This window comes from Peromyscus eremicus, chromosome 12 (genome assembly GCF_949786415.1).
Source record: "Peromyscus eremicus chromosome 12, PerEre_H2_v1, whole genome shotgun sequence".
NCBI classification, from domain to species: Eukaryota; Metazoa; Chordata; class Mammalia; order Rodentia; family Cricetidae; genus Peromyscus; species Peromyscus eremicus.
Window position 1 is genome coordinate 58,769,915 of NC_081428.1, and position 142,366 is coordinate 58,912,280.

Consider the following 142,366-nt stretch of genomic DNA (forward strand, 5'->3'; position numbering starts at 1 on the left):
GTTGTCTTCCTTCCTTCCTTCCTTCCTTCTTTCCTTTCCTCCCTCCCTCCCTTCCTTCCTTCCTCCCCTCCCCTCCCCTCCCATCCTTCCTCCCTCCCTTCCTTTCCTCCCTCCCTCCTTCCCTCCTTCCTTCCCTCCCTCCCTCCCTCCCTCCCTGTTATCCTCCCTCCCCGTTGTGTGACATTATTCCCGGGGAGACATGTATTAATGTGTACTCAATCTAGATAGGTAATTGGCAATACACCAAAGCAACGATACTGCCAAAGTTTAACTTGGTGAGCCAATGAGTTTGTTGGGGTTACTTATAAGAATGTGGGATCACTTACAGACAGCTGCATCTCACCGAAAGCCCACCCCAGTGTGGGTGATGATTCCTGGAAGCCTGGAGTTTTCTGCACAACTTGCAGGCAACTCCACAGGCTGGACTCTCCTCTCCTCAGCTGTCTTTATGGCTTATGTAACTTTGGCTTATGTAACTTTGGCAAAAGAAAGACCTTGTGAAACTGCTAAGTTTTAGGTACTCACTGATACTTCCGAGTTTACTTCCTGAGTCTTAAAGGGCCTCCCTTTAGAACTTTCTGAGTCTTGGTGAGCTTCCCCCTCCAGAGTGATATGCTTCAGTTTAGAGGAAAACACAACATAACACTCCCTCCTTCCCCCTTTCTCTTTCTCATTTCTGACGATTGAATTTCAAGGCTACACAGACCAGGAACTTGATCCAGTCTTAGAAGACACTTCAGTTACAAGAGTCCTAATGATTAGAAGATTCACCAAGCCTTTCCTTGCTTAGACTTTTAAAATGTACAAATGCTACTATAACAGCCCAGGCAATTAATTCAGCTCAATTAATAAATGACTTTTTATGCAATAAGTCAGCAGGCAACCATCATTTAATCACGATCTCTCCCACAATGCCTCCCTCTCTGCTCCATCCCACTTGCTTTTATTCTATCTTCACAGACCCCCCTTGCCTCTTGAACTTCAGGTTAACAGTGAGAATTCCCTTGGGTCTGTCTGCTTCTCCTCAGCATCAGAGTTTTGAGATTCATCCACGTTCTGGCATGAAACAGTAGTTTGGTTTTTTGTTTTTTTGGGGGGGAGGGGGATTGGTTTTTTTGTTTGTTTGTTTGTTTTGATTTCAGAATATGCTACCATTTATTTATCCACCCTCTGTTCAAGGACGGTTAGGCTATTCTTAGTTCACCAGAACTCCCATAACAGAGCACCTGGGACTAGATGGCTTAGAAGTCTACAAGTTCAAAATCAAGATGCTGACAGGGTTGGGCTCTTCTGAGGGTCTCTCTCTCTCTCTCTCTCTCTCTCTCTCTCTCTCTCTCTCTCTCCCCCCCCCCCCTTATCAATACTATCTTCTCTCATTGTCTCCACATGGCCTTTCCTCGGTGTGTATTTGTGTCCTAACTTTGTCTTTTTTATAAGGACCCCATGTATATAGGCAGGGCCTACCCCAATAACCTCATTTAACCTTTATTAATTATTTCTTTAAAGCCTCCAAAGGCAGTCGCATTTTGAGGCACTGAGATAGGAATTCCACATATGAATTGGAGAGGGGACACATTTCAGCCCATAATAGCTACTAAGAAAAAAAAAAATCTGCAGCAAACACTTTAAAGCATAGTTGATAAACACAGTTGTCCAAAGCAGGGGGACCACCCTACATTCCCACCACCAATGTGAGATGGATGATTCATTTTTTTTTTCTGACATGACAGTTTCATTCATAAACTCATCCATAGCCGTGGATGACCTTGAACTTCTGATCCTCCTTCCCCCACCTGAGGCCTGGGATTATAGCTGTATGCTGCCATGGCCAGTTTCCTGTGGTGCTGGGGATCAAAACCCAAAGCTTGTTGTAATACTGAGCCATATTCCCAGACCTGATGGTCGATCGTGAATGCCAACTTGGTTGACTTGAGAAGTACCTAGAAGTTTAGTGTTCTATTTTCATTTCTGTTACTGTGATAAGTTCCCAAGGGTTTATTTGGCTTATGGTAGTTTGAATGGAACTGGCCCCATAAGCTCATGGGGAGTGGCACTGTTAGGAGATGTGTCTTTGGTGGAGTGGATATGGCCTTGTTGGAGGAAGTGTGTCGCTGTGGGGGTGGGCTTCGAGGTTTCCCATGCTCAGGATACCTCCCAGTGTCTCAGTGACTGCTGGCTGCCTGTAGGACTCTCAGCTACTACTCCAGCACCACATCTGCCTGCACACCACCGTGCTCCCAGTCATGATGATAATGGACTGGACCTCTGAAACTATAATGGAGCCACCTCAATGAAATGCTTTCCTTATAAGAGTTGCTGTGGTCCTGGTGTCTCTTCATAGCAATAGAAACCCTAACTGAGACAGCTTACAGTTCCAGGTTACAGTCCATCATGGAGGGCAGTCAAGGGGGAAAACCTGAAGGTAATCCTGGTTACTATTCCACGTAGCATTGCTTCTGACAAAGGACATAAATAAAGTCTTTCCTCTCCAAGTGGCTTTGGGTCATGTGTTTTACCACAGGACTGGGAACCCTAACTAAGACAAGGACCATCTGCCCAAGGAATGGTGTCTTCCGTGGTGGGCTGGGCCCTCCTTTGCCAATTAACAATGAAGACAATCTCCCACAGACACGCCCATCGGCCAATATCATATAGATAACTCAGTAAAGAGTCTCTTCCTAGATAATGGTAGGTTGTGACAAGCTGATAGTTAAAGCTAACCGGGTAATTAGGAAAGCATCCTTGTAGGCACATCTGTGAAGATGTTTCCAGAGATGGTTAAGTAAGGGGGTCTGGGAGAGACCCACCTTGAATATAGGCTTCCCAAAGACTGAGGATCCAGATTGAATAAGGAAAGAAAGGAAGCACATCAGCTAGCACGGGCATCTCTGGATCTGCTTCCTGGTCAACGTGGTGAGAATTATTGTGCTTCTCCGTGCCCTCCCCACCAGAAACACCGAGCCGACACAAACAATCCCTTCCTTAAGATGCTCTTGCGGGGCATTTTGTTACAAGGACACAACACTAACACAGGTGTATGGTAAAATGGCCAGCCAAAGAAACCCACCCTGGCCCTGAAACCAGAGCTAGTGAAAGAAATCCACCCTGGCCCTGAGACCCGAACCAGTGAAAGAAACACTTTAGCCCTGAACCCAGAACCAAAGAAACACCCTGATCCTGAAACCAGTGCCAGAAAAACAAACTTTGGCCCTAAAATCAAAGCCAGTGAAAGAAATATGCCCTGGCCCTGAAATTAGAGCCAAAAGGTTAAAAAACGGCCAGTGAAAGAAACGGTTTGACCCTGAAACCAGAGCCCAATATGCCCCTGACCAACTGAGCAGAAAACGAACCAATCCCTGAGCAGAAAACCAATTCCCTGATCACAAACTGTAGCCAATCTGAGCTTGTCCAAGCTTAAGCGACTGAAATCTGACCAATTGCCAGCCTGAAAATCTTCTCCCTAGAAAAACTCCGCCCCTAAGAAGCCCCATATAAGCCCGAGCTTGTTCACTTTGCTTCTGCCTTCTACCCTGACAGAGGCAACTATCTTGGTGGATTCTTCCCTTTCACGACCTTCTTTCGCCAGAGCAGAGACCGAGCCTGGGTGGAGCGGAGGGAGCAAGGCTGTAACACTTCAGCTGAGTTGTTGTATTCCGGGGGACCTGAACAGAACTGTAACAATTTCATTGGGGAAACCCTCCCCTGCCTCAGCAGAGTTGTTACATTGGGGAAACCTTTCCCTGGAGCAGGGCTGTAAACTGCTACACTTACAGTGACTTGTGGTATTCCTTGGCTCCCGACTTCAGGATCCCAAGGATTGCAATGCTTACAACAGAGAGAGGTTTAGTTTTTCTCACAAACTTCGTTTTGCAGATAGGAAATAGACTCACAGAGAAGAGGTACATGGCTCACCTTCCCATATGTGGGTTGTGAGCTTGAAGTTGCCGAGTGCATCGAGGAAGCCATGTTCCCCACCTGCTTTAGAAATTTCTAAAGTGCCTCAACAGGACTTCATAGGGCTGTTCACCCACGCAGCACTGGAAACACCCGTGGCTCAGGTCCTGTCTCAGGCTCTGGAAGTGGGATGGTAAGAAAAAGGGAAACATATTCCTGGTGGAGCAACAGATAACAAATACAACAAAATACAGTTGTCCTTCAGTATCCTTGGGGATGGTTCCTAGAACACCCCCACGGTCCTCACAAACAATGAACTCCAGGGTTGTTCAAGTGCCTCGTGTAAAACAGCTTCGCGTTTGCACAGAACCTGTGTATACCTCTTGTCCACTTCACATCCTCGCTGTGTTACTTACGATACCTAATGCAATGCAAATGCTTTGCTACATTGTAATCTTTAGGGAACAATAACAAGGAATAACTGATCCTATGCAGGGTCAGTATAGTTGGAGATCTTTTTACAGCACGTTCTAAACTCACAGTAGGTCGAACTTATGAATGTAGAACCCGTGAATAGAGACAGAATGAAAAGTTCAGACTGTGTGGTCAGTGCAGGCAAAGCAGGGGTAGAGAGCTAGGGAATTAGGGGCCTCAGGGAGGGGAGGGTGAAATTGTCTTGTCTTATGGTTCGCTGTGGATGGGGACACAGGAGAGCTCCAGGAGGATTAGAATGTGCCAGTCAAACAGAGGCCTGGAAAGAACAGGAAGTAGGAGCTGCTCTGGGGGTGGGTCCCAGGAAATAAAGGTATGAGTGACAGAAGCTGAGTTGGCTGGAGAGGAATGAGGATCTGGATGAAGTCCAGAGGGCAGACACAGGGCTGCAGGTCCTGGAGGGGGTTGGTAGTCTGAGGCAGTGGTTCTCAACCTGTGGGTCGAGACCCCCAGTAGGCGGTCAAATGACACAGGGATGGCATATTAGGTATCCTGCATTTCAGATATTTACATTACAATTCACAACACTAGCAAAACTACAGTTATAAAGTAGCAGCGAAAATAATTTTATGTTGGGGGGTCACCACAAGATGAGGAACTGTATTAAAGGGTCACAGCATTAGAAAGGTTGAGAGCCACTGTTTGAAGGGTAACAGAGGACCATTGAAAAGGTTTTTGGAAGTGACTAGCAAGACTCAAGTGACATTACCACATGGATTATTAGGAATAGCAGGCACACACTAGAGACTGCTGCCACCCTTGTGTAGGCGGGACACACCGGTGACAGCAGGGGGTGGCAGAATACCTGGATTTTGGAGGTAGAATGGACAGGACATAACAAGGAATTAGATGGGTCTCTTGAGAAGGGGTGAGGCAAGGGTGACTTCTAGATGTGGCCTTGAACCTGTGGACAGCGGGCAAGGTTTATTCAGAGATCATCTCCAAACTCCTGACTGTACACTTCCACTGTCCATCTGCATCCTCAGGACAGAGTAGGTGTCCCACAAACATTCCTAAATGAATGACTAGCTGAAGGCAGGCATGGCAAAGTGGATCCAAAAGAGGACCTTTTTTTTTACATTAAAAAATGTTTTATGTGTATGGGTGTTTTGCCTACATGTATCTGTGGGTACCACATGCATGCCCAGTGCCCTTGGAGGTCAGAAGAGGGCATCAGAGCCTCTGGAACTGGGGATACAGATGCTTGTGTGTTGCCTCATGAATGCTGGGAACCAAATTGTGGACTGTAAGCTCAGCAAGGGCTCTGCCGTCTCTCCAGCCCCCATTTTACAATTTGTACTCAAGTAACTAACATTCATTTGCCATTTTTAAGTACACAGTTTGGTGATATTTAATGCACTCACAATGTTGAACAGCCCCTCCCCCTCTATATTCCCTGAATCCATTAAATAGTCACCCTTTTTCTCTTTCCCCAGGTCAACCAATAATCTGCTCACTCTCCATATCTTTTACAAACTTTGGATATTTTACATGAATGTAACCATACAGTGTGAGACCTTTTGTATCTGTCTTTTTAAAAATCAGCATCATATTTTGGTATTTGTTCACATGGTGGCACTTCCTTCTTTTTATTGGCTGAATAGTATTCTTTTGTGTGGGCATATATCACATTTTCTCCATTTGTCCATTGAGGTTATTTGGGTTGTTTCTACCTTTTGGCTAATGTAAACAGCGCTGCTAGGAACATTGGTGTGTGCAAGTACTGTTTGAGTACCCTTTTCAATTCTTTTTTTTTTTTTTTTTGGTTTTTCGAGACAGGGTTTCTCTGTGTAGCTTTGTGCCTTTCCTGGAACTCACTCTGTAGCCCAGGCTGGCCTCGAACTCACAGAGATCCGCCTGGCTCTGCCTCCCGAGTGCTGGGATTAAAGGCATGCGCCACCACCGCCCGGCCCCTTTTCAATTCTTTTGAGCTTATGCCTAAGGAATAATAAGTGAATCATATGGTAATCTATGCTTAACTTTTTAGGGATCTCTAAATTGTTTCCAGACCTCTCAATAAAATTTTGCCAAGGAAAAAAAGAGGAAGGGTCGGAGCCTGGGAAGCAGAGGGCTTTTCCTATTCTCCAGAGGCCACGCTAGACTTTACAATTAGTATCTACAGTCAAATGACTGGAATTCTCCGGGTTGCCTCCTAGTCCTCAGAGTGGGTAAACTAACTTTGGGGGCAGAGTGAGTTGTTGGTTCTGAAGCTCCGTGCGCAGAGCAAGGTCTCCAAGTGAACCACTGGCCCTACTCCCCGGCTTCCCCGCCCCACTTCCCCACAGCTGCTGCTCTGTGTCCCCAGAGCAAAGTCCAATGCAGAGGAGTCCCCCTCAGCGGCTCGTGAACTACGACTCCCGGCAGGCACCTCTCCGGGCCGCCTCTCCTAGCCTGGTGCGCATGCTTTGGCAGACGTGGCACCGGGAACTCGGAGGCGGGGAGCGGCTGCGAAGTGGCGGTTGCTGTTGGCCGCGGTGGAGCTGGCGGGCGTGCGCGGGAGCCGGGCGCAGACGGCAGGAGGCGGCGGGGATGGCGCGGGCGTGGGGGCTGCTACTGGCGATCGGGGTGAGGCACCGGGCCGGCGACACGTGCGCTCCGCGTGGCCGTGGGCGCGTGCGGTCCGGGGTGGCTGGGGGCGTGCGCGCCGGGTGGCAGCGGGGTCCTGGTTCTCTGTGCCCCGCCCGGGCCGGGCCGGGTGATCCCTTGCTCAGGGTTCGCGGTCCAGCACAACTTTGCGGGGGCACAGGTCTGGGACGCCCTCAGCCAAGGCAGGACCCTCCCGGGCGGCGCCTGCACCTGTGTGAGTGCCGGGTGGAAGCTCCCTGCCACCTGCGCAGCAGGATACCTTGCTCGTGGGTTGGACCTCGGGAGAAAGGGCGAGTAGCGGGCTGGGTGGGGTCGCCACCTCCAGGAGTTCTGCTCCCATACCCATGTGACGCCGGCTCCAGCCCGGGCCACTTTCGAGCGGTGTGGCGCCGCGGATCTTTAAACGTGTCTGCGTTTCTTCCACGAGATGGGGACAGTAAAGATACCCGCTAACGAGGTTGTCAGCTAGGTCCGCTGAGGAGTCGGAGGGACAAGCTCCGCAGACTGCAAAATGATCCTGGAGTGATACAGGAGTGGAGGAGGGGGGGACCGGGGTGCATACCGTGTGGGGATGGGAGACTTTCCGGGGCATCCCCCGGAGAAGTGGGGATGGGTGTGCCCCTGGGACTGAGGTGTGGCTGTGGATGTGTGACGGGATGTTGTTGCCTTTTTCCACATCTCTCTCATAACTTCTTGTCTTCCTCGTGTTGGGTCCATCCTTGTTACTCCCACTACCACTACCATCAGTTCGGAAGACTTCCTGCCCCTGCCACTCTGCTGTTTTCCCTTTGGGTGTGGCGAGGATGCTGGGCGGGGGGTGAGGGGGGTGAGGGGTGAGTGGCTTTAAACACTTTTATTTCCCAGTGCCCTGTCCTTTGGGGGTCACCAGTAAGGAGTGGCCGCGAGTTTTCTCTTGGGTGGAAGTAGGTGGCAAAGGAAGCTCTCTGTTCCCTGCGCTGTGTCCTCCCTCTACGAGAGACCCTGTAAGGGTGGTGGTGGTGGCCTTGATGTTTGCCATCAGTTTCCTGGAGCCAGTAGGTCTGACTCCCATCAGGATGTCAGTCCTTGAACTCTGAGGGAGGAGGGTTCTGCTTTCTTCCCTTTTCCCTCCCTCCAGTAAAAACAAGGGCTCAGGAGTCTGAACTTTTACTCTGTAAACATTTATCAACCACATTTGTTTGCCACCTGGTTGAATTTTGGGGTGGGGAGCAAACTACACTTTGTGCCTGCTGTCAGGTGTCGCCTTCGGCTGAGCAGCAGTCAATACTGTGAGCAAATAATGAGAGACAAGAGCAGGAAGAGCTAGTGCCCTTCCTGCTGGTAGCCTGCCTGGGGAGAGCCATATGTTTGAGGGAGAGTCCCTGTGGCATTCCTGAAGTGGGCGGAGCAGAGTCCAGGAATAATGTGTAGTATACTACTTCCGAGGCGGAGGTCTGCAGGTACCCCACGGGCAACATGAAAGAGCATTGAGGTTTGCTCAAAGCACTGGCAGCTGGGAGTCCTAAACAGGCATTTTATGTCTCTTTCCCCTAAGCCTAGAGTTGGCTTGGCAGGTGTGAGGTAGAGGGATGTGAGCCTGGAATCCAGCAGTGATAAGTGACTGCAGGTCGGGCCATGTGGATCTGATAAAGGCCTCCAAGGTCCCTGGGAGCACTTTGGATTCTTTGTTCACTCTGGATTGACTGAAGGCCACTGGGTGTGGCTCAAGGGATATGAAAAAGTACTTACTGGGTCTGATGGCACAGGCTTGGAATCCAGGAGATTTGAGGCAGGAGGATCGAAAGTTCTGTTTGGGCTACAGAGTAAGTTTAAGGGTAGCCTGGACAGACCTTGTCTCCAGTGGGAAAAAAGGTAGGGTGAGGGCTATAGCTTAATGACAGAGTGCTTGCCTAGCATGTGCTAGATTCAATTCTTAATACTGTAAAAAAAATAAAAGAAAAAAGAAAGAAATTCAGTATCCCCCGTATCTATGGTCTCACTGTCCAGTTTTAAGTTATCTGTGGTCAGTGAGAAGAAGGTGGGGTCTGAAGACAGCTCAGAGGGCAGAGCGCTTGCTTTGTATATGGGAAGCCCTGGGTTTGATCCCAGCATCACATAAACTGGGTGTGGTGCAAAGCCAGGCAGTTGGATCAGGAAGTCAAGGTCATCCTCAGAATTTCAGGCCAAGGCACCATGTCTTAAAAAAAAAAGAAGTGAGCATTGTACCAAATGATATTTTGAGAGACCACATTCACTTTTTATGACAGGATAGTAATAACTTCTGTATTTCATTATTATTAGTTATTTTAGATCTCTGCCTAATTTACAAATTAAACTTGATCACAGATATGGGTGTGTGAGAGAAAAAGTCTCTGTGTTCTGTACATTCTGCAGTTTCAGGCACCCACTGGGGGTTTCGGAGCCACCTCTCTCTAATAAAGGAAACTATGATGGGAAGGGGTTTACAGAGATTTGTGTACGGGGCTGGACATGTACTACATCTTTTATAAAAGCAAAATATGGAAGTAATTTAATTACTCAATAGTAGCGGTGTGGTGTAATACCTTCTGGCTTCTTTCAGACTTTAGAAAGTTATGTTTCTTTGTTAGTTTGGGCATCTATAATAAATACACCGTAGACTGGGTCCTGATAATGACAGATTTGTTTGTCACTGTTTCAGATGCTGGATGACTGATGTCAGGGCCCTAGCTTAGTCAGGTCCTAGGGCAGATTCTCTTCCAGGCTGCTGACTGCCGATTTCTTGCATCCTGTGTAACAGAGAGGACCTGAGAGCTTTCTGGCAACCCCCACCCCCGTATTTTTTTTTTTGTTTTTTGAGACAGGGTTTCTCTGTGTGGCTTTGGTGCCTTTCCTGGAACTCACTCTGTAGCCCAGGCTGGCCTTGAACTCATAGAGATCTGCCTGCCTCTGCCTCCCGAGTGAGTGCTGGGATTAAAGGTGTGCACCACCACCACCACCACCACCACCACCACCACCACCACCACCACCGCCTTGCATGGGTCCCCTTTAAAAGCACTGATCCTATTCATATAGATTCCTTCCTAAGGCCCCAACTCTTCATTCCCATCACAGTGTGGACGGGGTTAGGATTTCAACATATGAATTTTAGGGTACACCAAACATTTGGTCCGTTGCCGTGGTTGTAAGGAATATGCTTAATACAATTAATGCTTATTGTTCAGATATGCTAAGTTGTGGATGAAGACCATCTAAAGAGGAAAAATGCTCAGTTATAAAAGCCAAGATACAGAACTAGACTTCAGAGAGGATGAAGTTGTGTACGAAGAACTACTAGAACATTGAAATACTGATTGTTCTAGAAGGTGACATGGTGGGTGACTTTTGTTTACTTCTTTGATTATTATTTATTATATTTTTTAAGTGAGATATATATGTATATATGTTTATGGTCAGAAAAGTTTAAAAACATTTAAAGGCTTTCTTGGCAGCCTTTTTTAGTCTTCTAGAAAAGTCCCCAGTGACCTGGGACAAGTTAGCCACAGAAGCTCCCAGACTAGAGAGGCCAGGACCACTTGACCTAAGAGCCCGCTTTCCTCCTGTGCAGCTGGAGCTCCCTGCCCAGCCCAACCTTCCCCTAGGGCCGCACACACATGCTTTATTATATAGTGGGCAATCACAGGATAAGAACTGTCCTGTCAGAGCTCAGTGGCTGTCTCCAAGTTCAATGGCTCTCAAATGTCAGGCCAAGGACTCTGCTTGGCTGTGGTAGAATTTTCAGTAGTGTACAAACAGATTGCAAAAATAATAACAGTGAATGGATTTTTTTTAATGAATCACAATATTTTCAGTTTAAAAACTAGCCTAGGAGCTGGGCGGTGGTGGTACATGCCTTTGATCCGAGTGCTCCTGAGGCAGAGGCAGGTAGATCTCTTAAGTTTGAGATCATCCTGGTTTACACAGTCAGTTCCAAGGCTGCACAGAGAAACCTCAAAAAACTAAAATACTTAAATAAATAAATAAAACTTGCCTAAGGCTTTGACTGTGGCTCAGTGGCGGAGTACTTGCTTAGAATGTGGGAGGCTCTGGGTTCACTCCCCAGCAACACACACACACACACACACACACACACACACACACACACACACACGTAGTTTTCCATGTCTATATTTTGGATTGGATGTTTAGTGTCTTTGGAAACCGAACCTAATGGTAGTATGTTGAGATTTCACATCAAAAAGCCCATTCTTGAAGACATTTATATAAAAATAGACAATACATATTATATTTACAAATACATTTAAAAAACAGTCCATGAGCTGGTGACATCTGAGAAGTGGTCTTTACGTTGCGGTGCTGGGAATTGAACCTCGAGCCCCACGCACACTAGACAAGCACTCCCCCCATGAACTCCACCTCACCCCCCTCAGCCTTCAGCGGAACCGAGAGGAGAGCCAGGCCTGCTGAATTATGAATTGTGTTCCTCCCATTCCCCTTCTCCAGCTTGCTTCCGGTGCATTTGTCCCTGTGGCGGCTGGAAAGCTCCGAGCCCAGGGGACGGTGGGTGCAGGCTCAGAAGGCATGTTCGCCCCGTGGCCTCGCCTGCAGAGCTTTTAGGATACAGTCAGGCAGGTTCTCTTTTTCTCTGGCACCATTATATATTTAATAGGCCTTTGTGGGCTGGCCTGGGGACCTAATTGCCATTGATAATGCTGCTTGGAGCTTAGAGTGCACTTTTCCCACAGAAATAAACACATTACCAAAGAAGTCTTCAAACAGATGTGTGGGGTGTATAGGTGGAGCTATGGCTGAGTTCTACGTGGATGCCAAGTGCTGACAGCTGGGGATTTAGGCCAAGGGCAGGTGATGGGTGCTGAGTGACCAGAGATGTCCCCAGGAAAGAGTTGGTCTCACAGGGAGGGTGGAGCTCAGACTCTGTGACTGTTGCGATCCTTGCCTGGTTGTTGTGTGATAGGCACTTAGCCCAGGCCCGGGCATCTGGGTAATGGAGGAGCATTTGGTGGATAGAGTGAACACTGCCAACAGGGAAGGAAGCCTCCAAGACTGAGATGTGAGCAAGAGAGGAGAGAGGTCCAGCTGGTGGGAAGCGGAACCTAGAGTCTGGTGGTGGGGAATAAGAATGGCAAAGTGGAAGTGTCTGCCAAGCCCTGAGACTGGATTCTGTAGGCCCGAGAGAGATGAAGGTGGTCCTTTTAATAACACCGTGGGACAGTGGATTGAGGGGAAAGGCTGAGTTGCTTTGCCCAGAACATTTTCTTCTCGTTTCCCTCCTTGTTATGTGTTAGAGTCAAGTGTGATGTGTTGGAAAGAAAGCCAGCTTTCAGCCAGCTGATACTCTGTAGCTGCATGGCCTTGGGCCCTGCTTCACTTGTTTGTAAATGGTGGCAAGAGTATCCATTTTGCTGGGCGGAAACAATGCAAGAAGCAGGCGGGCAGCACAGGGCTTGACATCCACAGGAGCCTTAGCATCACAGCGAGCTGTTGAATACGAGGCATAGGACGTTGGTAGAGAATAGTAGGTCATATGCATTGGTGGGCCAGACTAGCCGGTGTGAGCCAGAGACCATGTGATACAGGTGCCACGCGGTGGGGCCTGTGCTGCTGGGGTTCTCCTTGGGGGCCTCTTGCTGCTGACCTTGACCTCCCCCTCTTTATGTGGAGACACCCGGGGATTGGTTGGTGCCTACCAAGAGGCTGAGGGGTTAAGTCTGTGTTTCTCCTCCTTCCTTCTGAAAGTCGATCCTCTCTTGGGACAGAGACACACCGAGCAGACCACATTAATCCCTAGAGGGTTTCACCCCAGCTTTGTGGTTTTGTTCTGTGGTGCTGTTCTGTGTGCTTGGTTTTGAAACCAAGTGGCCAGGTTAGAAACAGCTGGAAGAAGAACATAAGTTCTTTTACGCTGTGTATTGCCCTAACCTCTCGCTGCTGCTATATTTTGGACCCAGTTGGGGACAGAAGGAGCCCTAACGTTTTTACACCCCCGACTTTCGCCCCCACCTCCCCCCACCCCCGCTTGCTTGTTGTTGCTGCCCCGTGGTGGGCTGCTCTGTCCCTTCTGCTGGTCCTGTCTTGCAGCATGCTCCTAAGTCTCTGGCTGTTTGTTATAGTGACTGGAGTTGTGACAAATCTTATGCTTGTAGAGGGACTTAGGGTTGACCTGGCTGATCCATGTGACCCTCTTCAGTGTGGTGTTAAGTCCTATGCTAATAATGGTGAGTTTAGCTGGTTAAATACTGTGACCCCAGAGAGGGATTAGTCTATGGATTGAGGTGGGGAGCAGTGCCCTTTCATAAGAATGGAGGGTATGGAGCTGAGCGGGGCGCACGTCTTTAATCCCAGCACTCGGGAGGCAGAGGCAGGCGGATCTCTGTGAGTTCGAGGCCAGCCTGGTCTACAGAGCGAGATCCAGGACAGACACCAAAACGATGCAGAGAAACCCTGTCTCGAAAAAGCAAACAAAAAAGAACGGAGGGTATGTGGCTCAGAAGGTGAAGGCGCATCGGCTGCCCTGAGTGTTTAAGCAGCCAAGCTGGCCTTGTTTTTCTGGAGTGGCGGTGTCACTTGCCCCGTAGCTTCCTGATGGCCATAGCATGGGAGGAGCCATTGGCTAGGTACCAGCTGGCTTCCTCCTCTCCAAGTAGCTCAGGTTTGCATCCCCTTTGGCCACCCTCCGCCACATGCCAGTCTTCCAGCACTTCTTACTGGCCATTAGCTTTGCCATTGTGCACCGGGGGGCTAACGACACTCAGATGGCATGAGGTTAGAATAGCCTTTTTACATCTTTTTTATTCCTCGGAGTCACACCGAGGCCCCGGCTGTATGTGCACTTTTCAGCTCATTACAGCTCTCTGGAGCAGGGGTGGAGTTCCCTCCCCTCCAAAGAGTGCCGCCATTCCGCTAGCCCTTCAGCATCCTGTTTGTCAGAGGGTCCTTCAGTCCTGGTTGGCAGTGCTCACAGGGTCCAGGTGGAGAGGATAAGCTGGGCTTCAAATGTACAGGTGACCCAGAATCCTAGCCCAGAGGTAACCTCCATTGTTAGGTCGGGTAGGCAAGGGTCCCCAGGGGTTTTCCTTCCTTTCATCAAAGGGCCTCATCTTGCTGCATCCTGGGCAGAATATTCTATGTGCCCATTGAGGAACTGGACCAGCGCCAGCATCCTAAGGGTGTGACAGGAGTTTGGCCATATGACAGTCGCTGCTGCTGCTGCTGCTTCTTCTTCTTCTTCTTCTTCTTCTTCTTCTTCTTCTTCTTCTTCTTCTTCTTCTTCTTCTTTCTAGAATAGCTATTTCCTTGAAAACTTTTATGAGCTGAGTCCTGTGCTGAGACATTTGGGCTATACTGATAAATCAGACCAGTGCCACCTTTCCTCCAGTGGCCAAGTCAAATATCAGTGACGTCACTCAGAGATGAGCTGCGGGGAGAGAAAGCACAGTGACAAGAGGATGGCTTACCATCCCCCACCTGATGCAGGGAGTTGAGGAAAGGCCTCCAAATAGTGTTTGTAAAGGTCCCAGCATGTGTGGATTTATAAAGGAAAGCAGTTAGAAATACAACACATGTTGAGTAAGATGGCCGTAACTTGTTGGTAATGGATTTGCTGGGTTGGTGAATTACATAAGATCTGGATGGCAGGTTTGAGAATTTCTGTTATTTAGAGCGGTGGTCCTATCATAAACAGCACAGGAGGCTATCTGCTCCAAGGAAGAAAAGGTGATTTCCGTCGGTGGAGTCCGTGACTGCAGTCACTGCTGGCATGTGCCACCTCCATTCCTAAGCTGCAGAGAGCATTAGTGCATTTACAAGTTGGCCGATGTTAGCGGAAATAAGGCTAGACCTTTTCTCCACCCAGGGTCACAGACTCGCCTGCCTGGTGTGGTGCTCACTGTATATGATAACATGTGGGAGGTGGAGGCAGGAGGTTCATGAGTTGCAGGCCAGCCTGTGCCACATAGTGAAACACTGCTCCAAAATACTAGAGATGTAATGTAGCTCAGTGGTAGAGGGCTTACACAGAGGTGGAATGCATAAACGAAGCCCTGGGTTCGATCCTCTGCACCAAACAAGGTCAAATTCATAGGTACAGATGCAGAGAAAAATTAGCCAAGATTTGGAAGTAAAAGAGAATTTGTAAACTTTATTTTTTTTCTTTTTTAGACTTACTTATTTTCACTGTAGTAAGTGTGGGTGTTTTGCCTGCACATATCTGAGCACCATGTGCAAAGCCAGAAGAGGCATTGGATCCCCTGGAACTGGAGTTGCAGACAGGTGTGAGCTGCCACGTGGGTGCTGGGAATTGAACCCAGGTCCTCTGGAAGAGCAGCCAGTGCTCCTAACCACTGAGCCGTCTCTCCAGCCCTCAGTCTGTGAACTTTTGGTGTCATAGCATAGCGCTGTGTATGAAGTCCGTCTGAAGGCTATCTGCTGCCCTGGGGAGAGAGCTCGGCTTAGTCTTCAGGGCCCACAATCAGGACTGGGGGAGGCTACAAATGATCTGTGTGAACTGGAAGAGAAACCCAATTGTTCCTGGTATCTAATTTGGTCCTAGGTATGTTACTTTCTAACAACCTCTTTCAAAAAAATATTTTTGAGCTTACCTCCTTATATCCCCGTTTGACCTAGTGTTGTTATTTTAATGCATCTTTATTGTAAAACTTTGAAATATGCTCAATATTGGTTTATATGGGAATTAGGTCTTTTTAACAATTAACTGATCCTTGAACCCACAGTAAGAACTGCTGAGTGAGCAGATGTGATGACTAATCTCAGTTGTTAACTTGACACATCTGGGAAGAGGGAACCTCGATGGAAGAATTGCCTTCATCAGACTGGCCTGTGGGCATGTGGGGGGGAGAGGGGCATCTTCTTGGTTGCTGATTGATTGAGGAGGGCCCAGCCCCTTGTGGGTACTACCATCCCTAGGCAGATGGGTCTGGACTGTATAAGAAAGGTAACTGAATGTGAGTCTGGGCGCTAGCCAGTAAGCAAGTATTCTTCTAGTTTCTGCTTTCAAGCTCCTGCCCTGCTTGAGTTCCTGCCCAGACTTCTCTCAATGAGGAACTGTGAACTGAAAGTGTAAGATGAAGTATAAACCCTTTCTTCCCCAAGTTGTATTTGGTCAGAGTGTTTTTAATCACAGGAACAGAAGGCAAACCAGGACAGCAGGAAGTGAGTGTGTTGCCCAGAATGGATGCCTAGGCTGGAGACATTAGTTTAGGAGTGTTTTTCTACAGAGAGATCGCCTGTGGAAAGTGTGGGGTGGACAAAGGAGAGGACTGAGTGAGCCCAGAGAAGCCTCAGTGTATATATATATAGAGGGAGAGGACAGGAGATCTAGAGGGGAGACCGGAGGGTCACAGAGGACTCAGAGGCTGCGAGAACCTCACAGCCACAGGGTTGGTGGGGTAGGGACATTGTTGAGCCATCCCAGGGGCAGGGGCCAGATTTCAGAGGTATGAGGACTGGACAGGGAAGCGATAGAAAGTTCTGACCATGAATGGGGATGGGAGTGACATGGGGGTCCTGAGAGAGTGGTTTTAAAAGATGCATCAGTGGCAGCCTCTCCAGTCAGGCTGTAGCTAAAATCCACTTTAAGAGAGTGTGTTGATTTCCCCAGCAAAGGTTTGGTCAGTAAACCTGAACTAGCTTATATACATAGAAAGAATATGTGCATGAAAACCTATTTCAGGGCCGTTCAGACCTGTAGAGTAAGGCCCAGAAATCTGTATTTACAGGAAGCATGTACTGAACAGTTCGGATACTGCTGTGCGTGGTAGCACATGCCTTTAACCCTAGCTCTCAGGAGGCCCTGGGAAGAGGCAGGCAGATCTCTGTGTGTATGAGGTCAGCCTGGTCTACATAGGGAGTTCCAGGATAGCCAGGGCGGTACGGTGAGACATCTCAGAAAAGGGGAAGGAGTGAGATCTCCGAAAATTTAGTTTTAGTCAGTTTCTTATGGCTGTGACAAAATGTCCAAGATAATTCACTTAGGAGGAGGAAAGCCTTATTTTGGCTCCGGGTTTCCTAGGTTTGAGTCCGTGGTCTCTGGGCCCCATGGCTTGGACTTGTGGCGGTACCATCTGTTACAGGGACAGCCTGTGGAAAAGACCTGTATACCTTATGGCGAGTGTGGAGCAGAGGCAGGAAGGAGCCCGAGTCCTAGGATTCTCTGGCTTTGCAATAATATACTGCAGTTGGGAGCTAAGCTTTGTACTCTTGGGCCTTTGGGGAACATTCCAAACCCAAACTATAGCGGGGAGCGTTAATTTGTGTGGCAGGCAGTCATTTGGCGGGCAGGGTTACTGCTCTCCACTGACTGGGGCGGCATGCCATTCTGCCACTGTATCGCCAGTCACCTGCCGTGTGCCTTGGCCCAGGCCCATGAAGTTTTCGGTATTCTGTGAAGGGCTTCCAGGGAATTGCAGGCATGCAGGTTCACGGAGGAAGATGGATCAGGCTGTCACGGCTCTTTTCAGTCCGTCACCCTCAGTGGCTGGAGGGGAAAGAGAACTTGCCCGCCCCATGGCTCTTTTTCTTAGGGAGTGGGGGAGAGCGCCAGAGATGTCTGTGGCAGTGTTCCCACGGCCAGGTGTGGAGAAGAATACAGGATCTTTGTTCACACACTGGGCAGGCTCTGCATGTGCCCTCTTAGGCTTGGCCTGAGGCGAGTCTTTTAATTGCTTTGAACCTCAGTTTTCATGCCCCTAAAGTGTGTGTGTGTGTGTGTGTGTGTGTGTGTGTGTGTGTGTGTGTGTGTGTGTGATTGGTGGTTCCGCTCCTCACAGCAGTGGTTTATAGCCAGAACACGTACACATCTTTTTGGGGTCCTGGTGGAGGTACTGGGGATTGAACCCAGGGCCTCACACATGCTAGACGTAGACGAGTGCCCCGTCAGTCTCCCGCCCTGTATTCAACACAAGTGGCAGATGTAACTGTTTCTCTGAACGCTTACTCTCGCCACCTATTAGGCGTCCTGATGTTTCTGTTTCATGTCATTTGAAAAAGATGCAGGTGTCACCCGCTAGATTGATTTTATGACTGCTTCTGAGTGGAGACCGGAAGGCTGGAAACGTGGGTTGGGGAACAGAATGTGGTCGTGCGTATGAAAGCATGGCTGTGTACTGCGGGTCAGGAGCACTTGAGTTGCTTTTTTTTTTCTTATCAATTAGGGAAGCTTTGAGGCTTGATTGGGTTTCCAGAGTGGGAATTCACCTCCTCCTCCCCTGTTCCTCCTCCCCTGCCCTCCTCCCCTGCCCCCCTCCACCTCTCTAATTCAGTGTTTCTACCAGTTCATCCTCGTTAGCAGGCCTGGCACACCGGGCTGGCAGTCACCCAAAGCCCTCTTGGCCCTAGAAGAGGTTTTCCAAAACATTAAAAGCCTCAGGGACTTACGTCTTGGTTAAATGCGCCGCAGTTGCAATTTCAGGATAAGCAAACCTGTTTTTATAGGCTCCTGGATCAATTGTCCTGCCCCTGACTTGTCCCTGGTTGACAGCCACATTTGTGCTGTGTGGAATACAGGGAGAAGCTGGCTTGTGCAGTCCTTAGTATGAGGAGTGATTTCTCCAAGGAAGCAAAACACACACTGAGGATTCTTAGCCGAAATGATGGGATCAGAAGTATTTTGTATTTCAAGGTTGTATTTTTTTAATCTTTTTGTATACATAATGAGGTCTTGGTGATGAGTTCCACGTCTGAAGATCATTTCCCTTTCAAATGCATCTTGTATGCGTAGCCTGAAGGTAATTTTATGGAATATTCTTTTAGCCTACCTGCATTTGCACTGGGACACATTAGGTGTAGTTGGATGTGCGATTGTCCACTTATCATGTTGATACTCTGGAAGTCTTGTGTTTGAACCCAAGCATGGCGGCACAAATCTGTAATCCCAGCGCTTGGGAGACTGACCAAAGAGGGTCACTGCAAGCCCGTGCTGCATAGACCTCGTTTTGGATTTTCCGATTCCAGATGTTCAGCCTGTTTAAGACTGTAGCTAGCTTTGTGTTTACAGGACAGGGACAGCCTGTGGGTCCCTTTGTTCCACTCTGGGTGCGAGGGTCCTTCAGACAGACTTGGGTCTGAGTCAGAGGTCACTTACTTGCTCTGTAACCATGAGCAAGTGTTGCAGCTTTGGTGCTGAGTACCCCCTAAAGGCCCACGTGGAGGTCAGGAGAGACGTTGGACTCCCTGGAACTGGAGTTGAAGATGGTGATGGGCCACTCCGTGAATGCTGAGCATCGAACCTTGGTTCTCTGCTAGAGCAGCAAGGGCTCTTAACCACTAAGCCGTCTGTCTCTCCAGCCCTTCTCCCACTGCAGTCTGCTTCTTAATATACACACCTAGCTCCCCCACCCCTGCAGCTAGAGGCCTGTGCTGATCCCCCCCCCCCCCAATTCAGGGACTCAGGGCGCTTTAATTGTATTTCAAAGCCTACTGGGTAAACAATGACATCAGAAACTTACTCTGTGGTTCAGCTTTCCTTGTTGGTTTAAGAACAGTGCTCTGCCATGTGGTTGGTGGTAGATGCTTAGGCTGCATCCTTTGAAAGAGCGTAAGTTACTTATATTTAAAAATTAGGGTTATTTTGTCTAGCTCCTCATCCAACCCATGTTATAAGAATTTGCTAAGCATGTGTTACATGCAGGGTATTTTTCGGTTTTTCTTTTCATGGTGTCTATGGATTGAACCCAGGACCTTGTGCATGTTAGGCAAGTGCTCTACAGAGCCACATCCCCAGTCCTGTTTTTCTTCAAATTCTATATACCAGTTCCTGTAAAGGAGAAAACAAACAAAAAACAAAGCAAAAAAAAAAAAAACAAAAACCCCAAACTCCCCAAAACTAAAACCAAAACCAATCAGCTTCCCCACAAACGAAACAAAACAGAAAACTCGTGGCCTCTGACGTTGAGGAGCAGCCAGTAGTGCAAGGGCAGGAAGGACAGGTGGGCACTGTGTGCACATGGAAAAGTGCTGGTGTGCCATAGCAGAGCAGGCGGGATCGGAAGGCCTGTGGGAAGTGATGGAGGCATCTGAGCCCTCTTCTAGCCATCTCTATTTTTTCTTTCTTTTACTGGGCAGGTTTTTTTTTTTTTTTTTTTTTTTTTTGTGTGTGTGTGTGTGTGTGTGTGTGGTGTGTGTGTGCGCGCGTGCTTGTTTTTTTTTGCAGTGCTGTGGATAAAACCCAGGGGCCACATGTTAGGTAAGTTCTTTACCACTGAGCTGCATTCCCAGCCCCAGCCAGTATTTGTTGTTTTTGTTTGGTTGGTGTGTGCGGGAGTGTGTTTGTTTGCATGTGTGTGTGTGTGTTGTGTGTTAGAATGTGTACACTCACATGTGGATGTGGGTGTGAATGCATGTGCGTGGCGGCCAGAGGTGGTATGTGTTGAGTGTCTTTCTCAGTCCATCTTGTATATTGAGGCAGGATCTCTCACCTGAACCCAGAGCTCACTGGTTTGGCTCATCTGTCTAGCCATCTTACTCCTGGGAACAAATCGTTCCTCTGGAGTGCTGGGGTTACAGACAGCCCCACATCTGTTTACATGGGAGCTGGGGATCTGAACTCCTGTCTTGGTGCTTGGCACAAGTGTTTTACCACTGAGTGATCTCCCTAGTGTTGTCCCTAGCCCCCAGCAAGTATTTTTTTGTTTTTCTGTCTCTCAAGTGGAAATAGTGCCAGCCTTACAGAAGAGGTGCATGAAAAATGAATATAAAAGGTTCTCATACACCCTTTATTCAGGAGCCATGAATACATTTGATCACATTTAGTTAGACTCTTCCTCTGCATGTATAATGAGCATGTATGATGTTCTTTGCTCCTTAAATGCTTCAGAGCAGTCACGTGACACAGCGTTTCAGTCCTATTGAGCTGCGTTTCCCAGAATTAACTAATTCCTGTCATTAAGCAATGCATGACTGTATTTCCTAAAACACGGGAATATTATCTTACCTAACACAATGCAATGATCAAAATCAGGAAAGGAGAACGGATGGCCTTTAGTGGCCACTGGGGAATGGGTCCAGGAACCCTGCCGATATGAAAATTCACGAGTGCCAAGATCCCTAAGACTAGTACGGTGTTTTATACATGTGTAATCCTTTCTGTGCACTCCGAGTCATCTCTGGCTTGCTTGTGATGCCTGTACAGTGTAAATGCTGTGTGAACATCAGTGTGTTGTTGGGGCTGTGATGAGTCAGTCCAGGCTAATTCTTAGGAGTACTTTCGATCTGAAGTTGATGGAATCTGCAGGTGTGTCAGCCACAGATTCATAGGGGCCCGGGCTCAAACCAGTGTGCCCAATGTCCTTTGGCTCTCTTTGCCCTGGGGTGACTCCTCACTTGTCTCTTGTGACCTTGACATTTTTTGAAACATTTTGTACAGCTTGAGATTCTTTTGTTTGTTCATTTGTTTTTAAGTTTTAAAATAACTTTTAAAATTACATTTATTTATTGGGGGTGTGTGCGTGTGTGCGTGCATGTTGGGATTAGAGGATAACTCATGGGAGTCCATTCTCCCTTTTTTTTTTTTTTAAATTTTTTTTTTTTTTTTTTTTTTGAGACAGGGTTTCTCTGTGTAGTTTTGGTGCCTGTCCTGGATCTCGCTCTGTAGACTGGGCTGGCCTCGAACTCACATAGATCCTCCTGGCTCTGCCTCCCGAGTGCTGAGATTAAAGGTGTGCACCACCACCACCTGGGCCCCATATTCTTCTTCCACTGTGTGGGTACTGAATATTGAACTTAGATCATCAGGCTTGGCAGTAAGCTCCTTTACCCACTGAGGCATCTCGCTGACCCTGTTTATTTATTTTTGTTTTGACAGGATCCTGCTATGTTGTTCAGGCTGGCTTCTAACTCTCAATCCTCCTGCCTCAGTCTCCCACGTGGTGGGATTACAGATGTGAGCCAGCATACTCAAGTCACAGTTTGATTTTTGATGTTTCCATTCAGTGTATCACAGCAGGAGGCCATTGTCTTATTTTGCACCATTACTGGTGATGTTAACAGCCCCTTACTTAGGAACTTTCATGTTTTGCCACAGTACAGTTGAATTTCTTCACTGGGAGACTCTTTGAGAGATCTTTCCATAATGTAGTCAAATGGTGGTAATTTTTTTTTTCTTTAAAAATTGAAATCAAGGCTGGAGGGATGGCTCAGTGGTTAAGAACACTGGCTGCTCTTCCAGAGATCCTGAGTTCAATTCCCAGCAACCACATGGTGGCTCACAACCATCTGTAATGGGATCTGATGCTCTTTTCTGGCATGCAGGCATACAGACAGACAGAGCACTCATACACATAAAATAAATAGAATACAAAAAAAGAAATTGACATCAAACGTTCTTATTATGTCAGTTATAAAATAGAGAAAGAAGCATGCAGTTCTCCAAGGGCAGCCTTAGGTGCATTTCATTCTCTGCCAATCTTTTCTGAATGTCACTTTGTTTGCTTAGAGCTGCGGCCATGCCATGAGTGTTTCTTTTATTTCTTTTTCTGTTTTAACTTAACCTCTAGGCACATGTTTTCGCGTTGTCCCATCATTCCTCTGTGCCACTGTGCAGCCATTCCCCTGCTGTGGGGTGTTTGGGTTGTTTGCACAGATTTGACTCTTGTCCATGTTGGGGTTGTGTGAGTCATATCTGTGCCAGAAAGCTCGCTCATCCCCTCAGGACAGCTCCTCAGAAGTGGATCCACCGAGTCAAAGGGCACAAGCACTTCCAAGAGACCCGCTACCTCATGCCAAGCAGCTTGCCAGAAAAATTGGATGTGTTAGGTTCCTGCCAGCACTCTGACAGTTGGGCTCCATATTTTAAGGCTGGGCTAATGGTGCCCCAGCCTTCTTCTCTCTTTTTCAACCGTGGCCCACCAGCAAAGAGTTGTGTGATTAATATCCTGTATTCTGAGTTATGAAAGCAAGGGTACTTATTTCCAAAAATAAATCACAGTGCCAGAGAGTGCATTAATTTTCTCAGGCAGCACAGTGTTCAGCAGCAGGCTGAGCTCTGACGTCACATGTCTCAGGAAGACCCTTCAGAATGGGGGGTGACTTGAGATCTCATGTGAGGACTTAGGGTATTTAACCTAGGGTCTCTAGAGAAGATGGTAGTCTTCAGCATGTCATGGCTGTAGCTGGCCTGGGGAGGGAGGAGCTTAAACTTCCTATGATTAGCATTGTTCAGGGAGACACAGGCAGGCCAGAGGGTGTTCATGTGGTGAGGTCCCACAGTCGTCTTCTGTCTCATCCATCTTGTTCCGGACCCTTCTAAGGGATGAGCTGGCCCCCTTAAGAGGAAAGGGCCAGAGAAGGGAACTTGAGAGGTCCCAGCTGGTGGTCACATGTGTAGGGAGCTGACTTGATCAGAAATGCCCAGCGAAAGTGCCAATAGTCAGGAAAGGCACAGGCATGCAGAGCCCTCCACAGTCCCTCTCCATCTGAAGTGGGGTGCAAGATTTGGTATTTCAGGTGCTTTCGAGAGCAACTGTTAGTATTTTCTTGTTGAAGCTGCTGTTTAATAGGGTGCTCAGACCTATTTGCGTGTGTTCTAGAAGGTCTGGATGGATGGTGCTTCAGGAAGACCGTGTACTCCACTCATGTTCAAGTCCGGAGAGGGAAGCCCCCGGTTGTATGAGGGAACCTTCTCGTTTCAGCAGGCTGCCCGAGTTCCAGCCATCTATAACTGCGGCCGGCAGGGAGGAAGAGGGCATTTAAGAAGACTCATTTCAAGCCGGGCATAATGGTGCATGAGTTCGAGGCTGGCCTGAGCCTGGCCTATGTGGGGAGACATTGTCTCAAAACAAACAAACGACTCCTGTTAGATATCTGCTAAGGACTGTCCTTAATCGTTACCAGATAATAACTTACACTTACGTCCCACGATCTGGGATTTAACCAAATGGTGACATTTGGTGTAGGGGAGTCTTCGAGGCCAGGCTTTCATTGCAGTGGCCACAGCACAAGGAAACCAGCTGCTTCTTTAGAAGGCAATCTTGCCTCCTGGGTAGTGGCAAGATTAGGCGTATCTAATGCTACCATTGGGAAGAACTTCGGAAAGAGCCTTAGCCCTTCCGTTTGCAGAGAGGGAAGCAGACTTTGAGGAGAGGTGACCTACTTACTCATGGTCACTCAGCCGGTAGCTGACGAGGTCAGTACCAACTCTGTGACTCCACTGCCGCTCCCAGATCTGGGCTCTGAGTTCGAGGCCAGCCTGTTCCTCCCACATCCGGTTGAGACCCTGTGTGTTTTTACCCTTCAGTCCCTTTACCACGAGTTTCTTCAGTGTCTAGACTTCCAGATTCTGACATTTCAAAGCTATTTTGAGCAAAATGTGGGTTAAACTAAATTAAGCTGGTTTCTTCACGGCTCCCAACACAAGAAGGGAATCTTTACTCAGGTGACAGAGGAAAAAGGCTTGTGCCCCACCTCCACCCCTCCTCCTAAATGTTAAACTTCGGTCCCCAAGTCTTCCTCCTTCTGCAAGCTGCTTTTACATAATTGACTGTCCCTGGCTCTGGGACTTGCAGAGGATTGTAAATCTGTAATGACAGCAGCTGCCAGTTACAGGGAATGGGGAGGGTGCGGGCACATGCCCCGGAGACAGCATTTCTTTTTTTCTTTTCTTTCTTTTATTTTTTTTTTAGGTGGAGGGTATCATGTGACAAGGACCATTGTCCCTGGTTATTTTCTAGGTGTGTAGAATGGATGACTCAGTGGAGAGAAAGGGGTTTTTGGTGTGCTGTGGGCAGGTGGGGAGTGGGCACCAGGCAGGGTGAAGTGGAAAGGGAGCTTTGGCACCTAGCACACAGGCCCTGCTGGGAACAAATCAAGGGTTACCGCCTCATATAAAAGGTCTGTACCCTTGGTCCCGGGAGCCCTGGTCAGTCCCGTGATCCCCTAGACTTGAAGAAAGCAGAGTTATCAGTGCAAACTCCTGCTCAGCCTTCCTGGCCATTAGTTCTCTTGCTAGGAAGTGGCTCCTTTGCTCTGTGGCTGGTTAGGCCAGGATCCCAGGGGGTGAAAGGTGTAGACCCACTCTGGGCAGGTGTCATGAACAAGTTGAAGGCCTGGCCCTTGGTCACCTAACTGCTGGTCCTCTTTCCTCATTGGGAGAAGGACACAAGTACCCATTTGCTGGGTTTACCCTGGCGGTAAACTAGTCACCACACACACCAACCTGGCAGGGCTCTAAATGTGCTGTGTGACCTCTACAGCAGGTCATTGTGCAGATGGCAAAAGACACCAGGTTTTCTGGGGCTGAACGTGCGTACGTGTGCATGCTTTCCTGCCTGGACCTGTGGCTCTGGCTGATTGCAGGCGAGGCCTCCGGAGGAAGAGGTGGTCCCCGGTTGCTGTTGTCCTTGCTCACTAATAGTACTCAGAGGCAATTAGCAGTTGTTATGTGCTTCCATCTGCCAAGTATTGCATTAGGTTCATGTCCTCCTCCTCCTCCCTCATTTAATCATGAGCCAAGGCACCAGGTGAGCACGGATATTATCCTCTCTCCTCCTGGGTCGAGAGATGACACTCAGCGGTCTAGGAACAAGCCTGGGGGCTTGTAAGTGGTGGCAGCTGGATTCATGCCATGTCTGTCTGACCCCAGAGTCACTGCTCTCCCCAGGGTGTCTAAAGGTGGCCAAGGGAGGGAGATGAAGGGCAAAGCCCAGGAACGGATGAACTGTGGGGTGGGAGATAAGCAGCCATGTAGATGGGAGAGCCGCTCAGAGACACAGCAGATGAAGGAATTTGGTCTCCTGCACCTCACCCAGCTATGCTTGGATGAGGTTTCACAGGGCCCTGAAGAAAGCCTTGCATTCTGGTGAAGGGGATAGGGTGGTGGAAGGGGAATGATGATTGGGGCAGGGTGATTCTCCGGTGGGGTGGGGTGATACTTTTCTGGTACAAGCAGAATCTGGCATTGAGGTGGCGGGATGGGGGGGGGGGGCTCCTCTGTAGTAGAAAAGGGAAACACTGATCCTTACCAGGTTGTACCAGGGAAGTACTTATGGGGTCTCAGCCCAGGAGGAGTAGGGCAGCCACAGTGCATGGAGCTGGTCAGAGTGAGTTGTGAGCAAAGGGCACCTTTTCTCCCCTCTTATTCGAGAATGCTTGACTGCCAGTGTGTGAAGGCCTGCCAAGCACAGGAGCTGTATCAGGGCTGGCTGGGAAGCAGCTGGCTTTGGGAGCACTCCAATGCCGCCTTTTTCTCCCTGGGGCAGAGCAGAGGAGCAGATAACCTGCGGACCATTAATACGGCTATTGTGGCTGTAGTTACTGTTGTTGGGCAGGTTCGTGGGTTATGACTAGTCCGCTGGTGGATCAGCAAGGCGATTGAGGCTCTCTGCAGCTTCCTGTCAAGGAAAGGAAGGAGCCTGTTGAAAATGTTAACGGAGGGAGCAGAGGAGAAAATGGAATGTTCAGTGGCTGGAGGAAAGGGGGGCCCTACAGGGTAGGGAGAGGGCTTCCCTCCTGGCTGCCTCTGTGGGTGCTTATGAGGGTGAGGTCTTGGGGCTCCCACAGGCCTTCCATCCCTTTCTCCTTAGCAGTCTTAGCTATGGCCACACTCTCCGGTCTGGCCATTCTGATTGGTTTCCTCTCTCTGCCAGCCCTTCAAATCCTGCCTCTTGGCAAAGCCCAAGTCTTCTGTGCTCGCAGACACCTGAAGGTTCCCTGTCTTCTGTGGGGACCCTCTAACCAACCCTACCTGTGTGCTGCATCATTTGTTACCCAGCTCCCGCGTGGGGTATAATTGCTTGGCACCCTGGTTTGCAGCCTTCCCCGCCATGATGCTCGCACGTGGGCCCAGCAGCCTTTGACCTTCCCCAGCCTTTGTCCACACAGCTTGGCCTGCTTGTCTATCTCACCCCAGGGCTGCTCTTAGAACTCTCCCCGTCTTCCTGGGCCGGACTCTTCCTTGTCCCTTCCCTGGCTCCAGATCATGGAGACGTCAGTTCCCTCACAGCCCATCCTCTAGGAGGACGTGTGTTGTTCATGGGTGCTTTTTCACATGTCTGTTGGCTGTAGTCCCAGAAATCCTAGCCACTGCCATCTTCTTTGGTCCAAGAAAAAAGCTGCCTCTCCATCTCTGGTGTTTGGCTGTAGTTCCATCCTTGGAACATTCGGTTTGGATTTTTCTTTTCTTCCATCCTCACTTCCTAAATGGCCATTGGAAGTAGCTGTACAGACCCTTTTCTCTTACCTGGTCAGTCACCCAGCTGGTCCTGATACTCCTGCTGCCAATCCTGAGGTTCTGGGAAGATGAGTCTGTTGTCCATCCTGACACACCCCTGATGACCACTGTCACGTTCTAGGCCTGCAGGGAACCAACTGCCATCCTTATCAGCCCCATTAGGGATGCTCATTGTGCTGGGGTCTCCCTGGATTTCATGGCCCTTTCTGGACCTCTTAAAGCCACCAAGGACTCACTTTATGACATGCTTTCTGAGGGGTAGTGTCTGTAGGCTATGTGTGATTTGTCCTGTTTATAAGCACTCCCTAGGGCAGTTGGGGCATCCTGCCCTCCAAAGCTCTCAATCTTAAGTAGCCCAGTGAGACTGGGAAAGACAGATCCTCCACAGAGACTTCTATGTAGCCTCCTGTGAGGGAGGCCCAGTGCCAGCCCTAGCTTCTTCTTGTATGATGGATTTCGGGCAAAGTCAGTTTGTTCAGAGTATTTCCGGAGAAGATCAACTCTCTACTGTGTCAGTAAACATTGGGCCAGAGGCTTTAGTGGGTGGCTGGAAGGTGGCATGTTTAGTATCAGGTGGCCCTTGGTTGGATGACCTCAGGGACTGTCTGGATTAATATAAAGGAAGCCAGGGTTTGTGGGAGGTTCAGATTCCTATGGTGTCAGCGATGGATGCTGTGCCACGGGGGCCAGTAGCACTTCCGCTGCCTGGCAGGCGCTGCTGGCCCAGGGTGGTTGATCTGGGGGTGAGAGTCCCTGTCCAGGGCAGTTATTTCCTGACTGTTCTGAGGGTGGGAAGCAGAACAGCAAGTCATTGTGTTTCTCCAACACACTGTCAAGTTGTTTGCTCACTTGTTGCTGTACGCACTGAGCCATGGACTTGCAGTGTTCAGTGCATAAGCCTCTTTGGAGCCGTGGCATGACACAATTCTGAAGGAGTGTTCTCCTGAGCTTTGAAGATGGTCTGCACAAAGCAGTGGGTCCTCAGGCGTGGTGAGCAGCTCTGGCAAGGAAAGAAAATCCCTGACTCCTGGAAGGTTTTACTCTGGGGAGAAGGAACCCCGATTCCGGTGGCAGATTCCATTGAAAATCACTAGGGTATGGGTGCATTTCTCTCTTCCCTCTGTTGAGCTGGCAGTGAGTGTTAGATGTTAGGCTAACGGATGCTCTTAGAGTGTTTTGAGATTTGTAAAGCATATCCGAGAAGTTATCCCATCTGCCAGAGCAGTGCCCCCAGGGAGGCATTATCATCCCCGTGGCACAAGTGATTGCTGAGCCTCTGAAAGGGTGAATGCTGTTGCTGGGCATCTTAGCTTTTGAGGGGCAAAGCATAGACACAGCTCAAGACATTGGGTTACAAAGAGGAGATGTCGTGACTGGTGTGGGACACATCAGAAATTTAGATTACTTGTTCGCATGTTTCTGGAAGATATTCAAACTGCTCTCAGTGTGGAAGAGGCTAGCACATGGTCTCCAGTTGCCTCTGTGTCTATGGCTTTGCTCTATGACCTCTGTCCTTTGAAGCATGCTTTGAAGCATGCTATCTTAGTGTTCTGTTGCTGTGAATAGACACCATGGCCATGGCAACTCTTATAAAGGAACACATTTAATTGGGGCTGGCTTATAGTTCAGAAGTTTTAGTCCATTATTGTCATGGCGGGAAGCATGGCAGCATGCAGCAGACATGGTGCTGGAGAGGTAGCTGAGAGTTCTACATCCAGATAGGCAGGCAGCAGGAAGAGAGTGAGACACTGGGTCTAGTTTGAGCTTCTGCACCTCAAAGCTCGCCCGCCCGCAGTGACACACTTCCTCCAGCAAGGCCACACCCACTCCAACAAGACCACAGCTCCTATTCCCTGTCAAGTAGTGCCATTCCCTAATGACCAAGCATTTAAACATATAAGCCTCTGGGGGCCATTCCTATTCAAACCACCACACCTGCTGACAGGGCCCTGGGCCCACTCCTTACCATCCACATCAACTCCTCTTGCCTCTCGGGTGCTGGGTCCTTTGTTTCCTTGGTTCTGTGACATTCATTCTTCATGTATTTTTATTTTTTGTCTTGGAAGAGCATGGGTTCCCATGACTTTCTGAGAAAGAGTGTGTTGGTGGTACACTTCGCACATCTGAGATATCTTCAGCTGGTGTGAATAACTCTTCCCTGATTGACAGGTAGCGTGGCTGGGTGTACAGTGACGCGCTTCTGTGACCTCTGAAGGCAGTGCTCTCCTGTCTGTGCAGTGAGCGGCCTTCTGCCTCTGGTCTGTCATGGGTGAACTGCAGGTCATAGGCTCTCCTTTTGTCAGCATTATTCAGGAAGTAATCAGTTGCTGGCCTGGGGGATCTGTTTTGCGATTCCTCCTTTCTCCTGTTTCTCCCCCCACACTCCACTCTGCTTTTAGTCCACTCTTCATCATTCCCGCAGAGGCACCTGGCTCCTCAGGTTCCCAGGAGCTTAGGGATACTTGGCTTGTTTCTATTGGCCAGGTCTCTGCGATTGTTTGGCTGAGTGAGAAAAGCTTTGCCTCGCACCCATCCATTCCATCCTGGGTGTGAGAGAGGATGCTTCCCTGGGGCTCTGAGTATCAGTGCTTCTAGGTGAAATGGAGTTTTCAGACTGTCACGTGTGCCCTTACATGCAAACATCAGTCTCTCAGAGAGTTCTTGTTGATGGGTGACAGTATATTATGTATGTATATGTTCCAAACAATCTCACCAGAGTACATGGAGGGCACAGGTGAGAAGGGGCCTGCAGAGGGCCGAGAGGGATCTCTGGAGGTCAAGTGGTAGGTGTGATGCTCTGGGAGGGGTCGCTTGGCTTCGTCCTCCAGCAAGAACATGTGTTTGGGGTGGATCATCTATGGGTACCGTGAGCGGGCCAGAAGCTGGACTTATGGGTCTTGGCTGTTTGGTCTCTAGGTGGCCCTGCCAGCTTGGCTGTCCTCCACAAAGGTCTCTTCACTCATTGAGAGAGTCTCCGACCCTAAGGACTTGAAGAAACTTCTCAGGACTCGCAATAATGTGCTGGTGCTTTACTCAAAATCTGGTGAGTGGCCCCTCCAGACCTTGGGGTCATCTATCAGGGTGAGGTGGGATGGGGAGGGAGAGGACCAGAGGGGCATTAGTATTCTTAGCTTTCTTTGGAGGCTACATAGGGTACTGGGTTACTGTTGCAGCCTGGGGGTCATTCCAGTTCCTTCTTATGAGCAAAAAAGGTTCTGGAACCCCTACCTAGGCCAACAGAGAAGAACATGTGAGTCCTGGATGGACACCCTGGCTCCCCGCCAGTCACAGTCCTGGCCCTGCCAGCTCCTTCATGGGAGCTACAGATTAACTCCCAGGCTGGCCTGTTGCCAGCTGAACTGGTCCCAGGCCTGTGGACATTTACCTGAGCTGGTAGTCCTGGCCTTGTCTGACCCCCGGTGTCCTGCTGTGAGGTGAGATTGGAGACTGAGTTTGGAGCGGATGCCTAAGTTCAGGCCCAGAAACCTCTGTGGATGGGAGCAGCCACCCGCCCCTCCTCTGACCTTGGGCTGGTAAGGGTACAATGGACAGTTTGCTTGGCTCTTGGCAGTGACTTTGGGGAAGGGCAAGTGGCTGGCTGTCAGTGTGGTTCCAGCAGCGTTAAGTGGTTTTGCTGCTCCTGAGGATGCCAAGTTTTCTGTGTCCTGGAGAAGCAGCAGCTAGTGGCCGAGACAGTTCTGGGCACAGATCCCCTTGGCAGCTCATCCTCTCCACTCATTGGCACTCCGGGCTGATGGATGATTTGGCCGGGTGTCCCTCTCGAAGGCTATGCCCTCTGAGCACTCACGACATATGGCTGCTCTCGCCACTTGCTGCTTCTGAGGGTCTGGATGCACTTTCACCGAGTTTCCTGTTGGGAGCCCAGTGTGTGAGCCTGCTTTTCTGTGAGTAGGGAAACTGAGGCCAAGGGAAACTGTTTCTCTTGAGGTTTGGGTTAGGGGTAACCCCCTTGTAAACTCCTGGGTCCAGGCTGGTTCTTCTCTGGGACAGGTCTTGTGACTGGGACCGTTTACAAGGTTGTCTCATTTACTCCTTTGCCACAGGGGAGACAGTGCAGACTGTCAGGTGGTATCCCACTTATTTTTATTTTTATTTTTGATTTTTCAAGGCACGGTTTTCTGTGTAGCAGCTCTGGCTGTTACACCAGGCTGACCTCCAACTCACACAGATCATCCACCTGTGTCTGCCTCCCGAGTGCTGGTTAATTGATTAAAGATGTGCGCCACTACCACCCATTTATAAATGAGGTCATCAGAGATAAGAGGACATGACCGTTGAGGCCAGCCACTCCTGGTGGCCGAGCTGGTCCCATCTGTCATCTCTGCATCTCACTTCTTCAGATGGGAGGATGGGACAAGGTGGGTTAACTCTGCAATGTTGGGGCTTCGGAGCCAGCATGGGTCTGAGACGGAAGTCTTACGGAGTTGGAGAGTGGAAAGTTGGGGTCGGTGAGATCTGCCATGGAGGCAGGACTTAACCATTGCTTTGCCCCTTACCTGGCTCTACCTTTGTTCAGTTCATCGGAAGTACAGCCCCTGTGCTGCCTCAGCGTGCTGGGGGCAGGGTCTGGGCAATGACTTCACCTCCTGCATCTTGCTGATGCTTACTGCTCCAGACTCTGGCCTCCAGTGGCTTTCCTGAGCGCTTAGAAACTGGATTTCTTTCCCTCCTCCCGTCCTTCCAAGCAGCTTTCCTCTCATCTGGGGTACTGTATATTGTTCCCCTCTACCTATACCCCCTCCCAGCCCCAGTGGTGTGCACAGTGGAACAATGGCTTCCCTGCTTCAGTGGTTTGCTGCCTCCTGCTACCCTGGCAGGGTTTCCTGGGAATGCCTCCTCTGAACGACTCTGAGCATGTTTCTTAAGCGATGCTTTTTGTTCGCATCTGTGAAAGGCTTCAGCACGCTTTGTGTTCACAAACAGCTCCCATTTCCACCCTGGAAGAGGGGCTCCTCAGAGGCACATAATTCAGATATCATTTCTGCTTGGCTTTGGGTTTATCATGGCGTTTAGGGCAGGAGAAGGCAGCAGATTGCTCTTCACCAGGATCTGCCCAATGGGCCCTTTGAGGAACTCACATTCATTGGATCATAAGGAGGTGGTAACTAAGAGTCTGCCAGGTGCAGTTATCAAACACCAGCCGTAAACACCCTGCAGTAGACCGTTAGAGACTGGCAGAGTTGAAATCCTGATCCAGAAGTTTGTCCACAGGACCGTGCTGTCCAACAGTAGTTACCCAGAAGTTCTGTTCAGATACCCGGGAATTGACACCCAGACCCACCCTGCCCATGGTCCGGAGCCCTTGGACATAAATATTGAATCTTTCATTCTTTTACAGAGGTGGCAGCCGAAAGTTATCTCAAGCTACTGTCCACTGTGGCCCAGGCAGTGAAAGGACAAGGCACCATCTGCTGGGTGGACTGTGGGTATGTACTGGGGACCCAGGTCACACTGGCTGGGGGCTCTGGTGGCTGGGGCAGAAGAGAGAGTATGATGGAGAGGTCCTTGAGGTGACATGGGGTCACTTCTGCCTTACAGAGGGAAGGTTTGGCTCCCTGCCTCTGTCTTCCCATCCTCTACCCCCCACCCCCTTTTCTTATTTTCCTGGAGCTTTCTCTTATGTCCTTGTATATTACTTTATTTATCTTCTCAGAGGGTGGTAGGGCAGAGGGAGTCTTCCCTATGGGAGTGGGAAGCCTTGATTCCAGGCACAGGTGATTTTTCAGGGCCACCCATTTGGCTTGTGATGGGTCTGCAGCAACAGACGTGAGCCATGAGCTTTACCTCCAACCCAGGCCCTTGTCACTCCTACAGCACAGTGTAGTCCGCTGGCCACCAGACTAGACTACCTGGGCCTGAGGCTGGCTCAGGGCTGTGCGGGTTAAGTGAGTTTGTGGGCCCTACGTCTGAGTAACCCTCTTCCTATTCTATCTGAGTCCTAACTGACTGACGGAAGTGGAGTGGAGTGTCGGTACACGCTGATTTGTAAGCTGCAGAGGGGAGAGAGAATAATAGTAGCATGGGAGAGTCATGTATTGAGGTGTGTGCATGGATGCATGTGTCTAGTCTCATGCCTCTAGATTCATGCCGACACTGGCTGAGCAGAAAAGACTGTTCCCTGGGTGGCTCCTGAGGTCTTGGCCATGGGTTAACTGTGGTTTGTAGTTGGGTTGACAGCATTCCTATCTTTCGGGTGTTTCTGTCACCTCCATTTTACCAGCAACGCTCTATGTAACTGGGCAACTGACAAAACCTATTTGAGGAGACAGGACCCTTTGGAATTTCCGTATCTGAAGATGACAGCGGTTGTGCCAACTGATGGAGCCTTATTGTAGGGCGTCCTCAAGAGGAGCACGGGTGCCAGGGGTGAGCAGAAGAGCTTCGACGGAGTGGCTCTTCCCTCCAGGTTTATCCATCCGCTAGTACCAAGCACTTGCTGTGTGCTTTGAGGGTTCGCAGATGAGTGATGGTGCCTTCCAGGAGCTCGGTGTGTGAGGAAGAAGCAGACACACATGCCAGGGTGGATGCTGCCCAGTGAGGAGTCCTCTAAACAGGCTCCATGTCCAAGAGGCAGTCAGTCGGTATACACTGCCTGGAAAGGCCAAGAAAACCTGTGCAGAGGCAGTAAAGTTCCGGGGGTGGGGGGGCGAACACCTGAGATGACCGTGCACTCCTAGTGCCCTGGCCTTTCCTGCCTGAGCTCCCTGCAGCGTGGCTCCCAAGCCCTGCCCAGATGGAAGAGCATCCTGCTTTCAGAGAGGCTATGGAACCTCCAGAGCAGGATACCCGAGCTGGTGGGGCCAGGGGTCAGTGGGTAAAGGGAGATTAGATTAGAGATTAGGACTAAATTGCAGTCTCAGTGTCTGGGGTTAGCGCCAGTGGGAGAATCTTGCGAATTTAATATGCTAGAATTAAACTCTAGGTGGAGGTAGGTCAGAACTCTGAAGAGGCACCTTGTTCAGGAGGCAGGACTGCTCCAATAGCACCTCTTGGTTTATCAGATTTATCCTTGTAAGAGGAAGTACAATCTCAAACGTTAAAGAGCTTTAAAGTACTTTAGCCAAGTAGGTGGATTATGGCAAAGCCCGGATATTTGGGTTTGGGTTTAGGATTAGAGGCAAAATACTGCTGACTGACTTTTCCCAAAGCGGCCCACGGGACAGCACTTGGCTTCTGATCCCTGTAAGCCATCCTGAGTGGTGGGTCTCAGGGACTATTGTTAGACAAGGAGATCCCAAGAGATGAGCTGGCTTCCGCTCTTCTGCCTACTCATTCCTCTTCCTAGTCTTTGGAACGTAGCCTGTGAATCCTAAAGGCGCTCACCATGTGAACCTCATGGATTCCAGAAGTCAGCTTTGTCCCACATGCAACCTGTGTGTGTCCATGAGTTTGGGGATGAGACCCCCATGTTGTTGGCCTAGTGTTTGGGGATGGCTTGCTGGTACTGTCTGCTGAGGAGGGAGGAGTGGCCTGGAGTCAGTGTTGTTCTTTTTCACCTGCTGTTAGGAAGCAACACACGGTCAGCTGCCACCACACAGTAAGTTCTGCTGAGGTTCCCACCTCAGTCTCTCCAGCTGGACTTCCTGCCTTGCCATCGATGAAGCGGCCACAGTGGAGATGCTGTGGCTTCATTGGGGTAACCAGGAGGGTCAGCAATGACCAGGCCACTGAGCTTTTCCTCTTTAAAGGGAAAGTGAAGGGAACAGGGAACCTCAGGGCAAGAAAAGATGCTACTTGTAGTGTCGGGACATGTAGGTGTGTGGAGTGATAGACGTAGTCTAGGACTTAGGAGGAGTCCTGGCTGGAGGATCAGGCACTCCATTTCCTAGCCCTGTGAATTGAAGGAAGTCATTTAACCTAAGTCTGTTTCCTCATCTGCAAAATGTGAAAAAGCGACATATTCTGCCTTTGTCCAGTTTCTGTGGTGAAGAGGAGATAAATGAAAGTTCTAGAATTGAAACCACAGTTGAAATGTGAGGTGCTATTCTGTTACCATCATTTTTCACCTAGCTGGACGTAGGGGTGACAGTCCCTTGGCTCTGGGGAAGGACCCTCTGCAGAGTGTACTGGGCTTGGGGGTCCGCCTCAGTCCATAGCATGCTCTGCTCGCTCTTCAGAAGTGTGAAGTGATCTCAGCCGGGAGGCACACGCCTGCAATCCCAAGACTCGGGAGGCTGAGAGAGGAGGAGTGTGAATTGGAGGCCAGCCATGGAGTGCAGTGGATTTAGTACAGCTCCAGGGGCAGGGGACCTGGCTTTGCGTTCGTACTGTGGAACCTTTGGCTGATCACCCCCCTCTTTCTGGACCACAGTGTGAAATGTGTGCAATGCGCAGCAGGGCCTTCCAAATTGCTCTCGTCCCTAAGTGATCTGGTCCAGAAAATTTCCAAAGCTGCCAGCTTGGTGTGCTTAACTGTCTGCTAGGCATGTGACCTCCAGTTCTAGAGTCCTGTTTGTGGGGCCTCCTCCCGTCTGGCATCCCCTCTCCTCCCTGACATGCTGAGGTCCTGTCCTCTGTCTCCCCCACTCCACTTTCTCTTCCTTTGCTGTTTACTCCCAGAGAGGAGCCGAGTCCTTGCTCTTCCCGTTCATTGGGCCTCTTTTCGCCTTTCCTCTTCCAAAGATGTCTCTAAGTTTTACTTGGTATCGGGGACTTTGGGGGTCCAGCCCCTCGATAGTCCCTTCCCAGGGTCCGGGAAGAATCTACAACCAGCTGATAATTAATCTTTGATGAAAAGAAATCAGTCTATGTACATGAAATTCCTTAGTCCATACACTTTATTATTCTGTGTCTGTTCTCTCTCTACAAGCTTATACTCTACTCTCATTTTTAGCTCCTTTCTTGCCCAATATCTCTTTACATTTATCTACTGTCCCCTCCAGGTTCTGTCTTAATTCCTTCATCTAGCTCTGCCCCTTCTAGGTTCTCATCCTTCTAGTTCTTTCCCATCTCAGCTCCTCTCCCATCTCCTTCTCTCTCATCTGGCTCTTCCTCATCTTGTTCTTCTCCATCTGGCTCTTCCTCATCTTCCATCTCGTTCCTCTAGTCCTCTCTTCTAGCCCTTCAATCTAGTTCTTCCCCATCTCAGTTTGTTCCTCTCAAGTTCTTACTCATCTAGTTCTTTCATTCTCTTTTCTCTTCTCCATCCCCTCGTGCCCTGGGAGTCCCGGTATATATACACTTACAAGCAGTGTTCCCTTGGCAGTACAAAGCCAGGCTTCCAGGGTCAAACGGAGGGGTGATAAGAATCACATAGAGGGGCAGTGATTGTTAATTATCATTTGCAACCCAAAAGGGAAGTGACTAATGGGGAAACGAATTAACTAAAGGCTAAATTCAGGTAATATCTAAGAAGAGGGATCTTTATGTGCTCAACTATAGTCTTAAACGTGATTGGTAGAAAATGTTAAGAATCTATAAGTTGCTAGGTCAATGGGAGATTATAAAACTGCCTTCTTTTTTCCTGTGGCTCCTATCTGCTGTTTTTCTGCAGGGTGGGGGAAAGTGTGCTCAGTTGCTAGGCAACCTGTGTACAGCTAGATGCCTCTGGTGATAGTTAAAGGGAGATCTGGAACTAGAGGTAAGATTTGGGAAAGGAGGAAGTTAAGCTTAATTGGCATATCCGCCAGGCCTTCTCACAGGTAGTCTGGACACTTAAGTCTGTTCTTAGAGAGTACAGAGGTATCTCTGATAACATACTCTCCTCCATCTGGGGATGGACCTGGCCGGATGCTGCCAATGATGATAATTATAGGGAGGCTTGAACTGGGGTTCTGGCTGAGTATAGCTGTTAGCACAGAAGGTTATCTAAATATTCCTAGAAGTGGTTGGGTAAGGAGTTAGAGGTCTATAAAGTTAGTAAGGCTGTAAGAAAGGAGGGTCCGAGCTAAATTGTGTAAAGCTATTACTTCATGTCCACCCGACCTAGGCGGTGTCTTCTTGTGGAATTTACCTTAACTCAGGAGACTTGCATGTGGGCTGTTATTACTGCTAGTCCTTGAAAATGGCTAAGGGAGATATCTGATTCCAGAGGAAGCCTTTCCTGAGGCTGTTCTCAAAATACCTTGAATGTATATGTCCAGAGAGTGATCAGTCCACACTGTTAGCCCTTCTTAGGGAAAAATCAATTGGGAAAACTATGAAGGCACACATGATTTTCATAACAGAAGAGAGCTGATATATAACAAGCCAAGTAACACCAAAAGCTCCTTGGAATTTGGCTTCCTCTGGAGGAAATCCTTGATCCCTCCAGGTAGTGACTTTGCCATACCCTCTAGGTAGTGACTTTGCCATAACCAGCTGAGTTCTTAGGATCTATTCCTGCGGCCCACAGCAGCTTGGGTTTCTGGCTCTTTCCCTGTCTTTTCCACATGCACCCCGGCTGATGCTCATGTCCATCTACTCACTTTTTCCCTGGTCCCTGCCTATCACTTGAGCCCATGGATTCTGTCTGTGGATGTGCAGTTCGCCTCTCACCCACTCCCTCCCAGCTCTGCCCTCCACAGTGGCTTGGTGGGCTGGGAGCAGCTGTGCACCGGGTCACAGGTGAGGGCATTGGTAGCTCCCTGGTGTGGCACTGGGATGGGGTCTTGTGTGGTGCTGCCATCTGGGAGGTTGAAGTGGAACCAGCAGCAGACACTAGGCCTGGGACACTAGTTCTGTGGGCAGACCCCCACCCCTCGGCGGCTGCCTGCCTGCTTTCCCTGGAGTGCAAGGCCACTGCCCAACCACATTTCCTTCTTCCCCTTTCCCATCTGCTTGCCTTCCCTGAAGCGGGATTGACTCTCCAGATGCAGGATTAGCGGCCTGCCAGGGCAGGTGTAATGTATTTAGAAGTCTCATGTTTTCTTCTAAGAATTCATTTGAATTTTGCATTTCCTCCTTCTTGCCTAAGTAAGGCAAATGTTACTTCCCATGGGAGAAAATAGACTCCCATAAGAAGTGCCATGCCTGTTCTGTGGCTTTAGATATCTTTTGGCATATGGCATGCCTTGGGGAATAAGTTCCAACTGAGGAGCAGAGCCTTAGACCAGTGGTTCTCAACCTTCCTAAGGCTGCGACCCTTTAGTACGATTCCTCATGCTGTAGTGGTGACCCCCCCCAACCATACAATTATTGTCACTGCTACTTCATAACTGTAGTTTGGCTACTGTTATGAATTGTAATGTGAATATCTGATATGTGACCCCTGTGAAAGGGTCATTCGACCCTCAAAGAGGTCGTGACCCCAGGTTGAGAAATGCTTGCCTTAGATGGACACTGGTCTGGACAGGTAGGTGGAGAAGGGGCCTGTGCCACCTGAGAGGAGAAGCCACACTCCTCAGCCCAGGTTCTTGCTGCAGTATCTAACTCATCATACTTCACTGCCTACTTCTGGAGGGAGGCACCAAGGAGACTAGCCAACCAGGGATTGTTCTTGTAGCATCCTTTCAGGGGTTTAAGGTCCAGTTGCTCCAGCACTGCTCTCCAGCTGTCCCCTCATGGTACCCTCCAGCCACAGCTTGTCCTTGATTGGCACCAAGCAGTCCCTCTCATCTTATCCTGCCTTTTGCAGCTCAGGCTTCATTGGAGGTCCTACCTGCTGCTGGTGGTGGAGCAGATCTAGAACCAGCATGCCAGCTGACGGATAAGCCGTCTCCTAGGCGACAGGCTCAGGCCCAGTGAGCCTCCAGCACCTTCTCTCTTTTGTCTTCCTCTCATGCCACCTGCCCCTCCTGGGTCTGACTCCTCAGAGTTTGAGCTATCTAAGCAACACAGCACCCCGTACCCGAAGCAGCCATCCTGGACTGGAAACCCCTCCCCACTTGTACATGGCTCTTGGGGTGTGGGGTATGGGATGAGGGAGGGCATGTGCAGAGGCCTCCGTGATCTTTCCCTTCTCATTCTTTGTAGTGAAGGTGGAGAGCCAAATAAAATAGAGAGGGGATGGTGTGTGGCCTTGACACCTCCCTGCAGACTGGTGTCTGGTGCCTGCCAGCAGAGGAGAGCCTGGCTCTCTGGGACTTGTGGCAAAGCTCATTTCTCTGCCTTTGTCTCCTTTTCCCCTAGAGCCTCAGTCACGACTGCAGGAGGGAGGGAGGGAGGGAGGGAGGCAGCGGATCAATTAATTGTTCTTAATCTCTCAACTCAGATCCTTTTAAGTCCCGAGCATGGGTAATTTTCTTCCCTTCCTGAACTCTTAACGACTTGTACTGTCTGAGCTGCACAATTAGTACCCGCTCACGTGCATGCTTAGACACTCTTAAGAGACAGGGCTTGCTGGGGAGAGGGCAGAGAGCTGAGGGAGCCCCCCTCGGGATTTGTCCCTTGGCAGGATTCCTGGTGCCCAGGAAGCCAGAAGTTCAGGGCCTTCGTCCTAGCAGTTCCAAGACAGCATCTCACATTCATCTCTCATTCCGTTAAGTCACCTGTCCAGTCAAGTTATTGTTTGAATGTCACTGTGTGCCAGCTGCTCTGGTGACCCCAAGGAGCAGCTGTGAAGAAAGGCAAGGCCTTGCCTTCAGGGGACAAGGCTTTCTGATGGGGAGCAGGTAGAGACAAGTGGAGAGAGGCAGTGGGAGAAGGGAGGCTGGGAGTGCTTTGACAGGAAGGGAGCCCCCTCTTGTTCCGTATCTCTGACGGAGTACGTGGCAGGCAGGGGAGAGGAGAGAACCTATGGGCATATAGTCATATAGCCTGAGGAAGAGGGTTATATAGTCTGCAGCAACGAATCCTGGGGTAGAGATGGGCAAATTACTTCCCTGCACACTGAGCTAGGCCTCAGGACCACCCCAAGGAGGAGACTGGGTGCTCGTATGTTTCCGGTTCCATCACCCACGTTGCTTGGTGTGACGTTTTGCTGCTGAGCGGGATCTGAGGTTCATCTCTGGGACTCTTCCATGGCCTAGGTTTTGATTGCCAGGCTGGGACTGGGGGCTGGGGAGGTCACATGACAGCCACAGCTAAGTTCCTGCACTGTTCGTTGTTACACTTGGTGACGGGAAGGCCATCAAAGAAATGCTTGAACAGAGCAGAGCACAGCTGGGTGGATGAAGGAAGTGCCGGGGATGGCCTGAGCCCAGCCCTGCTCCAGGGACTTAGCTCAGGACAGGGAAGGGTGCCTCATTGGCTGCTGTTTGGCACACAGGCCTGGTCGGTTCAACTTCACAATAGACTCCCCAAAGGTTGGGGTAAACCCAGACCAAGACAGCTGCTGTCAGAAGACTGTGTGTGTGCTGTGTTCTAGGCTTGAGGCTAGATGCTGTGTGTTGCCTTCTGATGCTTTCTATCATCCCGTCCAGCTCACCTCTTTGTCCCCAACTCAGCTCATTCCTCCTAACACTCTGTTCCAAATCCTTTGCCATCTTAGGTCTCCTGTGATGTCACTATCTGCCCTTCCATGTGCATTCCTCGTGTGGTTCTTGACTCCCCACTCTTCACTACAGTCGGTTGTTTTTACTCTTTGGCTCTTTTTATTCTTTTGGGGGCCCACCACTTGAATAAATCACACATGGAGGCTTATTATTACTTATAAATGCCCGGCCTTAGCTTGGCTTGTTTCTAGCCAGTGTTTCTTAAATTATCCCATCTACCTTTTGCCTCTGGGTTTTTTCCTTCTCTTACTTCTGTAATCTTACTTTCACTCTTACTCCGTGGCTGGCTGGGTGGCTGGGTGGCTGGCCCCTAGCATCCTCCTCTCCTTGTAATCTTGCTCTTTCTTCTTTGATCTCCCCTCCCAGATTTCTCCCCCTATTTATCCTCTTTGCCTGCCAACCCCGCCTGTCTTTTCTCCTGCCTTGCTATTGGCTGTTCAGCGCTTTATTAGGCCATCAGGTGTTTTAGACAGGCAAAGTAACACAGCTTCACAGAGTTAAATGAATGCAACACATCTTTGCATCATTGAACAAATGTTCCACAGCATAAACAAATGTAACACATCTTCAATTAATATTCCCAGTCCAGCGACTGGAAGAGGTAATGGCCACAAAGGTGGCCGAACATCTGGGACTATAGAGAGAGGGAAGCTGGAGGCCTGGGTGAGGAGGGCATGGTATTATCTCCATCCAGCTGTACCCCTCTTCATCCACATAAGTTTTCTTTCTTTCTCTTTTTTTTTAGGGGGCGGGGATTTCAAGATGGTTCTTCTGTGTAGCCCTGGCTGTCCTGCAACTCACTCTGTAGACCAGGCTGGCCCCGAACTCAGAGATCCTGCCTCTGCCTCCTGAGTGCTGGGATTAAAGGCATGTGCCACCACCACCACCACCCGACCACCAGCCAGACATGTTTTCTTAACCTGAAAATCTCTCTCTTACATTGGTGCCTGCAATTTTGTTTGTCTGCTGACGGTGTTGCTTGGAGAACCGAGCTGGGTGGCTGGATGAGCCCATCTGTTCTGGGGCTCCTGCCCAGCTGTGTGAAGCTGGAGCCTCTACGTGGAAGTGAGGTGTGCAGACAGCTGGGAGAGGAAGTGACTTCCCACAGGGGCCTGCCATACCTGGCAGAACAGTTTCCCTGGAGACTGCTGCTGTGTGGCCAGGTATCCAGTGGCTGTCTGATGGCGAGAATGTTCTCATTGATCCCATTCAGACCTGGAGACGAGCCCGTTAGACACACCAGGGTGCTGGGTTGATGGGACAGCAGGCTGCCTTTGGCTAGTTCCTGGGGGATTTTGAGAGTGCAGAGAGGATAGTGAGAACAGGGGCCTCTAAGGGACTGAGACAGAGAGACAAGAGGAAGGACCTGTGCAGGTCAGTGCTCTCACTTGGTAGGTCCCATGCTCCGGTACAGTAGTTCTCAACCTGTGGGTCATGACCCATTTGATGTTGAATGACCCTTTCACAGGGGTTACACATCAGCTATCCTGCATATCCAATATTTACATTATGATTCAAAGCCGTAGTACAATTACAGTTATGAAGTAGCAATGGAAATAATCTTATGGTTGGGGGTTCACCACAACATGAAGTTTATTAAAGGGACCTAGTATTAGGAAGTTTGAGAACCACTGTTCCAGCACATAGCAGGTGCCCAGAAGTAGGACACATTTGCTCAAATACCTAAGAGTTGTTGTAGTGGGTCTGGGCTGGGGCTTTTTCACTTCTAATGAGTTCCTGGGTGTTGCTGGTCTAAGCAGCACACTTAGAGATTTTATTGGCCCCTGTGGAAGGATATCATAGTTAGATCAGATCCTGCATGGGTACTTTCTGAACAGCAATGGGGTACCCGACAGGCAGCCTGTGCCAAGAGGATTCCCAGTATATTCTCAGACAAGGGAGAGGTTCCTCTAACCAAAGTGCTGCTCTTCTTCCTGGCTTTTAACAGATTCCAGCACGGCTCCAGCATGGCAGGACATTTTCTTTTCCCAGACAGATGGCCTGTAGCAGGTGGCACATGTTCAGAGCCTCAAAACCAAAATCTTGCTCTAGCGCCACTTCCACAGATCCTGAAGCAGAAGGCCAGACTGTTTTAAACTTCCCCAGGTGACAGACCATGTTGCAGGGTGTTCACTCCCCCCCTCCTCCCTGCCCCTGTAGTCGTGAACTCTTGGGCCCAAGCAATTCTCCTGCTTCAGCTTCCTGAGCAACTGGAACTATGGTGCCTAGCTTCAGGTTTATGTTTATTACTCTAATGAGCTCCCTGTCTCACTCTCCCAGCGCTTCCCCTGACTGGACTCATCCCTGAGGTCTCTTCAGGCCGCACATCTTCTATCCGCTTGTCGTCCCGTCCCGTCCCCCCCGCTCCTCCCTGGACCACCACAGACTATACACCCTGCCTGTTACTCCCCAGGTCCCCGAGATCCACTGTTGTCTTCATCTGCCCCTGAGAATTCCAGGTCACCTGCCTTGTTTCTCAGGCCTCCAGCAGATTCTGCTGTCAACACCCATGCGGCGACTCCAGGTAACAAATGGTTCCCGACATTTCTGTCTTTCAGTGACGCAGAGAGTAGAAAATTGTGCAAGAAGATGAAAGTTGACCTGAGCCCAAAGGACAAGAAGATTGAATTATTCCATTACCAGTAAGCAACCCTGGGCATTTCCAATTTCAGAATAAGTGCTGAGAGCTTTTCTTGGTAGTCTCAATAAACACCAGATTTTAGTTAGATTTGGCTTATTTCAGAATGATTTTCCCCCCTGTATTTATTAGAAAGAAAGACAGGAGGAGAGAGAGAGAGAGAGAGACAGACAGACAGACACACACACACACACACACACACACACACACACACACACACACTCACAGAGTTCTGAACAGTGTCTGGTAGCTGAAACATATTAAAGTTAACACCTTTTTCTTATTTGACAGGGATGGTGCATTTCACATGGAATATGACCGAGCCGTGACCCTGAAGGTGAATTTCCCTCCCTCCCTCCCTCCCTCCCTCCCAGCGGAGTGGGGTCTGAATGGACACCAGAAGCTTGGCAGGTCTCCCTGAAGGGAGAAAGGGCAGGTTGCGCAAGGTCTTCCTGACCACCTGAGGGTTCTTATCATTGATGTTGATGTCAGCAGAGGATCCGGCCAAGTTTATAGCTGTTGACACAAGGGACCTGGGCCTTGTCAGTGTATGCCTAGGAGTCATCTAGTCGGGCAGGTGATGTTGTGACCCTCCTCTCCAGGGATCAGGGTCTCCTTTTGCTCTGGCTTCAGAACTGGCTCCTCATCTGTGAGGGTACCCACAGCGGCTGTCCATAGTCTGAAGGGCATGGGCTGCCTGGTGTTTGGGTAAGCATGGTAAGCGTGGGGGCAGATTGGCAGCTTCAAGCTGATGTGGCTTGTTCCAGGTGGGATATGGATGTCATCACATGTCCCTGCTACAGTCCCATCTATGAGTAGGTGGGAAGCCTACATAAAGATAAGTGTGGTCCCGAGCCTGCAGGGGCCAGCTGGCTTTCACGGAGGAGCCTCCTTTCCGCTGCCCTCAGTGCTCCTTCGACTTCAGCATCTTCTGCCTCGTACCATCACACTACTTCTGGTCCAAGGTCATCACCTGCCTCGGCTGGGGCTGTGTATTTCATTCGGTCCTAACCTGAGCTGAACCCGGGCATGGTTCTTCTCTGAGCCCCTGTATCTCCCCCAGCCCCATTCATTTGCTTTTACCACACAGGGGATTGAACCTAGGGCCTCTTGCCTGCTAGGCAGGCGCTCTACCACTGTGCTCCACCCTCTGCCCTGTCTCTTTCTCCATGTCATCTCTTTCCAGTTGTTCCGATCTGTTCACCTGTCTGTATGGCTGTCAGTGCTCAGCTCCCTCTGCCCTTCTCACAGGTCATTTCTTAGTTATCCAAATGTGTTTAAGTTGTGACAGCTGTACCCGCTGTGGCAGTGATTCTCGACCTTCCTAATGTTACAACCCTTAATACAGTTCCTCATGTTGTGGTGACCCCCACCATAAAACTATTGTTGTTGTTACTTTGTAACTGTAATTTTGCTACTGTTATGTGTATGTAATGTAAATACCTGATATGCAGGATATCTGATATGTGACCCCCAAAGGGATTTCGACCCACGGGTTCCGCTTTATGGCTCTCTGCCTGATTCTGTACTCTTAACACCCATGTAGACACTTGGAGATTTATTTCCAGCTAGAGTTGCTTGGCCCTCTGTATTCTGTGTTGTGACATCAACTAATGTCCTTGGCGAGAGTACACTTGTTCCCCAGGAGCAAAATGTGATTGGGAAGCAGGATGGGTGAATTGCTCACACATTGATAAAAGAAAGACTGGTTTGTGATTGGACCTCCAGAAAGGCTGCCCTGGAGTCATGGAGCCGGAATGGTGCTGCCCAGAACTCTATCAGGGAAGTGGCCAGAAGCCCAGGGACAGGCTTGCCACAGAGTATCTGGTGAAGGGAGCGGAGTGGCCTCTGTTGCACTCCTGTGTGTAGCGGGTATCTCTTTCTGCATCCAACAATGGGTTAGAGAAGGAGGCTGAGCAGTGGGCAGGATCGGAGGGCTTTGGTTTCAGAATGGGCAGCCACAGCCGTAGGATCTCCAAACCCATAGGGTCAAGAGAGACCAGGGCAGAGGAAGGCGTTACATTTGTCCTGATTATCTGCATTTTGAGCATCTAGCTAATGATGCTCCGGTAACTGAGGGTGGGCTCCCAGGTGCCGATTCCCATGATGTCTCATTAAAATGTGCAAAGAACCCGTAGGTGGTGGTGAGCATCAGTTAAATGAAAATGATACCCACACAAACAGCAGGATTCTAACACGACTGTTTTAATTCTCTCCTTTTTGCATCCATATCATCTTTTTTTTTTTTTTTTCCTGGATGCTGAGTAGAGGTAAAGGTGAAAAGGTTGTAGGAGCTCTGAAGCTCAGCTCGTGCTGAGTCTGGAGACCGGACCACACCCTGACCAGTCATGGGTTCCTGATCCCCCTGAAGGACTACTGAATTAGGGACCAAATAGTGTGTGTGCACATAGCAAGGTGGTCCGGACTTTCCAAACTAGAGTCATCTAATTCTGTGTACTCTAGATTGAGAACACCCATACTAGGTATTTCTGGACTAGCAGGCAGGTGGGCACCCACTAGCATCTGTTTCTCGTGTCCGATGGGCTGATGCCTCTGTAGCTGTGATAAGTATAGGCTTTGGAGAGGCATTATCCATTCCATTTGGCTTACATGGTCCTGATGAAGTATTGGCAAGGGATCAAGGAAGGGTAGATCTGACTTTTGTAGTGGCAAAATGGCTGTCCTTTCCTTGCTAGGAGGGACTTCACAGTTCCTTTTGGACAGACAGGAAGTGCTGTGGGATGGAGACCTTCTAAAAGCGTCTCCCATTTTCCCACAGTAGCTAGCCCCTTCCAGAATAGTAAACCCCATCAGGGTCCTCTGCTAAGTACCTAGCCTCATTAAGAGGTGTTTCCTCTTCTTCCCTCAGACTTCCTTCCTTCTTTCTTTCCTCTCATCCTCCTCCCCAGTCCCCAGCTTGGCATTTGCTCACTGGCGCTTGATAAAGTTGACTGAAATAAGAAATCTTTTTAAATGTGTATGAGTATTTTGCTTGTTATGTCCTGAATGTGCACTACGTGCAGGCAGTGGCCATGGAGGTCAGAGAGAGGTGTTGGGTCCCCTGGAGCTGGAGTTACAGATGGTTGTCATCATGTGTTTACTGGAACTCAAACCTGGGTGCTCTGGAAGAGCAGCCAGTGCCGTTAATTAATGGGCCATCTCTCCAGCTCCCCCAAATAAGCCACCTTGCTTCACCAAATTGGGACTCTGAAGATCCTTGTATGTTGACCCAGCATGGCTGTTCCCCTCAGCCGTGAGTGGAATGGGAGTAGGCTGTAGGCAGCTTTCCTGCTTCTCACCCACCTTGAACATCTTCCCAGACTGAGAGGAAAGAGGATGTCATTTCTGCCTACACCAGTGAAGTGTTATGGGTGGAGTAGGATGGAGAGCAGCGGGACATTATCCTCCGATGGGAGCCAGGGCTTCACCTAATGAAGCCAGCAGGCTTTTTCGCTTCCTTGTCCTGATCCAGAGGGTCCAGGGAAAGAAGTGGTGGGGCTTGCACCGGGCCATTGGTGGTGGGCAGTGTGGCTTGGTGCTTCCCAGCCTGGGCCCCACTGACTCACACACCAAGTCTAACAGGCTTTGAGGCTCACTGTTAGTGGTGTAGAACACGGACTCCCCAGCAACTGATAAGTGCTGTGATTCCTTGCCTGGGAATTGACAGTAGAGGGGCTTAGGGATGTGGAAGGACGTGTTTCACAGAGGCCTGGGGGCCTTTGTTCAGTTGAGCAGAAAGGCTTCCTGGGGGGATGATTATAGTTGAAGCCCTGGAGTGTCTCTGGATGAAGAAGCCTGCTTATTGTCCCACGGTAGAGATGCATGGCCGTGTCAGCTGACCAGTGGTGCCATGTGATTGAAAAGGCCCTGGGGAAGTGCTGGGAATAAATTCACTTAGTGGTGATGTCCATGGTCAAGAAATATCTCCTCCTCCAAGCAAGGGCCAGCTGCAGTCCCATGCCTGGCACTTGGTGTGACTGGATATCCAGACAGGTAGCAGAATAAGTTTCTGGGTCTGCCACCTCTCCCATTTCCTGACTAAAGTCCTTGTTTTTTTTTTTTTCCCCTTAGTCCATAGTGGCTTTTCTGAAGGACCCTAAAGGTCCCCCACTGTGGGAAGAAGACCCTGGAGCCAAAGATGTTGTCCACATTGACAGTGAAAAGGTAATCTATTCCCCGTCGCTTCTGATGGATACTAGCGCCTTCTGTACCTGGGTCTCCCCGAGAGGAGCCCAGGAGCTCTCCCATGTGCACCTTCCTCCAGGCGAACGAGGCCAGCTCTGGTTCCATACCATAGCCAACAGGAGCTCCTAGGTGACCGCCTGAGAAGTCTCCATTCTCCACTGCTGTATTTAGTATGTTTTAACATATTTAGCTGTTCCTTGGCCAAGCAGATTTATTTACCTCCGGTTATTGTGTAAGGCCGATGTTGCTGGGCTCGGGTTTTTCTTTTTCTTTTTTGAGTCATGTATAACTTTGAACAAATTCTTTACCCTCTTGAGCTGCGTTTTCAGAGTTGACCAGGCTTGAGGGTGGAAAGGTAAGTCTCGTTTATGTTCATTAGTTCTTGATGACTTAAACAAAGCTGTGGTCAGCCTGACCCTCAGCCTTCCCGACCGGATGTGCTTCTGTATAGCCTCAGACCTCATTGGTATGGCGCCCCGTTTATGTAGCTGTGTCTTCACATGGGGGTGATGACAGGTGCTGTCTCTTAGATGTTACATGGTCTGAGGGAGGCAGTACACACACACACACACACACACACACACACACACACACACACACGCACACGCACACGCACGCACGCACGCACACACAGAATTCTTGTTGTCTCAATTAAATGAAACATAACTTTTAACTTCCTCTGCCTCTCCTTTCATTTAAAAGTATTAGCTACTCTTTTTTTTTTTTTTTTTTTTTTTTTTTTGAGACAGGATCTCTCTATCCCTTGCTATCCTGGAACTCACTATGTAGATATAGATCAGGTTGGCCTTGAACTCAGAGATCCATCTGCCTCTTCCTCTAAGTGATGGGTTTAAAGGCATGTCTAAAATTATTGACTACTCTTAATGCTTACTAACCCAAAAGGAAATGATGGCTTTTTTTTTTTTTTTTTTAACTTTCTGGAGGATTGGGATCATATATGATCATTGTGGCCTACCCAAGAATCATTTTTTTTAAAGATTTATTTTTATTTTATGTGTGTGTTTTACTTGCATGTATGGAGTCAGATACCTTGGAACTGGAATTACAGATGGTTGCGAGCCACCATGTGGGTGCTGGGAATTGAACCTGCCTCCTCTGGAAGAACATCCAGTGTTTTTAACCACCGAGCTCTCTCTCCAGCCCCCGCAAGAGTATCAATTTAAAAAGTACTGGGTGTCCACATTCTGAGGCAGAAAGTGGCGGGTCTGTCACCCAGAAGGTAAAGAATTTTAGAAAGCATCTGGCATGGGGGGCAGGGAGGCACAGGTGTCGGGAGGTGGTGAGTAATGTGAAAGAACAAGACCCAAACCAAGTGTTCCACCTGCGGAGGTAAACCTTTGCCTGGCACCTCCCCGCCCCCATGTCACATCCCGAATGCCCTCTTACCATCTTCTGTAACTGTGAGAATATTAAGAAGTGGCTTTTCACCCCTGTCCATAGTCCTGTTGATAGTCTGTGTGCTGTTTCTCTTTCCTGAATTTCTTTTCTGGAGGTAGAATCCCCACAAATAGCTAAAGGTTCGATATCAGTGGTCCCCAACCTTCCTAATGCTGCGACCCTTTAATACAGTTCCTCATGTGGTGGTGACCCCCCAACCATAAAATCATTTTATTGCTGCTTCAGAGCTTTAATTTTGCTACTGTTATAAACTGTAATGCAAATATCTGATATGCAGGATCTCTGATAGGTGACCTCCAAAGGGGTCAGTACCCACAAGTTGAGAACTACTGTTCTATATCCAAGTTGAACTAGTAGTTTTAATTTTTAAGCTTGGAATTCCATACTTTTCGGTACCTTTCCATTGTAACTCGTTATTAATGATGTGAGTCCAAATTTTTTTTTTGTTTGTTTGTTTTTTTTTGTTTTTCGAGACAGGGTTTCTCTGTGTAGCTTTGCGCCTTTCCTGGAACTCACTTGGTAGCCCAGGCTGGCCTCGAACTCACAGAGATCCGCCTGGCTCTGCCTCCCGAGTGCTGGGATTAAAGGCGTGCGCCACCACCGCCCGGCAGATTTTGTTGTTTTTAAGACAGGGTCTCACTATGTAGCTCTGGTTTTCCTGGAATTGAATAAGTAGACTAGGCTGGCCTTGAACTCAGAGAGATCTGCCTCCTAAGTGCTGGGGTTAAAGGCATGTGCCACTACGCCCGGCTGTGAACCTAAATTTTTGTAGGCTAGGTATAATAAAACCTTTTCTTCTTGGATCTTTTATTGGATATTTAATCTGCAGAGATCCCTGAAGATAATTTTTTAAAATGAATCTTTTATCTCCAGTTAGGGCCATATATCTGTGTGAAGGTTGTTAGGATCAGAATGTAGTCATGTTTTAAGCCTTCACCCCTCCTCAGAAAAATTTTAAAAAATTAAATGAAGCTGTGAAGGAGGGAGCTCTCATGTACCTGATAACAGAGCCACCGTACAAAGGCTACAGCAGACTTACTCAGGGATGTGTCTGCAGAGATGTCTGGTACCTGGTACTGACCACATCTCGTTGCTAAGCTGCAATACCTAACTTAGGCGTACTCTTCATTTACCTTTGAAAGCGTCTTTTATGTTATGCCCTTGGTTCCCTGCCCGGCAGACTCAGCATCTGTCCACTCTCAAATAAACGCCGTGATTTTTACTCCCGGTGTTAAGAATCAAGCCCGGGCTTTGTGCGTATTGAGCAGACTTCCTTTCTCGGAGCTATATCCCTGCCTAAATACCACAGTTTCTTAAGGCTTCCCTCTTTGGTTGTTATTTAGGTTAACATTCAATTACAATTCTGTTTTAAAACAAGCGCCTAACCGCTCTGTGAATGTGAATAAGGGTTAGCGTCTCAGGGTTTTTCACAGAGTGTTGTAGATCCCCACAAAAAATTAAAATCTTGTTTTATCTAGCTGAAAAAAGTCTAAGTAATACACATTCACTGTTGAATATTTAGAAAGTATAGCTTATGCATAAAAGAAAACCACAAATCACACTGTCTCTTCATTGAGAAATGGCCCACTACTGATATTTTTGGAGGCATTTAAGGTAATGCATATATAAATATTTTTACTCAGAAGGACGTCATTGCATTTATATGCCGTTCTATAACTGCCTGTCCCCCCACCCCACCCCCGGTATAACATGCGCCTCTCACTGTGATATTAACTATTCCTCTCCACTGTCTTAATGCTGCAGTTGTATTCCATCGTGCGGGACCTGCCATCGTTTATTTACTTAATGCCACATTGCTGTCAGAAAGCTGCATTTTGAAATCTTCTCTTATTTTCCTTATTATTCAAAAAGAAAAGGCCTCTAATTTTCTTCTGAGAAAGCCGGTTAGAGGAACTCACTGTCATCAAAATACGCTCTGTGGCAATGCTTTGCTGGAGCCCTCAGTGGCTCGCTTCACCAGCTCTCATTCTGCCCAGTTGTTACAGAATTGTGACAACCTCCTTTCCTTTTTCTATTCGCCACGTTTATTTAACAGGTCAGTTTGTGTTACTTAATAATGTGCCAGGCGCTGATCGGTTTCACAAATACAAATGATCTGTTGTTTATGATGCCCTGGATTGTCCTTCAGGGCACTGTGGACCTGTCGCCCCACGGTGGTGGTAGAGCTGAAGCCAGGGAAGAGATCCAGTGTGGGCTTTACCATCCAGTACTTCAGCCAACAGATTCCCCGTGGCCATCCAGAGTAGTCGTGAAAACAGATACCTTCACTGAGACACAGTCGCTTGCAAAGTCACGTGGAGGGCTGGCCTTTTCGGTAGTCTCATGGAAAAATGGCTCCTTGATGTCTTTGGATTTTATAGACAGAGCTGAAAGTTAGTAGCTGCTCCCAGCTTCTTCACCTCACCCAATGACTTGGGAGAACCATTTGTCCCCTCAGACCCCAAGTTTCCTCCTCTCTGATGGCAGAGTTGTCTAGAATAGGACAGCCCAAGGTTCTTCCAGCTCCTGTCGGGCTATGACTGAGTCTCATGTGAGTTTTGAAGTGTTCACCCCCATTGCCTCCTATCACTGGGTTCTAAGGCAAAGTGGCCAGAAGCTCCCATGCTGCCTGGTTGTGTGTGACCTCCTGGCGTTTTCTCTTTGTGCCCCAGGACTTCAGACGGCTCCTGAAGAAAGAAGAGAAGCCACTCCTCATGATGTTCTATGCTCCCTGTAAGTGCATGCTCCTTGGGCCACAGTCTATTCGAATTTTGCTGGTAATGGGCAGCCACCTTTTGGTCTTCCTCTTGGCCTTTCTGACTGGCTCCATCTTCCTGCTGTCTTCTTCTTCTCTCTCTGCACTCGAATTGGCAGCCTCCTGCCCTCTCCCCCCTGGACTCTACAGAGTGTCTTGTCTAGTTAGCTGTGCCCTCCCATGCCTCTGGCCCTGGAGTCTGCAGAGCATGCCCTCCCTCTGAGTGCATGCTGTGACACTTCTGCTCACCAACCCTTGGGCTTGCCCCTCTTCACCACTCCAAGACTGTCTGCCCCCGGGACATCAGCCCCCTCAACACTGCTGGTGTCGTCTGGCAGGACCAGGGGACCAGAGTGAGGGGAAGTGGGACCTGGGGATTTGGGCTCCATAGCTGTGTGAGGCCCGAGGCTGTGGGAAATGGCAAAAAGGACAGTGAGGTGCAGCAGGAAGACCCAGATCTGATGCCAGCTGGCTCCCAGTGAGCTAGCTGAGCTTGGCCAAGTACTCCACCTTTCTGGGCTCAGTTTCCACACTTGTCAGAGAACAAGCTTTCCCAACCTTTTAACTGCATTTCACAGACTTGAAAAGATTTTACATCACCACCCTGCACTAGAAGTATATGTAAATTACACGTAAATTAGCTGATTCAGTGTCACAGAATCATACTTACACTCACCACATGCTATGTCCTGTACCAGATGAGTACTATGTTCTGTTTTATTGGGAAACAGTTTGCTGTGCCTGCTGCTTCATAAGCCTCTGATATGGATCAACAGACTATGGCTGCATAACTCACTGTTTTTGTAATAAAGTTTTATTGGAACTCCACTATGCACATTGACACACTGTCTATGGCTGCTGGACAGCCAATTAAGTACTAGTAAGAGAGAAAATCTCAAGGAGGTACTGTCTAACCGTTCTTGCAGTCTTACAGTCCCAACTCATAGCATGATTGGAACCTGGTGAGGCTCTGAACTGTGACTCTGGGACTGCACATGCCCTTCCAGAAACCAGAGGGGTTTGTCAGCCGTGGGAGGAAGTTGTGCCCAGGAGTATGCGTGGTGGGGGTGGCTGGCACAGTCTGTGGCATCAGGCTTCTGTTGACCCTTGAAAGCCTACCTTAGTTCCACCTTTCTGGAAGCTCCTTGCGTAGAGGCCCTTCCCCGTTCTCTGTGCCGTTGGTGTACACCTCTGGCCACATGCCCCTTTGGGGTTCTGGTGGCTTTGCCTACAGTTTATTCACCATGATAACAGCTCCTGCCCAGCACCAGCCTCCTCCGAAAATGCTCTCGGCCTCAAAGGTCTTCGTGACTACGGGAGGAGCCCAGTTACCCCGTGTCTGAAGTTTCACCGCACTCACTCTCTGTTAATGTCACTAGCTGGGCTCAGCAGTTTTTTTTTCCTCTTTGCTGAGGACCTCATTAATCATTCAGCTGCAGATCGCTCCAGCAATCGCCCTTCCTCTTTGGCACCTGGAGGAGTGGGTCTCCTTTGGTTTGTCTCAACCTCCAGGACTCAGCACACTGATGCAATGGAACTGTAGAGCTGGGTGTGTGTGTGGTAGGCAGGAGGCAGTGCATGTCAGGAGGCAGGGCCAGGGTCTGAGCCACTGGAGGTTCCCCGTGACTACATCAATCATTTTTAAAAGCGCGTCCACGAGCCCTTGCAGCCCGATGTGTGTGCCGTCTGCCCCACCCACTCTCCCAGGCTTCCTGGCAGTGGGTCTGTGCTGCTCACTGCAGCCGAGAGTGTCTTTAATAATAGAAAGCTCGGGCTGGAGGAGCCGGGAGCCTCAAAGGTGTCACAGAGCATATTAGTGGTGGGAAGGGAAGAAGCAAACCGACTCGCTAAGTTAAACTTCCCATGGAGGCTCAGATTGGACAGCCTCCAAGGTCCCAGAGACCCCGGGTCTTTTTGTTATGTGTGTGTTTAGCGAAACAAACACAGGCTTTTATTATTGCCTAGACCAACCCAGCTGCTGTGGCTCCACTCCTGGGATTCACAGCCATCCCCTGACCCGGCAATCTGTCAGGCTCTGATCTTCTCATGACTCGTGGATGAATAAACCCAGAGACAGTGGGAGCCTTTAGGTGTGACGAGGCATCTGGGTCCCCAGGCCCTGCTGCTTTCTCAGTAAATGTTTGTTCACTGAATTAATGAGAAAATAAAAAGACTGTCTGCTCTGAGTTTGGGGCTGCGAGAGTGATAATTAGTCTTACCTCTTCCCTACCTTGCAGTTAAATCCCCGAAAGAGGAGCTTAGGTGGGAAGAGTGGACCAGCTCTATTATTTTTGTGTGTGTGTGGTTAGATTGGAAATGGGGTTAGCCTGGGGTTTCCTGTTCGTCCTCATTCCCCCGGGACCTTGTCTACACAGAACTGTTGGTCTCTGCCCCGGGACAGCTAGGGAGTACATTTGCTGCAGGCGACAGAGGCCACACGTGCAGGGCCAGGCGGTCAGTTGCTCCTGATAGGTGACTGGGCTGGGGGGCAAGCACACTTATGGCTGAGAAAAATGGTGAAGTGGAAGGGAAACGCCATGTGTACTCCATGCTTTCCTCCTGGAACGGTGTGGCATCCCCTTCCTCCTCTGGAAGTACTTCTCCCACTGTGGATGAGGAGCTGACTCATACCCTGTGTTGAACTGAGATGCATCCTGGGCATTGAGTGACTCTGCTGGGTTAGGCTCTGCCCACTCTCTTGGTAGCTCTGCACAGAACCCATGGGCCAGGCACTGTCTTCACAGATGGGGAGACTGTGATTCACATAGGCAGAGTCCCATAACCCTTAAGGGACACTGAGATTCCTCAAGTGTCAAGGGCAGACAGATGCAGATGGGGGTCTTATCCCCTGGAGCATAGTGTCTCTGCTCTGCGGTCTACTGCTTTCCCTGCCATGGCTTTGGCCTGTGTGTTTCCACTAGAGCACGGCCCTGTTTCCATTTTCCTCTGGGAGTCTCTACGGTGAGGGCAGGGTACTATCAGTGCCCACTACTAGTGCCCAGGCCAGGGTGACCAGCCAGCAAAAGAGAACCACTTAACTTCCCAGGACAGTTGCTGCACCATTTCACAAGCTCAGGGTTGGTAGCCAGTGGTGAGGTGTGTGTCTGGGTACCCATCTGTCAGGCAGGAATGTTCGGGAGAAGGCAGTATGGCATTGGTGGTGGTCTGGGTCACCTACATCCGTGTCTCTCCTAGTAAACTTGTTAGCAGGAAGGGTTGAATAGTCCCAGGAAGAGGACAGACAGACAGGCAGGCAGACACACACATTCTCTCTCTCTGTCTCTCTCTCTCTGTCTCTCTCTCTGTCTCTCTCTCTGTCTCTGTCTCTCTCTCTCTCTGTCTCTCTCTCTCTCTCTTTCTGTGTCTCTCCATGCCTCTGTCTGCCCTTGGAAGGTGAGAAGTCCCTCCCACCTGGATTCTTTGTTCACAGCCTTCTAGGGTGTGCATGTGTCAGCCTGCCATCGAATGAGGCATGGCCTTGCCCTTTGAGATGAGAACCCACCTGACACATAGTTCCAGGCAGCCCTGGATCCTTTGGCCCTCAGGTACACCTCTCAAAGCTTTCTTTGCAGCAGAGCAGCTGTCAGAATCGGTAACAGCTTGGCATGTTACAGTTCCCGGTGACTGAGCGAGCCCAGTGAGGTCAGGGCAGAAATACGGCCTGTTCTGATTAGATTTAGATGAAGGGTCAGGTTTGTATCAAGCTTGCTCTGAAGTAGTAATGGATGTTTGCCATAAATATACCAGTGCTGATGTGGGGGCATTACCACCCCAGGAGAGGAGTATGACCATTCAGACCACAGAAACCAGAGAGGGCAGAGCTACGGGCTTCTGTGCAGAGCCGGGAAGGCTGGGGGTCTGTTTTCTTCCTTCCTCATTTGCCAGAGGGAGAGATGGCCCAGAAAGGAGTTCATCTGGCCAAGGCCGTCGGCTGGCAGAGTAGAGTAGTGCCTAACTCCTCAGTCCTGGCCCCGTGCTCTCCCACCTGCAAGAGCCAGCACCTTTCATGCTGGGGCGGCCTCCAGTTTATTGCTTAATTATGCTTGTAAATGGAAGAGAAAAGAGGCATGAAAATCCCTGAAGTCATTGTACTCATAGTCACAAATTCTCCTTTCTAGTGGCATTTGACTCTGGTTCATTTGCCATCCCTGACTGGGTAAGGAGGGCAGCTTTTAGCTGTGCGTGTAGGAGGCTGCTCGCAACATCTGTCCTGGCTCCCCACGTTGCTATGGAGCAGGCCAGCCACGCTGGAACATTGTGGGCTTTGCTCTCTCTTTGGTACCTTTGCTTATCCCATCTGAGATCCATGGAGGAACTAAGGGCTCCATCTTGTTTTGTGCCTGTAAATTCTTTGGTGGCCTATCTCTTGGGTTCCACAGGGCCCAAGTGAGCCCTGAGCTTCCCAAAGTATGTAGGGATGGTGTGGATGTTTGTGGGTAGCTGCTGGCCTGGTGTAGGGGCTTGGACGGGAGCTCAGGGTCTATCATCACTATAACTGGGTTGGTTTTTCTTAACAGGGTGCAGCATGTGCAAGCGGATCATGCCACATTTCCAGAAGGCTGCCACCCAAGTGCGAGGCCACGTTGTAAGTAAGGCCCTTGGGGCCAGCAGAGCTGGTAGTTCTGACTGGGGGCCAGGATTGGGTGGAGAGGGCAGGTTCTGAACTGTGAGGCTCCCGGTCCCCGCTGCCCAGGTTGCTTCCGAGACCTGTTCTCTGAAGGTGGAGAACTAACTGCAGTGTTTGCAGGGCAGGTTGGTACCTGTCAAAGGCCAGTCAATGATGGCACAGTGAGGAGACAGCAAACCAGGGCCAGGGAGCTAAGGCAGAGCATCTGAAGGCTAGTGCTTTGGGTATTGGGGTCTGTCTCAGTTAGGATTTTTATTGTTATGAGGAGACATCATGCCCACGGCAACTCTTATAAAGGAAAACATTTAATTAGTGCTGAGTTACAGTTTCAGAGGTTTAGTCCGTTATCATCATAGAGAGAAGCATGGCAGCACGCAGGTAGACATGGTGCTGGAGAAGGAGCTGAGAGTTGTACATCTGGATCTGCAGGTAGCAGAAGACTGTGTGCCACATACGTGCTTGAGCATCTGAGACCTCAAAGCCCACCCCACACACTTTTTCCAACAAGGCCACACCTACTCCAACAAGGCCACACCTCCTAATTGTGCTACTCCCTCTGGAGCCAGGCATTCAAACATGAGTCCATGGGGGCCATTACTCTTCAGACAGTCACAGGGTCCAAAGTGGATGTAGCAGTTGCTGGGAGGGAAGGAGGTCCAGTGGCAAGGAAGGAGGTTGGTGGTACTAGGGGTACACCGGAAACTCAGAGCAGGCTCACCGAAACCATACCTACCCCAGGTTTGGGGGCTCTGAGCAGAGGAGGTGGAGAGCAGAGCAGAAAGAGGCAACCATGCCCAGACAGGAGAGCTGCAGGACCAAGACTGTGGACAATTCCCACAAGAAGGAAGGAGAAACATATAGGGAGGTAGAGAGGAGGCGAGCGGGTCCCAGGGAAGCCCACTTTCAGGAGACAACAAGGAAGAGAAACCATCAGGGAGCAGCCATTTAGAGAAGCCACAACAAGCAGCATGGTATAGCACGGTACTGAGGTGGACATTCAGGGAGGAGGGGCTGGGCTGAGGGCCACCACAGAGGACTGCCTCCCGTCCATCTGCCATCTGCTGACCTGAGGTCCACCGCGGAGGGCTGCCTGCTGCCCGCCTGCCCTCTGCCCTGTCAAGAGTTGTCTTCTTTGCCGTGGATCTCTCCCTTCCCTAGACTGAGTTAGGAGCACACTTGTTATGCTGACCGCCTCAGCTACATATAAATGTACAGAGGTCAGTATGTTTATGTTGTTGGGAAATAGATCTGCAGGTTGTTTTCATCTCAGAAAACTGAAACTTGGTGCTCGCTCAGCATGAATTTCCCCTTTGCTCCCCACCCCTAGCCTTGATATATACCTTCCTGTTTCCTGTTTCCATGATTTCGAGGTTAGATCCCCTCATTAAAGTGGACTCATACAGTATCTGTCATTTGTAACTGGCTTATTTTGCTTAGCATGTTGTCCCGTATGTCCACCCATGTTGGAGTGTGTGACACAATTTCCTTTTTTTTCTTTAAAGCTGTATAATATGCACACATGTACACACACACCTATCACTTATCTATTTATCTCCCTGGACATTTGAGTTGCTTCTAGCTCTTGGCTGTTACGAAAGAGGCTGTGAACGTGGGTGAGCAGATGTCTCCTGGAGTTTCTGCTTTGACTGCTTTTCTAGTGTGTTTGTCCATTTCTGCACTTGCCCATAAGTAGCAGAAGCATTTTCGGTGGCAAGAGAAAAGCATCTGCTGCTTTTAGGAGTGTGGAAAAATCCATACACCACTCACAGAAGGCTATCAGAGGAGCCATCTTTGAGTCTGGCTCACGTCCCACTGTGGGAGAACTGAAGTCTTGAAACAGCATCACAATCTTTATGGATCAAATTAAGTGGGGATTAGTTCAAAGTCAACAGAAGCGGCATCATGTAGACTGGGGATTGCCCGCCATCCAGCTGCAAGGCTGGCTTACAGGAACCGGTGTGTTCTCTGCTGACCTCATTCTGGGGCAGCACCAGGGTCCTGCTTGCTTCTCACTGGTGAATTTTTAGTAGTTTGCCTGAAGACGTTTGGCCTTGAGGTACATATACATCACTCTGGGGAAATTTCACTGCTCATTTTGGGGGCCTCAAAAGATACCATATTTTAAGATTATTTAGCCTGGAGAAAAGACTTAATTACCCACCACGTTCTCCTTGCCTGTGCCTGTGTACATTTCGAACTGCTCATCTTGACTTCCAAACTCTGTGGAACTGTCGAATAACTCAAACCTCAAATCAGGATATGAATTACCCCTGCCAGCCCCAGCCCCATGCACTTTCTGGACCATTCTCAGTCATTGCCACACTGTCCACCTCAGTATTCGCCCCCAGAGTCTTGCCACACTTCCAGAGGACTTCTCTGTGCCCTGCACACAGGTCCACCCACCTTAGCTTTTGTGCCATTCCCTTTACTCTTTAATACATTTATGATCTGTGGCCTTCCTGGGAGCAGGTGCTGCATTGAAGTCCAAAGTGTTTCTTCAGCCTGGACGTAGAAGGTACCCCCGGTCCGTAGTGACAAATGAGGAGCTTAGAGTGTATCACTCCTGGGTTTGTTTTATTTTAGGCTGTGTTTATCTAGAATGATATTCCCTCCTCCTGAAGGAATCCAGAGTATTAGTTATCAAGGTCAGATACATATTGGAAAGGAGGCTTGTAGGAGAGGGAGTCTGCCCTTGGCCAAGGGCTTATACCAGGATGTTTCATAAAGTTAGCCCTGAAGCTTACTTGTGTTCAGGGGACTTGCTCTTCCTTTCTGGGCCCAATCTAGAGATCTAGAAGTTGCCCATTCTGGTTCCACCAGTGACAGTATAGAAAATCTAGGAAGCTTGCCCTTGAATTAAACAGCACAGTGAAGGCCAAGTGTGAGTGGCCTCTGCCCAGGGCATCTGTGTTGTGTAAACTCCCATTTCCTTGCTTGAGGTTTGTTTTCTTCCATTTCCACTTTAGTTTCTTAGAAAAGCGGCTTTTGTAATGTTCTGTCCTTTCCCTAGCTTCTTAAAGGGGGTGGTGGGGGGGAGCCCTGGTTTCTGGGCTGGGACTCAGTGTATAGTGGTGCCTTCCCAGAAACCAGGGACAGGACAGGAGGACTGGGCAACCCAGAGGTGTTGATTGCTTTCTGCTTTGGCACACAGAGCACAGCAGGGCTGACATCGACTCTTTTCCCCAGGAATCATCAGAAACTTGCCCTCCCCACTGCTAAAATCCAACTGGCCTGGACCATCCAGCCTCCTCTTCATCGCTGCCATCTTTGAGCCTTTTTTTGTCTGGGTCAGAAGTTGTCTTCTGCTCCAGAGCTTGGGAGGTGTCCAACCTGATGATGTCATACAGGAAGTCAGGCCAGGTCAGGGATTTGCGGCCTTTGCCATTTTCCAAACTCAAATCTGCTCCTTTTGGCACTGACATTGACCAGTGGTGAGTCAGGGGCATCTGTCCTCGCTGCTGCTAGCTAATTGGCATCCTCATCATCAGCCAAGCTGCTCCCTGGGTCAGCAGCATTAGAAAGAGCTATGCCTCCATGTGCACCCTTCCCAGCCTTGCCCTTATCCACACTGGGCCTTTGTGCATCTCCAGTCTCTTGTTAGCCTCGACACGATTGGCTAGAGTGGACGTAAAACTGGAGTGCTTCTGTCCTGGTAACAGACTTGTAAAGGCCAGGCTGGGTGCTGGCGCTCACTCACCGCCAGCTAGGTGGGAGTTCTTGAGCGAGGTGCTGAGCCTTGGATCCTCCATTGCTCTAGCTCTGAAGTGGGGATGATGAGGCTGGCCCACTGGGTTGCGAGTAGCAAATGTGTAAGCTATGGCACACTTCGTAGGTGCGAACGACCTCCACCTCCTCCTAACTACCCTGAGTCCATTCGTCAGGTTCACTAGGAGAAGGTGCCTACAAAGGCTGCCTTCTCTCTGTAGTGCAGAACATGCTTGGCACGGTGCTTTCTTTGTCTTGCCATAGTCGGTCCCCTCATGATCTTCTCTGTGCCCTTGCTTCTGCCCAAGCTCATTTCCTAAGCTCCAGTACCACATATCTGATAGCTTAGACATTACTGTCTAGATTTCCTCCTCCTACTAAATGCAGTGTTTAAAATAAAACAGCTTCCCTCCACCTGATGGACGGTTCTCTCCACCGGCAGCCTTCCTTTAGGCCCCTAACTGAGCTGCCTGGCTCCTCAGTGGTGTGTCCTGCACTTTGGCAAACACCTCTTCTCATATCCACCATCTTGTCTGTATCTGCCATCTTGTCTACGTCCGCCATCTTGGACCAGGCTCTGCTTGGCCACATAGGTGTTTGTTGGAGTCTACTCACTGGCCCCCTGACCTACAGTAGGCTCTAACTTGACAACCTGCCCTGTCCTGTGCATTCACTCTGTATATCCTAGAGCTCTGCATCTTTGAATTCAGCCAACAGTGGGTATAAGATATTTAAGGGAACTGCTTCTATATTGAGCATGTACAGACTGAGTTTATCCCTTAAGTCATAACTATCATAACTATTTAGCATCTACATTGTCTTCTGTTTGGGAAAAATGTGAGATAATTTGGAGCATATGAGAGAGTCTCTGTAGGGTATACGCAAATGCTACTCCATTTCATAGAGGAGATGAGAATCTCAGGATTTCCATATCCTGGTATTTTTCCCAACTCCAGTGGATACTGGGGAATGACTCTATTTCAAAGAAATGCAGCTGAGTAGTAATGTTCTCTTTGATCTCACCACACCTGAATGGGGTCCCAAATGCATTGACAACTAAACTCTTTTCCAAAGTGACTTTGACTAACTTGCTTATAGCCTTCTCTCTTCCAAGTCTATGTGTTCCACAGTCCAGCTAGGTGGACACACTCTCCGTTTTTGGGGAGCGGGGGTGGGGGGGTAGCTCATCCTGCTGTAAACCTTGCTTCATTTCCCTTCCTGAAATGACTTGGCAATCTGACCCTACTTAGAGCAGTAGCTTATGAACTCTTCCTGCTGTGCAGCATTCATTATTGTTCCTGCCAAGGGTTAGTGTGAAGAAGTGCCTGTTGGGCATATGTTTCTACATGTTGCTCAGAAAATACACATCTCACTGGGTGTAAGGGCACATGCCTTTAATCCCAGGCCTGGGGAGGCAGAGGCAGGAGAATCTCTGAGTTCAAGGCCAGTCTGGTCTACATAGTTGCAGGATAGCCAGAGCTACACTATGAAACCCTGTCTCAAGAAAAAAAAAAAAACCCTCACACACACACACACACACACACACATCCCATACCTCTCATTAACTAGGCATCATCCCCCAAATGGCCCAGAAGTGCTACAGAATCTTGAGATAAGATACCTAAGTATAGGTGTTTGAAAAGGCTACTCTGGAGATGAGATTGGTTTTTGCCTAAGTGGATGAATGAGTCTTTAGTGGTTGCCACATGGTAGGGAATAGGCATCTTCAGAAGGGGGACCAGAATGCCCAAAGTGAGGGACCAGAATCAAAGACAACATGTGCTCTGGAAATGTGAGCAGATTATTAAACTTTGTAGTATTAACAAAAATACCTGATTCATCTTGAGTTGAAACAGATTTTCCGTGTCTTGTCCTTTAATCATCAGAGCACACGAGTTGCTGCTGCTGAGGAAACTGAACTACAAGAGAGGGAGTTGAGCCTTGTCAATGGAAATGAATCTGCTAGGTGGGGAGTTTGGACGGCTAACAGTGCATACGCCACTGGTGGTGATGGAGAGGAGGAGGAGGAGGAGGAGGAGGAGGAGGAGGAGGAGGAGGAGGACACGGAAGAGACGATGCACAGTTTGCAAGGTGTCTGAGAAACAGACAGGCCAATTTCCTTCCTGTGCAGAAATCTTAGACTGTCTCCTTAAAAAAAAAAAAAAGAAAGAAAGAAAAGAAAAAAAAATCTAGACCCTAGCAGGTGTACAATTAAGAGATTTGTAAGAAGGAAGGATTCAAAGCTGAGACAGGGACCATATGGGCTGAGTACGGAGTTGGATTTCCGCCTGTGTTCAGTAGGATTGTGAAGTTGGTGTGGAGAAGCGCTGTGATGGAAAAAAGAAGGGCATGTGTGTGATTAATCTTGTGGCAAGTGTGCACTGACGTGAGGGAGATCAATTAGACAGGAAAAGAGAACCTTAACGTAGACAAACATTACTGGGACAGACTGAACCACTCTGGGGAATGAGCAGAGGGCTTTCAGAGGGCTCCAGGGCTTCCAGGCGGTTCTATTTCAGGCTTATTCTCCTGTACTCTTCACAACACCCCTAAATGGGACAGGGGAACCCTGTTGATTTGGCAAGCACGTGTTATGTGTCGGCTGCATGCCAGGCACTCTGGTAGGTGTTTAAAACAATTGGAAAGACGTTTCTGGGCTGCAGGGGCTGCAGGCACAGGCAGTGCGTCAAGGCTGGTAGGAAAGAAGGACCTTGAGGTCACAGAGCACCAGTTCGGGGCTCAAAATCTTTGACCTAGGTTGTCCCATTCTGTCCTCTTAAGGGGCCTGCAATAGTCACATCACCTACACCTTCCAAACAAGGAGCCTCGGGGAGCGTGGCTTTCCAAAGGCCACACCACTCATAAGTCAAGTTCGTTGCCCACTGTGTTCACTGTGTTCCTTATTCTCTTTCTCTGTGTCCATCTCCGTTAGAATCCGTAGTGTTTCCTGTGTTGCCGTCTACGTTCTCCCCTTCACTTCTGTGTTTCTCTGCTCTGTAAGCAGCCTTCCTGTGCTGGCCATTCAACAACATTCTCTCGTGAGAAACAGACTCGAAGTTGTAGCACCCAATTCAGCCCCGTGGGAGAAGGTCCCGCCGTAGGAAGGGCCCATGTCAGGGGACACCGCATTCTGGGTGGTGGTTAGTAGTTAGCCACATAGCAGAGACACAGCTACTCACTTTTCCAATTCATGGGCGTGGACCATGGAGACCCTAGGACCAGAGCGCTGTCAGACTTTTATAATTATAGTCAAACCAGGCTGAGTGTGAGGGGCACCAGCAGGAAGAAAGAGAGGGCCTGTGGACACCTCTGTTCTTGTTTGCTTTTGCTCTTTGGGGGGACTGCCACCCAGCTCCCAAATAAATCACACATGGAGGCTTATTCTTAATTATAAACATCTGGCCTTAGCTTGGCTTGTTGCTTGCCTGTTTTCCTTAACTTATATTATCCTTTCTACTTTTTGCCTCTGGGCTTTTTCCTTTTCTTACTTCTGTATATTTTACTTTCACTCTTACTCTGTGGCTTGCTGTGTAGCTGGGTGTCTGGCCCCCTGCGTTGTCCTCCTCTGGCTACTTCTCTCCTCTCCCAGATTTCTCCTTCTATGTAGTCTCTCTGCCTGCCAGCCCCCATCCTTTCTCCTGCCTCACTATTGACCATTCAGTTCTTATTAGAGCATCAGGTGTTTTAGACAGGCACAGTAACCCAGCTTCACAGAGTTAAACAAATGCAACATAAACAAAAGTAACACATCTTAAAATAACACCTCGTCTCTCATGTACTGTGAGAATCATAGTCTCCTTAGCCACATATAAGAAATGGAGTGTGAGGCTACCATATCAAACCTAGGTGAGCAGCCTGAGGACAGGACATGAGATGTCCAAGACCCTTACACAGAGGCTCAGTGTGTCGAAAAGCTTCTGTTTCCACAACTTAGAAAGACTGGCCCTACTTGAACGTGAACAGAGAAAAAGGCACCTTGTGTGCTTAGGTGGCTGTGGCCTTGATCCAGACCCTCTTGAACTCGGCCCTCAGAACTATTTTTGTTCCAAATGGACCTTCTTGTGGAGCAGTTATCTGGAGGTCAGCCCTGGAGCTCAGATGCCTGGCTTTTCCAAAGCTCTCCATTGGGGGTGTGGGTCATTCAAACAACCTTGTTACCCTGGTTGCACACTATTTTGCAAGGCTTTGTCCCAAGTATCTTCTAGTGAGACACCTGGCCAGGCCATGCATGGGTGGGTGCAGGTAGTAGACCAGTCTCTTCTCCGTTCTTTCAGGTGCTGGCTGGGATGAATGTCTACCCCTCAGAGTTTGAAAACGTCAAGGAAGAGTACAATGTGCGTGGCTACCCTACCATCTGCTATTTCGAGTAAGTCTCCTGATTCCCTTCTGGGGTGTGCTGCCCCCTGGTGGTATTGGTGTCCCTGGCTGAGCCACTCTGTCTCTCCCTTTCACAGGAAAGGGAGGTTTCTGTTCCAGTACGAGAACTATGGGTCCACAGCTGAGGACATCGTGGAGTGGCTGAAGAAGTAAGTCCTGCAATTGTGTTTGGTTCATCACGGGTTGGGGGCATCTGCTGTGCTAAGGGCAGCCCCTTGCTCACAGGGCTGTGCTGGAGAAGAGGTCAAGGAAAGGAAAAGATTGCCACACTGCCTGTGTGGCTGGTTCCCCCATGTGGATCTGTAATAGGGGATGCAGGAGCTATGAGGGTTTGCTGAGCTATGGTGGCGGGACCTGTCTAGAATCTGCTCTTCCCTCTCTTTCTTCATGGTGTGGAGCTGGGGAGGGGCTATGTAACCTGTCGACTCTCTTGGCGTAGTCAAGGGTTTTCTGGAATCTTCTCATTCAAATTTAAGCCTCCCTCCCCCCCACACACACTGGACTGTGATGGATAGAAGTACTTCTCACCTAGGATATCATGTTTGAGACAGTTCCACGGAGGTCTCTCTCTGAAAATAGGACTGTCACTTGAGTACTTATTTAAAAAACAACACTCTATTAGATGCTGGGAAGCTATTCTGGAACATTCTAATGCCTTGGACTCTCTCTCTCTCTCTCTCTCTCTCACACACACACACACACACACACACACACACACACACACACACACACACACCCCTGCTTCATGGCAACCTTCAATCCCCGCTTTATAATATGATTAGATCTCTGGACGTCAATCCCACAGTTCTGCCGGCCCCATCCCCTCGTCTCAGCCACCACGAGCCAGGCCAGCTGCTGTGTCTTGTCATCGTCCCACTGAACATTCCACTCCTCCTAAGCCTAGCCTAACCTCGCCAGAGCCCTCACGGAGCTCAGTGCTCTCCTGGAGCCCCCGGGCCACCCCTTCCCCAGTGCCCGCCCTGCTCTGCCATGGCGTGGTCGTTTGTGCGTACGTGTAGAAATAGCAGCGACTGTTTAGGGGTTCTGCTTTGTGGCTGGCACCACCGTAAGCACCTGATAGAGTTTCTCGTGTTCACAGTAGCACCAGCCAGAAGGTTTTTTATCCTTGTTTCATGGTCGAGTTAACGTAGGCAGAGAGAGAGAGCAACTTGCCCAAGTCTACTGCACTGATGATAGGGAGCTAGACCACTGGCCTCGTGCCCCAGGAGGCCCCCTGGAATCCCACTCAGACTTCCGCATAGGCCCTCAGCCTTCCCCGTCCCCAGTTGCCAGCTCATTAATATATATTGGCATCTTTACTTTAGGGACCCCGAGTGTAGACCCCAGGGTTAAAGATATAGAGGTCCGAGAATCGGTTTTACAGAAATTGTGATAAGAATGGATTTTGTATTAAAAAACCAAAACTCTGAGGAACACGCTGACGGATTTCTGAATGCTGAAGCCCTGTCTCCCTGAACTCCCAGGGGCCCGGGAGACGAAACACCGGTCCACCTGTGTTTGCACAGAGACGTGTATTTTTTTGGGAAGCATTTTCACATCTCTGTCCCCATCGGCTACCTCATTTCCAGCCCCTGCCTGGGAAGGCTGTTGCCTATTACTATGTCTTCATTGTCTTAACCTGGGTCTTCACTTTCCTTTTGATAATTTTCCATTTGATAATAAGAGTGTGCTCTCCGCCAGCCTGACATAGCTCGGCCCGCTTTGGGAAAAGGGTTCAACAAATAGCAATCTCATTTGTCACCAGAGCATACAATCTGCCTGCTTCCCTCCCCTCCCCTAACCTTTTCTCATTTCAAAAACACCCTCATCTCTTTCTGGAAGGATAAGGTTTTGTCTGGGGTGGGGGATGGGGCTGGGGAGATGCGATCAGGGCGGCCAGCTGTTTGTCGGTATGAGGTTGGCTTGGTGGAGACTTGTGACAGGTTGCTGTCTCTCCACCGGAGCCGACCACCTGTCCTCCAGCCTCTCTGCACCCATCTCCCACTCCCCGCTGACCTGACCTGCCGCAGCCCAGGGCTGCCCGCTATGGAGCACTGTCCTGGCCATGCCTTCCCACCTCTTTTCTCATCTTCTCCTGGGGTCAGAGGGAGCCCCTGCCGTCAGCCTAGTACATCTGTAGTCTCCAAGATGAGAGAGGAGCTGGGAAGGAAAACTTGGGGCTCCCTGCAGCCATACACTCTAGGCAGATGTGAGCCCTCAGGGTTGAGGCACACTGCTGTGCTCCTCCCTATCAAAATAAGAAGAGATAGGTCACCTCTTACGGGATGTCCAGGGAGCTGCTTGACCTCATGCCCCCGCAAGAGTCAGCCCATGTCACCGTGTTGTCAACGACCTTAAAATTTTAAGTATTTTTCTGAGTTTATGGACTTTTAAGTAAGATGTTTCTTGTAGAAAACCTTTTAAAGTATGAGGATAAAGCACTTCTGTACCCTCTTACCTAGAGCTATTTGGGTGGATTTCCTTCCAGATTTTCCACTGTGTGTGCCCAGCTCCAAGTGTGGTTTCTCCTTGTCTGGTTCCTTTTAAGTCTTTACTGGTTCCTTCAATCGTAGTGGACAGTAGAGGACCTCACCTCAGCACTGCCCTGGCCCTGAGCTGTTCTCCAGGGTCTCTGTCTAACCAAGTGTGGAAAGACTGGGGAGCATCCATCCTGGCTATTTCTCCCAGTGATGTATAAAGCCTCAGAGAGAACTTGCGCTCCCTAGAACCACTCCTGGCATCTGGAGGCACAAGGGAGACCAGTGGAGTGGACCAGTGACACAGTAGCTGCATGCCCTCGTGGTTCTAGGGACCTCGTCACCTCTGCTGAGTTGGGGTGGCAGCAAGTAGAGGGTTACGTAAACAGCAGTCCATTTTGGCCTAGCCGCGCACCTCTGCCTGTGTCTCTCAACCAGAGGTAAACTGAATTAACAGACACAGAGTGCTCTTGCCCTCTATTGCTCCAAGCTGCTGTTCTCTGTCTGTGACTCACATATCTTCCTGAGATGAGCTTATGGGTGGCCTTTCCAGGACTAGGTTGCCCAGGACAGATATTCCTGTCTAGCCTGCAGAGCACACGAAAGTAGCCAGAGGCCTGGAAGGGTACTGAGGAGTCAGTAAGCACGCCCCAGCAATCACCTGCGGTGTCCTCTACCTCACTGTGTTTGCTGTAAGAGTGTAGTGTATGTGTGTGGTCTGTGTGCACCTGAGTGTGGAGGTACGCGTGGGCATGCGCCCATGCAGGGGAGATGTTGAGTGTCTTGCTCTGTTATCACTCTCTGCTGTATTCCCTTGTAGCAGGGTCTCTCCACAGTCTAGAGCTAGGCTGGCTGCTAGCACGCCCCGGTGATCCTCCTGTGTCTGCCTCCCACCACGCTGCGGTTAGATACAGGAGACCGTGCCTGGCTTTTTATATGGTCCCTGGGGACTGGAACCCAGGTATCCATATTTGCATACTAAGGGACTTTTATCCACTGAACTATCACCCCAGCCCTTTACCTCCTTTTGAGTTCAAGTTATACATGATTATCTAGGAACGTCTGGTTAGTCCTTTGTACATTTACAGGGCATCTCCTGCCCATTGTCTGTCTGGGAGAGCCTGAGAAGCAGCTGTAAAGAGGCCAGTGAGTAATCCATTGTCAAGCAGATAAATATATACTTTTAGTTCTTCTCTCACATTACATCCCAACCATTTTTCCTTTCCTCCTCTCCTCCCAGTCCCTCCCTCCCAATTCCCCTCTCCCCCAGATTCACTTCATCCTCTGTTTCAGAAAAGGGCAGGTCTCCCAGGGATATCAACCAAACATGGCGTATCAGGTTGCAATAAGACCAGGCACCTCCTCTTGTATTAAGCTGGACAAGGCAACACAGTAGGAGGGAAGGGTCCCAAGGGAAGGCAAAGGAGTCAGGACCCCCCTACTCCCACTGTGAGAAGTCCCTTAAGAACACCAAGCTACACAACCGTACGTGCAGAGGACCTAGGTAGACCCACACAGGCTCCCTGGTTGCCGATTCAGTCTCTGTGATCCCATAGCCCCAGGCCTATGAGCCCAGGTTAGTTGATTCTGTGCATTTTCTTGTGGCATCCTCAACCCCTTTGGCTCCTACAGTCCTTCTTCCCCCTCTTCTGTGGGGATCTCTGAGCTCCACCTAATGTTTGGCTGTGTCTCTCTGCATCTGCTCCCATTAGTTTTCCGGCAGATATTTTAAGTTGAAGTTGCTTACCTGGGCTCCTTCGGTCAAAGGCATGACCAAAGGTCCAGGTGCGTTCATCCCCCCCGTTCTGTTGTCTGCTGAGGATAGACTTACACAGTGCTCAGGTATCCTCTCTGGAGCCTCTACTGGTTGGCATTAGTTCTCCTCAGATATACAGAAAATAAACTATGGTTTCTCTTCTCCGAGCAGTCTGAAGTACCATTTTAAATTTTCACTTGTTTATTCTGATTTTTTTGAGACAGGGTCTCACTATGTAATCAACCAGGTTGGCCTGGAACTCACAGACCGTTGCTTGCCTCTGTCTCCTTTAGCCAGGTCTCTCCACTCATTACTCAGTGAGCTTGCATTAGTTGCCTGCTGTCTGTTGGTAGGAAGGACGGAGGGAGCCCCAGGCTGCAGAGCGCCCGCTGCCCGGGGAGGCGGACTGTGAAAAGCACTGCTCAGGGCTCTGTGCACAGCCTTCTGCTGCTTGCTCCTTTTCCAGCACATTCTACAAATGTGCCCCTCCTGCAGTGCTCTCTTGAAAGTAATCCCCCAGTTGTCTGTGGCATGGGTGCTCCTCTGGATGGGTTGCAGTGACACCCCCGTTTTCAGCCCAGCTGCAGCCCCACTTCAAGGGTGCAGCTCCTGTAGCCGAGGTATTTTTTTTTTTTATTTTTAGCTCCTGAAATTGTGCTGATTTCTTTTCCCTGCTTTGTCTTTCCTGTTGTTTTCATTTCGGTGGAATTATACATTCAGAACCAACGAACAGAACCGCCCCGTGGGTTTAGGGTAGTCCCTAAACAGGAAGCTTCTCAGGGTCGTTCTTAATACTCTGCCAGGACTTAGCTTTTGTGTCTCATGTTGATGCTCTCATTGAGTTTTTAAAATTACCTTGATTTTTGTTGTTGTTTTGTTTCTCAAGACAGGGTTTCTCTGTGTAGCCCTAGCTGTCCTGGAACTCACTCTATAGACCGGGCTGGCCTCAAACTCACAGAGATCCACCTGCCTCTGCCTCCCAAGTGCTGGGATTAAAGGTGTGTGCCACCACCGCCCGGCTTACTTTGATTTTTAATAGACTACATTTATATAATTTTTTAAAGATCTAAGATACTTGTATGCATTGAAAAGCCTTCCTTCTGACTTTTCTCCCTTCCTGCTCTCCCTGCCACACCCTAGAGGTATTAATGTTAACTCATTTCTTGTATGGTCTCAACCTCTTTTTCATAGTAGGTTCAAACAAGAACGTTTATCTCCTCTTTTTATACAAGAGCTGGTAATTACAGATTGCTATGTCCATCTGCAGAAGTCTATCCATGCTACTGTGTAAAGAATACTCACTGTTCCTCAGCACTCCATCCTCCACTATAGAGGTGGTTCACGGTGTACCTAACCTGCCCCTACTGATGCATGCTAATTGACCCCTAGTCTCTGCATGGCAAATCGCCTGCTAGAGATAGCTTTTAAAAATTGTCATCATCATCATGATTTTGAAGTACGGTGTCAGTATGTAAACTTGGCTAGCCTGAAACTTGCTGGCCAGGCTGGCCTCAAATTCATAAAGATCTGCCTGCTTCTGCTGGGATTAAAGGTATGTGCTACCACATCTAGCTGGAGTAGATATATACTGTGAAGATGAATTCTCTAATGTAATTGGTGGTGTGAAGGGCTAATGGCTTGAGCCCAAATATAAGAAGATAGATTTCACCAGGCGGTGGCGGCGCACACCTTTAATCCCAGCACTTGGGAGGCAGAGGCAGGCGGATCTCTTTGAGTTCGAGGCCAGCCTGGTCTACAGAGTGAGTTCCAGGACAGGTAAAAGAAGCTAGATTTCATGGAACTGGTGTCTGGCTGGTGATTTCCCAAAGCTTGAGTTTACCACCAGTACCATCTTTACCATCTTGTTATAGAATGTGGGGGTCACAACCTGTGTCCCAAGTCAGGTCTGACCTCCCATCCTCATAAGCCAATTAAAGAGCCAAATCAAAAGTGCAAAGCAACTGGGTATAATAGCACATGCCTTTAATCCTAGCACTTGGGAGGCAGAGGCAGGTGGATTTCTGTGAGTTTGAGGCCAGCCTGGTCTACATAGCGAGATCCAGGACAGCCACTATATAGTGAGATCCTGTCTTGAAAAATAAATAAATAAATAAATAAATAAATAAATAAATAAATAAATAAACAAATAAACAAATAAATAAATAAATAAGTGGAAAGCAGAAAAGGGAGTTTTTTGTTTTTTTCTTCAATGTGGTCCCATTGGGAAGACGGACAAAGGGATCCAGCAAACCCCCAAGTCCATCTTTGGGGTCCTGATGTGAGGTGGATGTTTGAATAGACAGCCACTGGATACTTGTAAGCCATCCTGGTCAAGGTGTGGTCCTGCCCAGTACCTGAGCTTCAGTCTCCATTGTAGAACTGTGTGAAATCTCTTTCAAGGAGACCAGGTCCCCCTCCGGCTGGTCCCCTTTCCTTTTCCCAGCGTGAGATTCCAGAGTTCTCGTTTCTTTGGGGTCCATTGTTTCAAAGCTGATAGTCAGACTGAGAGACTCAAGTATCTCTTTCGAAATCTTCACCTGCCAGACCTGTTACGGTCTGACACTGGTAAACGTGGACCAAAGGCTTTGCCACTTCCTGTTTCTCAAGATCAGTGAGACTGAGGCTACCGGGGCACCTCAGTCCGCAAACCCAACCTGGGCTCCTAGGCTCTGAACCCAGCTTCTGCTTCTGTGGGGTTGGGAGATGGCAAGTCCTGCTGTGTGAGCCGCCTTGCTCTCTGATTAATTCTCCAGCCCCGACTGCTGGAACTCCGAAAGAAACGTTCCCTGCTGTAGACACTTGCAGGCAGGGAACAATGGTTGTCTTTTCACATTTGTCAAACAAAGGGTTTTTTCAAAGCTGCAGTTAAGGTGCTTTGGCAAAGGTGCTCGGCAGTAAAGCAGCAGGGATCTTATGTCACCAGCCATCTCATCCTGGGCAGGAAGTGGGTACCTGGGAGCCTTCCCTCCACATGGCACCAGGAGCTATAGACACCAGCCTGTGGTTCTTTGTGGGCAAATAGGCTCCTAAAAGACCAGGCAGCTGCTGAGGTTTGCAGCTAGTGAGTGATGGAGTAGATGAGGGCTCTGGGGGCGCCCGCCATGTCTGTTCTGAGCCTCGAGATGGATTAGTAAAGTAAAGGAAGATTCTGGCAGGGTTTATACCACCAACCTGGTTTTCCTCAAGCTCAGTGGTCATACCCAGCCCCTTCACAGCTTCTTTCTGCTCAGCCGGGTTTGGTTTTTCCCAGCCCTCTGACTCCGCTCCTTCCTCCTCCTATGCCCTGCCAGTGCGTGGCACAGAGCAGGGCATCCAGCTTCCCCAGAGGGCACTCTGCACCACGGCGCTTCGTTCTCGCCAGCTTGCTGGAAGTTGGCGATCTTTGACAAGGCTAGCAAGCCCTCCAGTTGCTGGGGAAAGAGATTTCCTGAGCTGTCTTAGAAAGCTGTAGCCAACAGCCACCATGCGCACTGGTGTCTGCTAAGTACCTCGCTGCTGCTTTGAGGGGAGATGGGCAGGGCGATCCTTTTCAGTCCAGGACTCTTCCTCCAGGTCCAGTGTGTAAGAGGCCTTGGTGTGGGAGCTAACTAATGTGTGCAGGGGGCTGGATTCTGTGAGGGCTGTTGAGGCCCCAGGGCTTGCTCTGAGCGCTGCCTGTTTTTTTGGTCTTCCAGTCCACAGCCGCCACAGCCCCAGGTCCCCGAGACTCCCTGGGCAGATGAGGGCGGCTCCGTTTATCACCTGACCGATGAAGACTTTGACCAGTTTGTGAAGGAGCACTCCTCTGTCCTCGTCATGTTCCACGCCCCATGTGAGTGGAACTCTGCTGCCCCTGCCTCCCCCTTCCTCAGAAAAGGACACACCGCCGTGGGACTCTTTGGATCGGGGACTTAGTGGGAACTGGCATGGTGCCTGTCCTCAGCTCATGCGCCTGCCTTGTGTCTCCATCGGAACTGCACAGAGGCCCCGATCAGGCCACACGCGTTCCTCGGGAGCACTCAGTGAAGCTCCAGCCCCTGTAGGCCTGAGTGTCCTCCAAGCCAGCAGGGGCTGAGGAGTCGGACCAGGTTCTGCCTAGAGCAATACTGGTCCTCCTTAGGGTGGGAACCATATGGAGAGAGGGCCTGCCCTTGCTCTATAGCTGAGCAGGCAGTGAGGCCAGCATCTAGAGTGCCCCCCTGGTGCTCTCAAGAGTGTCTGGAAGGCATGTAGAATCTTTCTGAGCCCCCGTCCTCTCTGCACTGTGGAGAACAGAAAGCTGATGACGACGATTAGGCTTCAGGAGGAGAGGGCCGTCCTGGGAGGGAGAGCAAGGTCACGTGAGAGCAAAAGATGGCAGCCCTGCATGGAGCTTCCAGGCGCCTCTGGGAAGGGCTGGCCACTCCCAATTGGAGATGAGCTGCGGGGGCCTGGGACAAGATCTGCGCATGTGCGGCCCTTTGCGCTCTTCGCCTCCTGCCAGTTTGTGGAGTGATGATAAGGGGGGAAAAAAAAGCAAGAATGCCGTGCTTCACAGATGAGTACCAGAGGCCGGGTGTCACCGTGTGTGAGAGGGACAGAAGATGTAGAGCCAGAGAGACACACTCCACGAGGAGGGGGGTGCACAACTGATTAAGCCCGTCAGCGGAAGGTCCTTACGCTAACAGAGTGGCTTCAGAAGGGTCATCTCCCATCTCACCCGCGGTGCCACTGAGCGGGTGTGATTGGCACCGCCTTGCAAACAAGATTGGCACAGATTGCCCATTGCTTTCGAGTCCTATGCTGCTCCAGTCTTTGGTGGCCACTCAGTGGAGGTGAGGGTGGGGTACAAGGTCTAGCTTGACCCCTTGGGGAGCTGCTACTACGAATCTCCCCCCTTTTTTTCCTGAAAAAGTGCTGAATTCTTGGGAATCCAGAGGAAAAGCACTTCTTTCTTTCTTTCTTTTTCTTTTTCTTTTCTTTTTCTTTTTTTTTTTTTTTTTTTTTTTGTTGTTGTTGTTGTTGTTGTTTTTTCGAGACAGGGTTTCTCTGTGTAGCTTTGCTCCTTTCCTGGAACTCACTCTGTAGCCCAGGCTGGCCTCGAACTCACAGAGATCCGACTGCCTCTGCCTCCCGAGTGCTGGGATTAAAGGCATGCGCCACCACCGCCCAGCAGAAAAGCACTTCTTATGTTTTGTTTCTAGTTCTAGAAAACAGACAAAGAGTTCAAAAACATATTTTTTTTTCAAAGACTCTTCAGACTTGTGATTACGACCTGCTGATTAGGGACAGTGTCAGAGGAGCAAAGTAAGATGGCACACGTCTGTGATGCCAGCCCTGGAGGTGGGAGAACCACTGTGAGTCTGAGGCCAGCCCAGGCTACAGAGTGAGACCTTACCTCACAAACAAAGCACAGAAGGTTAATACCAGGGCCTGTGGAGTGTGGCGTTCTCCAGGTCTGGGGGTGGTGGGTCTTACTTACGGGTATCCCCAAGGTTAGCGACACATGACAGACGCCCACCGCCTGGACAGCAGGCAGCACTGTACCCACCGTCACCCACCTCCAAGCTAAACTATGCTTTCCTGGCCCATCTCAGAGTTGTGGATGGAAGCCAGGCTTGCAGGAAGTTATTATGTTGGACCCAGAGCCGAAGTCACTCTGCTTGCATCTCCATCCTAGCTGTAGAGGCGGATGCTGGTGGATGCCCCGGCATGTGCTCCTTCAGGAGTGCTCACTCATGCCCTGTCCGTTTATGTGCCGGCACATGTGTTTATCCCCGCTTTCCTGCAGAGTGAGGGGTCCAAGCCACAGCATGAGGTTCACTTCTGGATGAACTGCCTGCTGATATGTCTCCCCTTAGATGGCAGTGGTTCCGCTCCAAATGCTGTGCTCTCTAGACCCTCTGTCCTGAGAAGGGCTGAAGCCTCTTGGTGTAAAGGGAACCAGAGCTCAGGGTGGGATCCACAGGAGCACTCTTCGTTGCTTGGATTTGTACTTCGAGCCAGAGTGTTCTCCAAACCCCGTCAAGAGGCTAGAGGCCTGCAGAGCAAGAGAGGTGAATCCTGAAAGTCATAATATTTCAGGTGTCAGTCCCAGGCCCGGTAGAGAGTGGCTGGGAAACAGACCCCCTTGAAGATTAAGGAAAAGGAAATTGGAATCTGTCGGCGTAGCAAACCATGACTCTGCTGAGGATTGCTGGCCATGCTTGACTTGGTTCCTGGGCAGGGCTACGGGATCAGAGAGTGAGCATGCTTTTCTTTTACGGAGACAGTCAACAGGTGAATTGCTGTTCTGCCTGTGATAGGGAGAGCAGGACAGGATGCTGCCACCTGGGGGAAACATCCTCATCCCCGCCTTGTCTGGGCCTGTCTGGAGAACGTATACTTAGTTGTAATCAGTAACTAAAAACCAAGTTACCAGCATCAAGGCAGATTTCAGAGTTGCCAGGTTTATAACTGAGTAAAGAATGTCGCCTCCTGCCCATGTGTGATCAAGCACATCCGGTGCAGATGGGTCGAACAAACTTGTTTAGGGGAGTGAAAACTTGTCTCCCACAAACAATAGCCGCCAGCATTTCAGGAACTACCTGCCTTTGGGCAAGGGGCTTGCAGATCAGAGGCATTTTTGTTTCATGGATGGCTAAGGCATAGTAATTAAAACTTAAAATGTAACTTTGGCTGTCACAGTATATTGTCAGTCCTCTGTCATCGCACTGACCTTGAAACCTTTTTGGGTCCCCAGCTTCTTTTTGCCTCAGCTTGCCCAGTGGCTTGACAGTTTTCCTTCGCTCTCTCCCAGTAAGCCATACACTCCCTGGTACAGCTGATGCCTGGGTCGTCTCCGGATGTCTTAATTAAGTATAGGCCGCACCTATTGAGACCCTCTGCCTAGACTAGCTGCAGTCACCCGGTTTACAACCATATTCGTCCCCTGGGCCTTGCTCTCCAGGAGCTAGGCTGAGCCTCCTGGGGAGGACAGTGCAGATGTCCGTGAAGGGCTGAGAGAGAGAGAGAGGTATGGGCGCATGGGTTGTGTTGTGTGCGGCGGGGCCCGGGCTTTGCAGCCCTAGAGTGAGCTCTCCTCCTCTGTCAGCTAAGCCTTGTGCCTGACCTCCCTGGGGCCCTCCGTGAGGGGCTTGGCATGAATGCTGCATCGTGGGAGACTGTAGCTCTAGGCCCCTTTCAGCCCCTCAGGGAACAGAAACAGGGTCTGTAAAAAGCATGTCCGCAGGTACTGGTTATTGCCACTCTAGTACCTTTTTTTATTCCTGCCACGTACTGTGCAAGAAATCAGATGGCTGTCACTCACTTTCTCTTGTTGATGTTTTCTTCTTCCTTCCTTCTTTTCTTTCCTTTTCTTCTTTTTTTAAATTTTTGTATGCATTGGTATTTGACCTTCGTGTCTTTGTGAGGGAGTCGGACCCGCTGGGACTGGAATTACAGACAGTTGTGAGCTGCCATCTGGTTGCTGGGGATTGAACCCGGGTCCTCTGGAAGGACAGCCAGTGCTCTTAACTGCTGAGCCATCTCTCCAGCCCCTCTCCTCCTTCTTCTTCTTCTTTTTTTTTTTTTAAAGATAGAGCCCAAGCTAGTCTCAAACCTCAATGTAGCCAAGGATGACCTTGGACTTCTCATCTTCCCATCTCCATCTGTCAGGTGCTAACATTCCAGGCATATGCTACCATGCCTGGTTTTACAGTTCTGGGGGTCAAACCCAGGGCTTTGTGTGTGCCAGTCAAGCACGCCCAGGTGAGCCCCATCTCCCGGCCCCTTGGTTGGTTTCTCTGCCTCTCCTGGAATGCCCGGGGGAGAGTACCGCCACTGTATGGAGAAATATACATGACCGAGAAAAAGCAAAGCTACCTCCAGTCCATTTCCAGAGGTGGCCACTCCATTTGGAGGCATCATTTCCCTTCCCTTTCCTGTTTTTGTTTTTGTCTTTTTCCCTCTTTTTAAAATAAAAATGTTTATATTTATTTTATATGTATGTTTGGCCTGCATGTATGTATGTGCACTATATGCATGCCTGATACCTGGGGAGGCCAGAAGAGGATGTTGGATCCTCTGATACTGGAGTTATAGACAGTTGTGAGCCACCATGTGGGTGCTGGGGACTAAACCTGGGTCCTCTGCAAAGACAACGGGTGGTCTTCACCACCTAGTCATGGCTCCAGCCCCCTTTCCCTTGCTCTTAATGTCTTTAAGTGAGCATGTAGTAAAACTGGCCTTTTTGTCGACATGTGTGTAGATTTGTGCAACCATCGTGCCCTAAAGCCTGCTGCTGCTTTTCTAATTATACAAATAATTTCAGAATAGTAAGATTGTTGTTAGCGGTGCAGAGGTCAAGGTCTGGGTAAGAATCCAGTGGAAACAGTGGGAAGCCCCCTCTCCCAGGCCCACCATCCACCCCAGGGTTAGACACTACTGATGTCAGCATCTACATTTCTTTCTGTAGTACCTCGTCTACATATGGGAATTTTCTTTCCTCCTCCTCCCCCTCCACCCCCTCCGACTTCCTCCACCTCCTCCTCCTGTTTTAATATGAGCAGGGACATTCTTTATCCGTTTTCCTGTGCTTTGATTTTTCACTCAGCAGTAGGTTCTGATGTTTTCACGTCGATGTAAGTGTTGACATATAAATCTAACTACTGCATAGTGTGTTATAATTTGAATATGCCACTACTTTGAAACAAATACCCCGTTGATAGACATTTGTCCTCAGTTTTTCACTATTCAAACAATACAGGAAACATTTCTAGACATATATTGGGAGCCATGTCTAAAAGTTTAGGATTAATTGCCAACATGAACTTACTTGCCATGGATGGTCTTGTTGTTTTGGAACTTCTCTAGGTAACCCAGAAATTTTCCATGTGTTGCAGAGTCAGTACCCTGGCAACCTTGGTGTTATGGTTTGTGGTAGCTTGAATGAGAATGTCCTCTATAGGCCTAGATGTGGTCAGCATGGTCCTCAGTTGGTAGGTTTAGGAGGTGTGGCCTTGCTAGAGGAAGTATGTCACTGGAGGTGGGGCTTTGAGGTTTTAAAAGCCACTCACCGCTCCCAGTTTGCTCTTTGCTTCCTGCATGTGGTTTGAAAGCTGAGCTCTCTGCTGTGCGAGCTGCCATGCCTGCCTGCTCTCTCCCTTCCTCCCCTTGGTGGTGATGGACTCTGACTGTCTGGAACCGGAGCCCAAATAAACCCTTCCTTCTGTAAGTTGCCTTGGTCGTGCTGTTTTATCACAGCAATAGAAAAGTAGCTAAGACATGGATTGTGTCTGAAATGTCCCTTACAACCTCATGTTTTGAATGCATGTTCCCCAACTTTTGGCACTGTTTAGGGGAGGCTGTGGAACCTTTAGGAGGTTGGGGTATAGCAGGCAGAAACAAGCCACTGTGGGTGAGCTTTTGAAAGTTACCATCAGGTCCTGCATCCTGGTCCATCATGATGTGAACGGCCTCCTTCCTGCATTCCCACTGCCATCCTTGAAGGAGCTCAGCCACGCCTTCCCTGCCATAGTGGACCAAAATTCTTGAAAACCGTGAACCAAAAGAAATCTTCCCTCCCTTAGGTTGTTTTCTGTCACACGCTGAGGTCATTGCTGCAGAAGTAACGGATGTACACAGATACCGGCAGCTTTGCTTACCTGAAGCTCTCCTAACACCAAAGAAACAAAACATCCTTTCCTGCAGTAACCTGCTGCGTTAGCCAGCTTTCATCACTGAAAACATTCCTAAGAAAACCAGATGAAAATGAGGAGAGACTTATTTTTGGCTCACGGTTTCAAGGGTATTAGTCCATGGTCACTTAGCCCAGTTGCCTTTGGGCCTTTGTCAAAACAGGACATCATAGCAGGGTATACGTGGTGGAGGAGGCCACGGTAGTCTGAGAAAGCAGAGAAGGGAAGGGACTGTGTCCTCAAAGGGGAGAGTGGAAACCTCCAGGGACCTTCTTCCCTCCAGCAGTTTCTACACCTCCCAACAACACCATGGGCTTGACACATGAGCTTTGAGGGGAGGCCTCTAATCAGACTCTTTGCCCACTTCCCTCTGGCCTTTTACCCAGAGCTCTGTCTGGTATTAGTCTTTATCTGTTTGTGTGTCGGCCCTGTCCCCCATCTCCGCCCCTGTCCCCCATCTCCTCCCCCCGCATCTCTGATGCTCTCTTAGTCTCTAGCTTGCTTTAGCTTTGCTTGTGGGCTCTTCTCCTCCTATAAAGCTTTGTGCTTTTGTAGCCACGTTGTAGTAGTTACTGAGTAATTGCTATGGATCAGGTGTTATTTTTGGAGATATAATTACTTTGTTTCATCTTTACAACAAATCTTGTATCATTATTCCAGTTTTAAAAAAAGGAGGGTACCTACCGGCAGGCCTGCGAACTTGCCCAAGGTCATACGGCCAAACCAGTACAGTCTGGATTAAAATTAACCCAGGCAGTCCTGGGAGCCACACCTCAGCACTAGGCCATTCCGCCAGTCTGCCTTCCCTGTCATCATTTTCTGTTGTGCTGAGCAAATCCACCTCAGAATTGTTTTGCATTTCATTCTCTTCTTCTAAACTTTTCTTGTTTTGTTTTGTTTTGTCTTGTTTGTTTGTTTGTTTGTTTGTTTTTTGAGGTTTTTTTTTTTTGGCCAGGTGAAAGGACTTTACCTCCCCCCCCTCCTTTTTTTTTTAATCTATGCATCCTTTTCATTTACATTGTCTTGATATTTTCTTATGTTACTAAAAACACCTTTTTGTGCATGCTTTTGGTGGCCACATGATGTTCCATCATAGAATTGCACTGTAAATTGCTTAACCAGTGACATAATGTTGAAACTTTGAGTTGTTTACTGAATTTTCCATTATAAGTCACACTGCCCGAGAACGCTTCCATGCATAAATATTTATCCACATGTCAGATTATTTCCTCAGGATTGAAACCTGCAAATAAAATTTTAAAAGCTTGTTATCCACATTTTACAGTAACATAAAAGATGGGGAGACCTCTGCAGGATGAAGGGCTGTGATAAATAGAAGTGTCCATCAGGGTGTGACTCAGTCCCAAGGGATCAGCGCCCCCCGCTTTGGCCCTTGACGGTTCCCAAACATCAGCAATTCTACCTGCATTAGTAGGAAACCCTCTGAAGTGAGCTACCAGGGAGTTTTACAGATGAATTTGACCTCCTGGAAGATTCGGCTTTCAGCATCCAGGGAGGCCCGTGGCTAGTCTATAATATAGCTGTCAGTAGAGGTGAATTCAATATAATCCAGAGGAGGTTGAGGGCTCTGGGGTAACAGAGGCCAGCATCCCTGGAGCTAGAGAAGAATGGGATAGAGGTGTTAGTGTCAGAATTCTGTGGATCATGGAGTTAGCAGCTAGCACACTTACACCGATAATAAAAAAAAAAATACCCAACAAGGAAGTTGGGCCGTAAAACTTAATGGCCTGTCAAATCACAGTGAGGACACTAGCAGCAGGCCAGAGCCCTACTCCCCACATCTAAGGCTCCTGACTGTCCTGCAGCTCACATAGCAAGGGACACACAGAAGGAGGTTGGGACTTGGGGCAGCACAGATACTGTGTATCACCACAGCTCCCCCAAACAGATGTTGTTAAGGAGGAAGACGTTACTCAGCCAGACCTTTCCCCTCCTCTGGACCTTCATGGGCCTCTCATCATAAACTCTGTCTGAAGAAGTTTAGTGCCTAGCCTCGGGATCTCATTCGAAAAGCAGAGGATGCTAGAATGGACAACCTAATGATTTCCAGTGAGCTCTATCATAGGTCTGAGACATGCTAGACCAGCATCTAGAAGGCTGGTGATCGCTGGAGACAGTAGTCAAGACTGGGAACAGTAGGGTGAGGCCCCTTTGGGTTAAGAGTAAGATTGGAATTTGAGCAGAAGCCTAAGAAGGGTTACACATAAACTGGGGTGGGGGGTGTTAGTATTTGAGGTGAGGAGGGAACACATTCAAGGGTCCTGAGGTAGAAGTAAGCTTATGTGATAGAGAGACTATAGCGTGAAGGTTGGGAGGAAGTGAGCTGAGCCGAGGCTGATGGGCAGGTGGGAGCCAGATGGTGCTGGGCTTGTGGTGATGATAAGGAGCTTAGATTTTAGTCTACCACCTGTGGCGGAAAGCCCTTGGAAAGTTTTAAGCAAGGGGATGTGATATGATTTATATTGTGAAAAGAGACCCTAGCTGCTCATAAATATCAGGAGATAGCACTGATCCGTCACAAGGCAACCTAAAATTAAATGCCGTGGGAATATCTGAGTAAGAAGTATTTTATGACCAGAAGAAAAACAGCTCCGTCAATAGAGCTGACGTGAACTGGAAAGACTCAAAGTGGGGCCCAAAGCAGGGAGGGGGGACCACAGGGGTAGTCTGGAGGGATGCTGTCTTATCCATCAGGGTGGGGCTGTGATGAGGAGGGGGACCCTGAGGGGACTTACCATTTCATCTCCTAGAGCCACAAGCTCTGACAGTAAAAGGGACCCACTGATCTCTGTCATTTGTCTCGTGGGGCTGCTGGGATAGTTTTAAATGGTTGTGTACAGAAAACAAACTCCTCCTAACTCAGCCCCGAGAGACAAGGCTGGAAGTTACAAGAGAGAGCCGTCCATGTGAGCAGAAGAATCTAGAGGTTTTTAGCTGTCTTCATGCCCAACACAAGCACTGTGGCTGATCACAGCTCCTCTGCCCAGTGAGCCAATTCTCAGTCTCTGAGCCTGCCTCTGGCCCTCTGTTGATAGAAGCTGGCAGGTGGTATTGAGCCCATTTTCCACCCCAGCAGGGCAGTGGCATCAAAGGACAGAAACTTGATAAAGGCGTGAAGGGAGTGTAAGGTGCATTCCCTCATCCTCAAGGATCCTGCCGCATCAACTAGGACATTTAGAAAGAAGCGGTCATTTTCCGTTAGTAGGATTTCCTGTTTTCCATCCACTGACCTCTGTGGCAATCCCACTGTCCAGGCCCTACCAACAGTGTCACCCACAGCATGTTCGGGGGACAGAGTGTTGGGGGACCTTTTCTGAGCTAGCTTGTTTCTGGAAATGCAAGTTTAGGCCTCTGCAGTGGTCACTCCCTGCCTTCTCTCTAGGCCAGGCTGAATTCTGGGGTGACAGACCCAGCCCCCAACAGCAGGGGTGTCTCTGGACTTGCTTTTTTCCAAGGCTTCTTATACAGGTGAAATCACTCTGCCTACTGAGAGGAGGTCGGCCTCAGGCAGGAGAATGGAGTGGACTTTGAGCAGGGCATAGGAAGCATAGGGCTGGAGGTAGCCCTGTGCAGTCCCTGTAAGCACTGTAGAACGTCATCATCCTGACCATAAACCCCAAAGGATTTCTTCTTCTCTTTTTAATTCAAGCCAATGACTTTAAATCATAATGTATTTCACGCTAAGCCAGCAGAACCTCCCATAGACTATCCTCTTTTGCTTCTAACATATTTTTGAGGATGGAAGGTTACCCGAGCCTGGGCATCTGTAGGGCCCCCCACCTTCCTCCACCCACCTCTTATGGGAAAGGGACCACTTCAGCCTCCTAACCATTTAGTCTAGGACATGAGTTCTTGGGGCCCAGTGCCGAGACCTGGGTGGGATCCCTTAGAAGTTACTCATGAATTTGGAGGTAGATGCATCAGCGGGGAAGGCCTTGTAGTGGAGTCTTTAGCACCCCAGACTCAGCCTCCAAGGCTGCCTCTTCTCCCTCCTACGGCTGAGACAGCTGTCTGGAAAGAGAGGCTAGCTCGGAGTCCCCAGCTGATTGCAGGCTGCACATTTCTGACTGGAGCGAGGTGCAGGGACAGGAAAGTAGCACCGCCCACTCTGGATGCTTCAAGTATGTTCTATTAAAAGGGCTTCTGTGGTCATTCCTGGGGATCTGCTTGTAGTCTGAAGGTACAGATGTTAGTGTGAAAGGCGACCAACCTCCAGCCTGCCCCTTCCCCTTTAAACCTAATTCTTAGGGGATGGGGGAAAGACAGATGGTTTGTAATGATGCTAAAATGCTTATTTCTGGAAAGTATGTTTTTATAATTCAAAATAATGATGGCTTTAACACTTCTCGAGTTGATGGAGCTCTAATCAGATGAGGCCCAGTAGAGTCAGATGACCCCTACCCGATCCAGAAGCAGCCCTGGGGGCCAGTGCTCAGTGTCTCGGAGGAACCTTTGGGGACAGTTTCTGGGCCAGTGGTCTTCCTTGCCTTGCCGCAGAACTCTGCACTCCTGAGTGGGGCCTGGGGACATCTGTGTTCTGAGGCTGTTTGTCCTCTGAAGATTGGGTCATTGTGTTCCTGGTGCTTGTGTAGTTGGTCCTTTCATCTGTGTCCTCCAATGGTCTTCCCAAGCCCCTGGTCACTCTTGTTCTCTTCAGATTCATTACGCCTGTTCGTCTTGTTGCTGTTCAGTAACTATTTATTATGTCAATTACATGATGGTCACTTTGCTTCATGTGGAAGCGCAGGGTAGAAAATTCCCAGGTCCTGCCTTGGAGGAGTCGGATTCTGAGACTAGAGTCCAGCAGTGTGCAGTTGAATGAACAGCATCGAGGAAGGAGCCATAGGGAGGCTCTTTCTCTGGTTCATCTCCTCAAAACATCCCGTGAACACTAAATTGTCCCAAGCCACGGGCCGTGGTCCTCGCTGTCTTCAGACTGGAAGAGCCCAATGCCTGAAACCTTCTCTTCCCTTCTGTGTTTTAACCCAGCAGGAGTGGGGAGTTCCCTAAGCAGAAGTTGCAGGGTCCCCACGTCCTTTTCTTGCCTGTCAGTTGGGTACTTTGGAGCCTCCAGGGGGAGGTTTGTGATATCTTTGCCCAAAGGCCATTTGGGAAAAGACAGCATGTGGGCACGACTGGCAGCTACTGCCTGAGCTGGAGGCCGTGAGAGTCACTGTCCTTGACTGAGTCCTGTCCCCACTGCTCTGCCTAGCAGCATGGTGTTCAGTTAGGATTCTGTCAGGAAGCAGAATGGCGACTCTGGAGCCCCTTGTCCCTCCCCAGGGACAGGGTGACAATGGGCTGAAGTCTTCTGTCACTGTACCACCTGGAGCCGAGCTTTGCAGTGCTGTGGAGAAGCAGACACCTCCATCCTCGGCAAGGCCAGATGGAAATAGGAACGTCAGTTGAGTTGCTCAGGTGACTTCTGGGAAGGGAAGACGTGGAAGGTCTTCTCTGATAATGGCGGCCTTCAGCTGTCAAGACTCCTCACCACTCAGGCTCTTTAGCATCCAAAGCCAGAAACCACTCCTTCAATGAAAATAAAAGAACTCTCTGATCCCCTAATGTTACCCACAAAGTGTCTGGGATTTTTTTGTTGTTATTGTTTGTTTGTTTCTGGTTTTTTTTAATGTCTTTAATTTTTTGCATTTATTTATTTGTGTATGTGTGTGCATGTATGTATGCATATATATGTATTATAGCTTATATGTGCTATGTGGAGGTCCAAGGACAGCTTGTAGAGGTTCATTTTCTCCTGCTCCCATGTAGAGCCTAGGGATCCAGCTGAAGTCATCAGGCTTGGCAGCAAGCGCCTTTACCCACTGAGCCCTTTCACTGGCCCCTGTTTGCTTTTTAATATATCAAATTCTGTTCTTCGTGACATCTGGATGCATTCGTACGCCTGTAAGGAATGGAAGAGCAGGTTCTAGCCCAAGGAAATGCCATTAGTTTGTAGGTCCTGTGCCAGTGTCTCATACCTTCTCCTGTAGGGATTCAGAACTTAACTTTTCCCATGTTTTGGCTTCTGTGGGTTCTTATTCCCATCCTGCAGCCCGGAGAAAGTGAGTAGCAATAGTAATCATTGCTAATAACACAGTACCAGGAGGTCTGTGCCATCTCCAGAGGGCTTCCCGAAGGATTGCTGGGGTTGCGGCACACCTCTGACTTGTGAGTCTCAAGCAGCTGTCCACCATCGTCTTGGTGCTTCAGTTTCTACACCTGTAGAACAGCGACCATGTCAGCGTCTACCGTGTAGGACTCACGTAAGGACATGCAGCAGCCCTGCTCCATGGCCCAGCACCCCAGGACTGGACATGGGGCGCACATGTTGTTTATATGGCGCTCGTTGTCTCTCAGTACCTAGATTCCTGGGGTGATGCCAGCCAGTCTCAGGGAGGCAGCACGGGGACACCAGGGCCTCCAGGCCATGAAAACACCTTTCCTTGCATTCTCCCCGCAGGGTGTGGGCACTGTAAGAAGATGAAGCCGGAGTTTGAGAGTGCTGCTGAAGTCCTCCACGGAGACACTGAGGTGAGCTTCCTTTCCTGAGTCCTTACCATTCCCTCCAAAGAGTCACTGGCTCCGAGAGTCACTGTGACTTTCTCTAAGTCCCAAAGTGGCTCTTCCTGTCCCTGGAGGCCTGTAGGACCTCCGTGTCCCCTAGTAAATACATCCTGGTCAGGCTAGTGGGACCCTTCCCAGGGACAGAATAGGGCGGAAAGCCTAGGAGACCATGTTCCTGTGGCTGACTGGGGGCCCTCTGCCTATTTTCCTCCTTTCCATGGGACCTTGACTATGAGGAGAAGGCCCTATTCTGCCCAGCGTGGTTGGTGAGGCAGATTCAGAAGCCTCCTCTTAGCCCGTCCCTAAGAAGAGAAGGATGTGCCAGGGTTTCGTTGCTCCCTGTGATCTGTAAGCCCGGAGATCCAGGCCCCTCCAGTTAGATCCTGGCGAGGCCTGGGGGAGAGCTGGGCTGGCAGCTGGGCTCCTCTCTCCAGCAGCACCACTTCTGAGGCTGTAATGCATGGTTGGCCTTTCCCCCATCCCAGAGCTCTGGTGTCCTTGCAGCTGTCGATGCCACCGTCAACGAGGCCCTGGCAGGAAGATTTCACATCTCGGCCTTTCCTACCCTGAAGTATTTTAAGAATGGTGAGCAGCAAGCAGTACCCGCACTCAGGACGAAGAATCAGCTTATTGAGTGGATGCAGAAGTAAGTTTTTTTGGCCTTTGATACTGTGCCCTAATTAACTAGCTGCCAGCCCCTGGAGATGGCCTTGAGGAAGAGAAGTTGTCTTAGCTGGGAAGAGACACCATGACCACGGCAATGCTTACAAAGGAAAACATTTAGTTGGGGCTGGCTTACAGTTCAGAGGTTTAGTCCATTATCATCACGGCGGGAAGCATGGCGGCATGCAGGGAACATGATGCTGGAGAGGTAGCTGAGAGTTCTACATCTGGATCTGCAGGCAGCAGGAAGAGAGCAAGACGCTGGGCCTGGCTTGAGCTTCTGAAACTCCAAAGCCCACCCCCAGTGACATAGTTCCTCCAACAAGGCCACAGATCCTAATCCTTTCAAATAATGCCACTCCCTATGAGCCTATGGGGGCCATTTTCATTCAGACCACCACAGAAGTGAACTTTATGCACCCTTGTCCTCAAATTGGGGCCCAAGGAGCCAAGAAAGGTGACTCCCTAAATCTCAAGTCACTTTCCAGTGTGGGTCCAAAGGCAACAGTCACCGTTCTGGATGTTCCATTAGCTTCAGTGAGTGTTTGCCTTCTCTGCCCCAGGTTTCATCATCTGTGAATACAGGAAGGGCACACTAGCTTGTCATCACAGAACTGAACTCATTTGCCCCACGTATTGGTGGTCAACTGGATGTCTTGGAGTGTCCGCAGTGCTGGCTTCCAGGATTCTGGACTGGGGACAAAGATTTCTCAGAGCCCCTCAGCCTGTGCATTAGTTTTCTAGACTTCCATAACAAAGCATGAGAGTCTAGTTGGCATGTCACAAGTGGCTATTCAAGATGTTGGTGGGGTTGGTTATTTGGAGGCCTTTCCTTGGCTTGTATATATCTGTTGCTGTGATAAAATATCTCAACAAGATTAACTTTGCAGGAGAAAGGATTTGTTTAGCTTACCATCCCAGGTTCCAGTCCCTCACTATAACAAGGTCAAGGTAGGATCTCAAAGCATCAGGATACATCATTCACAGTCAAGAACAGAGCGAGGAACCTGAGCATACCTCACTTCCTCTGCTCTGTATAGTCTAGGGCCCAACACCAAGGAATAGTGCTGCCCATTTTCAGGCTGAGTCTTCCCACATCAACCTGGGTGATCAGGACAGTCCCACAGACAGGCCCCCAGGTCAACGTGATAGACAGTCCCTTATCGAGACTCTTCCCAGGTGATTCTAGGTTGTGACAAATTGACAAAACTAACCACCACGGTGGCCATCTTTTGCCTGTCGTCACATGCTCTTTCTTCTGTGTGTGGCACTGTGACCTCACCTCCACTTATAAGAATGCCAGGCATACTATATGAAGGGCCCATTGTAGTGACCTCACCTTAATGCCTCCACATACAGTCACTGTCTGAAGTCCTGGGGAATAAGGGCTTCTAGTGTGAATCTGGGGGCACAACTTAGCCCATGCCACCTGCAAGTGCAGAGAGCCTGAGAGGTTCTGTCATTGCTGACCCAAAGACCCAGAGGAATTTGAGCCTCGGTTATCGGGATTCCCTTCCATGAATGGAGGAAGTTGGCCTGTGATGCTGATGCCCCGAGAAAAGGAGCAACCTCTGATCATGCCAGAGAAGCAAGAGCTGTTATCAGAACCATGTTGCTGCAGCCTGGCCCTGTCTTCCACTGCACTCCAGGGTCCGTACAGAACTTTAATATTGAAGGATGTGTCCTCATTTCACCAAAAGGAGGGAAAAGGAAGAGAAAGAAACCATTTTCTGGCCTTCACAGAGATCCTTGATACATGAGCTAATGATGCCCGTGTGCGAGGCAAGACTTGGAACAAGGAAAGTGGACAGAATAGCAGTAGCTGGATTGATGTCCTTTCTTACAGCATTGCTCCTCAAACCTGGATGTGCATCCAGTACACGCCACATGTGGCAAGTGTATATTAACACATACAGATTCTGAAACTCTTATTCCTGAAGCTTGAACTCAAAGGATGTGGATGGAGCTCCCAGCCATGGTGTTTGGAGAAACCCTGGTATATAGAATAGGAGTGCAGATAGTGTAAGACCCAGGAGATGCCTCTCAGGAGATGCCTCTTGCAAGAGAAAAGAAAGTGGCAAGGTTCCACCCTCAGCTGCTGCTCCCATTTTTCTCTGCTCTCCAGGAGAGGAGCCTGATAGCCATGCCGCCATGCTGGAGGGAGTGGTCTGGTTCTGAAGGAGACTAAGAGTTCAGTTTCCCTTCTGGTTTCTGAAGCAGGTGGTTCATCATGCCTGCTGTCCCAGTCTCGCTCAGGAAGGCAGTAGACTCAGGGCCCACACATGGTAGATAAGTGTTCTACCCCTGAACCAAATTTCAAACCCAGTTTAACTGTGCCTCTTTGCATCCACAAATCCTGCTGAGGCCAGAATTTTTATTCCTATTTCATTGGGAAGGCATTGAAATTCAGAGAGATTAGGGTCACTGCCCAGAAACAAGCAATAGCTCTTTGAGGCATTTAGAAGGGAGCCTTCCAGGGTCAGGACAGCAGGTGATTATGGGATGGAAAGTGGAGGGGTCTCATCCAGAAGCAGGGCAAGCAGTTGGTGCCAGGCAAGGAACATGGTGTTCACTGCTGGGTGTACAGGTGGCCAAGGCCCAGCTTGCTAAGATGTGCCTGCCCATGTACAGCCAGTGGAACAGCCTTCAGGGGCTGGGCAAACAGAAGGGACAAGTTGGTGCCATCAACCATGTAGTCAGGGGACTTAGAGCATAGAGAAAAGGGGAGGGTTGGTCTTGGTCACCGGCACAAGGGTACCATGGCCAACATTGAGAATTTGGGGGAGCAAGAGGGACTAGAGAGAAAAATAAAACATATTCCAAGTGTTGGGGGGTTTGAGGTAAGAGTGGGGCCTCTGGCTGGAAACAGGCTAAGATGAGAGGAAAAGTTCATGGTTATCCACAGCCAGGGGAGGCCCTGAAGATCCTGGGAGTCACATAAGGTCTCATGAGAATTGCAGAGGCTTGGAATAGAGCTGGAGGAAGAAAAGGCTGTGGGAGACATGGAACACTGAAGTTAGGAAGTACTATTAGAGGGCTTGTGAAAAGTGACAGAGAGGCCCCATGCCACTCTAAACCGAGTCCTGGGATGGCGGTTCAGGGTTGTGGTGGAAATGTAGTGGGAGGGGGTGTATGCGGCAGCTTGGTACAGCCTTACTTACCAAGAGACAGGGGTTGCAAGGAGAGGAAGCAAGGAAGACAGAGGCTTCTGAAAGACCTGGAGCTGGGTGTGGTGACATTTGCCTGTAATCTGAGCACTCAGAAGGCTGAATCCAGAAAATAACACTTTCTAGGCTAGCCTGGGCTACATGACAAGATGTGGTCTCAAAAATAGATAAAACTCATCATTAGTCCGCTTTCCCTTGCTATAATAAATCCCTGAGACAATCAACTTACAAAGAGAAAGCTGGTCTTGCCTCAGTTTGGGAAGTGTCGTTTTATGGTTTCTTGGCAGTGATCGAAAACAAACTTCCCACTGTACCCCACCTTGGTTTCCACTACTTCCCGACAGTACCACTCTGAAAACACATTGGCTTTTCGGGGGACATTCAGATCTGAACTACCACGAGCTTTATCCTGGTGTGAGGCAGAATGGGATGGGAGACAGCAGAGAAGCAGAAACTGGAAAATGGCTGACAATTTATCCAGTGCCCGCCGTTTATGAGCACGCCCAGCTTCTCTAGGCTGGACCAAGCAGGAGCTTCATGTACACTCCGTGTCCTTCCTTACCACCCGGGTACCGCTCTCTCGTGTAACAGAAAAGCAAATGGAGACTCAGAGGAGTTTGGTCACTTTCCTTAAAGTCACAGGTCTCATAAGTAATCTGGACTGGAGCCCGGGCCTCCCTCACTTGGCTGGCGCGCTCTTTGCCAGAACAAACACTTCAAAGATGATGATGGAAGGTCACTCAGTGACTCCCTAGGAGGCAGGCAGGAAGGGCCAGGGAGCCAGGTGGAGGAGGTTCTGGGCCTTCCGAAGTGATGGTGACCCACACCAGGGGGGTGCCTGTGTTCAGATGGGGCCACGTCTCCCACCTCTTCATGGATGGTACGGATTTGTTGGTGTTTGAACCGAGGTTTTAAAATGAAATCCCAGAAGAAATGCAAAGTTGTTTGTTCGTTTATGTTCCACCGTGGCTGGGTGTGGGGTGGGGTTTGCACTTGTCTATCAGCAGTTCCTCATGTTTGCCCCCCCCCCAACCTCTGCAGCCCTGAGGCTCCCCCACCTCCAGAGCCCACGTGGGAAGAACAACAGACAAGTGTATTACATCTGATGGGGGATAACTTCCGGGATACCCTGAAGAAGAAGAAGCACACCTTGGTCATGTTCTATGCCCCCTGTAAGTAGCTTGTGTTCATGAGGAGGGAGGTGAGAGGGCTCGGCCCCACCCATCAAAAAGAGCCCCTTCCGCAGGGACCAGGACACCTACTGGTCAACTCTGAAACCAGTTATACCTCAAGCAGGACTCCCAATTTCCCCAAAGGCTGAGAGGGCCTGAAAAATTCATTGATTCCTTCTGTCAGGTTCTTGCCCTCATTGGGAATGTCTTTCTCTTCTCAAGCCTACAGGCTCTGTATGTGGTGGGAACCAGTTGCCTAGGTCTCTGGGTTTTTCCATGCTGCCTGTACTCCCCCTATATGCCTGCCTGACCCCCCACTGGGCCCCGCCACACACACACACACACACACACACACACACACACACACACACACACTCAATTCCTTCCACTCTCCTCCTAATCTTCCACTGGCATTGCCCTTTCTTTCAAGGCCTGAGAGCTCCCTCCACTGACCTTTCGCACAGGCTTTGATCTGTTTGAGTCTGACACCGTGTTGTAGGAAAGGCACATTCACCTGCAAGCTCCATGATTCTCATTTTAATCAGAGTACAAGTTGAGGAAGCGACATGTCTGCTAAGGGCGGTGTTTGTGACCTCGGGTTTCTGTGCATTCCCGTTCTGAAGTTGTTAATTGACACTTAGAGGGAAAGCATCTTAGAATGTCCCACTCTTCCCTTGCCCTTCTCTCTCTCCCCCAGGTTACAGCTCAGCTTAATGGAGTGAGGATAATAAAAGTCTCTGTCTACAGAGAAGCCAGGCACTCAGTCTAGTCGTAAACCCACCCAGTTGTGGCCGGCCCTCCTGTTTGCTCCGCTCCTGTCCCCACTGTTCAGTGTCAGTAGCCTGCAATGTCTCTTATGGTCACTACGACTGTCTGAGAGGCCCTAGTAGATCATGACTTCAGACTCCATCCCTCAGGCAGCCAGCACACTCGGGCAGCCTCCCTTCCCTGCAGCCTCGACCTCTTTCAGGGATTTGCTTTCAAAGATCCTTACTGAGTTCCTCAAAGACCTTGCCTGCCCCTTCAGAGCAAAAGAGGGTGAAGGGCTGAGACCCAGGATTTTGGGGGCTTGCTCCAGACCTGTGGCAGGCCCTTCCCGCAGCCCAGGCAACTCTGTCTCTGCCACGGGCACAATTCATCAGGACTGATCTCTGTAGGAGCATCCAGTAGGCTACAATCAGTTCAGTGACCAGCCACCAAAACTTCACAAAGACTAGACAAAATGCTTCCTGAGGAATGCCCCCTCTCTTTGGCCCAGGCCACTCCTCGTTCCTTACTGAGGGATCTGTGGTAGACACAAAGTCCTTACTGGCTACTAGAGCAGACAGGTTTCTGTGTCCACAGGGATCCTCCCAAACTGGCCAGTTGAGACTAGTCTGCCTCCCTTCTCCAGGCGGCACCCAGAATGTAGGAGAAGGAGCCATATCCTTGCCAGGCCTCAGGGGCTCCCAGTCTTCTCAGAAAGAGCTCTCTCACACCAGGTCATGGCCACAGCAGTGCTGTGGAATGATTCAATTGCTGGTGAAGGGCTTAATCCTTAGGGTTCCCCACCTCTTACTGGTTTTCTGTCTTCAGACTGTGCCCCAGTACTCCTGGGAGCTACATCTTTTTTGGGGGGTGTGGGGGGCAGAATCTAAGAACCAAGAAGTCTGTCTTTCTGTGCTTGATGATGGTAATATACTTACTTGTGAACTACACACACACACACACACACACACACACACACACCTTATTTATATATAAAGAATCCAAATACTGCAGAAATGTCAAGTACCAGATAAAATTTTAAAGTAAAAAGAAAAGGCTAGTCTATCACATCTGGCCTCCCTGCCGCTTTCCTTCTCCCCCAGATCTGCCTCCCCACGCGTCTCTTTATTCCCCACACGTCTCTTTATTCCCCACTTCTCTTTATACCCACACCTTTCTGCAAGATCTGATCATGGGAACTGCCCTTCCTAGACCAACTCAGCTCCTTCTCTAGGGTTGAAGTTTTCCAGCCCATCCCCTCCAGCTTTGCCTCCTCTGCCTTCCCATTTCAGGGAGCCTAATGGGTTTTCTACTTCATAGAGGTAATGCTCTGTTTTTTCACCCCCACATTTTAAAAAGCCATGGCATACTCTGGCCCACCTGATGCCTCCTAGAAACAGCCCATGCACTTTGTGCCATCGCCACCCCACCAGGTATCCATCTGCCATGCACTCTCTTTAGATAATGAGACAATGAGATGCAAGAAGCCATGCGTCTGAGGCCTCGGTATTTTAAAATTGACGGCGTGGGAACTTGCACTAGGCTGACAGTTGGCTTTTGTGCTTTCAATAAATAGAGGTTAAAAAGGGAAAATTAATAGTGAAACCGGATTGTGGGGCTTAGGGTAGATTATTTTCGGCCCACCCTGCGAGCATGCTATTAGTAGGCCTGTGCCCTTCACAGGGCCTGTAGCTGCCCACGGGATGAGTCTACCAATAGATTGTGCTCTTTAAATGTTTTGAAATTATGTAACATCACTCCTGTACTATGACATTTTCATGAATTTGAGCTTCGTGTCTCTGTTAGGCCAAATTAATGGTGTTACTTCTGATTGCCATTTTAGGTAGTTGAAAAGTCATCTGTCTCTTAGCGGCCACATGGGCTCCTTTATTCCGAATTAACCCATAACCATCCCAGGGCTCTTCTCTTCCTGCATCAGATGTTGGGAAATCCCTGAGTCCCTCCCCATCATCCCCCCTCTATTCTGGGGCCAGCTGGCTGCTCCCCAGGTCTGGCCATATGGGTGGTCCCACCCATCTCAGGAACCAACTCAGATGCTAAATTCAGATTAAATTTGTAGCTTAGTCTTAATTTAGTTTCACAAAACCCTTTGAAATGCCAGTCATTATTAGCTCATTCTAAAGAGGAGAAAGCAGAAGAGCAAAGCCATTTCTTTTCCCTGCAGAATCAGCTCTGTCTACCTCCCCGAGTGGGATGAGACAAGCCTGTGTCAGGAAGCTGCTGCTGGACCCAGGTCTCCCAGCAGGCATGGGACCCCCCCCCCCCCAACCTGTTTTCATCGGAATCGATTAGCACGGTCAGGGTCAAAGCTGTCTATCCGTGGCAGTTCTGCTCACTCATATCTGGCGAATGAATGTGAGAATGGGCGGGTTTGGGTTCTGATCTGTTCACCCCGAGGGAAAGGCCAGTGTGGCCTGTGGCTTCCCCAGCTTCTGTGACTGAAAGAGGAAAATGGCCCACAAATAGGTTCCTGCACTTCTTTCCAGCAGGAGGGGGTCAAAGTGATGCACAGACTAAGAAACAAGAACCACACATGGAATACCACAGCCCTTCATGGGCCATTTTCCCTGGGGCAGGGACTGGGGGCTGCTGATGACTCTGTAGCTCAACTTCCTCCCAGCCTCACTCGAGCACATCCTTTGCTGCCTTGAAGATCAAGACTGTAGAAAGGGCTAGAGGGTGTTGAAGGGGAGGAAGCTAACCGCAAAGCAGGGGCCTTGGGAACATGGGCAGAGTTGCTGCGTCCGACCCCATCTTCCCAGTACTGCCTCCTCAGCCATGAAGCAGAGAGGTGACCCGCCATCATCCCTAGGGCAAGAGAACAATGTGATAGACTCAGGGAGTCCTGAGCACAGGTGGTCCTTCCCAAGTCCCTCTGTACTATGGCTCCAGCTCCTCTGGTCTGTCTCCAGGGCAGTCTTTGCACAACTCCATCACCACCTCCCTTTAGGCCAGATGGCAGATGAGAAGTTCTAGGGGAGGGGTGTCCCCAGACTCAGTGGCATTGATTCCTACAAAGCCCTGTGCCCACAGATGAGATGTGGGAGACATTTGAATGGCAAGGTTAACAAAGGAACCCCGGCAGAGTGAGCAGGATGTGGGGCTCCTGGAAAGGACAGTCCAAAATTCCAGAGAGTGGCCCCAGCTCTGCCATCTTCAGGCATGTGTGACACTCTGTCCCTTCTCCCCCAGGGTGCCCACACTGTAAGAAGGTCATCCCACACTTCACTGCCACAGCTGATGCCTTCAAAGATGACCGCAAGGTAAGGACACTCCTCCTCTCGTTCCATCCCCAGCTCGCTTTGCACTAATTCTTACGCCTTTTTCCCTGCCAGTTACATTCTCCAACCCTATGTGTGGCTCTGCCCAGACCTGTAAGCAGAGTCGTTCTCAGAAGCAGAGCATTCTTACTCTTCACCAGGCAGACAGGATGGATTTCTGCCGCAAAATCAACTAGAGGCATAAAGCGAACCATTTCAGCACTTCCGTGGAGGAAGGGTATAAAAGGAGCCATGTGTTCATTTTTCTTTAGTGCTCAAATATTTTTACAGTAGGATCGTAGTCATGCGTTACTTACATAATTAAAAATACAAATAACCCCCCAGAAGTCAAACGGAGGAGGCTGCGGTGGGGGAGAACCAGACCATGCCAGAGGATCCACGCCTGCCTAAGCTAAAGGCTCCTGCAACTGCCAGCTGATGAAGCATAAAATTAACAAGCTGGAGCTGCAGATTGGATTAGGGAGTGGGCGCCAGGCCTGTTTCTGCAGCAGGGGAACAGAGCCACCACTGGTGAGGGTGGGTATGTGGCCCTTGAAGCAAGGCCGGACCCCAGAACTCAGGAAATCCTCTCAACCTCCAGTCCTCAAGTTCCTTTCTCCTAGAAGGTTTTTGTTGTTGTTTGTTGTTTATTTGGGGGGGGGGGGGCTGGAGGCTGAACTCCTGCGAGGCAAGCAATCTACCACTGACTACATCCCCAGCCCTTGAATTCCCTTCTCATCTTACTGACCTGGGGACTGGTAGAGATGGTTGCAGACTGTTCCCAGCCCTTGGATTCAGTCATAGGAATCTGTCATACACCGGGCCTCATTGGGTTTATGTAGGGACTTACATACACACACACACACACACACACACAAACACACACACACTTACTCACACAGAGTACCCAGAGTCACATGTGCTATTGTTATGCCTTCCTATTTTCCCATGTAAAATCCTTCAGCTGGTCCAGGCACAAGCTAAGCAGAGGTCCCACAATAAATAGATGGATCCGGAAGAGCAGGTAAGGCAGCACACGTGAGCACACAGACAGCTTGTTGTCCTAGGGATGGTGAGGATTTGACCGAAGGCAAAGGGAAGGTAGGCCTGAAGGTCCCTCCAGGATGCTGGAGGCAGAGATACAGGAGCTAGGACGCCTCACCTCGATGCACTTTGAAGGAGCTGCAGAGAAAGGTAATGAGAACTTAGCAGTTCAGGAAGCCAGGCTCTCAGAGAGCAGGCACATATATGGGGAGTGAGGGCCCGTAGGACAGGATTCCACTTAGACCCTGGGACCCTTCCGTGGATTCAGAGTCTGACTGTTTCCCATAAGTCCTGGCTTTGCCCTTGAGGTCCCCCTCACTGTTCCAGGAGGGAGTATAAGGACCACACACTTTGTGTGCACACGCGTGAGAGAGAGAGAGAGAGAGAGAGAGAGAGAGAGAGAGAGAGAGAGAGAGAGAGAGAGAGAGAGAAGAATGAGTTAGTTAGTTTGTACCGCTTGCCTGATGGTTGCTTCTGCACTGGGAGCTCCAATGATGTCACCATACCCTGACTGCCTACCTCAACATTAGAATAGATGTCACTCCAAGTCATTTTCATTGTCACTCCAAGTCCATCAGCCCTGAACTAGAACACTAAGGGCTCCAGGCAGATAGGAAAATGAGTAAAGTTGGTGGCCTCTCTGCCCTAAGGCTGCTTAGGTGCCCATGCACTCTAGGAGATCCTTGAAGGGATTCTGAGGCCTCACTGATGCCCAGAGCTTGAACTGGCTGTTCTGGTACATACAGTGTTGGGGAGGTCTGCTAAAGGACCAGGTGGTCAGAAAAATCTTGGAGTATGGCCCACATTACCATGACAGCTGTTTTTCTTTTCTTTCTTTCTTTCTTTCTTTCTTTCTTTCTTTCTTTTTTTTCTTTTTTTTTTTTTTTTTTTGGTTTTTTCGAGACAGGGTTTTTCTGTGTAGCTTTGCTCCTTTCCTGGATCTCGCTCTGTAGTCCAGGCTGGCCTCGAACTCACAAAGGTCCGCCTGTCTCTGCCTCCCTGTTTTTCTTTAGACCACTGCAGGGCCTTCTGAAGCCAGGCTTGCCAAATCCACAGTAGGCAGCCTAGAACCAGCCTGTCCCTTCCTCATTCACTCTGATGTACAGGGCCCCGTTATCTGTGCTCCCTTGTCTGACATATGCTAGCTCTTTGCTGGGTTCACACACTTAGCCCACTCCCTCTGCCCCTCCTTACAACCTCCTTTATTCCATCTCTCAATCCGTCTGTCTGGGAAGCTGACCCACCTGAGGTTCCTAGAATACTCAGCAGCAATAATAACAGCTCCCAGAGCCAGGGTGTGGCCTGGGAACTAAGGTGAGTCTTGCCCATTCTGTGCCCAAAGCAAGGTACCATACTTTAACCATCGTATGGGAGGTTCTGGGAGGATGCCTCCAGAAACTGGTGACTTAGAAGAGCTGAACTTTATACTGGCCATACAGTGGTGTTTGGGGACCATTGGCTCTGTCCCATTTGCTTTTACTTTAGAGGGACTGTGGCCTAGAAAGGAGCTATGTCCTTTGCGCAAGGATGCCCCAGGGGTTATTGATAGCCAGAGCTGGGTCTCCTGACTCCTGCTCTTCCTCACACCCTTGCGGCCACCTCTCAGCTGGAATTGTATTTTGTTTCTCCCCAACAGCCAGTCTGCGTTCCTTCCCCAATCAATATGCGGTTGGTTTTTCACTTCCATTTTCATAGCCAAAGTCAATATTAGCTCCTGCAGAGATTTATTTTACTGAATCAATAAAGCTGTGTGAGGCAGCTCATGTTTTAGCCAGGGAGCCTAAATCCCCTCCCAGGAGCTTAGTCGGGGACCTTATCAGTTGACACGCTGGTGGAGAAGAGCTACAGACTGTGAGTGTTGGAATAGATGGCGTGTTTTTTTTTTTTTTCCAGTGGCCTGGAAGACAGGGACCCGTGGTGGAAGGCAGGTGGGCCAGAACAGAGGCTAGGGACTGCTGAACTGGCCTGGAGGGGCTCACCTCTCTGTGTACCTTTAGGTATGCCCCAGCTTGGGCATGGAGGTGGGGCCGATGAAAATGTGCAGGTCATTTCAGGGGAGGTCACAGGGCTGCAGGTGCCCCACTCTGACTGGACCACATCACCACTCTAACCTGGACAGGTGAGGTAGGTCATGTTTGGCACTCCTGTCCATCAGGAGTGGAAACTCCTTAACCCGGGAGCCTCATTTGTCTTGAACTCCAAAAGTCTCGATGCTTTAGACCCCCATGAATGTTGTCTAAATGGCAGAGCGATAATGAGGTCCATGGAGGCGTTTTTTCCATGGTGAGCAGTGAGTCATACGGTCCTCGAAGCGGCTTGATGGATTACGTATTATCACATCCCTCATTTTACTGGTGTGGCGTCTAGAGTCCAGGAGGGGTTACATGGGAGTCCCTAAACACGTTCCTTTGCTGGGAAGGAGCCACATCAGAAGCTGAACACAAGCATTGCCAACTGGTGATTTCCTGAAAGCAGGCTGTGTGCTGGCTGGGACTCTGTGAGGGGTATGAATTTAGGAGGAGATCTCAGGAAGTACCACAGAAGGTTGAGAAAGTGAGTTGAAGCGGAAGAAGCCACAGGGGAGGTGACATGGGCGGGCGGCTGTGGGTAGCTGAGGCTCTGTCCCTTGGGAGACCTCCTAGGACACGAGCCACAGAGTTGTCTCACTCAAAGGTCCTAGAAGCCAGGGTTCTGTCCTTGACCTCCTACCCATTATTACCCTTGGTTCTGTAATTTGAGGGCTTGGTGGAGCTCTGAGGTCAAACTTTCAGTACCAGGGCAAGTCTTTGGCTGAGGACCCTTCAGGACAGGACACAGAGCCGAGGAATCCATGCCAACTACAGGAGAACAAGGCTAGAGGCTGTAGGTGTGTTGAATGCAGGTGACCAGTGAAGGCCACAAGTAGGTCTGAAGGGACAGGAGTTGAGGCAGGTGAGATGGGGAGCTCTGAGAACAGATTCTCAGATTTGAAGGATATCGGCCACACTTGTCTCCCGTAGAAACTGAGCATGGATTCTCCTTTGCAGTTAGAAGCCACATTCCGTGTACATGGCTGACAGCTAGTGTGAGGGATTCACAAGTATACATTTTTAATTTAGCAGATTTATAAAACCATACACTACGTTTCCAACAGCTCCAGGGCATGTATACAAATTGAATTCATAATTTAAAGTGGATGCAGGGAGAGCAGTGGCCCAGAGCGGTGTTCATCAAACCCTGAGCAGAGGAGCGGTGGTCCCTGGCCCTGGGCTGCCTGGAGCGGGCCCTGTGCTGCTGGCCGTGTGGAGTCGGACATGCTTGTCCTGAAGAAGAAAACCCTGCGCTTGGGTGACCACAGGAGCATCTGCCTCTTGTTTCTAAATAATTCAGAACACAATTTAGAAGATGAGCGGGGTTCTCAGGAACCCACTGTGGCCAGCTGCTGGCCTAAGCGAATTGAGTTCATTGTGGGTGCTGGGGAAGGGTAGGGTTAAACCTCCCGGAAGGAGACAGATGCTCGGCCGCTCAGCCAGTCGCTGCCTGTGGGAACACAGGGCAAGTACCATCCAATCTTCTGATGTTTATAGAGAAGCTCGAAGCCAAATTTTTATATTAAATCTTCTGGCTCCTTCCACATTGGCAGCTAATTCAAATTTATTTTCTTTTTAAGTTCTATGTGGGCCAAATAGAGCCAGCCATGGATTATGTTCAGTGCGTTTGCAAACTTCACTGTGAAAGTCTTGTTGTCTAAAACAGTCAGGCTGAAGATGCAAAGGGACCTGAGGTGAGGGAGCACAGGGGTGGTGTGCTCTAGTGGCAGGTGGGGGAGACTGTACCCCCTTGCTCACTTTAGCTGTCAGTCTTACAGCTCATAAGGCAGTAGCCATTGCCTAGGCACACAGGACGTGACTGGCAGCCATGACTGCTGTGGCCTGCAGAGCTCTTTTCCCTGGAAAGGCACCCCTGCCTGGTGTGATGAGCCAGCAGGCAGATCTATGAACCGTGGTTCTTCAGCAGTCCTTGAATTGTCTCAGGGATGTCAACGGAGTCGTCACTGGGCTCTAAAATGACCTCACTTGTTACATAGGGGGGGGGGCCTGGTGGCTGGACTTTGTCAAGGTCACCTGTGTGCATTTGACACACACACACACACACACACACACACACACACACACACACACCGGCATCTGGAACAGGCCTGGCACACAAGTGAAGACTCACCTCCCATTCGAGCCTGCCATTCCCGCTTTGCGGAGATGCTGCTCTGTGTATTGCCTCTAGCTGACTTGGTCTCCTCCTCCTCCACTGTGTGGCCTTCAGCAAAATAAAAGCCTCCTCCCCCCACTCCACACACACACACACACACACACACACACACACACACACACACACCTACCTTATGCCCTCTTACTTTGAAAGAAAAACAAATAAGCAAAAGCCGCCTGGCACGTGCAGCTTGTTAGATGGACATGAAGAGGCCAGAGGCCACTTGAAGAACTTTCTTACCAAAACCCAGTTCCCATAGTGAGGCTGAACTCCGTAACAGTTTCTGGAATGTACCCCCCTGGCATACTCCATCCGTAGGCACTGGCTTGGATGGTGAATGGTAGAGAGTGACTTTGGTCCACTAACACCCTGGACCACCCCCGTGATAGCTCAGAGCACACAAGATTGAGAATGTTCTTTATCCAATGTCCTGCCCAGGCGCTCGGCTCCTAGCAGGAGCAGTATGTGGGTATGGTGTCAGTAGGAATGAGTGTCACAGCAGCTGACACTTGCTAACCACTGGTCATGTGCTGACAGGTGTAATTTGAACCCTCTTGCTCTCCATAACATCCTGATAACTTCCGTTGGTCATTATCCGAGGAACTTGAAGCACCAAGTGGCTAGACATGTTCCATGAGTCTTAATGTGCCAGCAGGAAGATTTGCCCTTAGAAAACTGGGCTGCAAAGGTGTTCCTCTTCCCAGTCCAGCACTGCCCCCCCCCACCGGCAGATGTGGCGACATCTCCGCTGACCCTCCCAACCTCACCCCTTAGATTGCCTGTGCTGCTGTGGACTGTGTCAAGGACAAGAACCAGGACCTGTGCCAGCAGGAGTCCGTGAAGGCCTACCCCACTTTCCACTACTACCACTACGGGAAGCTTGTAGAAAAGTATGAAAGTGACCGCACGGTGAGTGGCGTGAGCCCCGGAAGCAGCCACTGCAGAGGGCGGGAAAAGGAGGTGAACAGGAGCCTCCTCCGTCGGCTAGGACGCGCCATGCGTACAATACGGGACACATCTTCACCCTGCTGGGAGCATGGGGGCTTATGTCACAGTCAACAGTGCCTCCCTGTGGGTCTGCCCAGGAGTTGGTGGAGGTATGGGGGGGGGTGGGGTGGGAGGGTGTGCATCACTCAGGAGTTTAAGTCCCATCTTTTCTCTCTCTCTCTCCTTCCCTACCCTGCAGGAATTGGGATTTACTAATTTCATCCGAACCCTCCGGGAGGGAGACCTCAAGAGACTAGAGAAGAGGAAGGAGGAGCTGTAACCCCACCTCCTCCGAGAGAGCCCTTCCTTTACACTGTGAATGATGCCTATTTTGTTCTTTCTGAATTTCCATGTGTTCTGAGGACAAAGTTTTTTATAGCCACTTATGGCCTTTTGTACAATTTTGAAATAAAATCCAACCATTTATTCAGTGGTAGAGCTTATTTCCACAGGGCCTGTACTAACAGGATCACATGAGAGAACTCGTGTTCTCTGCCCTTCACACTGTCTCTGAGAGGTGGGGTCCATCCGAGCACCACGTGTACACCAAAAGGTCCTGAGGGGTGGAGAGGACATGGGGTGCTGGTCCCATCAGTCAGTAGAGAGCAAACAGAGAAACCACGGAATACTGTTGGTACCCGCCCCACAATGAGGACAAATACGCTACTTGGCTATTTTTTTTTTCCTTTGCTGCTAGTGCTTTTCATGTCATGTATAAAAAACACTGTCAGATTTAGTGTCTCTCCCCATATGTGTTCATCTAAGAGTTCCATAGTTTTAGTCTTTAGAGGGGTTTGTCCGTTTTTAGTTCATTTTTGCATGTGCTGAAGTGCCCCGCTTCGTTATTTTGATGTGGGTATGCGGTCTCCCCAGGACCATTTGTTGAAAATATCGGGCTTTTCAGGTGGTGTCAACACCCCAGTTGAGAACCACTTGGTTGTATATGTGGACTTTCTTTCCTATTCCATTTCTCTGTACGCTAGCTTTATGCCATTACCACCCTGCCTCCCTGTAGTTCTCTAGATTCTGAGATCACAAGGCCTTCAGCTTTATTCTTCCTAAGATGGTTGCGGTTATTGGGGCTACCTTGGGACTCTGTGTCTGTGGCCATTTATCGTGTGTGTGGATTTGCATAACCCACTACTACCAAAGTATGAACTGAGCTTGTCCTTTGCCAAACATCTCTCTGCTACCTCTCCTCCCCGCAAAACTGTGGCAGCCACTAGCCTGCTTTTCACCTCTGTAATGTTACCACTTGGGGAGTATTACATAAACGAAATCATACAGTATGTAATAATCAAGATTGTCCTTCATCACTCTACAGACTGTCCTTGAGATCCGCCAAAATTGTTAAGTTGTTGCATAAATAGCTTGGTCTTTTTTTTTTTTTTCTGGCCAAGCAACATTCCATTGAACCTTCTTCCAATTAAGGGATTGTTGTGGGAACTCTTTCCCCAGAGAGATATAAACAAATGTCTGGCCCCTCCTTAAAGGGGACCAATGATAAACTAAAATACTGTTCTACCGAAGTCTGACCTTGGGAGCCAATGAGTTTGTTGGGCTACTTACAGCTAGGTGAAGAGTAACAAGAGCATAGTGACTCCAGAGCACCCACACCACAGGAAAGCCTCCACCGTGGATTATGACTTCCCCATAGCTGCATAGATGTCGTCCCCCTCCCCCCCAATTCCATTAACTTCACCTATACTGTATACTCTAGCTTCTCTCTGGACCGTGAGGCCACGGAAATTTGGTAAAATTGTATATACCTGGTAGAGAGGTTCGGGAGGGAGCAGCCAGAATCTCAGGTGACCCTCCCCACCACCTCCTTCCATGATGGAAGGTCAGCAGTCAGCAGACCCTATTTTGAGCGTCAGCAGATTAGCCACTGGAGTTTTGCATGATGTGATCAGGAAACATACAGTAGTCTAGTGCTTCATTACAACACCTACAGCAAGCTTCTCTTACAGGCATCGTTATTATCTCGTATCACAAGGTAAGTACAGTATACTAAGAATAAGGTATTGAGAGAGAAAGACGAAGGCATTCAAATAAATTTTATTATATTTCTGTGACTATTATTAGTTCCATATTATACCTAATTTGTGAATTAAACTTTCCTAACTGTAATGGCTATTCTTGGTTGTCAACTTGTCCACATCTGGAATTAACTAAAACCCAAATTACTAAACACACCTATGAGGAATTCTTTCTTAATTCAGTCTTTTGAATTGGAAAGACCCACTTTTAATCTGGATCTTTGAGGTGGAAGATAAATCTTTAATCCAGATCTTTTGAGATGGAAAGATGCACCTTTGATATGGACCACACCTTCTGCTGGCAGCCTATATAATGGGCATGGAAGAGGGAAGCTCGCTCTTTGCATGCATCTCTAGCACTCACTAGCAAATTCATTCCTTCACTGGCATTAGAGCCGACTTCTTCAGGGTTCCCACATATACTGAAGACCAGCTGAGACATCCAGCCTCGTGGTTGAACAACTACTGGATTCTTGGACCTTCCATTCATAGAAAACCATTGTTGCGTTAGCTGGAGCACATCCTATAAGTCATTCCAATAAATTCCCTTCGTGTGTGTGTGTGTGTGTGTGTGTGTGTGTGTGTGTGTGTGTGTGTGTAGAGAGAGAGAGCGAGAGTGAGAGCGAGAGAGAGAGAGAGAGAGAGAGAGAGAGAGAGAGAGAGAGATTCATTCTTTAAGTTCTGTTACTCCAGAGAACCCTGACTAATATACTAAGGTATGTATGTAGAAAACAAATATATAAGATTCTGTATCAGATATTCACAATACATATTTAAGATTCTGTATCAGGTATTCAGGACACACACACACACACACACACACATATACATATATATACATATACACATACATATATGTGTGTGTGTGTGTGTGGTTCTGTATCTGGTATTAACTGGAGATCTTACAGAATATACTCCATGCATGTTTTTATGATATTCCTCCTCCTGGACATGAGAGCCCACGTGGGATCTAGCCCACACAGAGAGATAGGCCCATGAGTCATTCATTCTAGATATTATATCTTGGTTAATCTCATACAAGACTGTAGGCTCCCTGTCAACAAAATCCATCAAACTCTTTTGGCACTGTTTACAAAACAGATCAGTCCTTGATAGTTCACTTTCATGGAATATATTTCTTTAACTGATTTTTCAAGGTAATGCATGTATTACAAGAAACCTTGAAAAGTACAGAAAAACATAAAAAAAAATTTAAATCATGCATAGCCCTAGTACTCATCAATAGCTATTGAATATATTTTTATTGTAGGTCAGATGACTATTCACTATTAAGCATTTTCTATCCATTATAAGATGTTTAGTGGTATCCTTGGATGCCAGCGGCCTCTCTGTGTGTAAATATCTACTTGCAAATTCATGTCACTGGCCCTGTGTTCCAGTGTTTTTTCAGTCGTATATAATACTGGGAAGGACATTCCTGGTTGTGTTACTTTAGACATTTTCAGAAACAACTTTCTGATTAAACCTTACTTGTAAAGTCTGTAATCACCTTGGGAGTTTTTGTTTAGAAACTTATCTATTTGTGTCCCTAGTATGTGAAATTTTCTCTTTTTTTAAATACATTAAATCTGGAAATTACAGTTTTAAAAAAATCTTAGCAAGCTTTATTTGGTATATAATTATAAGGCACAATTTAAATTTTTATTTTATGTTACGTGTGGGAGTGTTTCCCTTCATGTATGTGTCCGTGCACCACTTGCTTGCCTGGTAGAGGCAGAAGTCAGAAGGCAGCATTAGATTTCCTGTAACTGGAATTATATACAGCTGTGAACCTTCATGTGGGTGCTAGGAATTGAACCTGGGTCCTTTGGAAGAGCAGCCAATCAGTGCTCTTAACTGCTGAGCCCACTCCATTTACATTTTATCTTGTTTTTCATCTTTATTTTAGCCTAGCAAAATGTTCCAGACTCTGTGTGCACCGTCGTTTTCTTTTGACTGAGGTCACTTTCCATCGCAAAGTCAAAAGACACATTTTGGAGGACTTCCTCAACCTTGTGGGTCATATCTTGTACTTTTATCACTGGACACAAGTCTGGCTGCTCACATGATGGTTCAATATAAACTCACGACACAAACTGTTGAGGCAAGGAAGTCAAGCTTATTAAAACCAGGTTCTTGGCAATGTAGACTTTGAGCAAGAGTCCTCCAAATTCTGTTGAACAAGCTGCTTTAATTGTATGGTTTCTGTGAGCAGTGGATGGATGGTCCTAGACATGTGGGTGCCTTCTCACAGCAAGTGATGGCTACCTGCAAACTGACAGTGCCTTCTAGTGGGAGGACTGCAGGAGGCACATCTGGCCCGAACTGCGTGGTCGCTGCATGCTTTCCACTTCTGCAAATCTCACATGCCAAGACAAAGGTCATTATTTCCTGGGCTATTCTTGTCACTGACCTATGTACCTACATGCTGTTCCTGACGTGTTCCACTTCACTCTGACTGTCCCAGGTCATAGCACGGCCTTTCTATGTCCTCTCTGCCCACAGACGCTCATGCCCTTCTTCTATCTCAATCCCGAAGTCCTTGACATTAAAGGAATTTAGGGAAGAGATGCCAACAGCATCATGACATCAGCAGCTAGAAACTCCAGGAGCTGGGTTCCCTTGGTCACCGGAGTGCTTTCTGCTGCTCCGTTCACTGGAGAAAGAATGGCTAACCAGCCTTATTCATCTTCTCCTGGGTGTGTGGTTCGTATGCAAAGACTGTGCCATTTTATGTAAGAGACTTAGACATCTGAGAAATGTGCTATCTGAGACTTCTTGGGCCCAACCAAGGTTACTGAGCAACAGAGTGTTTATATGTATGGAAGAAAAAGAACAAGAGGGAGACGTTTTCTCTAGATTTGGAGCATAACACTCTAAAACACTAGAAATGCTTTGCTGTGATGAAGCAATTACATTGTTTTTTAAAAGTCTATTGCCACTTTTAACTCTCCTGAAAACTGTCTAAAGTACATTCAGTAGGATGTTCTAGAAAGCCATTCAGACTATCAGCTCAAGACCGGATCCGTGCAGTGCCAAAGATCTCAGCCATAAGACTCAAAAAGTAGCAAAACAAGTGATGCTAAGTCTATCACTCTATTTGTCTGGACCAGCAAATGAACATCCCGTGTAGCGTCTCGAATGCCGCCACATCCTTGGGTGTTCAGCCTAGCATCCAGGCTGGAAGTCTGCCAAGCAAACATCTCCTCTAACAGAATGTTAAGGACTCAGCAGGACCCAGACTTTAATTCCTGTCATCTCCCGACTGCCTTCCCATCATCCACTTTCTGCAGAAATTGGTCTGGTTTCAAAATTCTTTAAGTTAAGGAATGAGCGAACATGTGGTCGCGTACAGGGACTTATCTGAAGGCAAGCAGACATTCTATTTTCAAAAGTCTCTGACTTGTTGGGAAATAAAAGAAGTGTCAGAAGAAGGGAATGACTGATAATGATTGCTCACAGAATGGGTCTCCGGAAACCAAGCTTCCAGGGCGGGGAGGAGCAGAGCAGATTTGGGGCACATACTGAAGACACCAGGATCTGGAATATAACATTTTATTATGCACATATTCAGCCCCCCCCCCCATTTCCTTTCCTGCTTTTACGTGTACCTCGGGCCTCCAGATCCTAAACCTGCATGGAGCTCTGTGGTATGTGGGGCAAGACTGGATTTCTGGTCGGCACAGCCAGTGGCTATCCATCTACTCAACTCTCTTTGGGGAGTTTCATCTCTTAGTCCCACTTACAGCCTGGCAGTGATTCCTGAGGCCTGAAGCAATACAATTTAAGAACCCTTTAAAGAAAAGTAACATAAGCCTGGCATGGTGGTGTGTAATCCCGGTACTCAGGAGGCCAAGGCTGGAAGACAGCCATATGTCCAAGGCCACCCTGAGCTTATAGCAAGTACCAAGCCAGAGGGAGGGAGGGAGGAAGGGAAGGAAGAAAGAAGGGACCAACCACAGGCAAGGAAGAATGTAATAATGAGGGAGAAGTGAAGCTGAAAAAGTAAGATGGGCTTGTCCTTATCTTTATCCAATAGAAGCACACCTTCACAGCCTTCTTAGTGCTAGAATAATACATTGTGAGGATGCGGGAACGGGGGGTGGTCACACTTGAGTAGGAGGTAACAGATATTACTATGTACACTTCTGTTGTGCTCTTATCAAAAGGAATGAAGAAGATCTATATTCTGGACTTGCCCTAAATGCTTTCTTAATTCTAGTTTTTTGTTTTTTGTTTTTCAAATGAGCCATCTGAATAAGGATATTCATGACTTGACTTAACTGTGCATTAATTCCGTGGATTGATGATTGACCACAACTGAAAACAACAGGACACGTTCTTGTGGTCTCAGAGGACTACCTGGCTAATGGAATCATAATGATAATTAGGCTGTGGTGAATCTACCTCCTCACTATGAAATAGAATGCCAAATAGAAGTAGTTAGTATTCATTGAAAGCAGCATGCACATAATCAGATAAAAGAAAAGTACTTAATGAAGGCCCGAAACACTTAGTGAAAAGTCCTCTAGCATTTATTCTTGTAGGACAATAAAATAAAAATGTGAGTTAGTTTTAAAATTCATGGCTTCTCTAAAGGAACACCCCAAGAGTTACTGCCTACATATAAAATTACTTCTGAAAACTGGAGACTGTATTATAAAATGGAATGAATTCAAAGCTCCTTTTTGTTAGAATATACATTGATATATGAAAGTGCTTTTAATTAGAGATAATTAGAATAATAGTCTATATTTAAAATAATTACATACTGAAAGATGAATATAAAATGATGAGAACTTGGCTATAAAATTTTAACATGAACAATATCAAGGCATAATAGTACCTTGTCTTTCTGAACATGCCTTCTTGCTAATCTGTCTTCCTATCTCACTTGCCTTTCTTTTGTCTGCAGTAGAAGAAATTCTCCCTACCTTCTAGGCCTTGGTTTAGCAAGTACAGAAAATTTTATTGGACTTATATCTCTATGGCAAAGTTACAAACATAAATTCTCTGTTGAAATGAAACTTTGAAGAAACGGATCCCCTGAAATATTAATGTTTAGATATATATAGCTACATATTTAATGTATGACAAGTCTGAGTGATTCTCACATTAATAACAGTTAAAAGGAAATAAAGCTACAAGGTCTACCTAAGAAGAGATGCCTTAAGTATGAGCTAAGTAATGGTAAAATAAAATACAGATTAAAACATAAGAAGCCCTCTTGTTCTCAATCAAGTTGGGAAGGTTTTTGTTGTTTTGTTTGTTTGTTTGTTTTTGAGACAAAACAAGGTTTCTCTGTGTAGCCCTGGCTGGCCTGGTCACACTGTCGACCAGGCTGGCCCTGGACTCTCAGAGATCTGCCTGCCTTTGTCTCCAGAGAGCTGCAATTAGAGGCATGCTCCACCACCACCTGGCTAGCAAGGTATTTTTAAAAAATGTGGATAATTAAAATATCCCCATCATACTTTCCTGGCAGGGGAGACATCATAAACAGGAAGGTAGCTTTCCTAGGGTGAGGCTCACCAATTGCACGAGGGATGGGAATTAGGCTGTAGTCAATCTACCTCCTCTACAATTTTCCCAAATAAGGGAAACTGGACTGCATAATTTGTGATGATGGGGGACTGCATTCCTGTACTCTCCCCTAGGGAAAAAAAAATTCATCAGTCATCAGCCTAGCAAATTAAAACAATGCAGACATTTTGGAAAGTAAGTTGGCAATATAGATAAGGAGGCACAAATATGTTTGTAATTTTAATTTAGCAACTTAGTTGCAGGAAAGAAGTATTGTCAAACAAGGAAATAACTACAAGCAAGAAAAAATATTCATCTATGCTTTATTCGTAATAGAAAAAGAGAAAAGCAGAAGGACCCTGAAAAATACCCAACTATTTAATAACTGTATGCTGTAATCCATTCATTTGGTATAGCCTGCAGTTGGTATAAATAATAGTGGGGAAAACTGGAGAGAAACATAGACTGCCCTACAGTGGGCAAAACGGTAACAATATATTTTTTAAAAATGTTTTCCTTTTATGTGTGTGGGGGGGTGTTTTGCCTGGCATGTGTGTCTGTGCATCACATGCATGCGGTGCCCACAAAGGCCAAGAGAGGGTGTCAGATCCCTTGGGACTGGAGTTACAGACAGTATGAGCCACCATACTGTGCTAGGAGTTGAAGCCTGGTCTTCTGGAAGAGCAGCCAGTGCTCTTAACCACTGAGCCATCTCGCCAGCCCCGAGAACAACAACAACAACAAAAATTGCCATATCTGTTATTGCAATTCTTCAAAGATGTACTTTTTTTTTTAAAGTACCAGAAGTTCATATGACTAGCACCATGGATCATATATACCCACTGACCAATTTTCATTAAATTTTTGTCTTATAAAAAAAAAAAAAAGTACCAGAAGAAAATACATGAAAAAGATAATGATGACATTTAGGGTAGTGAGCATGGGAGCTTTGTCCTTTTTCTCTACTGTCTACATTTTTGTCCTGTAGCATTTTGTTTTTAAAATGGAAATTAATCTATTTGGGGGGTAGAGTGTTTGCTTGAAGTTTTGGGTTTTTTTTGTTGTTTTTAGTTGTTTTTTGGTTTTTTTGTTTTTTAAATCACTGCAAATTAAAAAAAAAAACAAAACACGGCATGTATGTCTGTGCATCATATGTGTGTCTGGTGCCCACAGAGGATAGAAAAGGGAGTTGGATGCTCTGGAGTGGTAGGTACACATGGTTGTGAGCCTCCCAGTGGGTGCTGGGGACCAAAGCAGGCTCCTGTAAAAGATCAGCCATTGCTCTTAACTGCTGAGCCATCTCCAAAGCGCTGTCTTGAAGTGTTGGGTTTTTTTTTAAAGACAATGTTTCCTTGCCTTCTTTTCTAATGTTGCCAAGTCTCTAAAGGCTTAATAAAGCCAGATAATTTAAAGAAAAATACTAGTCATTTTATTTTATATGACTTTAATGCATTTGAAATATTTTGTTGAAGATAAATAAGGCTTGGCCTTTCTGAGACATGAGTCTAAAAGCACAAGAATCGAAGAGAAAAACATGATGACCTGAACTGCATCACAATTGAAACCTTTTACGCTTCAAAGGAAACCATCAAGAAAATGAAGAGCCGACCCACAAAGTGGGTGAAAATACTTGTCAGCCAGAAATCTGATACTGACTTGTATCTAGAATACACTACACACACACACACACACACACACACACACACACACACACACACACTTATAACTAACTCAACAATAAAAAGACAGCTCAATTTTACTTATTTGTCTATCTTTTTGCTTATTGGCTGTTGGCGTTTTTGTTTTGTTGAGACAAGGTCTCTTTTTGTAGCCTTGACTGGCCTGGAACTCCCTATGTAGACCAATCTGGCCTGGAAATTATAGAGATCCTCCTTTCTCTGCCTCCAGGGTGCTGAGATTAAAGGTGTGTACCTTCATGCCTGGCCCAATGTTTAAAATGGATGTGTTTAAACATTTCCTTAGGGATATACAAATGGTAGACAACCTCATGAAATACTCAGGGAAATGCAAAGCAGAACCACAGTGAGACAGCATTTTGTCTCCCTAGGACCAAATGGCAGACATCAGCTAGAGTTACAAGGATGGAGAGACCTCAGAACCCTCACACTCTGCTGGTGTGAATGTCATCAGGGTGCGGCTGCCTTGGAAAACAGTCTGGAGGTTCTTCAACAAGTTAAACATACAATTATGATATGAGTCAGTATGCATTTCTGCAAGAATGAAAACATATGTCCACACAAAAATGTATACACAAATGGTCACAGCATCCTTCCACACTCAGTACCAAAGCAGAAAACATCCCAGTGTCCATCAACAAAAGAATGGCTGACACAAAGTTCCATCCATATAAGGGAACATTGTGTGGAAAGGAGTCTTCATACATGCTACAGCGTGGATGAACTTGGAGAGCATGCTGAGTTTATGAAACCGGTCACAAACACCACATTTTGTGTGATTTGTCTATGTGAGATGTTTAGGACATTAAAGTCTATAGAGACAGAACATAGGTGAAGTTACCTACAGTCAGAAATCAGAGGGTAAGGTTTGGTCATGGAGCTGTTTGGGAGGAATAATGAAAACAACCTAACATTATTTGGATGGGGTTTGTTTGTTGTTGTTTGTTGTTTGTGAGTCCGACCTGTGATCGAACACAATGTCATTTGTTTATTTGTTTGTTTGCTTGCTTGCTTGTTTTGTATGTTGCTCTGTCTATCCTGGAACTCATTACATAGACCAGGGTGGCCTTGAACTCATAGAGATCCATCTGTACTACCTGCTGAGATTAAAGGCATGCATCACTATGCCCAGTTTGAACCCAATGTCTTATGCTGCTAAACACGTGCTCTACCACTGAGCTAGACCCCCAGGTGGTATTTCAAAACTGATTACAGTGATGGTTATGAAAGTCTGCCAAGATATTAAAAATCACTAAATTCATATGTTTTAAATGGATGAATTATGCAGCATGCAAATTATATTTCACTAAAGCAGTTTTTGAAATGATACCTATATTTTGACCCAACTGCAAGAAAAAAGAAAAAGGAGGGGTGGCTAGGTGTTATGACACACTCTTGTAAATCCTAGCACATGGGAGGCTGAGGAAAGAGGATCGCTATGAGTTCAGACCACCATGGGCTATACAGTGAGTACCAACCAGCTCAGCCACGACTGTGTAAGAAGATCCCATCTCAATGAAACAAGCAGCAGATGGTTAGGAATGCTTGCTAAGCCAGGCGTTGGTGGTACACTCCTTTAATCCCAGCACTCAGGAGGCAGAGGCAGGTGGATCTCTGTGAGTCTGAGGCCAGCCTGGGCTACAGAATGAGTTCCAGGACAGGCTCCAAAGCTACACAGAGAAACCTTGTCTCAAAAAACCAAAAAAAAAAAAAAATGCTTGCTGCAAGTCTTGGAGAGATTAGGGATACAAGGGACATATCTAAACATAATGAAGGCAATTTACAGCAAGCCTATAGCCAACATCAAATTAAATGGAGAGAAACTCAAAGCAATTCCACTAAAATCAGAAACAAGATAAGGTTGTCCACTCTCTCCATATCTATTCAATATAACACTTGAAGTTCTAGCTAGAGCAGTAAGGAAACCATGGGGATACAAATTGGAAAGAAAGAAGTTAAAGTATCGTTATTGGGAGATGATATGACAGTATACATAAGTGACCTGAAAAATTCCATCAGGGAACTCCTCATGGAATTAACTGATAAACACCTTCAGCAAAGTGGCTGGATACAAGATTAACTCAGAAAAAAAAAATCAGTAGTCTTCCTATATACAAATGGCAAACAGACTAAGAAAGAAATCTGGGAAACAACACTATTCACAGTAGCCACAAACAATATAAAATATCTTGGTGTAACCAAGCAAATGAAAGTTGCTATTTCGTCCTATTGACAATGTCCTTTGCCTTATAGAAGCTTTTCAGTTTCATGAGGTCCCATTTATTAATTGTCAATCTTAGTGCCTGTGCTATCAGTGTTCTGTTCAGGAAGCTGTCTCCTGTGCCAATGAGTTCAAAGCTATTCCCTGCCTTCTCTTCTAGCAGGTTGGGTGTATCTGGTTTTATGTTGAGGTCTTTGATCCACTTAGACTTGAGTTTTGTGTGGGGTGATTAAACATGGATCTGTATTTATGGAGTCAGTAGGAAATTTGCAGGCAAATGGATGGAACTAGAGAAAATCATCCTGAGCGAGGCAACCCAGACCCAGAAAGTCAAACATGGTATGTCCTCACTATAAGTGGATATTAACTGTAAAGTAAAGGATAATCACATTACAATCCACAGACCCAGAGAAGCTAAGTAACAAGGAGGGCTTAGGGGTGAGGGGGACACATGGATCTCCCTGGGAAGGGAGAACAGAATAGATCTTGTGGGTGGACTGGGGGCGGGTGGGAATGGGAAGAGAAGGGGTCAGGTGGAGGAGGGAGGGATCGAGGAAGAGAGTATGGGGTGAGATGACAGGAATTGGGAGGCATTGGGGGGTGGTGATGTGAAAAACTAGTACAAGAAACGACCTGGAACCTATGAGGGTGACTCTAGAGAGGACTCCCAGTAAAGGAGGGCATGGAGCCTGAACTGGCCATCCCCTATAGCCAGGCTAGGCTCCCAGTAGTGGGACTGAAACACCAAACCAGTCACAAAACCTTCTACCTATGATTTGTCCTGCCTGCAAGATGTGCTGGGGCAATGGTGACTCAGAGCTTGTGGGAGTGGCCAACCAATGACTGGTCTAACTTGAGGCCCTCGCCATGAGAGGCAACCCATGCCAGACACTGCCTGGTTGGCCAGGAACTGGAAGCTGGAGGGCCCAGAGACCTAGGATAGAACCAAACAGGACTGGCCAAATAATAGTAATAATAATAATAATAACAACAACAACAATAATAAATGTTGCCGGGTGGTGATGGCACACACCTTTAATCCCAGCACTTGGGAGATAGAGGCAGACAGAGCTCTGTGAGTTCAAAGCCAGCCTGGGCTACAAAGTGAGTTCCAGGAAAGGCTCCAAAGCTATACAGAGAAACTCTGTCTCAAAAAACCAAAAAAGAAAGAAAGAAAGAAAGAAAGAAAGAATAATAACAAATGTTTTTTAAAAGTCAATGTAATGATATTTTGCTGTACTCATAGATTGGTGCTCAATCATCACCAGAGAGGCTTCCTCCAGCAGCTGATGGAAACAGATGCAGAGACCCACAGACAAACATTGGGCAGAGCTTGGGGAAACCCACCGAAGAAGGGGAGGAAGGATTGTAGGAGCCAGAGGGGTTGAGGACACCAGGAGAGCAGGACCCACAGACTGAATTAAGCTCATAGGGGCTCAGAGACTGAAGCGACAATCACAGAGCTTGCATGGGTCTTTGGTAGGTCCTCTGCATATGCATTGTGATTGTTCAGCTTGGGGGTTCTGTGGGGCTCCTAACAGTGGTGACGGTGGCGGTGGTGAGAGATTGGGAGGAGTAGAGGGAGGGGAGGCTGCGGTTGGGATGCAGTGTATGAGAGAGAGAAAAAGAATGCTTGCTGCTCTAACAGAGGACCTGAGTTCCGTTCTCAGCACCGACATGGGGTGACTCACAACCCCTGTAACTCCAGCTCAGGGCGTCTGACACCCTCTTCTGCTCTCTGCAGGCACCCCAACACACGTGCATATACTCACACATAGGCACACATATGCATAATTAAAAATTTTAAATGATATCTTTAGAAAACAAAAACAATAAAGGAAGATTGATAGCAAGTTGTGTTTGAAGAACTCAGCATATAACAATTGGAGGTATTTAAAAAAAGATTTACTTATTTTTATTTTATTTATATGGGTGTTTTGCCTGCATGTCTGTGCACCACAGGTGTGTGGTGCCCTCAGAGGTCAGAAGACATTGGACTCTCTAGGACTGGAGTTACAGAATGTTGTGAGCCTCCAAGTGGGTTCTGGGAACTGATCCTGAGTTCTCTAGAACAACCAATTCTCTTAACCACTGAGCCATCTCTTCAGCCACTTCCCCGTAGTTACTTCTTAAATAATGAAATAACAGTTGGATTTCATTTTCTCCTATATATGTCAACCAGTGCTCATAAATGTCGTTATCTAACAAACCCTATCAATACCTAGGGTTGATATTATCAGAACGCCAGTGAGGCAGAGCAGCAAGGCCCTAAGTAAACTCTGGGACACACAGACCCAAGAGCACACAGACCCAGGAGCACATAGATCCCGTCACAATCCTCCATCCAGGCTGCTGTTACCTATTAGCAGAAACTCCATGGGCATTCTTCTGACCTCTGTGCCTTAATTTCTTTTCCTGCACAAAGAACATCAATCCAGTTCCTCCAAGCCGGCTGGTCTTGAGCATCAGTTTAGTCTGTGAAAGTGTGGAGCACAAGACATGGCAGAGAGCAGCTCTTCCTGCAGGCTACCAAACGGGTGTCACAACAGTAGTGAGACCTGACTAGAAGCAGGTGAGAAGTGGTGGCGCACACCTTTAGTCCCAGCACCCAGGAGGCAGAGGCAGACTAATCTCCGTGCCTTGGAGGCTAGCATTCTAGTGCATTCTAGAACAGCCAGGGCTACACCGGAAATCCTGTCTCAAACGGAACTAGAAGCAGCAGAAATAAGGGATCTCCAGCGCAAGAAAGGCTGGGCGCCACTCCTCCTGGCCCACATCATTGTTGCGAGGCCGTGTGTTTGCAAATCGGTAGATTGTAAATGGGGCGAGCGTGGAGGACACCTCCCAACTCACAGGCTTTTTGCAGAGAATGTTGGACGAAGCATTCTTTGAGTTTCTTATGGCTTTTAATTCCTAATTCTGATTATTTCTTTCTCTGAGCTCTATGGAGGCCAGTAGGTAAAGCATTTCTTCCTATTTTGTTGCTATTTATAATTAGTTCCCTTTGCTTTCTGTTTTCTGTTTTAAAATTCCACCAAAAAATGCATTAGCAAATTTAGATTTTTATATTTTTGAACCAAAGTCTCTCTACTTAGTCCTGGCTATCCTGGAACTCACTGTGTAGATTAGGCTGGCCTTGAACTCAGAGATCTGCCTGCCTCTGTCTCTGAGTGCTGGGATTAAAGGCATGCACCACCACATCAATGAAATTACCTTAGGCTCAAAAATTATATGTGAGATGCAAAATAAGTGACCTTAATTGAATATAAAGTTTATTACTATCAAGGCTGTCCTATTAGAAACATCAGACATTCTACAATTTTATTGGGCTCTTATAGACAACTAGAGAGAAATTAGACTAGATTACTGTTCTTATTTTTAATTAATCTTTATTTTTATTTCATGTGTATGGGTGTTTTCCTGAATATATGCCTCTGCACTATGCATGCAATGCCTGTGAGGACAGAAACATTGGATCCTCTGGGACTGGAGTTACAGATAGTTGTGAGCTGCCATGTAGGTGCTGGGAATTGAACCCAGACCCTCTGGAAGAATGGCCAGTGGTCTTAACTGCTGAGCCATCTCTCTGACCCCTCCTGCTCTTTTTTAACCCTATATTTTGTTAGGATCAAACTGAAAGTCAAGATTATTCCTCTGAATGGTTTGCATTTTGTGCCTATCAACCAATGGTCACGTTTTGGAGGAACATTCACTCCCATGAACATCGTAGGTTAAGGAGCATTTTTTTCAGCAGCACTTTTGCTCCTAGACAAAATACTCAGCCACAGGGAAAAACAAATGTAGGAGAATTTGAATGAATCAGAGTCATACACATTAATATGAAAATATCTGCCGTTTTCCAAATTAAAAAGGAGCTGCAAGTATGTGACCATGTATATAAAGGCCAAGTCTCCAGAACAATGCAGTCATGAACAGAAACACCACAGGGGCTGACACAAGCATGAGAAACACGGAACCAAGGGAAATGGCGGTTTGAGAGGTGAAGGGGATAGAGTCAGGGTAGTGCCTTCAGAGAGACATATACTGATGAGCTTTATATTATCTTAGTGCCTTTTCAAACATTATTTCTCATTTCAGCAATTATTTTTAGAGACAAACTTTAGAAGCATATACTTTGCGGGATCATTCTCTCTATTCTTCTCAAATCTCTTTAATTAATAAAGTAGCATATTTGAATGTAAATCCCACCTGCCCAATTCTTTCTCTTTTGTCCCTGTATTTTGCTACTAAAATGAATGGAAGGAAAGCTGGAATAAGGTGCGATATTATTTCAGAAGTAGCGAACCGAGGCTTCCTCTGCTGAGAACCAGGACTTGAAATGAATTAGGTTTGGTTCAGTCTGGAGTATTAATTGGATTTAATTATTTATGAGCTCAGTATCATAAGGGTCCATGATCCTTAAAAGAACTAATCACATTTCAAAGGGCACAGAAAACCATATAAATGCAATAAAGTCTTATAGTCTATTCATCAGCACATTATCTTGAGGTCCTATGGAAGGGGTGCTCTACTTAATACCCCAGACACCAACCCAGGCTTTTAGATCAGATGTTGTACGATGTCATTTAACACCTACAGAGAAACAGCAAAGATTACACCCATACCACAACCCAATACATATTTATAAAGATTCGTGCGTATTTGCTTGGAAAACATGAGTGGATAGTAACAAACAAAGTGCCATAAAGCAGGAGGGGGCTTTCTGTGCACTAATAATGACAATCAGCTATGAATTGAGGAATATGATTAACTCTCAGCACTCAAGTGTTTATTTCTTTTCCAAGATGGTCTGGTCCTATGACTGTAAGGTCAAAATTCCCTTATTCCCAGAGGGCAGGAACATGGTGTGATTTGTGTCCTACAGCCATTAAGTAGGTTTCAGAAGCCAGAGTTATACATGCCAGTCACCTACAATAAGATGCGTTTTTTCCTTCTTCCAGGCCTGCTTCCTGCGTGCTTTGTCTCCTTAGTCATTGCCCACAGGACTCTGGAAAGTCGTAGGAATATGCAGGCACAGGCTGAGAGGCCAGTTTCACTTCCAGTGTTGTGGAAAGGGCCTGTATATCATGGGCCCGAGCCTTCTGCTCCCCTCTGATACTAGGACAGAGCTGGGGAGGGTGATCTCCAGGGGTATCCATGTTGAAAGTAATAAGATTTTTTTTGAGACAAGGTCTCTCTCTAATAGTCCTGGCTGCACTGGAACTCCATATTTAGACCAGGCTGGCCTTGAACTCACAGAGATCTGTCTACCTCTGCATCCCGAGTGCTGGCATTAAAGGCATGTGCCACTACATCTAGCTACGATATCTTGACATCACGTTCATTCTCTGTGTTCGATGCACCAAGAATATAAAACAGTATACTTTCCTCTGAATGTACAACCTCGGTAGAATCATAGGGAAACACTAAACCCAAACTTTACAAAATGACTTACCGGTACTTTTCAGAAGTATCAAGACTATGCAGTGGGTGGTGGTTCCTGTCTTATTCCGCAACTCCAGAGGCAGATTGTGGGCAGATCTCTGTGAGTTTGGGGGCAGTCTTGTCTACAGAGCAACTTCCAGGCTGTCCAGGATTACGTAGTCAGACCCTGTCTCAAAAAAAAAAAAAAAATCATGAAAACCACAAAAAGGCTAAGGCAATGTCAAAATAGAAAGAAAAGAAGCATATTTGATAACTGAATGCAATTTGGAAGCCTGGATTAAATGCCTAGAGCAGTGGTTCTCATCCTGTGGGTCTTAACCCCTTTGGAGTTGAACAACTCTTTCACAGGGGTCACCTAAGACCATCGGAAAACACAGATGTTTACATTACAATTTGTAACAGTAGCAAAATTATAGTTATGAAATAGCAACAAGAACAGTTTTATGGTTGGGGGTCACCACAGCATGAGGAACCGTATGAGAGGGTCACAGTACTAGGAAGGTTGCGAACCACTGCCCTAGAGGGTGTCAGTAGGAAAGCAAATCAACTGTTTGAGTTTGCAGTGTTCCTGGCTATTGTTTCAATGGTAACACTCAGGTTCTGATCATCGGAGAGCAGTTACGTAAAAATTAATAGAGGAAGCTGGTGAAGATTACATGTTCAGTGCTCTTTTTTTTTGTGATCCTGAATTCTAGAATTACTTTAAAATAAAATGTATTTTAAAATCTGGGGCTGATGCCCCTTTAAACACCCCATTAGCGATCATTGGTTCATTTGCTGTGCTGTGGTTGGCTGTCTGGGCTTTCCATCCAGTCTCTAGGCAGTTTTGGTTTTCCAGTTCAGTTTCATTTTCAGAATTCAGTGTGATGTTCATCTTTATGACTCTCCACTAAGCCCTGAACTCTGCTGCATTTGTGGTTACGTCAGCGCTTACATAATTAAAGTGACTCATCTGCGCTCCTCTTCCTGTTTGCTCCGTTGGGAAGGACGGCGAGAGACTGGGCCTGTTCAGGAACCCATTCTGGCTTGGGCGTTCATCTCACTGTTTTCTACTTTTGGCAATCACTAATTTCATTTTCATTTTTTCTTTCTCTCTCCCTGGGTCTGCTCTATTACTTTTTCTCAGTTCTTAGACTGAATTCTTTGCTCATTCGTTGGATATCTTTTCATTTACTAGTGTGGGCAGTCATAAAGATACAGTTATTGCGTCTAGTTCCATTTGACTACGTTGAGCACGTTTTAGTATGTAGAATTTTCATTATGCAATTTCAAGGGCTGTTATTTTTTTTTGTCATCGTCGAACCTTTTGACCTACCGATTACGATGTTTACCTTTTTATTTCTAAATACATGAAACTTTCTCTTGTTTTATTATAATTGATCCCAATTTTATTGTATAAAAACATGCACACTCTTGTCTACATGGCACCCTTGTCTTTTGCCACAAGATTCACGGTACCTCTTCTCTCTCCTCTCCAAAAGAGTTATTGCTTGCCTGAAGTAAGTCAAAGATCCCAAATAGACTGCATGACTGACTGACTGACTGAGCTGAGCTCCCATCCTTGACACACCCTCATCACATCTTTTCAACAACTTGGTGTGCCGATGAAGAGTGCTAAAACACACCCCTTAGGTTGATTTGGGATTCCGTTCACCATCTTCAGACAAATTACAGCCAATAAAAGTTTTCAAATTAGCATCTCCTCTCTGGCACTTGCAGATACCAGTGACATTTGTGTGCAGACAAAGGTTATGGAGATTTGTGATTTGCTGGCGAGTATAGGTCCAGAATCAGTACTTATTATTGCTGGTGTTAAAGTATGACAAGTAATCTCCTGGCTGATTTATACATTCCCACTACTTGAAACACTGAGCTAAGCTGGAATCTAAAGACAAGGTCAGGAAGGTCACTCTAAAATGGAATCTAATGAGATTTAATACACAAGGAAAGGGAGTTTTTATAACGTATTCTACTTTGTAGTGTTGAATGTTCTTTTCTGTGAGTCTGAGTTGTTAGAAGCAATGGCCCTAACTCATACAGACTGAAAAAAAAACCCACAAGTGGTAGTAGTTATCCATTTATCTATCACTAACTGTGTGGCCAAGGTTCTCCAAAGAAACAGGCATAGCATTCTCTCTCTCTCTCTCTCTCTCTCTCTCTCTCTCTCTCTCTCTCTCTCTCTGTGTGTGTGTGTGTGTGTGTGTGTGTGTGTGAGAGAGAGAGAGAGAGAGAGAGACACAGAGAGAGACAGAGAGACAGAGAGAAAGAGAGAGAGAGAGAGAGGTGGGGAGGGAAGAGAGAAAGAGAATGCTATCTTAATGAATTGGTGCATACGACTATAATAGTTGGCATGTTCAAAATCTACACAAAGGATTGGGGGACCCAGGGAAGTATGGATGCTGCAATCCAAGCCTGAAGGCCATCTAATGGGAGAAACCCTTTTTGCCTGGGGGAGGTCAGACTTTATTCAGTTCAAGCCTTGGAAGCTTTTCTCAGAGTCTACCAATTTAAATATTAATCTCATTCATGTTTGACCGCCTCTCTGGGCATGGTGGCTCAGCCAGGTTAGTACACACATTAAATCTTCAGCAGGCCCTGGGTGAGAAGAGGCTGAGGAAAGTAGCTGTTGGTTTAGTCCCTGGGAAGCTGAATGCTGGAGAGGAGAAGTGGCCTGACGCTGGGTTCCCTCCCTGCTCTTTCCTAGTTTGGGGGCAGTTTAATTAAACTCTTGCAACCTCAGATCCTTTCTTCAACTAAATACAGGCGCTGAAGGATTAGATGATATAGCACAATTGTAAGGCTCGCTTTGTAGCTACTGAGTAATTATTTCCTTCTGCTTCCACACAGAGGGGTCTGGAAGCTTCTGTTTATTTGACTCAAACTTCCTATGAGAGTCCAACTCTTGATGCACAAAGTGACATTCTGCTTACAAATCCCATTACTCACATCAGAGACATATGAATCCTCATTGGAAAGGACCCATCTGTTGTTCGTGAATGTGATTGTGTCCTTATTCATAAATCAGTGTCTGAGTTAGAAATTATGAATAAAAAAGAAATCAGAATTCCTCAAAGAAGAGTTTGTTATCAAGATTGGAAGTGGGGACAGGAAACTCTCAGAAAGACCTAATTGTGGGACATAACCTACCTGCACTGGAAACCACTAAGTAAGTTACTCGTCTCTGGAACTCCATGAGAAATCACATTTCTTTCTCTTGACTCTCATTTACTGAGTTCTAAATGGCCAATCCTTTATTATTGGGGCCATATGCAACATTGTACCGACTCTCTGGCCTACCCTATAGTTCCACAAACTTGCCATTTCACTAACTCATTTTCTGTTTTCTTTGGTCAATTTTCCCCCTGTGGCTCTTTTTTAATTTAACTGTGCATGTGTGTGTGTGTGCGCGCGCGCGCGCGCCCGTGTGTGTGTGTGTGTGTGTGTGTGTGTGTGTGTGTGTGTGTGTGTGTGATATGTGTGCTGACACTTTTGGGGGCCAGAAGAGGGTACCAGACCCCGTGGAGCTGGAGTTACAGGTGGATGTGAGCCCCCAGATGTGGGTGTTGAGTTCTAAACTCAGGTCCCCTGGAAGACCAGAAATCATTCTTAACTGCTATGCCAGTGGTTCTCAACATGTGGATTGCGACCCCCTGGGGTCGCATATCAGATATTTACATTATGATTCATAACAGCAGCAAAATTACAGTTATGAAGTAACAATGAAATAGCTATGGTTGGGGGGTCACCACAGCATGAGGAACTGTATCAAAGGGTCGCAGCCTTAGGAAGGGTGAGAGGCACTGTGCTAAACCATCTTTCCAGCTCCTCTCTTTAAAAAATTTAAAACCATACTTTACTTCATGTATAGCAGTACAGTTTACATGTTAAATAACGTTATAATAGAATGATTGATTCCTGGAAACAGTCTCACTAAGTAGCCCTGGATGGCCTGAAACTCACTATGTAGAACAGGTTGGTCTCGAACTTGCTGTCAATCTCCTGCCTCTGGCTAGCGCTGAGATTACAAGCATGAACTACCCATACATGGCTTCTTAGGTCAAATTCTGAAGAGAGCCTGAATGGTTGATGACCAGCTCTTCAAGTCAGGTGGTCCAATCAGCTGTGGCTAAGTGGAAATGGACCACATCTTTAATGGACTGATCCCCGGAAATATAAATCAAACATTTACCCTCACAGGCAAAGTGGGTAAGGCAGGCTAAGTGAACTATAGCTTGGTTTCTAGTCTGGTTGCTTGGCTGGGTCAACCAGTGCGCCTCAGAGAGCTGTCTAGCTTCTGCTCCCCTACCCCCCACCCCAAGAGGCCCGAAGTTGAGTTCTGATGTCACAGCAAGTCTTCAGATATACAAAGATGATTTCTCATCAAGAGAAGCCAATAATCCCACATGCCTTTCTGTTTCTCTACGTTTTCAGGGTCCTCGATCATCATTTGGTTGGTCAGTGGAGACCTGTATGGTTTCCGGGATGGTATGGACATCTCTTGTGGTCTTGCTCTTTGTATCTACTGCCTCTCCATGACTGTGTCTTTCCTTGGCTCCCCATCCTTCCACAAAAATGTGTCTGTACTCGTATTTCCCCCAGCATCCTCCCTGGCAGGCTCCTGCTCTATAATATTCCATTCCTGTGTGAACCAATTCAGAACACTGGCTTTGAACTTGTAAAGCTGCAAAGCAGACCCAGAAATAACTGAGTCTGTCAGTTGTGAAGTATCCTGTGAGGACAAATCTGAAACAACTGGTCTACCTTCACCTGCATAGCCATGCTCTGCCCTCCCTGTCTGCAGCTTTCACATCCACAAATCCAGTGAACTGCAGATTAGAAAACTGTGTCTGCTCTGAACATAGACCGGCTTGTTCCCTGCCATCATTCCCTTAAGAGTATGTGTAACAACTATTTACTTAGTATTTACACTACACTAAGTGTTACAAATACTCTGGAGTGATTTCAATAAGCCAGAGGATTTCCAGTAGTTTACATGAAACTGGCCATTTTATATAAGGGACTTGAACATCCTCAGAGTTTGGAACCCAGGAACAATCTGGAATTGACTCATCACAGACACACTGAGGGGTAAGTGTAAAGGAAAGTCATATCATGGAGAAAATATGAGAGCTTTCAGGGCTGGGTTTGAATCTTGGCTCTTCCATTTACTAGCTGGGGGGAGCTCAGCTAGATTTCCCGAGGCTTAGTCCTACAAAATAAAGTAATAATTATACTTGAGGCACAGAGTTGCTAAGAAAACGAAACAGGCGCAAAAGCAACTAGCAAGAGTGTTGATGCTTATTTTTTTAAAAAGATAATTTTTAACAGTGTTAATAATAATGTTTTCCATTCCCTAGGAAATGGTGAAAAAAAAAAAGAGGTTTTGGTGTGCCAGGCAATCAACTCATCCTTTCTGAGAAAGAAGCTTTTGTCTCCACTCCATCCGTCCTCCAAGGTCACTGTCGCATGGGGGTGGTGAAGAAATGATGGCTGTATTTATAGCAGCTAAGGAAAGCACACTTTGGATCTGGAGAACTTCCCCCACCTCAAACCCTCTCCTGCAATAAAAGTTTAAAGTCTTTCCCTGCAGCCTGCCTTATTTTTTCTTCAACTACAGCAGCAATGTCACATTGCGGTTTTTCCTCTCTGCACAAATGCCACTGTATTAAAATATATTTCTCACTGAATTTGGGTTGAAGGGAAAATTATTTCTAGGTCATTTTTCCTCTGGCCAAGAAGTATACAATAATTAACGCCTTATTTGTAAACAGGAACAAGAAATAACTTACAGCCAAAGTACAATCCGTTCGCTCCTTCACGAACTTACATATTTATGTGTTTGAATAGAACCTATGAATACTAACTGGCTCTTTATTCCAGTAAACGAGACTGTGGTGGGGAGTGAACCGAGGGAGGGAAGTGCAGGGCACATAATTGGAAAATAAGATGGAGCGATGGACTCTAGATGCATATCTACTGCTGGGTCATTTTGTGAGTAACTAGGCGCAAGGCTTCGTGCTCTGATTCCTCACCTGAAAAATTATGACAATAAGTTTATCCGGGAAGTATGGCGTGAGCATCTATTTTTAAAACCTAAGAGAACATCAATGTGTCTTTGGGACCTTTGAATCTAAATAGGTAAATATTAAAACAACAGTCTAAGAAATTGGAATAGATCTATCTTATCCTTTGCTAACAGAACTTGAAATATCTGAAGACAAGCGTGTGTGTGTGTGTGTGTGTGTGTGTGTGTGTGTGTGTGTGTGTATCTTGGTAAATTATTATATATAAATTATATATAAAAAATTATATATAAATCTTGGTAAATTACTCATGCCTGGCTAGTTGGGGCATGCCTTGAACTCATGGTCTTCCTGCCTCAACTTCTCAAGTAGCTGGAATTGCAAACCCATACCACCAGGCTCAACCTAAAGAAGCCATTTTAAATCTAGGGGTTTCTCAGATTAATAGTACTGGTGATCCTTAGTGTTAACTGTTAACTTGGCAGAATTTAGAATCACCTGGGAGATGGGCATCTCGGCCTGACTTTGGGGAGTTGTCTTGATTTTGTTAATGGAGGTAGGGAGAGCTGTCCATAGAAGGTAGTACCATTTCAAGGACTAGGTCCTGGACTAATGGGAGAAATTCACGGAGTTTATTTAATGAGCAAAGGAATATATTTGGGGGTTAACTCACTACCATGGGAGATTTATTGTAGGGTTTGGGAAAGCCGAGCTATGTCCCACGCTGATTTGTCTGGTCCAAGAGCTCAGCATCCAATCCACGAGGAGGCAAAGAGCGAGCTGCATAGTGCATCCCAGGTCTTAAGGGTCCTGAGCAGCTATTGGGAAGGCTTACTGTTTATTGTGGAAAACTTGAATGGGATACATAGATAAATAGAAATGGTTAATTTAAGATGAAAGAGCTAGCTAGCAAAAAGCCTGCCATAGGCCATACAGTCAGTAATTAATATAAGCCTGTGAATGATTATTTTATAAGGGGCTATGGGTCACGGATGTAATGTGACCGGTTTCCCTAAAGCTGGAGCTGTGAGCTGGACAAACCCTTTTCTTAGCTGCCTTTGTTGGAATATTCCAGAAAAGGAGAAGAAACTTACACAGTAATCTTATGGGGCTCAGGCAAAGGGATGGGGCAAGAGGTAAGTTATAAAATGGGGAACACATTTGCCAAAGAGACATACTTTAAAATTACCAATCTCATTAATCATGTAAAAACTACAGTTGGAGCAAACTGAATAAGGGTATGCTGGGAACCAAACCCAAGGCCTACTGTTTGTCAGTCAAGTGCTTGAACTGGTTAGGTGGAGGGATTAAAAGCCTGATGACACCAGTCTATGAGGGTGACACAAATCTATGAATGTGACACCAGTCTATGAGGGTGGAGAAACGAGGACAATATAATGACCGTGCAAGTTAGCATAACAGTTTTTAGAGCAATTGGTGTGGCTTTAAATTTTAACTCTACATACCCTTAGACCTGTGGTTCTCAACTTTCCTCCTGCTCTGGCCCTTTAATACAGCTCCTCGTGTTATGGTGATCCCCAACTATAAAACTATTTTCATTGCTACTTTTGGATGGCGTGAGGAAGAACCTAAACATACATTAATAGAAATGATTGAATAACTTACAGATCGTCTGTGCCATCATCTGCCACTGTTAAGAAGAATAAACTCCATGCTGACAGATGGGGTAGGAAGGACTGTGCACAAAATATTGTTAAAGGAAGTTGTAGGATAATAGGGGGAATTTGATCTCATTTTCCAAAAAAAGCTGTGTATGGAAAAATAACCACTAAACCAGTAAATTGCAAGGAAAATTGCAAAAGCTGAGGGATGATTTTTCTGTTTTGACTTTATGTGCTTCTACATTATAATTTTTTATAGCAATTCTAAATGACTCCTGTTGTTAACACAGCATGTAATTTTACAGAGACAGGCTTTACAACTCTGTCTTTCTCAACCCATCCCCCAACCACATTAGGCCAACTTTTTCCATTTAGGTTCTCTGTTCTTGTTTGGCAAGTGACTGTGACTGTGCATGCACAGGTGTATGAGTGTGTAGGGAGTCTTTCTCTGTCCCACTGGCCAACTCCCAAATAATGACACGGAGACTTACTATTAATTATGAAAGCTCAGCTGATAGCTCAGGCTTGTTTCTATCTGGCTCTTATAACTTAACCCATTTCTATTAATTTACATGTTGCCATGTGGCTTCTGGCTTGTTACCTCATCTCCTACATGCCGTGTTTCCTCACGTCTCCTCACGACTTTGCCTTTCTTCCTCCCAGCATCCTCTGTGCCTGGAAATCCTGCTTAGCTATTGGCTGTTCAGCTCTTTATTAAACCAACCAGAGTGACACATCTTCACAGTGTACAAAAAGATTATTCCACAGCAGCGTGTGTGTGGAGGCCAGAGGTCAATATTGTGTCTTCCTCCATTGCTCTGCACACAGGGTTTCTCACTGAACCTGGAGCTTGTCCATTCAGCTACCTCACTTGTCAGTAAATACCCTGGGTCCACCTGCCTCCTCCCTATGAGTGCTGAGGTTTCAGAGTACTCTGCCACACTGGGCTTCTATGTGGGGGTTAGAGTTGCAACTCACATCCTCATCCTTGTGTGACAGGCGCGTTATTTGCTGAGCCATCTCCCTTTGGAAGGTGTTTTTATATAGAAAACTTCCCTGCTAATAAAAAAAGAACATTTGTTGTCAAAAGTTTGCAAAATATGGGAAAAATGGATGAGAATTAAAACATGAACGACTCTCTAGAAATAAACTGACACGTACTTTGCCACATTTCCCCCAGTCTTTTCTCTTAAAATTTAAAATGTTGGGAAAAGCCCACTAAGTGCTGACCCTTTAGGGCAATGGTTCTCAACCTTCCTAACGCTGCGACCTTTTAATGCAGTTCCTCATGTTGTGGTGACCCCCAACCATAAAATTATTTCATTGCTACTTCATAACTGTAATTCTGCCACTATTATGACTCATAATGTAAATATTTGTTAAGCAGGGTATCTGACATGCAACCCCTGTGAAAGGATCTTTTTTATCTGATCTTCTTGTGGGTCACAACCCACAGGTTGAGAACCACTGCTTTAGGGGGTCATTTTCATAGTGCCTGCCAGTTCTGGTTTTTGGAAGTTCTGCTCTGTTCTTACACATGCTCTGTCCATCACAGGGCTGATGGGAATAGGCTTTTAGTCTTCTGCCAATTGGCTTCTTTTATGTTAATCGTGCTGCCTTTAGACCCTCCCTAAGTGAGAAAAGCATTTCTTTTTTTTTTTTCTTCTTCTTCTGTCAAAGGTTGTTAAGCCCTACAAGGGCCCCTATTTGCTGAATCTCTTCCTCCTTCCCACAGATTAGCCAATCACATTGGATTGTGAAGTCCAGTTCCCACCAATTGGATGAGACACAGTCACTGCCTCTGTTAGGGATGAAAGAGGCTGTCTTGGCTGAGTGTGTGTGTGTGTGTGTGTGTGTGTGTGTGTGTGTGTGTGTGAGCTAGCTCAGTTTGGGTTTGGTTTGCCTTTTTGCAAAAAAGAAATGACCTTGCTGAGTTATTTTTGTTTTGCTTGTGTGATAGCTTTGTGTAAACACTGAGATTATTAATTTCTCTCACTTCTCTGCCAGACTCTCACACCTTAAGGAGCCTGACAAACAATATCTCATTGCTCAATCATTAGTGATGCTGTGGTGCCCTTTGAACTGTGCAGGTTTCCTTTAGGGACTGGACAGTAATCAGTACAGTGTATGTTAGCACTTCAAGACTGTCCTTTGTGTATTCACCATTCTCCTAATGACTTTACCACCGATAGCCAATTTCTATCTAAAGCGATATTTTTTATTTGGCTCAGAAATGATGATTTTTCTCATTCTGTATTTCCTGTGTATACCATTGTTCTATTAAGTACAACTGTCCCTCCTCACCTGGAGAGGCTTGTTTATTCTGAAACAAAACTCCCACTGGAAGGGAAGCATATTTAATTTCTCTTTAATTCTTATTAAATATTTGTTGGCCACTTAAAGATCCTTTGTAAATGCTCTTTCCAGGTCCCTTGTCTATTTGCAATGAGCGTGTTCTATATTCTTTCATTGACATGCTGGCATTTCTTGTCACAGTTCACATCTATTCCCTCAGTTTGTTACCTAAATTTTAATTGAGCTCATCTTTTCTTTTTTCTTTCTTTCTTTCTTTCTTTTTTTTTTTTGGTTTTTCAAGACAGGGTTTCTCTGTATAGCTTTGTGCCTTTCCTGGGACTCACTTGGTAGCCCAGGCTGGCCTCGAACTCACAGAGATCCGCCTGGCTCTGCCTCCCGAGTGCTGGGATTAAAGGCGTGCGCCACCACCGCCCGGCTTTTTCTTTCTTTCTACAAGACAGATTTCTCTGTGTAACAGCCCTGGCTGTCTCCAACCTCTCTCTGTAGACCAGGCTGGCCTTGAATTCACAGAGATCCACTTGCCTCTGCCTCCCAAGTTCTGGGATTAAAGGCATGTACCACCGCCTGGCTTTTAAAAAATGTAAACATGTTTTATACTTTTATTTCCTCTGAGGTATTATCTTATTTTTTAAGAGATTTTTTTTTTCATTTCATTCAGACTCCAAAATCCTTCTTTGTCCAAAGCCAGTGCTTTATTTTCTTATAGTTGCTTCATAATTATTTCCTGGTTGAATTTTTCTACAGTTATAGAGCACGGTATTTTTAAGTTTATTTATTTTACTTTATGTGTATCAATGTTTTGCCTGTATTCATGTATGTATACCTCATGTGTACTGGTTGGAGTCCCTGGAACTGGGGTTACATATGGTTGTGAGCCACCACGTGGTGCTGGGACTTGAACCCTCAGCCTTTCTGTGTTGAGCCATCTTACCATATCTCTTCCTCTTTTTTTTTTTTTTTTGGTTTTTCCGAGACAGGGTTTCTCTGTGTAGCTTTGCGCCTTTCCTGGGACTCACTTGGTAGCCCAGGCTGGCCTCGAACTCACAGAGATCCGCCTGCCTCTGCCTCCCGAGTGCTGGGATTAAAGGCGTGCGCCACCACCGCCCGGCTCTTCCTCTTTTTTTTTAAGGGCACTTATCATAAAGGTCCTGTGGTGGTTTGAAAGAAAATGGCCCCCAAAGGGAGTGGCACTATTAGGAGGTGTGGCTTTGTTGGAGGAAATGTGTCACTGTGGGGGTGAGCTTTGAGATCTCATGCTCTAGCTTCACTTAGTGTGATAGTCAGTTGACTTCCTGTTGCCTGCAAGATGTAGCACTTCCAGCTCCAGCCCCACACCTGCCTGCATGCCATCATGCTCCCCATCATGATGATAGTGGACTGAACTTCTGGAACTGTAAGCAACCCAACCCTAATTAAATATTTTCTTTATAAGAGTTCTTTATAAGGTCATGGTGTCTCTTCACAGCATTAGAGAACCCTAAGACAGGTTCCATCCTCAGTACCTAACCTAGCCTCCATTACCTCCCAAACATACAGTCCCCAACTACCCTCACAGTGGGATCAGAACTTCAGAATGTGAATCTGGAGGGCATCGACAGTCAACCCAGATGATTCTCCAGACTGTACCACTTGTGTTAGCTCTAGCCCATCTTACTACCTCCCCTTCTCAAAGTTTTCCCTCAGGAAGAGAGGGCCATTTCATTCCTGGACAAGTGAGTTGAAGTACCTCCCTGAGACTGTGGTAGTTACGGCATCTACCCCATTTGGTGGTTTATAAACATTGCAACTGTTATTTTAGTAAATGTTCACATTGTCCAAGATCTGAGCTGTGAAAGGTCCTTTAAGAGGCCTCTGATATGTCTCTGTCATTTGTTGTCATTTCCTTGCTTTTTGACACACAATGACCCAGACTCATCCGGTCCTTCCTCTTCTTTAGCCCTGAGAATACGGCACCACCTCCAATGTCTGGTTTCTTTACCTAAGGTGGCATTTAAAAACTCTTATTTTTGCTGCCGGGTGGTGGAGGCACACGCCTTTAATAAATAAATAAATAAAAAGACTCACAATTACTGAACTCTAATTAGCAATTCTGAAACTCTTTTCTGTATTTTCTAGGACTGAGCAAATGAGCGCATACACTGAGAAAATACGAGCTGGGTCTCTTGAGTTAGGAAAAGGAATTAAAAATAAGAGGTTTTTTTTTTTCTTTTTCCCGAGACAGGGTTTCTCCGTGTAGTTTTGGTGTCTGTCCTGGATCTCGCTCTATAGCCCAGGCTGGCCTCGAACTCACAGAGATCCACCTGCCTCTGCTTCCCAAGTGCTGGGATTAGAGGCGTATGCCAGCACTGCCTAGCCCACAATTGAAAATGTTTAAAAAAGAAAATCACAGGGTCATTCAATAACCCCTAAGAAATGCATATACTTGTATTATCTGAAACCCCTGTTGAAGAATGTGCCTTTTACACATGTTTCCTAAAATTATTTGTGGCCCAGACTGTGATCTTCCTTGGTGAATATCCTATGTGCACCTGGAAAGGGTCTGAGTTCTGCCGTTGTCTAGTGAAGTATCCCGTGAATGCCACCACGGTAAAATGCTCATCTTTTATATCCTTACTGCCTTCCCTCTGCTTCCTCCATCACCAGAGAAGGAAGCACGCTGAAATCTCCATCAATAATCGGGAGTGTGTCTGTTTCTCCTCTCAATTTATTGGTGTCTGTTCTATGCGCTTTTCTTTTGATATCGTTACAAAACATCACTCTTCAACTTTGATAGTATTCCCAGTTCTCATGTCCACTTTGGCATTAACGCAGCTATTTTGACTTTATTTTGTTCAGCTATGGGGTTTTTCTTTTTTAAAACTCTTCTCATTGTTAACATAGCTATGCTGTAATTGTTAAAGCAGACCTCTTGTAGAGAGCATAGGTTGGGTTGTGGCTTTAAAAAATAAAGCATGATAATATTTGCCTTTTACTTGAAGTGTTGAGGGCTTTCACACTTCATATAAACTGTCCATATGGCTGAGATTGAGTATATCATGTTGATATCTGCTCAAATTGGGTTTTGCTCCAGTTTTCCCTATTTTATTTTTGAGAGGAATGGGGCAGGGTTTGCACTGTGTAACTTAGGGTGGCCTAGAGATCACTGTACAGCCAAGGCTGGCCTTGAACTTGTGACCTCTGTGGTGATATATTGTGTCTCCAATATATTGTACATCCTAATAAACTTATCTGGGGTCAGAGGACAGAACAGCCACTAGATAGACATAGAGACCAGAAAATGGTGGCATACACGCCTTTAATCCTATCATTTAGGAGAGATCCGGATGGATTTCTGTGAGTTCAAAGCCACACTGGAAACAGCCAGGCATGGTGATTCACGCCTTTAATCCCAGGAAGTGATGGCAGAAAGCAGAAAGGTATATAAGGCATGGAAACCAGGAACTAGAGCTGGTTAAGCTTTTAGGCTTTTGAGGAACAGTTCAGCTGAGATTCATTCTGGATGAAGACTGAGAGGCTTCCAGTCTGAGGAAACAGGACCAGCTGAGGAATTGGCAAGGTGAGGTAGCTGTGGCTTGTTTTGTTTCTCTGATCTTTCAGCGTTCACCCCAATACCTGGCCCCAGGTTTGTTTTTATTTAATAAGACCTTTTAAGATTCCTGCTAAAGACCTCCTTCCTGCTCAGCCTCCCGAGTGCTGGGATTACAAGCATGAACCACCATGACCAACATTCTTGTCTACTTTTGACTTATTTATGGTACTCCATGAAAGCAAAGATTTATTTTTATTTTATGGGTATGGGTATTTTGTCTGCATGTTTGTGTACAGTCTAAGGAAGCCAGAAAAGGGCATCAGATCCTCTGAATCTGGAGCTACAGATGACTGCTAGCTGACATGAAGTTGCTGGGAACTGAACCCAGGTCCTATGCAAGAGCAACAAGTACTCTTGGCCTCTAAACCATATCTCTAGCCTCTGGCACTCCATTTTGAATAACTAATAAGCTTTTGGGTACCTCTATTTTCCTTGTATTATATCCCATATTCAAATCGTATTATATCACTTTATGTGTGTCATAAGAACTTTGTATCAGTAAGATGTCTATGCTTGTGGGCCCTGTACCCATGTGTAAGTAGTTGTTTTAATCTTCGTTCTTTGCTCTTTGGGAGGCCACCACCTAGCTCCCAAATAAACCACACACAGAGCTTATTCTTACTTATGAGTGACCAGCATTATCTTGGCTTAGTTTCTAGCCAGCTTTCCTTAACTTAAATTATTCCATCTATCTTTTGTCTCTGGGCTTTTACCTTTTTCTATTTCTGTATATCTTTTCTTTCCTTCTTATTTTGCGTCTGTCTCATCCTCCTTTCAGAGTTCTCCTATTTATTCTCTCTGCCTGCCAGCCCCACCTATCCTTTCTCCTGCCTTGCTATTGGCTGTTCAGCTCTTTATTAGACCATCAGGTGTTTTAGACAGGCAGAGTAACACAGCTTCACAGAGTTAAACAAATGCAACATAAAAGAATGCAACAAATCTTTGCATCATTAAACAAATGTTCCACAGCATAAACAAATGTAACACCTATTAAAATAATATTCTATAACAGTAAAGAGGATGTGCACATTTTATATAAAGGACTTGAGCATCTTTGGGTTACAAGGCCCTAGTAGTCCTGGATCTGGTTTCCACCGATTCTGAGCTACAGATATCTTATCTCTTCCATTGTGAGGATGTTGATGTATGATTTATTTTTTTTTAATTTATTTATTTATTTTTTTTGGTTTTTCGAGACAGGGTTTCTCTGTGTAGCTTTGCGCCTTTCCTGGAACTCACTTGGTAGTCCAGGCTGGCCTCGAACTCACAGAGATCTGCCTGGCTCTGCCTCCTGAGTGCTGGGATTAAAGGCGTGCGCCACCACCGCCCGGCGTATGATTTATTTTAAATGGATGATTATATTAGAAAAAATTCTAGGGCTGGAAAGATAGCTCAGAGGTGCTCTTCCAGAGGTCCTGAGTTCAATTCCCAGCAACCACATGGTGGTGCACAACCATTTATAGTGGGATCTGATTCCCTCTTCTGGAATAAAGGCATACATGCAGATAGAGGATAAAATAATAAATAAAATAAAATAAATATATCTTTAAAAAAAGAAAAGGAAAAATTCTAAAGAGATCTTTATATGAATTTGCATAATAATTGTTATTTTCACATGGTTATTTTTGGTTCTTATTTATTTTGATTTATTTTGTGTGTATGGGTATTTTGTTCAAATGTATTTCTGTGTACCATGTTCATGCCTGGTGCCTGTGGGGGTGTAAAGAGGGCATTGGATTCCTTGGAACTGGATTTATGGACAGCTGTGAGCTGCCATATGGGTGCTGGGTATTGAACCCGGGTCCTCTGCAAGAACAAGTTCTCTTAACTGCTGAGCCATCTCTCCAGCCCTATTTTGGATTCATTTTTAGTTTCTGTTTAGAATCGTTTTTATTTAATTTGAAAGCTTTTCTTTCTTTCTTAAAAAAAAAAAAAAAAGCTGGTGGGTATGTAGCTGAAGTTGGTCTCAAACTCCCAATCTTCCTGTCTCCACCTCTCAGGTACTATGATTAGAGAATTGTGCCACCATGCCTAGTCTGGACATTGCTAACAGTCATTGAATTTCAGATATTGTTAAGAACAAATTCTCTCATTTTTTTTGTTTGCCAGAAGATGTCATTATTTCCTATTCAATTTTTAAGGGAATTTAATCAGACAATAAATTTAAGGTTGACAGCGTTTTTCAGAACTTTAGATTTTGCTCTATACTGTTTGCCTTTTTTTCTTTCTGATGTGAAGTGTGAAGTCAGTATTACTTGTTATCTTTGGATTCTATTTGCAATGTGGCTCTGTTTCTTTGGTAGTTTCTAGTGTTATTTGTTTGTTTGTTTGTGTTAAGACACGATCTCACTATGTAGACCTAGCTGGTCTGGAATTCACTATTTAGACCAGGCTCTGAAACTCACAAAGACCTGCTTACCTCTGCTTTCCAAGTGCTAGGGTTAAAGGGATGTGCCACCAGGCCCAGTTTACATTAGTATCATTGGTATGTATGTACATCGTGTGTATGTTTGTGCCTCTGTGTGTGTGTGTGTGTGTGTGTGTGTGTGTGTGTGTGTGTGTATGTAGGTCAGAGGACAACTTGTGGAGTCAGTTCTCTCCTTTACGTGGGTCTCAAGGTTCTAACCCAAGCCATCAAGCTTTCACAGCAAGAGCCTATGCAGACTGAGCCATCTCTCCAGTCCGTCCTGTTTTTTTTTTTTTTTTTTTTTTGTTGTTGTTGTTTTGTTTTGTTTTCTGACTTTTGGCAGTGTCTAAACTGCTTAAAAGCAAAACTGCCATGTGGGTGCTGGGATCCAAAACCTAGGTCCTCTGCAAGAACAGAGTGTTCTTAACTTCTGAGTCACCCCTCCAGTCCTGTTCTCTCTTTTAAGACTTAAATTTCTGGTAGTACTTGAATTACTGGAAGAACACTTTTAGCCTTATTTCCAAAGTGTGGCTTGTCTTAGGTCTCTCTACGAAATGCTTTAGGTTTCTAATGATTTTTTTCTGGCCTAATTAGTCAGGGCTTGAGCGTTTCCAAACTCCTTGGAAACTCTAGCAGTTGTTTCCGTATACATTTTCCCAGCAGTTGCTATTCCCCAATCTCAGAGCTGCTTCTTAAGCCCACATGAAAATCCAAGGGAACCCTCATGTATACTTCTGGCGCATTTTCTCTGGTATTCTGCTCTCAAATTAAAGCTTTTTTTTTTTTTTTTTTTTTTTTGGTTTTTCGAGACAGGGTTTCTCTGTGTAGCTTTGCGCCTTTCCTGGAACTCACTTGGTAGCCCAGACTGGCCTCGAACTCACAGAGATCTGCCTGGCTCTGCCTCCTGAGTGCTGGGATTAAAGGCGTGCGCCACCACCGCCCGGCAATTAAAGCTCTTTTAATTCTAATTTCCATCGCCGCCTTGCCATAGGGCTGGAACTCTGCCTGGCTTCCTTCTAGCCTCTGCTTCCAAAATTAACCCCAGAAAGCAATCTGGGGAAATCTAGAGGATCAACCTGTTGGCTTCTTTCTATGCACACAATGCGACTATGCTGGAATTGGAAAATGCCTGCAAGCCCTTGTTTCTCGGACGTGGTCTTATTTTCTTTTGATCGTGCTTCGAGACTTAGTCTGATAATAGTGGCATATGTGTGTCTGAATTACCTTTATCACTTTAAAGATACAAACTTTATACACCAGAATTTACATATATCACAAGCATACAGCTTCAGGAAGTCACAATGAATAACCAGTGTCCAGATCAAGAAGAACACCAATTTTCCATTTCAAATATTAATACCACCCAAGGGGAACCATCATCCTGCCTTTGATAACTATATAGTGTTTTTTAAATATTATATAAGTGGAGTCGTGAAACATGTGTTTTTGTGTGTGACTTAGTCCAGTCTTGTGATTTGTATATAGCTATGGATTGTTTGTTCTTTTTCCTTATGCTATGTGAATAGCCTATCATCTATTTACTCTAAAGGCATTTGTATATATATGAATACATTTCTGTTGAAAGTATATCTCAGAGTGGAATTCTATGTTAATTCATACTAAGAACTGGCAAATGCATAATTAGTACAGATCTTTCCTCTGAGCCCTAGACATACTTATCCCAAACTGCCTCTTGACATTCTCATTTATAGGTCTCTCAAATTTAACATAGCCTCACACATGTGCTACTTCTTGTGAATCCAAATGGCCTCTTAACCCATCTAGTTACCTAGGAAGCCATCTTTAATAGTCCTCTTTTTTTAACCTGCTCCAGAAAATCAGTCCATTAAGTCCTATGAATCCCACCTATGATTTATTCATATCTTGAAATTATCTATCTTTCTGCCTCTATTGCCATTATCTTAAATTAAGGCACCATCATTTGTAGCCTTGACCAATACAACTGCCTCCAAACTGCCCACCAGTGACCCTTCTTGCCCTCCGACAATCTATTCCCCATAACCAGCAGAATGGGCTTTAAAATATGTAAATCGGATCCTAATTAACAGTCTCGATTAGCTCCTCATTAATCTTAGGGTATGTTGCTGATTACAGTCTGAACTGTATAAAGTAGCCAAAGAGAGTTTAGCCCTTGCCTCATCTCAGCCTAAACTCCTTGCTCCTACATACTCCCTGTTTTAGGATTTCTATTGCTGAGATTAAACACAGTGACCAAAAGCAACTTGGGGTGCAAAGGATTTATTTTATCCGTGAAAGGAATTGAGGGCAGGAACTCAAGGCAGGAATCTAGAGGAAGGAACTGAAGTAGACATCATGGAGGAGTGCTGCTTACTGGCTTGCTTCCCCCCCGCCCCCCCGGCCCCCCCGGCCCCCCCCCCCGCCCCCCGCCCCCGGCCCCCCCCCCTCCCCCAATGTTTGCTCAGCCTGCTTTTTTGTACAACCCAGGACTACCTGCCCTGGTGTGGCACCGCCCCCAATGGGCTGGGCCCTCTTCTATCAATCATCAATCAAGGGAAGGTCCTACAGACTTGCCCCCAGGCCAATTTTACGGAGGCATTTTCTCAGTTAAGATCCCCTCTTCTAGCTATGTGAAGGTTTGTATGGAGCTGACAGACATCAACCAGCACATCCTCCTAGAACAACTCAGACTCTCACAAATCATGTTTCCTGGGCCTAGAACATTCTTAAAGGTCCCTTAATATGCCTTGGCCTTAAAAGACACTTATTCAGGGAGTTCTTCCCTAACAGTCCACAATTAATTAATCATTGCACCCATTAATTTTTCTTCACTATACCAATACAAAATATACATTACTGACAATGTATATTTCCGTAACAATTTTACTCTAATGCCTTTTGATCCTATCACACCTTAAAAGGAGTGCTGTGTACATTTCTGTATAACATGCTTAACATGCTGCTTGCCATTTGATAGACATTCAGTATACGCTTGTTTAATAATACATGACCTCGCGAAGGCTGGGAGGGGCTGCTATTGGGGCCAGCCTCTGTCATTTGTCTGTCTTGGAAAGTTTCTTTGTGTAGTAGCTGATGGGGGAAGGTCCTTTCCCTGTTCACCAGAGAGAGCTTTTCCTCTGTCCTGAGTGGCGCATGAGAGAAACCGCTGCCAGACAGGAAGCAGCAGGTGAAGGAGATTAGCCTTATTTCCCAGGGACAGCATAATTCTGTCCTCCGGAGACCAGGCATTCTCTTGGTGCAGGTGCATGAGAACCTGCCAATCTCCGCTGGAGGGGGCGGGGATAGGGCGGGCCTAGGAAGGGGGCGGGTCATTGGGTGCTTCCCACGGAGCCCGATTGGCTCGCGCGAGCTCCGCCCTCACCAGCCACGTTGGACGCGGGCAACCCCGCTGGGAGGCCACTCCCGGCCCCACAATGCACTGCGTGGTGCGTCACTCGGAGCGGCGGGTCCCAGCGCGACAGGTACGGCCCGGCCCCTCTTTCCAGCCTCCCTCAGGGTCTCCGGGATCCCTGCCTGGCCGCTCGCGCCGCGCTCGGCGTTCCGTCTCGGCCTGACCGGTACTGCCCGAGCCGGAGCTGGGCGGCGGAGGCCGCGGAGGCCGCGGAGCTTAGAAGGGCGAGTGTGCGGGTCCCGGGTCGCTGCGACCTAGGGCTGCTAGCCGCGCGGACGGCGGTTGCTGTTTGGCCAGGCCTGTCCCAGGATGGGCGGCCGGACTAGGGGCGACTGATGGGGAGTGCGGGCATCCCGGGGCAGCCAGTAAGAGGACTCCCTGGCCCCAGATGGCAGAAGCACACGGATTCACCCGGGCTTGTCGGTGGCCCGAGAGAGCTTGAGGTGGCATTCCTAGTTCCTTTGGGGTGGGGTAGCTTGTACCAGTGGCATACCCTGCGATTTGTGGAGTCTGAATGGGCACTGAGGTTGGAGATCGCCCACGTTGGCCCTGGGAAACCCTTTGAGGTCCTGTTTAATGGTACTTTGCGACACTGTGTGGCAGAAAAGAGCCCTGAGCAACTTGGCTCCACAAGTGGGGAATCTCCTGAGGAGGCCAAGCTGGAGCTTGCATGAATCTGTCGGTAAAAGCAGCTTACGACTTGGTCGCCTGCTGCTTAGCTTCCCGGATCAGCATCACCTGGAGCAGGTGGAACTCTTCAGAACCCGCCCCTCCTGTGCTTGTCTTAGGGCAGAGCCCGGTGGGTGGTGGTCGTGGGCCGCGCTAGACCTGATCAAATCCCAGCTGATGAGCAGAACACCTGTTTTTAAAAACGGAATCTCATTCCCTGTTACTGGTACCCACTCATTTGCCAGCACTTTGAGAAGTTAGGCGGTATCTCAAACATTTCTTAGAACTTCTGGTGTGTAGCGGAAGAGTCAGAACTGAATCTGACAGCCGTGACCATGTCCAAAGTGATTGAGGCATCGGGCTTTTCCCACTTAAGACGATTACATCGGTTTAGTGCTTGATTTTTTAGAGACCGCTTAAAGTTTATGTTTTAGGCTGGTGTATGAAAATGAACTCCTATCAAAGAGACTTTCCTCTCCATGTAGTTAAGAAGTTTGGATATGTTTAGAGGCAATGTTTCATGGCGTTGTTAGAATCAGACCCCCTACCTATTCGTTTAGGAGTTGAACAGATGCCTTAAACTCTTGGGACTTGTTTCCTCCAGAGCAGAATGAAACTAATACCTAACCTCACAGGTTCCTGGAAGGCTCACATTGAGGTGTGTGAAGTGCTTGGTCTATAGGGCATAGGTAACCTGTCAGTCGTAAGCACAGCAAAACACTTAAAATAGAATTTTTAGTAGATTACAGGTAGTGCCAGGTGCTTCTTATGAGCGTAGGAGGTAGAGGCTTAAAAAGAACCTCATAAGCTAGGGTCTACTAGTAGCCATAGTTCAGAAGTCAGGAAAGTGATATTTGGAAAGCAAAGCTTAAGTCAAAGTAACGTGACAGGTATGTGGTAGAGCCTGAATTTAAATCTGGGCATATGACTTTTATTTATGTATTATTTTGCACATTGTGTGCATGTGTATGCCTGTATGTATTCAATGTGTGTTGGCACACTAGTGTGTGCAGGTGTGTAGAAGGTTGGGTGTTAATTTCCTGTGTCTTCTCTGATTGCCCTCCACTTAATTGAGGCGGTGTCTTTTTTTTTTTTTTTTTTTTTTTTAAACCCGGAGCTTGCCAGTTCCAGCCAGTCCAGCTAGCCGGCCTGCCTGGGAGATTCCATCTCTTTTGGGATTACCCGGCTTGCCTAGTCTTCAGTTAAGTTCTAGGGATCCCTGTCTCTAGTTGTGGGTATATTCTGTTGTGGAGCTTGAGGTTTCACACATAGTGTGTAGTGCAGGTGCTCACAATAGAAGCCAGCAGCAAGGACTGCTGGTGACGAAGGCAGTCCAGATAAAACATCACAGTAAGTTCTGGTAGTCCTTGGTACCCCTTTCTCTTCATTCACTCTCCCAGTCTGAGCATCACGGTTAATATGGTCAATTAAGTTCAATCAATCTGACTCCACCCTTTGCGTCACAATTATGCAGACAATTCTCAAATTACTCGCTTCTAATTCTCACTGATTTCAGCAATTATCAAGTTAAGAAAATGATATGTAACAAGTTAGTTTTTCCAAACTTTGGTGCTATCATTAGTATAACATGATTTGGTAAGCAGAAGGAACAATTTAAAAGCAAGCCTCCAAAATATTTAATACACATATAAATAGAACAAAAATTTACTTATTTTAATTTAGGTTTAGGGAAAAAAAATCCCTAATGTCTCAAAACTGATTTTGTAGATGTTGTTAAAAATATAGGGCAGCCAGTTGAGAGATTGATATTTGGTAAATAAGAAATAGTACAGGTGAGATGCAGATAAGGTCCTGAAAGTATCCTGAAAGTGATACTTGAGTGCTAAAGCTTGGGGTGTGATTAACTCAAATAAAAGATGAGTGACCCCAGCATAAAATATCTTTATCTTTAAAGAGGTGGTGAAGGCATTTGGTTAGAGCGTATATGTAAAAGCTATTCTATTTGAATTTTACTGCTTTTTTGGAAATACCTTCCTGACACTTTGAGCTTCAGGTCATTGCCTGACAGCCTTCTGAAGGAGAGGGGTCAGCTTGAGAGGCTGATGTGTCTGGTTAATTGATGTTTGGGGATGTTCCTTAGTCTTTGCGGCTCTCCCTAGATTCTAATTTGGACTCTTTCCTCTACAGTTCCGCTGGAAGGAAATGCTGAGCACTCCTTGGGCTTTCTGTGAGGTTTCTGTTATCTAAAGGCAGCTCTAAAGTTTTCTTTTTGTTAAAAGTGAGGAAAAGAGGAGCAGTGCCTGGAAAATGTGTCTATGTCCCCGATAGGAAAAAGCTGTTATCCTTCCCAAAGCTTCCCTCTTGCTTTCCTTAGTCCCATCACTCTTCCTTGATTTTCCCAGCACACAGTGCCTGGTTCTTAAGTACACGCTAGCCCCAGCTTGGCCTCCATGCAGGCACAATTCAGTGTTGTTGTTGTTGTTGTTTTAATATACTCCTATAAGAATCCAAAGTCAAACTTTTAAAAAGGGCCGTATGATTTTGAAGTTGGAAGAGACTGTTTACCCTAAGGTGATTAGAGTCTGTCATAAAGTAGCTAAAGTGTCATTGTTCATTGGATATTTATCCTAGTTGTTTCTCTTTGTGGTTCTTGCTGTTCTTTTTTTCTCCTTAATTGGTTTGGATGATAAATAAAGTTACTCTGGGCAGGGGGAGGGGGTTAACTTTTTCTCCATAGAAAACTATTTTTATCTACTGATAAGTAGAAACAGCCCTCTGACAGCCTTTTAGAGATTTGACTGCTGTGTTTTTACTAGAAACCTATTTCTTTATTCTGTTTATTAGGAATCCCTGAATACATGTTTGTCTGAAAAGTGTTTTTGAGACAGGGCCTTGTGATATAGTCCAGCCTGGCTTCCAACTCATGATCCTTCTTTTTCTGCCCTCCTACATGTTAAGATTATAGTTAAGTGTCACTTTACTTGGTAAAATAGCAGTCTTTATCCTGTGTTAAAAAGTTAACTTATCATGTCAGGTTTTAACACATTATAAACTTTTTATTTTTGGAAAGCTGAGTTGCTGCACTGTATTCTGTTACATGGGAATACTATAATTTATTTACTTCATTGTCATCATACATTGGATTTTTAGATTATTTTAAATAATTTGATTATAATGGTATCCTTTTAAATTTTTATCTCAATTTATGATTATTTTCCTTGGGGTAAGGTTAATTTAAATTTACTGCTGAGCATAGTGGTACCCACCTGTAAGCTCAGTTGACCCAGGAGGCTGAGTCAGGAGGCCTTTTGTGAGTTTGAGGCCAGCTTGGGCTACATAGTGAGTTTGAGGCCAGCGAGGGCTACATAGCAAGACAATGTCTCTAAATCAATCACCAATAATTAATTGCTACTAATGCTTTTATTTTTTAACTCTCAATTTTATTTTATTTTTTAATTTATTCTGTGAGAATTTCATGCAATATATTTTGACCATATTTTTTCCCTGCCCCTCTTCCTTTTTCAGGTCCTCCCCCACTTCCTTACTTCATGTTCTCTGTCTCTCTTCGACATAGTGTTTCTCTGTGGAGCCCTGGCTGTCCTGGAACTCAATCTGTAGTCCAGGCTGGCCTCAGATTCAGAGGTCTGCCTGCCTCTGCCTTCTGAGTGCTGGGATTAGCGGCATGTACCACCACACTGAGCTTCTTTCTCTCTCAAAAAACAAACAAACAAACAAAAACACTAAAAACCAAAACAACACCAACAAAACCCCCAAGGAGTCCCATTTGTGTCCCTGAGCATGGGCCTTGCCTGGAGTTAGCTTGATACTGTGCTCAGTGTTGACCCCATTGAAGAAAATGAAACCAAGTCTTCTTTTACCAGCAACTATGGATTGCTCTGAGCTTCTTGGCAGGATTTTGTCTGGCTTGAGTTTGTGCAGTCCTGCATATGCTGTCACAGTCTCTTTGAGCTCCATATGTACATCTGCCCTGTTGTATCTGGAAAATGTTACTTCCTTGAAGTCATCCTGAACCGCTGGCTTTCACACCTTCCCACCCCCATCCTCTTCTACATAGATCCCTGAGCCTTGAGGAGACAGGTATGATAAAGACAGCCCGTTTAGGGCTGAGTGCACCAAAGCCTCTCACTTTCTGCACAGTGTCCAGTTGTGGGTCTCTGTGTTAGAAGCAGCTCCTCTGATGAGGGTTGAGTGATGCCCTCTGTGGGTATAGAGGTTTTTTACTTCAGTATCCATTTAACAGAACAGTAGTAGTAGGTATTCCCCTACTCCCCATGGCCTATCCAGTCTCAGGTTCTTGCCCTCATTAACACTGTCAGGTATGGGTACCATTTCATGGAGTGGACCGTAAATTCAACTTAAAGAAAAGATTGATTACTTCCGTAACATTCTGCCACTATTGTACCTCTGGGCATAACTTGTAGGGAGTTCATTATTAGAGCTTGCAGGGTTCATAGCTGGTGAAATTGTTACCTTTCTCCAGTAGCCTGTATAGCACCTTCGAGCACTATGAACACTGGCCAGTAGGGGTGAAGCCTATGTGTGCCATAGTGTATGTGCAGAGGCCAAAGGATAACTAAGACAGTGGTTCTCAACCTGTGGGTCACAACCCCTTTGGGGATCAAAGGACCCTTTCACAGGGGTCGCCTAAAACCATCGGAAGACAGATGTTTACATTACAACTCATAACAGTAGCAAAACTGCAGTTTTGAAGTAGCAATGAAAACAATGTTATGGTTGGGGGTCACCACATGAAGAACTGTATTAAAAGGTCATAGATAGCATTGGAAGGCTGAGGACCACTGACCTAAGGTATTGGTTCTTGCATTCCCACCTTGTTTGGTACAGGGTCTCTTGTTCACTGCTGTATATACCAGGCTAGCTGGCCTCAGAGCTTCTGATTCTTCTGTTTTCAACTCCCATCAACTGTAGGAGCCCTCAGGGATTACAGGTATTTACTCATATAGCCATGTCTCGATTTTTCATGTGTTCTAGAAGCCAAACTCATGTCATCAGATGGCTTGCCCTGCAAGTGTTACCCACTCAGCATCTCCCTAGCTGGCAAATGTTATTTTCAAAAGCTTGTTTGGGGGCTGAAGAGATGGATCAATGGTTAAGGGCACTTGTTGCTCTTGCTGAAGACTCCAGTACCCACGTCACTGCTCACAACTATCTGTAACTTCAGTTCTAACATACCAATGCTCTCTCTGTTTTCTAAGGGCACCAGGCATGCACATGGTACACGTACACACATATGGGCAAACACTCATATATATAAAATAAAAATATGTTTTTAAAAAGCTTGTTAAGTGAAAGGTTGTTGAAATATATTGTGTCATTAACTAATACTCTGATTACTACTAATTTAGAAAGTTTTGTAAATGCTTGCCAGCTTGAGCCTTGATTTTTATTTAATCCAAATTTTTCATTTTGTTTTAGGTCTTCTGTGGGTTGAAATGTCTATGATTTTATCTGCCTCCGTC

The 142,366-nt window shown here is 47.4% G+C and overlaps 2 protein-coding genes, 1 non-coding gene and 1 pseudogene across 7 annotated transcripts in view; 3 read left to right on the plus strand and 1 right to left on the minus strand.

Annotated features, from left to right (window-relative positions):
• The first annotated feature begins 6,803 nt into the window (after nt 1-6,803).
• Pdia5 (protein disulfide isomerase family A member 5) lies at nt 6,804-100,391 on the plus strand. Of its 4 annotated transcripts, XM_059277104.1 has the most exons (17): nt 6,804-6,951; nt 30,044-30,170; nt 32,487-32,574; nt 43,059-43,142; nt 43,430-43,475; nt 47,210-47,302; nt 51,415-51,475; nt 56,015-56,082; nt 64,104-64,195; nt 64,284-64,355; nt 72,114-72,250; nt 84,556-84,626; nt 85,145-85,305; nt 89,531-89,661; nt 93,622-93,692; nt 99,753-99,887; nt 100,165-100,391. In XM_059277104.1, exons 1-17 carry the CDS (start codon nt 6,916-6,918, stop codon nt 100,243-100,245), a joined length of 1,554 nt encoding a protein of 517 aa, XP_059133087.1. In that variant the 5' UTR covers nt 6,804-6,915; the 3' UTR covers nt 100,246-100,391. The 4 variants fall into 4 exon arrangements, with proteins under 4 accessions (XP_059133087.1, XP_059133089.1, XP_059133088.1 ...); XM_059277106.1 differs by lacking the exons at nt 6,804-6,951; nt 30,044-30,170 and adding an exon at nt 30,404-30,561; XM_059277105.1 differs by lacking the exons at nt 6,804-6,951; nt 30,044-30,170 and adding an exon at nt 30,562-30,660.
• Nucleotides 100,392-107,471: 7,080 nt separating this feature from the next.
• Nucleotides 107,472-107,655, plus strand: LOC131922995 (U1 spliceosomal RNA; annotated as a pseudogene).
• Nucleotides 107,656-116,403: 8,748 nt separating this feature from the next.
• On the minus strand, nt 116,404-116,606 carry LOC131923021 (small nucleolar RNA SNORA73 family). The gene has a single exon (XR_009382476.1). It is a non-coding gene; the product is annotated as a small nucleolar RNA SNORA73 family (small nucleolar RNA).
• Nucleotides 116,607-136,208: 19,602 nt separating this feature from the next.
• Nucleotides 136,209-142,366, plus strand: part of Sec22a (SEC22 homolog A, vesicle trafficking protein) — a 58,249-nt gene continuing 52,091 nt past the window's right edge. Inside the window, exons 1-2 of one of the 2 annotated variants that reach the window (XM_059276832.1) lie at nt 136,209-136,305; nt 142,323-142,366. The exon at nt 142,323-142,366 is cut by the window's right edge and continues 155 nt beyond it. In XM_059276832.1, the coding sequence (XP_059132815.1) occupies nt 142,340-142,366 (27 nt within the window). In that variant the 5' untranslated portion in view covers nt 136,209-136,305; nt 142,323-142,339. Of the gene's footprint in view, nt 136,306-136,366; nt 136,679-142,322 lie in introns of those variants that run through there. The other variant, XM_059276831.1, reaches the window with a different exon arrangement.

Excerpts from the sequence above, each read along its gene's own strand:
- Pdia5 (XM_059277104.1), top strand. The coding sequence starts at position 6,916 with ATGGCGCGGGCGTGGGGGCTGCTACTGGCGATCGGG. Across the intron at positions 47,303-51,414 it reads TCCACATTGACAGTGAAAAG|GACTTCAGACGGCTCCTGAA; the intron begins GTAATCTATTCC and ends TTTGTGCCCCAG. Across the intron at positions 51,476-56,014 it reads CATGATGTTCTATGCTCCCT|GGTGCAGCATGTGCAAGCGG; the intron begins GTAAGTGCATGC and ends TTTTCTTAACAG.